Raw genomic sequence first — 144,179 nt, forward strand, 5'->3', positions numbered from 1 at the left:
TTCTTGCAGTAGGCATAGATGGCATCATTGCTCTCTTCTTGAGAAGCTAACTTCTCCAGGGTTTGACCAATGGTGCGCAACAAGTGAGATGACTCCTCACTGATGGACTCGTCCAGCATCTTCCTGCTGCGTTTCACCCGAGGCCTCGGAGTGCTTGACTGGCTGGAGGTGCTTGGCAGTGGGTCCTCTCTGGTGGGTGTAGGTGCGGACTCTGCTCCACAGATGGTGGATTCTGCTAGGGGAGTGCTGGGTCTGTGTTCAGCAAACAAGCATGGTTCCTCTGAGGTGCTGGTCTAGTCTGAGGGTGTCTCAGAATCAGCAACAGCTGAAGGTTCCTTATAAAAACAAAAAATACACAATTGTGGAAGATAATGGGAGAGTGAAACCAAGTTATGGATACATGTGAAAAGAGGGGTACAAACTAGGGCTGCTCGACTATGCCAAAAATCATAATCACGATTATTTTGGTCAATATTGAGATCACCATAATTTAACACGATTACTTTTTGACTCTTATTATGCATCCAGGTGTTTCCCCCGCAGGCTCCACTTCACTCAGCTGCCCGCTGCTTCTTCCCACTTTAATCTAAATAACAACCGGGGCTCGGTGCTCCGGTTGGATACAAACAGCTAGCTAACTCACAGCTAGCCCCGGCTCTCAACGGAGAGAGCCCTGCTAGCCGCAGCACGACTGGAGGGAAACACAGCAAGTTAGCCTCTGCAAGCTTCCCAGCTAGCCCCGGCTCTCTGTTGAAATGACAGAGAAAGAAACAATGTTTTCTTTTTACTCAACAAATAAAAGGGTTCAGTTACCACGATAGTTAGGTTGGAGGAGGGTTCCTTCCTTTTTGTGTAGGGCTCCAAAAGCTGCAGCCGGGTCAGTATCCACTGCTGCCAGTCTTCTGTGCTCCAACACTCCCCGAGGGTGCAAGTTTCTTGTACCGGGTATACTGGGTTCGCAGAGATTCCCACCTCTTCCTGAGCTCTTTCTCTGACAAACAAAAAGAAAGAACTTATTCATCGTGTGTGAGCTAGCAAACAATTACGAACAGTTCCTGCTAAAGAGCTCAATGGCCAGAAAGAAAATCTTACCAGATGTAACAAGCTTATTTTCAACCTCACGCCAGAGCTCTCTTTTCACCACTCGGTTGGCATAGCGTTTTGCTGTTGTGGCAGGATAGCGCTACACTCCCCGCCGTGAGGGGCAGTGTGGCAGATAATTAGTGAGCGATCCCCTATAAATAGACCCGGTCGGACCCTTCCCCTTCCTTTCCGCTTCCTCTTCCTCCTTCACGAAGCCGACAGCCGTGTGTGGCTGTGTCTCGCTGGTTAGCAGATCGGGTTTCAAAACAAAGGTATGTGTGCTCTGCTCTGCTCGATTTATTCAGTGTTATGGGCCCTGTGTTACTCCGGTTTTGCTCCGTCTAGCAGTGTGGTGTTACCGGGAGCTGGGCTGTCTCCCTTAGGCCTGTGTGCACGCGGTGCGCCTTCTGTGGGTAAGACGCTGCCGATGGTCTGAGGTGTATTGATTATTATTCTCTCCCAGCCATCGCTGGTGGAGTCTGGGCTGCGGGCTTCCTCCTCCTGCCGCTGTGTGACACCTCGATCCTGCTCTCTGGTAGGAAGTTTATTTGTAGCTTTTATTTTTTTGTAATGTTTATACCCAAATTCTAATTAAGTTAATTTGTTTATTTTGCAGTGCACGGCCGTCATCTGCCGCCGTGAGCCTCGCTGTTGTTTTGGTTCTTCCCTTCTGTGTATTTACTTAGTTGGTTTGGCTCTTTTTGGGACTCCAATCGCCATAACTCGGCGCTCCGATTTGGCTCATAACTGACTATCTGTTTCTATTAACGGCGGCCAAAGCCGTGGCAGTACAGCCTGAACAAAAGTTGCCAGCGTGAGCCAGGAGAGGGCGTCCCGACCCTCTCATAGACGCGGAGCTGTCCCCTCTGGAGGCTGGTTTTAATTAGAGTGGCAGACACTTAATTAACTACCTAAGTTTATTCCTATTTCATTTGTTATTCCTTTCTTTGAATAATTATTGATTGGGTTTCTAGGTTACTTTGATTTATTGTTTAGAAACCTTTTGCTCCTTATATAAATTGTGTAAAATAGTTTCTTTTGGGTTTGGGGTGGTTGACATTTGGTTATGGTGTGTGTGAGGGTTGCCTTGATTTCATGTTTTTAATGGTGTTCTCTTCCTTTAACAGGTGCTGAGGGCCCTGAGCGGCAGCGGCAGCGGTTCCTCTGGTGGTGGTTCCTTGTTCACGTTTTTCTGGTTTGCTGTGTCACGGGTGCAGTGTAGTTTTTTTCCTTTTGGATCCCTCCCCTTTTTTCATTACCGCTGTCGTGGTAAGCCCCAGCCCTGTCCCATTTTCCTTTGGTAACTCCTCCTACCACTCCGTATGATTAGATTTATTATTATTTATTTAGTCTGTTGCTCATTTTAAAATTGTTTAATAAAGGTATTTTTATAATTGGAAATCATGCTCTTGTCTTGTGGGATCTTTCGAACTGTGTGCCTTCGTTTCAAATTGAAGATTGGTAATTTTTAAATCCTGTTATCCTGGGGTGAAAGCCCCCAGGTGGCGTTGTCTGCAACTTTTCCATACCGCTCGCCTTGCCACACTGATGTCGTACAGAGCTGGCCTCTCCTGAGTCATTGTGATCAGCTGGTCTTCAGTGTCGTCGTCCCAGATAGCCATGGTATTGTGAAAATAATCACGAAAGTAAGCCTTCTGTGTGTGCCCTCTGTACTTTATCATTTGTTTTCTTTCGTCACTTCTGTTTCTCTTGTGCACTGATTCGCTAAGCTGAACAGCCAGTCAGTGATCTCTCACCGACAAACCCCGCTGCTGATTCAACAGCCCTATTGACTTTGTCGTTTGCTTTCTTTCGTCATTTCTGTTTCTCTTGTGCACTGATTCGGTAAGCTCAACAGCCAATCAGTGATCTTTCACCAACTAGTTCCGCCGCCGATTCAACATGCTCAATCGGCCAAAAAGCCGCCGACGTGGAAGTGCCGACGGTGCGGGACACACCGCAAAATCTAGGCCAACAGACGCTCACCGACAGCCGACCGTCGGCTTGGTGTGTTAGGGCCTTTACTCTTGACATTGCTCCAGGGATATGAGCCTTCATCCTTTCTCCATTTAGTGATGACATAAGTATCTTTTCTTGTTGTTGTTTACTGGTTGCATGTATCAGCACTGTTATTCAAAAACCTGGCGTATTTGATTTTACCGATCTCTTCCTCGATTGCTCTGGTAAGTTTAATTGGGTGATAGTGCCCACCATCCTGTGAATTCGATCACCACTTTCCATTCGCCTTCTAAAGCTTGCTCCGTATTTTTCTGCCTTAAATTCTGACTGCTTTTAGCTTTCTTGCTCATACCACCCCTGGCTTTGCTGCCATCCGACCAACTTATTGCTCTGTCTCGTGTATTTCTCTGTCAGAGCCCTTTTCTTCCTGGACTGATGCATCATCCAATCCATTACATTTTCCCTTCCATCTGAGCTAGATGTCATGATGTTACAGTCAGAGTACAGGTTATGCAAATCAGCCAAACAAAACTATCCAATCCTACTGCATTACTCTTGCCACATCACCATCCGGGTCTCCACTGTACAGCCGTGCTTGTCAATGTGTCAAAGATGGATAAACCAAGACCGTTCACTGCAAGTCAGTTTCCTGTATCAGTGTCACATGGGGTTCGCGACCACCACGCCCCTTTAGAGACTAACAGCAGGTCCTGAGTCCATTGACTTCAGTGGGAGAAATGAACGTGATTACAGCTTATGGCCGATTCTTTCGCCCCATAGTCACGGAAGCAAATATTAGACCCATTTATCACAAGCCACATATCTTCAGAACATTCCGACACCAAAATGGAAAATTTCAGACGGACAAATCAGGAGAAAATTTACTTCAAGACCTGTCCATCTCAACAACACACTTTTGCAAGATCTGGCAACAGATATCTCCTCTCTGGTGCTGAAATCAGTGCAGTTTCACCAAAGACACTGGATTAAAAAAATATTTTTTTCAGCAGATATCTTAGTTACAACATGATTGAGCTAGCAAAGCAGTTTTGTGTTGCTATGTGTGGTATTTATTCAGTTTTGGGAAATCACGATGTCTAGAAAACATCAGTGGCTGCAGCTGACAGGGACAGCTACCATCAGGACGTCATCTGTTAAAAAGCCTCCCGTTGTCGGATACGACATGAAACTACTCCAGTTAGCGCAATCATGTTGTAACTAAGACATCCGCTGGAAAAAAAATTTTTTCACGGACTGTTTACTTATTTAGCTTACAGCCAGTAAGGGTATACACATGTTGACAGAAGCGAGGTTGGGGATACTTGTCTTTGATTGGCGGTTCTCCATCGCCTTTGATTGGGGTACGGGGGACAACGCCTACTTAGGAGACCGGAAATATATACCATTTCATACAATGGGAGTATATTGTAGGTGGGCCATCTTCTGGCAGGCTGGACACTGACAATGCATAATGCTGCCCCCTGCAGGCAAAGCTCTTCTTCTTCTTCTGCAACAACTTCTTCTTCTGCAACTTCTTCTGCAACTTGCATCCTTGGTGTTGCACTAAAGCCTTTTTTTTTTTTTTTTTGACTAAACAAAAGTATTTAAGGAGACCAGTTATGTGCTTCAGGGTCATATTGATATAAATTTGTAATATTGGGGTTTAGTGGAATAGATTTGTGTGCTCTAATGTTCAAAACACACTTTATATGCCTTGTACTGCTCACTGCTGCAGCACCGCTGTTTGAAACGCTGTGTTTGGGCTTATGTTCCGCCTCCCCAGCAACCCAGTCTGCTCTGATTGGTCAGCTTGCTCAGTCTGTTCTGACTGGTGCAACGCTTAGAGCGTGTGTCCAAAACGTCACATCCCTTACCTTATCTGACTTCACCTCAGGAGGCTGCCGCAAAACATCAACAGCTAACAATGGCGACCATTCGCCCTCATCAGTTTGAGTGAAGAAACACGAACCGATAGACTCCGAAGCTGCTTCGACACAAACACTGGAGTGGGACGTTTCACAGTGCTAAGTTTTTATTTTGTAGACGTCTTATATTTCAGTTGTAACATGATAACTGTAACTTATCTGACAATATGGTAGCAGGCTTATCTATGATCAGACTAATGTAGCTTGTATTGGGTAATAATACCAAAGTTATTATAAATTCTGTTACTAACACATTTCCCGTTAAAACCACAAAGGTTTTAACCCATGAATTCATCAATTTTACCACAGCAGATTCAGCAGAACATGACATGTAATGAGATACAACTGTGTAAACTCAATTCTGAACACTCAATTCTGAACACTAAGGTTTCATTATACTGAAAAAAACAACTTATAAAGAAATGACAAAAGTCTTGTCAAAAGAACTTTTTTTTAGCAAATTGAAAAAATAACTACAAAAACTTACTAAATAATATACAATAGATAGATATAAATATAAACACAGCAGTGTTTTATCTGCAACACTAATAGTGTCCAATTCTTTCCAGTTCTTTCTATATGTAAGGCAACCACTTCCTCCTTTGAGGGTCTCTCATACTGGGATGCCAGGTCCTTTGGGATGGGGATTTTGGGGAAGACATGCATCATCAGGTCATCTTCAGTCTGTAAAATATTGAATTTAAATATTGATTTCCTTGTGTTTTTGAAATTAAGTGTTTGCCTGAATCCACCTTTCTTGTAAATATTTCAAGTGTTGTTACAACTATTTCATATTATCTGATGTTGTTATGTTGGTAATAAAAATAAAATTATTTATAAATTACTGCATATAGGGTATGTTTTTACAGCCTTTGCTGAGGGTAGAGATCATCCTGGACTTTAGAACTGCTGACCAGATCCATCCCCCCTCTACATCAATGGCAACTGTGTGGAGAGGATCCACACCTTCACTTTTCTGGGCACCACGATCTCTGCTGACCTCTCCTGGACTGCAAACACCATGGCTGTCATCAAGAAGGCACAGCAGTGTCTGCACTTCCTGGGAGTTCTCAGGAAGAACAAGGTTACTGAGAAGTTGCTGGTGACCTTCTACCACTCAACCACTGAGAGCATTTTAACATACTGCATCTCAGTATGGTTCACCTACTGCACCGAAGCAGACCGGAAGAGGCTCCAGAGAGGGGTCAAGACGACGCAAAGGATCATTGGCTGCCCCTTCCCCTCTCTGAAGGACATTTACACATCTCGCTGCTTCAGCACAGCTGAGGGAATCATCAGAGTCAGCACCCTTCCTGCTTCACACCTGTTTGTCCTGCTGCCCTCAGGCAGGCGCTACAGGTCCATCAGAACCAGGACAAAAGCTCAGAGACAGCTTCTTTCCACAAGCCATCACTACACTGAACACACACATACATTAACTCTATTTGCCATTTCACAATAACATATTCTACTTACTCCATCTCTGGTCCACAGCTCAAGGCAGTCCAGGGGGAAGTGCTCAGCAGTGGGGTAGTACTTGATACCTGAGGGGAAAAAATCATGAAGCATTAACTTAATAATTATAATAATCATAGATTTATAATCAAACTTAACTACAAAACTATCATGATTTTAATAATCACAATATTTTTTCATTCAGTTTGCCAATGAAGATATAGCCTGTTATGCATGTGACTGTATTGGAACTAGAAACTTTATACGTACCCATGCAACGCGGCGAAACTCTTGGCCCATGAGGTCTTGTAAGAACAATGCTGATGTTCAGACGAGGCGTGAAGTCCTGGACAAAGACCTGTACAAAAGAGTAGCTCTTGTTACAAAAGTAAATTTTTTCTACATCAAAATTTCACAATTCAAAGAATATATATTTTTCTACCACAGCTAATATAACCAAATAGTTTACAGTACCAACAATGATCAACTATAAAATGAGCATACCGTTTGCCAGCGACTACAGGCGCTCAAAAGGAGCTTGCAGAAGTCAGCTCCTGCCTTGTCCACGGTTCTGCTTGCTGTCAGGTTGTTGCTGGGGGCCATAACACAGACTGCAATGGGTGTCCAAGTGACAGCAGCATGAAGCAACTCGGTCCTCAACTCAGTTGCACAGGCCCCCAGCGTGGACATGTAGCCAAAGCTACAACTGCTGGCAACATACGTGCACAGGAGTTGGTGCAAGCCCACTGAGTTCCGAAGACCACAGTACGGCGCTTCACCACCCTCCTCCTTAGCAGCCTGAGAACGGCGGAAGGACTTGTCACAAGGCATCTGAAAGTATATAAAGATGACTGATTAATGGTGACATCACAAGACCTTTTAAGCCCACAATAAGTGTACATTCACTTTTTTTAAAAAAATACTGTACATCTGTAACTAAGGATACAGTGGTGGAGGTATTTAGATCCTTTACTTACTGCTGACTGTAGGGGGTGTGCTGAGTACCATTTACACTGACTATGCATAAATTCCTCCATACAACCACACTTTAAAAAACTCTAAAACTCTCCGTTTTAGTAAACCTACTAATACCACACAGTGAAAATATTCTACTACAGGTAAAACACAGATTTAAAGATTTATGACAGTCACAAGAAGGGAATGTATTGTTTAAAAAAGGAATCTGAAATGCTTTTCATTATGTAAATAAAGAAAACAGTCTCACACCATGAACAAACAACACTGTTGCACAACTTTTCTTTATGAAACAGATACAACTGTGCACCTTCTTTGTACAAGTCCCTCTGTTTCACCAAATTTAGACCAAGAAACTTTACTGTTAGTTGCCTCCTTAATGCAATAAAACACACTTAATCCAAAATCAACATAAACAAACAAACAAAAATCACCACAACAGTAGGCCTATTTGTTAGTTTTTCCACCGTTCCAACAATCACCTAAGCCCCATTTGTTTGCAGAACAGTGAGGCTAACTGGTATATTATGCTTTTGCCAAATCCCATCGGTAAACTAGCAAAAACGTCCTTCCTTGAAACCAAGGCTTCTAAGGGCAGTCTTCTGTTCCTCTCTCAAGGAAAAAGATAAGTGTAGTTGGCTTTGCGTTTCTTCCAAAGCTAAACTGAATGGACGCGGTCCTTCAGCAGCTTCCACCTTGGCTGTTTACTTCTCCACTCCTACAGTGCAGTGCTGTCCTCATCATGTTACGCCAGCCCAAAGCCCGCCTCTGTCAGATAGACTGATCTGATTGGTCCGATGGCGATTTACCTCTGCTCGTCAGGGCCAGATCCCCGTGCAGAGCAAATTCAAATTTGCTAGGGGCGGGGCATCTCGATTTCCAGGTTAACAATCTCCAGGTTCGTTTTTGTCAAAATTCAACAATAATTCACAGTTAAATGTGTCTCAAAGCACGAAAGTCCATTCACAAAACCAGTAATTTTCCATCATAAAGCATTTTACAAAACACTTCATTCAAACTACACAGTAACCAAATGAATACAACAACAAACATTTGTGTAAGCTTTTCATTTCTCTTTTACTTTAATAAAACAGTGACATGAACCCAACAGTCGGCTTCACCACAAAACAAAGCCAGCGGACAGCTGCCGCCGCTCGATTTTCAAATAATGCCGTTTCAAACCGCTTTGCTGTGGGACAGTCTGTCCCTATTCTGCACATAGCCTATTTATGTTGTAAACATGTGAATACATGAAGGTAGAGAGTTAACAAACAAGCTGTACAAACATAACATCAACACTTTTTAGCTCAACTGTGTGAAATAAAAATCACTTACCGTGCGACCACCACAAGTCCTGAAGGGAATCCAAAGGGCAAAAAAACGAAGTTTAATCCAAAGGCTCAAGGAAAGAGCTTCAATCTCTGCAAACAGCGGCAAATGTAGCTCTTGGTCTCAACCAAAGTCTCTCTCTCTCTCTCTCTCTCTCTCTCTCTCTCTCTTTAATTCATATTCGCTTTATTGGCATGAATGTTACAAGAACTATGTTGCCAAAGCATTAATAATCAATTAAACAAAACACAAAATACAATTTGTAGGTTAAAATACATATAAATGAAATGAAACTTAAAAAACTAAAGAGAATAATGTGTGTGTGTGTGTGTGTGTGTGTGTGTGTGTGTGTGTGTGTGTGTGTGTAAGTGTAAGGATTAATAAGATTGGGTATTATTAGGCAATTACAAGTTGTCATTTACAATGAAAAACATACACATATAGTTCATATTAATTGATAATGATAATAATAATAATAATAATAATAATAAATAACAATATTATATTATAGCAATAATGATTCTGATCAGCATTCCTGTGTTTCTCTAGTATCATGGCAGAGTGTTACACATTGTGCAGCTAATTTTACAAATTGTGGATCTTCTCCCAGATATACTTTTAACAGTTCATCACATTTTTTCCCCTGATATCATGGATCTGCTGCAGTTATCTGTTGTAGGAAAGCCTCTGTCTCTCTCAGTTTAGTACAGGGGGCAGGAGAGGAGAAAATGGGCCTCAGTTTCTATTTCTTCTGAAAAACAGTGTTTACATACTCTTAATTCTCTGGGTTTCCATTCTTTGTTATGCCGACCTTTTTCAACCTGTAGTTGATGGTCGGTGAGTCTGTACATTGTTAATGTGCGTCTCTGTTTGGGGTTTTTTATGCTGACCAGATATTGTGCTGGAGAATATTCTCTATCCAGTAAGCAATAGCATTCTAATTTATTGATGGATTTAATGTCATTCTTCCAATTGTCAGTGTAAGTAATTTTGTTCTCTTTGTCTATAGAAGCCAGGTGTGTTTTGGAGAGATTTAACTGACCTTTTGATCATGTGTAGAGAGAGAGGGAAGTGTCCCAGCTCTGCTCTACATGCCTGGTTTGGACAGTTTCTGTGGTCCTTGAGGATTTCCTTGCAGAATTAAAGATTAAATTTCTCTGTGGGTGTTGTGTCCCATGAGGTGTGCCTCTGGGTAATTAAAGGGCCCCACACTTCACTTCCACACATAAGTATGTGTTTGATTACACTGTTAAATAGTATTAGTCAAATTGAAATTGGAGGATTGAATATATATAGTGAACTTTTGATGCTCTAGTAGGTCCTGCGTGCCTTTTCTGTGAGGGAATTTATTGCTTTGTCAAAGCTGCCGGATACACTGCTGATGATTCCTAGATAATTATATTCCATTGTATGCTGAAGTGTGGTCCCTCTTACACTGAAAACATGCTTGGATTCCTGTAACCTGGCCTTTTTTTTTGGAATACCATGACTTTGGTTTTGTCAAAGTTGATATCTACCACCAAGTTTTGACAGAAGGTCTCCAGCAGAGAGAGGTTCTGCTGTAGACCATGTTTTGTTGGGGACAGTAGAACCAGGTCATCTGCATACATGAGGAATTTAATTTCTTTGCCTTGTAGATCTAATCCTGGGCTTGGGGACTGTTCAAGAAGAGCGGCCAATTTATTGATACAAATGTTGAACAGAGTAGGAGACAGGTTGCACCCCTGATGCACTCCTTTTCCATGTATGAAGAACTCTGTTCTTTTGTTTCCAATTTTAACACAGCACTGATTGTCAGAATATTTGATTGGATTTGATTACATCATATATTTTACCCCCAGTTCCATATTGTAGAAGTTGTAAAAATAACCCATTGTGACAAATTGTGTCACAAGCCTTTTTTAGATCCACAAAACTACAAAAAAGTGGTCAGATGTTTGATGTTTGGGTAAAAAGCCATTTTGGCTTCTAGACAGAATATGATGATCAGTGAGATATGTGATTAATCTATGGTCTACATTTAGAAAGACGATGAGAAAGATTTGAAAAAAAAAAAAAAAACGTTCCCCCCCAACACACACACACCCCTCCCTTTGTGCTCCATGATCTCCACAGATCTTGTTATCAGTCACTTCATATAGTGAGGAATATCGTATCTTACCATGTCTTAGGCTTGCGTGTGTTTCTCCCTGTCTATCCACATTTGTAGTCCGGCTTTCAAGATGCACATATCTCCATATTGTCCAGCTGACACTCCATCAAACTTTGTATGACAAGACCAGTCACTTCACCTTTGCATACCCAGACAGCTGTAGCCTAATTATGCATGCTGACAGGGCTGTAGTCACCATATTCCTTTTTTTTTTTTTTACTGCAAACAAAGTGGCAAATATTATCTTGGAGGACATAATTGCACTTGGTTGACTATTTTTCTATTATCTTAGATGTAAATATTGCATGTTTCTTTCAGATAAAACACATTTTTGACTTGTGAATGGGTCAATGGAATTTCTTGCAATAATGAAAAAATACTGGCAATCATGTCCGCCTGGCACAAACCACATGTTATGGACAGCTGTGAAGTGACAGAATGTCCCAGCATTATGGTTCTTATATTGCCAGATTCCAGAGAGTCTCCCCTCTTCATATATGGCAGAACTTGCTATGGTGAGATACATTTAAAAATGTAAGAATTTAGTAACATGGATTTGTTTTTTTCATTGATAAAAAATTAATATAAAATACAGGCACATAGAAGGACATGTAATGATGGCAAATCTGGTTATCCCAGATTGTCCTGAAAAAAAAAAACAAGATATAGCATGCGTATGTAGTCTTTATAATGACTGTGATATGAGCTTTAAAGTAAAGGCAGGAAAAATACCCCCAAAAAGGCCTATGGCCCATAGGGTTAAAGAGCCAAAAATTGGTGGCCATCTTGAATTTAAAGGTCAAAAATAGGTCAAATCAATAAATCTACATCATTTATGAATTTCTTGACCCAAATAGTCCCAGAAACCATGTATTATGCAGCACTGTGGGCAAAACCATTTAAAACCATTAAATTTCCAGCTTGGCTGATGGCAGCCATTTTGGATATAGGGCTCTCACAAAATTTCCCCACATTTTTGTGAGGGGCACCCCGGCTAATTTTTCTTTAACCTTTATAGATGACAAATCCAGTGAGAAACGAACCTTCGCTCTCCACGGTCACGGAACTGCTATAGATGACCCAACTACTCTGTATTTATCTCCATAACAACTGGTGTAACAACAGTAGGATCATTGCTCACCATTGTTGTCCAGACCTTGAGGCTCTCTCAATGTCCTGCAGATCATTCTACCTTCCCCGGGAACTGAGTGTTGTCACTGTCTCAGCTGTCTACATACCCCCGGATGCTAACGTTAACATTGCTCTTAGTAGCTTAGCAACCATTGTAAACAAACTGCAGCATGCCCATCCTGAGGGCCTTACAAACCACTCGTACTTTCAGATGCGGAGGGGGGTTGGGATGAGGTGGGACAAGGAGCAGAGGAGTGTCTAAATGGAGCAAGGGGATTGGGCGGAGGGTAAGAGAAAGAGAGTGCAAATTTGAGCAAGGAGTAACTCCCATGCCGACCGGATGGCTGTGATTGGTCAATTTCTTTGCAGGCCTGCAGCCGCCAGAGAGAATGGATTTTTTTGCATTTCTTTAATGGTGATGGGGTAGTCAAGGGCACATTGGTTGTCCTTCACTGTCCTTTCTAGTTCTTTCAGTTTGTCTATTGTTAAAATTTGGTTGGGATTCAGACCGTGACACTCTGGATTTTTATAGAGGTCATCAAAGTAATCTTTCCAGATTTTGCCATTTTGAACTGGGTTGGTCTCTGTACGTGGGTTTCTGTTGATGTTTTTCCATAATTTCCAAAAGGTGTTTTCATTTATAGCTTTTTCAATTTTGTTGAGTTCTCCCCCCATATAATGCATTTTTTTCACATGAAGGAGTCTTTTGTATTCTTTCAGAGCTTGGACATATTCAAGCCGTCCCATTAGGTCACTTGGGTTCCTGTGTTTTCTGTTTGACAGTTTTCTCAGGTTTTGTCTGGATACAGCACATTCTTTATCAAACCATTGCTCTTTTTGTGTCTTGCTGGATTTTTTAATTTGTGATATTTTTAATTTGGATTCTTTTGCCAATTGAATAAATATTGTGTTTAAGTGATGTGTGGCCAAATGTATGTTTTCCCTTTCAGGCTGATACTGGGTGCTGAGAAAAGTATCAGCCATTGTAGCCATTGTTGGTGGTGTCTCTAGTGTGCTGCAACCTTTTGTGGAGGTTCCGGTGGTTGGTTGTGCTCTTGTTAGTGGTGTCATACAGGTGCTGGTAGAGGATCTCTGCGTGATGTGCCATATGGACGTTTGGTATTCCTGTGCAGGCTTTGGATATTTCAGCATTGATTTTGTTGATCTCATGCTGAGGAACGTCTCTTCTGGGTAACAGGGTGGATATGGTTACCCTGTCTGTGGGAGCCACTGAGGTTGCTCTCTCTGCCACCTGTCGCAGTGAGTGAGGTATGGATTAACTTTAATAATAATAATAATAATGATCCCCAAAGGGAAACTGGATTGCCACCATGGCCAACATACAGTACAACAATAAGACACAGACAAAATATACATATACAATAACGTCACCTAGGAGTGGAGTGGTCCAATACAACAATAGCAAAATGACCAGAAAAAATAAATAAATAAATAAAAAAAAAAAGATTAAACGAATAAAAAGAGTACAAATGCAATTTAAAAGTGCAATGTACAAGGACGAGTATAGCAGCAAGTTATAACAGCAAGAGAGTGTCGCTGTAATTTAATCAATCAATCAATCAATTTTATTTATAAAGCCCAATATCACAAATCAGGACTTTACAGCATACGACATCCCTCTGTCCTTTGGACCCTCACAGCGGATAAGGAAAAACTCCCCAAAAAACACCCTTTAACGGGGGAAAAAAAAACTGGTAGAAACCTCAGGAAGAGCAACTGAGGAGGGATCCCTCTTCCAGGACGGACAGACGTGCAATAGATGTCGTACAGAACAGATCAGCATAATAAATTAACAGTAATCCGTATGACACAATGAGACAGAAAGAGAGAGACAGAGACAGAGAGAGATGCAGGACAGACGGTAATGACAGTAGCTTACAACAACATTAATGTAAGTAATAATATTATAGTTATAATTCTGGTTACTGTGGTACAACATGTTGAAAGTATATATTAATATCTGATAGTGTACATATGTGACAACAATCATATGTGTATAATAACAGTAGAAGTATGACTAATGATAACAGCAGCAGCAGGAGGCATCTGGCAGGACCATGGCAGCAGCACAACCACACACGTCACACTATCCAGGCACTGCTGCAATACGAGTTAACCTGAGAGACAGTGGAGCACAAAGGCTCCAGAGAAGAAGCCGAGTTAGTGACATCCAGAATGGCCGAGTTAGCAAGATGCAGTAATAGAATACGAGAGAGAGAGAGAGAGAGAGAGAGAGAGAGAGAGAGAGAGAGAGAAAGTGCCCGGTGTATTATAGGGGGTCCTCTGGCAGACTAGGCCTAAGTCAGCCTCAAAAGGGGCTGGTACAAGGCAAGCCTGAGCCAGTCCTAACTATAAGCTTTATCAAAGAGGAAAGTCTTAAGTCTAGTCTTAAATGTGGAGACGGTGTCTGCCTCCCGGATCAAAACAGGAAGATGATTCCACAGGAGAGGAGCCTGATAGCTGAACGCTCTGGCTCCTGATCTACTTTTGGAGACTTCAGGGACCACGAGTAACCCTGCATTCTCCAAGCGCAGAGTTCTGGTGGGATAATATGGCACTATGAGCTCTCTAAGATATGACGGAGCTTGACCATTTAGAGCTTTATAAGTTAACACTAGGATTTTAAATTCAATTCTGGATTTTACAGGGAGCCAGTGCAGACAAGCTAAAACAGGAGGAATATGATCTCGTTTCTTAGTTCCTGTTAGTACACGTGCTGCTGCATTCTGAATTAGCTGGAGAGTTTTTAAGGACTTACTAGAGCTACCTGATGATAGAGAGTTACAGTAATCAAGCCTAGAGGTAACAAAAGCGTGGACCAATTTTTCTGCATCTTTTCGGGTCAGGATAGGCCTAATTTTCACAATATTACGCAGATGAAAAAATGCAGTCCGTGAGATTTGTTTTAAATGAGAATTAAAAGACAAATCTTGATCAAATATCACTCCGAGGTTTCTTACAGTAGTGCTAGAGGCCAGAGCAATGCCATCTAGAGAAACTATGTCATCAGATAAAGAGTCTCTGAATTGTTTGGGGCCAAGAACAATAACTTCAGTTTTGTCTGAATTTAACATCAGGAAATTGGTGCTCATCCAGGTTTTTATGTCTTTAAGGCAGTCATGAAGTTTAGTTAATTGTTTACTTTCTTCTGGCTTCACAGATAAATACAACTGTGTATCATCCACATAACAATGGAAATTTACAGAGTGATTTCTAATGATGTTACCTAAAGGAAGCATATATATAGAGTAAATAGGATTGGTCCGAGCACAGAACCTTGCGGATCTCCAAAACAAACTTTAGTACGTAAGGATGATTCATTATGAACGTGAACAAACCAGAGTCCTGCACTGGGTCGGGTACCCGTGGGTACCCGCAAAAACAGCTGATTTGCGGGTGGTTTTTTAAAAAAACATTTTTTTCCCTGGGTGGAAAAAATAACATGCGGGTCGGATTGCAGGTTTTAGATAAACACATCAGTCATTAGTTCGGTAAACTACAAATAACTATCTTGGTCATTATTTACTCTCTGAGGCTCGCCTCCGCTATTTCGCAACGGTCACTGGTTCAGCTGTTTACACGCGTTTCACCATCTAATAACACAATTTGTGATTGGACGACAGAATCAACATGGCTGCCACCGTCTAACAAGCGCCGCTTCCAAAACAGTAAATAATTATTTAGGTATTTGAGAAATAAGTGGATAAAACGTACAACTATCACTTTATAATGTTTCTGAAGTGTTTCCTTGATGGATTACTTCTCTCCTCGATGGATTCTAAAAACACATGATGGCTTGTAACTGCTGAACGTCGCTCTGGACAGAAAGTAAGTCACATGTAAAGTTCCTTTACAAAGATTAAAAGTTTAAAAGCATTAAATGTAACAAACAAGTGCTTTTACACTCATATGGGAGAAGAACATAGAGGGTTGATGATGGAGCTGAAGTTCAATTCAATTCAATTCAATTTTATTTATAAAGCCCAATATCACAAATCACAATTTGCCTCACAGGGCTTTACAGCATACGACATCCCTCTGTCCTTTGGACCCTCACAGCGGATAAGGAAAAACTCCCCCAAAAAAACCCTTTAACGGGGGAAAAAAACGGTAGAAACCTCAGGAAGAGCAACTGAGGAGGGATCCCTCTTCCAGGACGGACAGACGTGCAATAGTTGTCGTACAGAACAGATCAGCATAACAAATTAACAGTAATCCACATGACACAATGAGACAGAGAGAGAGAGAGAGAGAGATGCAGGTAATGACAGTAGCTTACAACAACATTATTGAAAGTAATAATATTATAGTTATAGTTCTGGCTACTGCGGTACAATATGTTGAAAGTATGTATTAACATCTGGCAGTATACAAGTATGACAATAGTCATATTTGTATAATAACAGTAGAAGTATGACTAATGACTAATGATGGCAGCAGCAGCAGGAGGCATCTGGCAGGACCACGGCAGCAGCACAACCACACACGTCACGCTGTCCAGGCACCGCTGCGATATGAGTTAATCTGAGAGACAGTGGAGCACAAAGGCTCCAGAGAAGAAGCCGAGTTAGTGACATCCAGAATGGCCGAGTTAGCAATATGCAGTAATAGAATACGAGAGAGAGAGAGAGAGAGAGAGAGAGAGAGAGAGAAGAAGAGAAAGTGCCCGGTGTATTATAGGGGGTCCTCCGGCAGACTAGGCCTAAGTCAGCCTAACTAGGGGCTGGTACAGGGCAAGCCTGAGCCAGCCCTAACTATAAGCTTTATCAAAGAGGAAAGTCTTAAATCTAGTCTTAAATGTGGAGATGGTGTCTGCCTCCCAGACCGTAACAGGAAGATGATTCCACAGGAGAGGAGCCTGATAGCTGAAGGCTCTGGTTCCTGATCTACTTTTGGAGACTTTAGGGACCACGAGTAACCCTGCGTTCTCAGAGCGCAGAGTTCTGGTGGGATAATAAGGCACTATGAGCTCTCTAAGATATGACGGAGCTTGACCATTTAGAGCTTTATAAGTTAACAGTAGGATTTTAAATTCAGTTCTGGATTTTACAGGGAGCCAGTGCAGAGAAGCTAAAACAGGAGAAATATGATCTCGTTTCTTAGTTCCTGTTAGTACACGTGCTGCTGCATTCAAGTCAGGTTTTTATTGTGAGAGCTGCTTCATTCAGGTCGTTGTTTACTTACTGGCACCTGAACTGTGGCGATATGCTGTTCAGTATTCAGCCAATATGATCCAAAATGATTACTTTAAATCCGGGTTACGGATTGGGCTGCGGGTCGTGTTTCAATGGGTCGGACCGGGTTGCAGTACTAATTGGCCTGATGCGCGGGTTTGCGGTTTGGGTTTGTACGTCGCCGGGTTGGGGCGGGGCGGATCTTGAAAACTGGACCCATGCAGGACTCTGGAACAAACTGAAAACGATCAGAAAAATAAGATTTAAACCAGCTTAGTGCAGAACCTTTTAGGCCAATTAAGTGTTCCAGTCTCTGTAGCAGAAATTGATGGTCAATAGTGTCAAACGCCACACTAAGATCTAATAAAACAAGTACAGAGACGAGTCCTTTGTCTGAAGCAATCAGAAGGTCATTTATAATTTTAACTAGTGCTGTCTCAGTGCTATGATGCACTCTAAATCCTGACTGAAATTCCTCAAATAAATTCTTATCATGGAAAATCACACAGCTGGTCTGCGACTACTTTCTCAAGGATGTTTGAAAGAAAGGGAAGATTAGATATTGGTCTATAGTTGGCTAACACCTCTGGATCCAGGGTGGGCTTTTTTAGGAGAGGTCTAATTACAGCTACCGTAAAAGACTGTGGTACATAGCCTGTTAATAAGGATATATTGATCATATCTAATATATGAATGTTAACTAAAGGTAAGACCTCCTTAAGTAGCCTAGTTGGGATGGGGTCTAAGAGACAAGTTGATGATTTAGAAGAAGAAATCACTGCAGTCAGTTCTTGAAGAGAAATTGGGGAGAAGCAATCTAAATATATATTACGTCTTACAGCTGTGTTTGAGATTAGACAGGTACTATCTGAGGACAGGAGGTCATGAATTTTGCCTCTAATAGTTAGAATTTTGTCATTAAAAAAGCCCATAAAATCATTACTGCTAAGGCCTAAAGGAATACAAGGCTCAATAGAGCTTTGACTCTCAGTCAGCCTGGCTACAGTGCTGAAGAGAAACCTGGGGTTATTCTTGTTTTCTTCTATTAATGCTGAGTAATAGTTTGCTCTGGCATTGCAGAGGCCCCTCTTATACGTTTTGAGACTGTCTGCCCAGATTAAACGAGATTCTTCCAGTTTGGTTAATCACTAATTCCTTTCAAATTTTCGCGATATTTGTTTTAACTTACGGGTTTGAGAGTTATACCAAGGAGTGAACTTTCTTTGCTTTGTTAACTTCTTTTTAAGAGAAGCTACAGAGTCGAGTGTTGTTCACAGCAAGCCTATGGCGCTATCGACAAGATGATCAATTCGGGAGACGTTAAAGTCGGCACGGGAAACCTCTGTTACTGAAGGACTTGGTATTGAATTTAACGACGGAGTAATCATTTCCTTAAATTTTGCAACAGCACTATCTGATAAACATCTAGTATAGTAACTGTTGCTGAGTGGCGTGTAATCGAGTAAAAATAAATCAAAAGAAATCAAATAATGATCCGATAGTGAGGGATTCTGTGGAAAGACTTTTAGGTTATCAATTTCAATTCCATATACGCAGTAGCCAGGGAGTCATTATCAACGTCGACATGAATGTTAAAATCGCCTACAATAACAACTTTATCTGATTTAAGAACTAAACTGGATAAAAACTCTGAGAACTCAGAAACAAATTCAGAATACAGGCCAGGAGCACAGTACACTATAACAAATAAAAGTGGCTGCAAGGTTTTCCAGGTCGGATGTAAAAGACTAAGAACAAGGCTTTCAAATGAATTATAGTCTAGTTTCGGTTTAGGGCTGATTAACAGACTAGAGCTAAAAATGGCTGCAACTCCCCCTCCTCGGCCGCTGCCTCGAGGAATGTGGGTATTATTATAACTGGGAGGAGTGGATTAATTTAGACGAACATATTCATCTGGACACAGCCAGGTTTCAGTGAGACTGAATAAATCAATATGATTATCTGAAATTAATTTGTTTACTAACACTGCGTTAGACGATAGAGACCTGATATTTAACAGTCCGCATTTAATTCTCCTGTTTTGTCTTTCTGTCACAGAAGAGGTTTTAATTTTTATGAGGTTGTTATGCACAACTCCTCTTTGTTTAATTTTAGATTTAAATAATTTAGGTCGTCAGGGGACAGACACCGTTTGTATAAAACTATGAAAACTATGGGTGGGTAATTGCACAAGAAGCTCAAAGAAGCATGTAGGACTGCGACTCTGAGTCCTGATCTCAACTCTGGGTTGTCAGGGATTTGAATTACTAATAAAATTTGTCAGGTTCCTAGAAATGAGAGCTGCGCCATCCAAAGTGGGATGAATGCCATCTCTCCTAATAAGACCAAGTTTTCCCCAGAAAGTTTGCCAATTATTAACAAAACCCACATTGTTTGCTGGACACCACCTGGGCAGCCAGCGATTAAATGATGACATGCGGCTAAACATGTCATCAGTGGTCAGATTTTGGAGGGGTCCAGAGAAAACTACAGAGTCTGACATCATTTTTGCATATTCACACACGAGGCAATATTAATTTTAGTGACCTCCGATTGTAACCGGGTGTCATTGCCGCCGACATGAATAACAATCTTACTGAATCTACGTTAAGCTTTAGCCAGCAGTTTTAAATTTGACTCAATGTCGCCCGCTCTGGCCCCAGGGATACTTTTGACTATGGCCGCTGGCTTGGAGCTGTGCCTCTGACGAACAGTTACCCAACCTCCCGGCTGAATGGGTGTTACCGGAGGACCGCTAGCGGAAGCTATGCTCTGTGGCTCCGTACCAGCTACAGGGGAATGGCTAACTACCGCAGCTACTGAATGGTTTTCCACGGTGCGGAGCCGTGCTTCTAATTCACTAAGCCTCACCTCCAACGCAGCAAATAAGCTACACTTGTTACATTTACCACTGTCGCTAAAGGAGGCAGAGGCATAGCTAAACATTTGGCACACCGAGCAAGAAAGAGCAGAGGGAGAAGCCATCGCTAACTGTTAAGCTAATGTAGCTACCAAGGCTAGTAACGTGCAAACAACAGCTAAGAGATTAGCAGGGAAGTCGTAAAAAGGAGGAGAGCTATAAGTGCTTAAGCAGAACTAGTGTGGGTTAAGACTTGAAGTAGATGTTAAAGCAACTGAAGTGAGAAAGCAGAAAGCGGGCTAGTAGAATTCACGAGAACAGTCACAGAAACACCGGAAATGACACAACTCGCTTACCGCAATACGTCAGCACGTCCGTATGTCCTTAATTTAAAGTGCAATGTTCAAGGGCGAGTATAGCAGCAAGACATGACAGCAAGAGAGTGTAGCTACAATTTAAAGTGCAATGTACAAGGACTAGTGTAGCATCAAGATATGACGTCAGCAATCCAAATTAAAAAGCCTGGTTGCTGCAGGAACAAAGGACTTCCTCAATCTTTCTGTGGAGCATCTGGGCAAAAGAAGCCGCTTACTTCTGCCACTTCTAACAAAAGTGCTATGCAGGGGGTCATCATCCTGACACAAGATAGCTCTAAGCTTCCTCCTAGTCCTCTGCTCTGTTATGACCTCCAGAGAAGCAGGGCTCATACCAATAACAGATCCCGCCTTTCTAATAAGTTTGTTGATCCTGTTCCTGTCCTCCAATGTTAGGCTGCCACCCCACCAAACAACAACATAAAAAAGGACACTTGCTAAAATACCATGATAAAAAACATTTAGAAGAGATCTGCTGATGTCAAATGACCAAGAAAAATAATCTGGACTGGGCCTTCTTAAAAATAGCATTTGAGTTCTTCTTCCAGTCCAGTTTACAGTCCACATGCACACCCAGATATTTATGTGAGGGTACAATCTCTACAATCTCTAATCAAAATAGGAGTTGCTTCAGGTTTTTTCCTTCTCATATCAATGATACGCTCCTTTGTCTTCTCTACATTAAAAATAAGGTGGGCTTCCTCACACCAACTGACAAAACTGTGTTGTGTGTGAGATCATTAGTCCCAGTGTGAATCAGGATGTGTTTAACACCCTGGAGGTCTGTAGTGGCCTGCTTCTTTATAGCCTCTGAGGTGGTGGGACTCACACAGAAATATTATTTCTGTGTTGTTGTATTAAGCAGGTCCTGGCCTCCTTCTCTGGGTCCCCTGGTCTGTGGTGTCCAGAGGGGAGGGGGGAGGAAGCATTTGGGGGCGAGAGGCTGAAGATGTCTGGGTGGCAGACGGCTCTGGTTTCCTACCCCGGGTCTCCTGGTATAGGGATTGTTGGGTTTCCTGGTGCAGGGACTGTTGGGTCTCCTGGTGTAGGGACTGTTGGGTCTCCTGGTGCAGGGACTGCTGGGTCTCCTGGTGCAGGGACTGTTGGGTCTCCTCGTGTAGGGACTGTTGGGTCTCCTGATGCAGGGACTGTGTTGGTCTCTCTCTCTCTCAGGGACGGCGCTACACCGGGGCTAGAGATGCTATAGCCCCGTCAAAAATCTGTGTAGCCCCAGTTAAGCCCCTCAAGCATTTTATTTTATATTTTATAATATATATTTTTAAGTAAAAAAAAAACATTAAAAAGTTCACAAGTAGCCATTCTGTTCCAATGCAATCCCCGCTTGCATGTTTGTGTTGTGCCTGTACCCCACTGATTTGTGTACCGTGTGTGTGTGTGTGTGTGTGTGTGTGTGTGTGTGTGTGTGAGAGGGGAGGGGAGGGGCGGGGGGAGTCTTTTGTTTATACTCGCACGTTAGGCTAAGGCTAGCTAGCCTACAGTCCATTGCAGTGGATCGTTTTGTGATAAAAAAAAAAAAAAAAAAGAGTGCAGGTAGAAAATGAAGACCAAGACCCAGTCTCCCAGTGGGACAAAGAAGAAGAGGGAGTTTCGAAAAATGAATCTGAGAGAGGAACTTGTGAGCCAGGACCTGAAGGAGCTCCAGAGCAGTCCATTGCTGCTACGTGAAACATTTCTGCCATTGCCTTGTGGTCACTTGTATTAGGCTAAACTATTTTGTTGAATATTCTTTGGCCAAATTCAGTTAAAACCACTTTTATATCGAACATGCTTGTGCTGTATCATAGCTGCTTTTATTGTAAAAGCAAGAACCTCCTTATAAAGTAACTGAAGTCATGAAAATCAATTATTTTCTTAGCACCCCCACGTATCGGTCAAGCTCCCCCTTAGCCCTGGGAGGAAAAAAAATCCTGGCGCCATGCCTGCTCTCTCTCTCTCTCTCTCTCTCTCTCTCTCTCTCTCTCTCTCTCTCAATCTCTGCTCTCACTATCGATCACTCTCGCAAGTCCTTTATGCTGGAGCCTCCTATTTATAGCTCCACCTGAGCGTCAATCAAAAATTCAGTTCAACCAATCAGGAGCGGCGGGACAGCTGTTGCATGCAAAGCAGGAGATGCAAGATAGGACTTCCTTGAGCGGAAGTTGACAGAATAAACGTCTTCTTGCGTTTACATATGGTTTTACAATACAGAATAATACATTTACATGGTGTTTAAATTGTAAATCAATAGTACACTTAACATTATTTGATATATTAAAAAATAACAATAAAACAGTGATTTTAGACAAACAATTATACAATAAAAAAACTTGGTATCTAATGACATAGTATATAGCATTAACAATCTTACAGTGTATCAGTCTAATAGTTACATTGCACCATTTAATTAGTGACTTTTTACCCTGGACTGTGTATTATTAACTTTTTAATAGCACTAATAATATTGAATGAATTGTTTTATATCTTAACCTTAACCCTTAAAAGGACCACACCAAAGATAAATTACACACAACCTCTTGATCAATGATCATATTGCATGCTGTTTGTTTTATTTATAATGTATTGCCAGAGCCAATGGCCTAATCCCAAATCGGCCCCTATCCCCTCGCCCTATCCATTCCCCCTCCGTTTGCGCGGTCACGTGGAGCTGCGCCATATTAAGGGCCGTCCTAAACCAATTATCACTGAGTGCGAGTGGACTGCTCAGCCCTTAAATAGCGAGTGTGCATCAGTGCAGGCTTCTGATGAGCTTAGCAGGAAGCGCAACATCACAATGGAAGAAACAACGTACAAATGTAAGAGTTCCGTCTTTTTACTTTGTAAAATATTTTAGATCAAACACACACATTTGTTTTCCTCACACTGACTTTACAGTCTCAAACAAACTCACAGAATATTTGGTGTCAAAAGATGAAAACCTACGTGTCCATATGCTTAAATAAACTATATAAATCTGTATGAAAATGTCCTCATCCCATTCTCATGATTTTTAAAAAATATATAATTATGTGTTCATAGGGACAAAAGAAAAAATAAAGCAGTTAATCAATCGAACAAATAAAAAATGTATCTCTTCACTAAAAAGACGAATGCTGCAAAGCAGGGATGGGAGTAAGATTGCCCAGATTAATTAATGAAGTTCATCTGTGAATGTGTAAACTGTGTCTCAAAAGAATTACTGTAATTACACTGCACTGTAACTCTTATCTGACTTACTCAAATTTATTTTTAATTTACCTCATTTTATTTCATATTTAAAAAAAATAAATTTAATAGCCTATTGCTCTACTTTGCTGTCACAAAGTGTCGTCCGGTAGAGTGGCGAGGGCATCCCATGGTTTGGCTTCTCTTTTATACACTTTCCCTTAATCAGGAGTGCCCTCTGCAGCTGCTTGATTCGGAGCGACACTCAGTAGTGAAGTGGTAGTGGGTAGGGAGTGGTTTGGGATTGGGCCAATGACTTGTTGCCATACTGGATTCATAAAACACTTGTGGAGTTTGTACAATATTTCTGCAGTGGCATGATACCTGACTACCATACCAAACAGAGTAATTATGTTTTACTACCCTAATAAGCCATTAATTCCCCAAATCAACTACTGTTTCCTTACCTTTCCATGTTTATTTTAAGTCAATTTATACAAATCTTTAATTGAAATAGAGTAAAACTGCAGTGACTGTATCTCAAGTCTGTTTCATTTTTAGTGCCACTTGTTGGCCATTTGATGGTACTACAGCTTACAAAGTGCCCTTGTACAGTACAGGCCAAAAGTTTGGACACACCTTCTCATTCAATGCGTTTTCTTTATTTTCATGACTATTTACATTGTAGATTCTCACTGAAGGCATCAAAACTATGAATGAACACATGTGGAGTTATGTACTTAACAAAAAAAGGTGAAATAACTGAAAACATGTTTTGTATTCTAGTTTCTTCAAAATAGCCACCCTTTGCTCTGATTACTGCTTTGCACACTCTTGGCATTCTCTCCATGAGCTTCAAGAGGTAGTCACCTGAAATGGTTTTCCAACAGTCTTGAAGGAGTTCCCAGAGGTGTTTAGCACTTGTTGGCCCCTTTGCCTTCACTCTGCGGTCCAGCTCACCCCAAACCATCTCGATTGGGTTCAGGTCCGGTGACTGTGGAGGCCAGGTCATCTGCCGCAGCACTCCATCACTCTCCTTCTTGGTCAAATAGCCCTTACACAGCCTGGAGGTGTGTTTGGGGTCATTGTCCTGTTGAAAAATAAATGATCGTCCAACTAAACGCAAACCGGATGGGATGGCATGTCGCTGCAGGATGCTGTGGTAGCCATGCTGGTTCAGTGTGCCTTCAATTTTGAATAAATCCCCAACAGTGTCACCAGCAAAACACCCCCACACCATCACACCTCCTCCTCCATGCTTCACAGTGGGAACCAGGCACGTGGAATCCATCCGTTCACCTTTTCTGCGTCTCACAAAGACACGGTGGTTGGAACAAAAGATCTCAAATTTGGACTCATCAGACCAAAGCACAGATTTCCACTGGTCTAATGTCCATTCCTTGTGTTTCTTGGCCCAAACAAATCTCTTCTGCTTGTTGCCTCTCCTTAGCAGTGGTTTCCTAGCAGCTATTTGACCATGAAGGCCTGATTCGCAGTCTCCTCTTAACAGTTGTTGTAGAGATGGGTCTGCTGCTAGAACTCTGTGTGGCATTCATCTGGTCTCTGATCTGAGCTGCTGTTAACTTGCGATTTCTGAGGCTGGTGACTCGTATGAACTTAACCTCAGAAGCAGAGGTGACTCTTGGTCTTCCTTTCCTGGGTCGGTCCTCATGTGTGCCAGTTTCGTTGTAGCGCTTGATGGTTTTTGCGACTCCACTTGGGGACACGTTTAAAGTTTTTGCAATTTTCCGGACTGACTGACCTTCATTTCTTAAAGTAATGATGGCCACTCGTTTTTCTTTAGTTAGCTGATTGGTTCTTGCCATAATATGAATTTTAACAGTTGTCCAATAGGGCTGTCGGCTGTGTATTAACCTGACTTCTGCACAACACAACTGATGGTCCCAACCCCATTGATAAAGCAAGAAATTCCACTAATTAACCCTGATAAGGCACACCTGTGAAGTGGAAACCATTTCAGGTGACTACCTCTTGAAGCTCATGGAGAGAATGCCAAGAGTGTGCAAAGCAGTAATCAGAGCAAAGGGTGGCTATTTTGAAGAAACTAGAATATAAAACATGTTTTCAGTTATTTCACCTTTTTTTGTTAAGTACATAACTCCACATGTGTTCATTCATAGTTTTGATGCCTTCAGTGAGAATCTACAATGTAAATAGTCATGAAAATAAAGAAAACGCATTGAATGAGAAGGTGTGTCCAAACTTTTGGCCTGTACTGTATATGCTTATATCACACCGTTCGCCATTTTGAAAATTTCTTGCGCGGAAGCGAGGCTGCGGTGGGAGGACAAACGGAAGTGTTGTAGGACCGGTGATGCCAGAATGGCATATTGTTTTGTACCAGACTGCAACTCTTATCAAAAACGAGGAAGTTATCAAAACTTGTCATTTCATTGATTTCTGAGTAACCCAGACACCCGTCGCCAGTGGATTGTCAAGATACGGAGGGATGTTGGACGACCCTATTTTCAGGTAACGTAACGAGCTAGCTGAGCTAATGCTTAGCATAAGTAAGCTAACATAACAGTAGCTCACCCTGATAATAACCTTGTAGAACTCGTAATATTAATTTGCACATCAACACTCACGTTAAGACATCTCACATCTCAGATCACAGACAACACAAGAGTGTGCTCCAAACACTTTTCAAAGGACTGCATTGTAAGATTGCTCACCGGGTTGACAAAGTGAAAAACGGGAATGTGCCAACTTTGTTTGCATGTTGTCAGCCGAGGACGAGGAGGACAATTCAACGCACCCAGAGGTAACTATCATCCGTCACTAGGTAAATCATTTGCGTATCTGCATGAAAAAGATAATAAATCCATTGGTATTCACCCCCAATTGTCATGTCGATGTAGGGTCCCTGTTTGTGGTAGGGGGGCAAGAGCATCACAATCCGGATCAGAAAGTGAACCATTGTGAGTATTTGCAGTTATGTTTTAAACCTTAGCTGTACAGATACGAACTACATGAGATCACTGACCTACAATGTTTTTATCATGATTTAGTTGTGCGTCTGGTTACTTTGATGAAGATGAGGAAGATGTGGTGGTTTCTAATCTGCATGAGGAAGAAAACTGAGTTACCAGTTATGTACAGCGCTGCTACTAGTGATTTCACTTATAATAAATCTCACCAAGTATGAAAAAATGAAATCTGCTAAAATCTTTACTTTAGCTTTTGTTTATTTTCATTGTTTTGTAAAGTTTTGCTGTATTTCCATTTCTAATTGTATTTGGAAAGTTTCAGTCTTTTACAATGACTTTGCTAGTATTTTTTTTTTTATTGTTGTTTTTTATATAATGTCATTTTTTTTCTGTCCCTTCAACACAGTTCTAATCAGGTTTTGGAGGCACTGCGTGATCTTGACTACCTGGAGGAGACACTATCTGTGGAAGAACAACTTGTTGCAGCACAGAGGGAGATTGCTCGTCTGGTTGTGTTTAATATCATTAGATTGTTTTTATACTGCAAATAAAGTATTTGTGTTAAAATTATGGTTCCACTTGCATCCGTCATGCGATCGGGAAAAAGGCCCCTCCAAACCAAGCTTCTGGGCTGAATTTCAACCCCAGCCCGCCACTGCCTACAGTTACAGAAACCATTCAAACATCAAAACGTTAAGCTCTGTAAGGATTTTCCAATGTTTGTGGCAATATGTTTGATATTTCTGCACATTCAGCATTTTCTTTCATTTCAGCATTCTGCCACTACTAAGTATTACTGCTTTTACTATTTTTCCTGTAAATTTTCTGATTATTTACTACTTTTGCATACCTTCAGCTACAGAAACCATTCAAATGTCAAAACGTTCAGTTCCTTAAGGACATTCATACTCTTTTTTTCTACTTTTTATGCTATTTTAAAGTCTGAACTACTGCTACTACTGCTAACTCTTTATCTACTTGTAGTAGTACTACTTCTCTTACTTCTCCTATACATTTTTTGATTAATCATTACTTCTACATACTTTCAGCTACAGAAACCATTCAAATGTCAAAACGTTCAGCTCTGTGAGGATTTTCAGATGTTTGTGGCAATTTGTTTGATATTTCTGCACTTTCAGCATTTTCAGCCATGGTCTTGAATTCATTTCAGCATTCAGCATCCACACGCATGCATTTTCTAGTTCTTCTTTTTCTTATTATTTCACCCTTTCTGCATTGTTTGTCCGTTAACTACTACCATTTTTGAATTATTGTAATCAACTGTTTTAACTGTTTTCAGACATTTTCTGAGTTTATAATGGGTCCCTATGAGCAGAACTCAACTGGCAGAGTGCTGAGAGTTTCTGAAACATTTCTCTGTAACTCGCTCCCAAGGCCACAATTTTCACTCTACATAGATCATTCTTGGTAGAAATTGAATAAAATTGTCCTCCTTCCAGCAGTGTCACTTTGGAAGCAATCAGACCTACACATTTGGCACAATGAGCCTGAAAGTCAGAGAAACCCCACCAACTGACACATTGAACTCCATGTTAAGAGAGAGCAGAAATCTCTGGAGGACAGCAGATCATACCAGTTATCTTACCTGCGACAATTATCACATTTTTGACTCCACAAACACAATATTATATCTATGCTTTCGGGACAAGTGTACTGTATCCCTCTCACCATCATGTTATTTTGATGATTAGACCAACGGTTTGGGAATAGGAAGAACTAGTTTGAGGAGTTAGATCTCCACTAATTCAGCTCTCTTCTCTGTGTTCTGTGTGTGTGTCTCTTTCTGCTCCTCTCCCAGGTGTGCCTCATTAATCACCACAGCAACTGCCTCTGACACACAGGCCTGTGGGTGTGTGTGTCTCACAATCTCAAAGGCAGAGATTACAGCAGCAGATTCTCCATTTTAAACAGCATCTAAACATTATATATCAGTGTTTTCCATCTATCACATACTACTACAGCCTTTATTACTAATACTGCTGTTGCTACTTTTGTGATTATGACTGTTAAATACATATTGTAACGTACCATAATATTATACACACATAGTGCTCAGTACTTATTGTACGTTAACACGGCATGAATTCATACAAATTAAACAAAATTATTACCACTTTTCTGACTATCCCTACTACTTCACCTTCTTCTTACACATTAAAACCAGCATTGCAGTGTAGCGTAAGCTTTTCATAACACCTTCAAATATTCCTCACATTCATACATGCATTGTATTATTCGGGAACTGCCCATTGGTTCGACAGCCCATTGGTTCGACATCCCATTGTTCCGACCATATTAAACTCATTGTTCCTAAGTCCATTCCGAAATCATCATGATGCCCTGTGGTTAAGGTCTGGTTAGGTTTAGCCACAAAAACCACTTGGTTAGGGTCAGGAAAAGATCATGGTGTGGGTTAAAATGAAAAATAAAGTGACAAACACATAAGCCGTGAGCCTGCTCCGCCTCAAGCCGGTCGCGGCGCACCATACGCCCACCGCGAGCCGTTCAGCACCGCGGACAGTCGGACTAATGGGATGTCGAACCAATGGGCTGTCGAACCAATGACATGGACCCGTATTATTCAACGTTTCAAGCGAGCATTGCAGTGTAGCGTAAGCTATTCAGCTTTCCCATTATCTTCAGAAATTGCATTCTCTAGTTGTTCTATGAGGTCCACTTGCTTGCACCATCACACACAGGCCTCCTACACCAAGTTCACCTTTCCCAGGCGGGCAAGATGTGCCAGGCCTTACAGGACACACATGAAACAAAGTCTGTTTAAATCACAGCATCACAGGTACACATTTTAAATGTAAACCAGTCCCTCCCTGCGCTTGATCAATCAATCAATCAATCAATCAATCAATCAATCAATCAATCAATCAATCCACTTTATCTATAAAGCCCAATATCACAAATCTCAATTTGCCTCAGAGGGCTTTACAGCATACGACAGCCCTCTGTCCTTAGGACCCTCACAACGGATAAGGAAAAACTCCCCAAAAAACACTTTAACAGGAAAAAAACGGTAGAAACCTCAGGAAGAGCAACTGAGGAGGGATCCCTCTTCCAGGACGGACACACGTGCAATAGATGACGTGACAACATGATGAATTAACAGTAATCCATATGACAGAATGAGACAGAAAGAGAGACAGAGATAGAGAGAGATGCAGGACGGTAATGATAATAGCTTGCAACAACATTAATTAAAGTAATAATATTATAATGATAATTACGGCTATTGTGGTACAATATGTTAAAAGTATACTGTATATTCATATCTGATAGTGTACTAGGGCTGTCAGAATTGCTCAAAAATGACGTTCGAATATTCCTTCTAAAAATAACTCATAGGTTCGAACCATTTGAATATTTTTTTTTCCGCATTATGTCCACAAGAGGGCAAACTAATACAAGGAAACATACTTGTATATGTATTAATACAAGGAAACATAACTACCTGTAGGTATTTTTATTTCAACATAAACGTCTTTGAAAACATTTACATACCTACACATTAAAACACATAAAACAATTATCTATAACATTATGTTATAAATGAACGCGGACCTCTCGCTCGCCCCCCCCCCCCTCCCCCCCGACCCGTGACCACACCGCCCGTGGAAGCGCTGCGAATAGCCTCGAAGCACCGGACCGTGACCGGCTCGCACCCTGCAGCGATCATTTCGGCATCTGGTCTATTTTCTGCGCGAGCCGCGAGCGAATGTGTCAAGCTGGGTGACGGGGACAACAGCTGGGAGCAGAACCGCTTGTCGACCAGGCTGGAGAAATGCGCGTCTGATGCCAACGCCCAATCGCAAAGAGGACAGCTGCAGTGGTGTTTTTTTTTTCTCCACAATGGAATATCAATTTTAAATTCAAATTTAAATTCGAATTTAGAACATTCGTTGACAGCCCTATAGTGTACATATTTGACAATAATCATATGTGTAACAGCAGCAGGAGGCATCAGGCAGGACCACGGCAGCAGCACAACCACACACGTCACACTATCCAGGCACCGCTGTGATATAAGTTAACCTGCAAGACAGTGGAGCACAAAGGCTCTGGAGAAGAAGCCGAGTTAGTGACATGCAGTACAGTTAGGGAGATGCAGTAACAGGACATGAGTGTTAGCAAGGGAGAGAGAGAGAAGGAGAGAAGGTGCTTGGTGTATTATAGGAGGTCTTCCAGCAGACTAGGCCTAAGTCAGCCTAACTAGGGGCTGGTACAAGGCAAGCCTGAGCCAGCCCTAACTATAAGCTTTATCAAAAAGGAAAGTCTTAAGTCTAGTCTTAAATGTGGAGACGGTGTCTGCCTCCCGGACCGCAACAGGAAGATGATTCCACAGGAGAGGAGCCTGATAGCTGAAGGCTCTTGCTCCTGATCTACTTTTGGAGACTTTAGGGACCACAAGTAACCCTGCATTCTCAGAGTGCAGAGTTCTCTGGTGGGATAATATGGCACTATGACCTCTCTAGGATATGACGGAGCCTGACCATTTAAAGCTTTGTAAGTTAACAGTCGGATTTTAAATTCAATTCTGGATTTTGAGATCCATTGATCTCCATGGGATTGATGAACCCATCAGGTGTTTTCAGTGTGATTGCACGGAGGAAGGGTCACTTGCCTTTTGAAAACTGGCTCTGTAGTTGATTCACTGTACTGCGTCACTGTAATTAGCCCGGGTTATCATTGTGTTGTTGTCAAAAAGCTCACAGTGGTGGTTCAAGCCAATATCAGGGACCAGACTGGGGCCAGCAGTTTTTTAGAGGCAGTGTTGGGCAAGTTAATCTCAGAATGTAATATATTACAAATTACTAGTTACTGCCATTTAAAAGTATTAAGTTACTTATTACTCTCTGTGTATAACAGTTAATTTCAAATCCAGTGCTGTGCAGGTCTAACCCATTCATGCAATCACATACAGTGGTTACCACTTTGGATTAGAATCCCCTGCTTATATTACTAATAGAATGACGATATACAACAATAGAATAGTGTAGACCATTTTAAATAAATGAATAGCCTTGGACACAGGGAGGGTCAGGCAGAAGATCAAAGTTCGACAATTATGAGATATAGATGAATATTTGTGGGCCCATGAGACATGTTAAACAAATGTTGAGGTTGGCAGAACATGACGGCCACAGATTAATACACCAGAGCTGGAGGACCCAACTGCCAGTTCCCAGTGTGCCAGTCAGCTACCGCAGCACTGGAGAGACAGTTATGCATAATAACAGGACTGTGTGGCGGCATTGCTCTGCAATTGTAGGGGATGTGAATCGAAACACATCCAACATATGACTAACATCACCCAGATGTGCCAATCACCAGTATGAGAAAAAAAACAAACCTGAGGCCAGCCCCTTATCCCTGCTGCTTTCAGGCAGCCTTAGGACACAAAAGCATAATGGGATACGTTGTAGATGTTGCAGGTCTATTAATGGAAACACACCGAACATGATAACACACAGTACAGCATGACCCAGCTGTGCCAGTCACCAGCAGCACTCTTATTGTAGCATATAATGACATGACAACACACTATAACCTTCAGGGGATATCTTTCCTACTGGTGCACTGGTGGAGTGGTGTGGATCAGTGTGGATGAATAAAAAATTAAAGCAATAAACATTTTATTTCAGGTGGAAACTCATTATGTGACACTGTAAATGGAATATTATCCAAAATCCTGTTGGGTAAGATGTTATATTGTTTAATTATTGCTATATTGTAATATGTTATGTAACACGTTACTTACAAAAGTAACGCATAACCCCCAACAGTGTTTAGAGGGGCCAGTTAAATGACCTCAGAAAGTAAGTTATCATATAGCATATGTGGGGTTCAAAAGCCAAGTCAGACAGATTATCTAGAGAAATAAAATAAAATAGGACGTGTCATTTTACCAGCAAAGTTAACAACTTAGTGTAATGTAACATAATTAATAATTATTATTTATAATTATTAATTATTTTATGCTAGCCATTTTTCATACTTTATTTGGAGATCTTTTATGAGGTCAGGCCCATGTTATGGCATAGTCTTAACAATGCGGCCCCTTGGTGAGGCATTTATTCCAACACACACTAAAGCTTAGTTCACATTACATGATTTTCATCCCGATTTTGTCATCGCAGAGGATCTTGAGAGCCACCTTGGGTCGGAGGTGAGTTGGCAGATAGTCTGCCAAGACAAGTCCTCATGTGTGAACAAGCCTACAAGCAAGTTGCCCCCTCGTCTGAGACTGGTAATAGATATCTGGCATGCTAGAAAACTGGAGAAGTGTGACATGACTGACAAAGAGCATCAGCCAATGAGAGGTGGGATACGTCCCACATCAGCACGCAGGAGGACGGAAGAAATGTGAGGAGGACAAGTCGGCAAGCAACAACAATGGGGGCATCCATAGGAGCAGGTAGAGCGCGTTGTGTTTGGACCCAGGCCCTGGAGGCAGATCTAATTCAACACTGGGAGGAATATCCATGCCTTTACAATGTGTCATCTCCAAGTTACCACGACTGTCTGGAGAAAGAAAAGGCGTGGAAATTTTGTGTAATATCACCCGTCTAAACACGTCTTTTGATAAATGAGGATACCTTCAGTGATTACAATTTGTCGTATTCAACGTGGCTCTTGTACTACATTGTGTCGTCAGGTATAGCATGCATTCACGTTCCTCTCTGAATTTTGGTTCAGAGTCGAAGAAGTAAAGACAAGGGTGGCAAGTTTTTGCACACAGTTCTCTCAGCTTATCAAGCTGAGACCAAGTGGGAGTGGGACCAAGCCCTTAACTACAAGGCAGAGATGGCTTCTGGCAGCTCTGGATTTTAATAAAAAGCACATGGTCCATTGTGTGTGTGAGACAACTGTACATATGCTTTCTTTCCTGACGTTACAGTTCTACACAGCAAAGGGTACTGTGTAGTTGCATCAAGTGTACGTAGACCACATGTTTGCATTTTACATGTGGGATTTGCATCCAGCTGAATTTACCATGTCATGAGGAGTTTTCGAACCTGTACCTGATAGAAAATCCAAAATCATCTCCACCGTCACTGTCTACGTGTACCACGTTGCCATCCCCATCTCTCCCCGCTACACCAGATGAAGGTGCTCATCCTGCAGTTCCCCCAAGGGGGAGGAAACGCAGGAGGGAGGATGACATCGAAACACAAAAGCTTGACGTACTGAAGCAAATGACGGCGGTATATACAGAGAGATCCAGCCACTTTGCGTCATTTGGAAACCAAGTGGCTGTGGAACTCGAACTGATCAATGACCCAACAACAGTTTCCAGGTTGAAAAAAAGACATACTGTGCCTTATTTATGATGCCCAGAATTTGTCCCTGACCTCTCCAGCACCACCATACCACACCAGCACACCAACTACAAGTGTGCGGCACACACATTGGAGTTTTCTCGAGAGCCTGAATGAAGAATGACAATGCCTATTGGCTTTATTTTTATTTTGTTTGCAGTGAACACTTACATTTTTCTGCACTTTACCTGCATGTTTGTTTGTTTTTGTGTTTGATTCTGTGTATTGTATTTGTTTGCTGTGTATTTGTCTTCATTGGAATAAATGTATGTGTGGCCTCCCTCGAAAAATGGGTAATTATGTTGCAACTGCTTTTCAAAGTAGACTTCAGACAGGAACAAGTTGTTGTTGATAGGGTGCAAGATGCCGACACCTGTACAAGTGTAATGCAAAATGTGTGAATAGTCAGGGAGCATACAGTTCAAATCTGGACAATTGAGAAACTTTTTGCATTATACTTGTCCAGCTGTCTAGGCATCTTGCACCCCATCAACAACTTATCACGTGATCAATTCAACCATTGTATGATTTGATTAGTCTACATGTCCACATGTTGCTGTCTCACACCCTACCCCCATCATCAACTTGTCATGTGACCAGGCTACCTAAGGCTATGCAGGTTTTATTCAGGCTATGTTTGTAACTTTAAGAAAAACTAATTTTGTTGCTCTCACTCAGGTTAAATCAACAACACAACATTAGATTTCCTTGAAGATGTTTATTTGGTAAAAAGTAGTATGGAGTATGGAGTCAATTAAAAGTGATCAAGATCTAGATGTGCTCCTCCTGCCAAGGAACACTGCCAGCCAGTGACAAAAAGTAGTCCCTCAGAATGTCCCTCTGGGACTTGGCAGTCACTGCGGAGTTGCACTCTTGGCCCCGCCGTGCTGGCTGTAGAGCTCCCATCTTCCAGATTCCTCCAGGTGCCATTGATGATGACGTGGTCTGCATTCTCCCAGTCTGCAAAGGCTGGAGGAGTGTAGGCCTCAGACCGGCACTCTCTTAGGAAGTTCTCCACCACTCTACGTGTCCTGGAGAGATGGTAATTCAGCACCCTTTGGCCATAGTCCATCTGTCAGTAGGGGTAGGGCTTCATGAGGTCATTCCACAGAGGGTATGCATCGTCACCCACGAACATGTAGGGCATCAGGATGTCAGAGTTGGGCAATGGTTAGGAGGTGGGGTATTCAGCAGGCCCTGGTCTATTGCTCTGCGCAGTTCTAAATGTGTGAAAATCCCTGCATCTGACACTCTGCCCTGGATCCCCACACTGGCATAGATGCATCTGTACCGTGCATCCACAACAGCCATCAGCACCACAGAGAACCTGCCCTTGTAGTTCAGGTATGTGCTGCCACTTTTTGCTGGAGGCTGTATCTGGATGTGCCCCAAGGCAATATGAAAACTGCCATATGTGGGAGAAACCATGGGCTATTGCCTGCCATTCTGCCTCTGTTGAAGGTGTCTGATGGAAAACAAGAGATAGTGTACAATTACTTTCTGTTGCTGCAGTAAATGCTGTTTGTATATGATCTCACTTGGTTTTAAACAGCAGAAATTAAAATTAGGCCTAGTTTAGTGTGTAGATGTCTAAGACATACCTTTTAATATTAACTACTGCTGAATAACCTTTAACAGCTAGCGATAAAAGTAAACTCACCTTCAAGAAGTTGAAGGTTGAATGATGCTGCGCTTTAGCCAATCACAAGGGAGGGGGCGGGACCGAGACATGCAGGTGTCCCCAGGAAATGTGTACCTACAGAAACAGCCAGCTCTGCATCCATGATGACCACTCCACCCAAAAAGCCATCTTGTCAACGTGAAAAACATGGACAACAGTACAACTTACAAGCATTGTGCATCCACCAGCACACCTTATGCTCCTCACGACAGGAAAAAAAGGGCATTAGTGGCAACGTTTTTACCGCCGTTTGGTTCGAGGTGCAGGTAGGAGTGTAACACTGGGGGCACCGACGGAAGTGAAGGGGGTGAGCAATCCCCGAGGCCCCTGCACTTCCGTTAGTCGAAAAACTACCGGGCAGACCTTTGCTTTATTTTTACTTCCACGCAATTCAAATAACCCACCTGTAGCCAGATAGCGCAGGGTCAAGGACAGACATTCTCTTCAGGATATGGCAAGCCTAAATCTGGTGTCTGTCCTTGCGATGTATGGCTCTACCAGCCCCAGCAAGAAATCAAAGTCCTCCGCTGTCATCTGTAGCATTTCCCGAAAACCCGTTTGATCATTCAGCTACGAAAGGTACAATAATCTGGGTCAGAATAAATGCATAGACTATAACGACCATACAATGCAAGCTAATAGGCTAGTGGCACAGTGGCAAGTGATTTTCATTCATAGAACTCACCTCCAACTCTCTCTGCAGAATTGACAACCTGCGCAATCCGCGTGCAGCAACCCATTCCTTCATCCAAATCCTTTTCTTCTTTTCCTGTTTCTTCTCAGCACAGAGCTGGGTGCAAACGACCTGCAGAGCTCCAAGCTGTCAGACATCCATGTTGACAAATAAAGTTTAGCGCTGGGGACATTGATAATATCCTGTTTCGTTCACGCGTGACAAAACGTAGTTTGGTGACGTCACCGCGTTATCTGGGGCTCTGTCGGCAAGGGCTTGGTGGAGAAATCTTGTGGTGCACACACACAGGTTGTAACGCAGTTGGCGAGACTCCCGATGACAGAAACACACATCGCCAGGTATGAACACTCAAAAGATTATGATAGTCTCCGCGACTCAAGATTGGTTGGCCAGTCATGTAATATGAACTCGCCTTAACTTGACTGGTCCTCAGGGTCTGCGTTTGGAAGCAGGCCACATTGAGAGTGAAGCTGCAGCTCCTGCTGTGAGCATGCAGAGGTGACAAAACCAGGGAAGGGGGTAGCAGACCATCCTGCCTATGTCCTACTTCTGTGGAGGTTAAGGAGAAGAGAGAGGGAGCCCTCTTCTTTGGTTTAGGGGCAAGAGAAAGATGGAAACAAAAGCTTCTCCTTAAGTTGGCTTGGTGACATCACAGAGTCACATGTCACTTTAGCCCCTTTTACACTGCCAAATTTTCGGTGAATGTTGGGCCATTTTGCTAGCAAGCTGCAAGCGTTTAGACACAGAGCCGGATTGGCGAGTTGATCCGAGGTGCCCAATTTTCTGCCTTGTAGGGTAGTCATATTGGCGGAACCTTTTTGGTTTCAACAGAACGAGACGGCCTTCTGCCATGGGAGGGATGACTTGTGGGAGGAGCTGTTGATGACGCCGCACGTGTGACCCACTGGCGGTAGATAAACAGGAAACAGCTGATAGCAGGAATGAGCAGCTAGTAGCAAGAGGGAAACACAAACCTGACAGACGCTGTAAAGATGAGTAACTGGGGAGACAAAGAATTGCGCGCCCTCCTTGTTCTCGCAAATGCCATAAATCGTCAAACGACGGGGACGGTGAAGAACGGGCCAACTTATGAGAGAATCGCGAAGGACTGACTAGCTGCGGCTTCCCTCCCATGTCACTGTTTACGTCACACGCTGAGCTACACGTTTTGTTACTTGCTCATGCCCCACATTGCCCCAAAAAAGGCACATTCTCCCCGATTTTGTTTTTATACTGCCAATGCTGAAAGAAGACTGATTGGGTTTTCCTGCAAATTTGCACAATTCCTGTTTAAAAAGGGCTTTTGACAGTAGTGCCCAGTGATGTTCGAAGACTGGGTCCAGGGCAGGTCTGTCACTTAGCTGTGACAGTGAGGCATCCTGTGGAGATGAGTGCCAAAAGGTTGTCCTTTGTTTGATGAACAAAGAACATGTCAGAATGTCCATTTCAGATACTCAGAGGAAAAGCCTTCTTATGTCCAGTTTAGATGTGCACAAATGACAAATCATCTGTGGTCCAGTGAATCCCAGCAGTAATACAACAAACATCATTACATTGAGTTGGTAGTAAAGTTTTAGACAATACATTTATGTTTACATGAAAAAGAAATTTATGAAATACATGCTAAAATGCAGGACATACAGAAAAAAACCTATGAGGTGTTTCACATTCTAGTTACCTTTATTCATTATAACCATAACCACTTAACCTGTTAGGGGTTGCTGGGGGGGCTGGAGCCTATCCCAGCTGACATTGGGTGAGAGGTGGGATACACCCTGGACACATTGCCAGGCTATCACAGGGATGACACAGAGAGACAGACAACCATTCACACTCACATTCACACCTACAGCCAATTTAGAATCACCAGTTAACCCACATGTCTTTGAACTGTGGGAGGAAACCAGAATACCTGGAGAACACCCATGCTGACATGGGGGAGAACATGCAAACTGCACACAGAAGAGCCATGGACAGCTGGTGGATTCAAACGCAGAACCCTCTTGCTAACGGGCAACAATGCTAACCACTGTACCACCATGCCGCCCTGCTGTAAAGTGACAGTGCTAACTACTGTATCACCATGTTGCCCTGTGTGAGGCGACAGTGCTAACTACTGCACCACCATGCTGCCCTGTGTGAGGTGACAGTAGTAATCACTGCACCACTGTGCTGCCCTGCTGTAAGGCGACAGTGCTAACAACTGCAGTACCATGCATCCTGCTCTAAAGCGACACTGCAAAATGCTGCACTACTGTACCACCCTGCTGTAAGGTAACAGGACTAACCATGGTACCACCGTGCTGTCCTGCTGTAAGGCAACGGTGCTAAGCACTGTATTACTGTGCTACCCTTCTTTAAGGAGACAGTACTGCTAACAACTGTACCACTGTCCTGCCCTGCTGTAAGGCAACAGTGCTAGCCACTGTATCACAGTGCCACCCTGCTGTAAGGTGAGAGTGCTAACCACTGCACCACCATGCCGCCCTGCTGTAAGGGTCAGTGATGACCACTGTACCATCATGCAAATAACCTTTACTTTAATTTAGCAATGTATCAAATGACAGTGTCACATTGTAAATTGGTCACTCTCAGAAATGAAGAATGATCACCTTAATCTGCAGCTCCCTCTGCTTTACAAGGCTTTAAAGTGAGTTTTTAGCTCATTCTTTGGCTGTCAACTCACAACTTTACCCTTTACCCCACTTTACCCTTTACTTTAGTCCACTGTTTACTGCCTGCTCCAAACCAGTCAGTAGAAAGTGTTTTTAAAATTTATTAGCGAATAGCCCCTTGAGATGAACCATCTCGCATGACCCGCCCTCCAGTAAAGCTGTCATTTGAGACACAATTAATACTTTTTGAACAATGCAGTAGTATTTATTGAAAGCACAATGTAAGCGGTGCTCATCATAATCGCGCAATAATGTGCTATTTACATCTTAAAAGATTTAGTCCCCCCCTCCCATTCCTAGTGGTGGTATATCCCACACTCTTTCCAACGGGCAGGGCTAGCAGCCGTTAGTACTTGGCAGCAGTAGCAGCGTGTGGCTGGACCCGGCTGCCCACATTGCGCATTGCGGGGTAAGATGTACACTCACACAGACACAGTTTAACTTACACAAGTAACAACACATCCCATTTACTGTTACAACAAGCCCCAGGCCCAGGCTGATAATATAAACTGTCTGCAACATTTCTCCTGCATTGTTCAAAAGCCTACTCAATTATGAGTGCTGCTAAGCCAAAAGCTAATGATTAAGCTCAGAGTTTAGTAATAGTCAGAGAGGACAGGAGAGAAAGAAGAGGGAGAGGACAGGACAAGAGCAGTCAGTGGCAGAGTGGCTCGTAGCTAATGGGTACCTGTCTGTAGGCTTTCCACCTGTCAGTGAGACAAACATGAAAGACGTGCAGTTTAACCGAAGAGGAGTGGTCATTATGTGCGACTATTACGCACGGTTGTGAGGTGCGCAGCGGTAGATCTCACAGCACACTGTTTATAAACCAGTTTTCAGTTTAATTGCTGGAAATGTTTAGTTGTTAAGCCATTTCTCATAAGTATAGACATTCACTCTGCCTGTTGGAGAGATAGAAAGAAGATTAAAGCGTCAAATTGCAGTAAAAGATGCTGTATAAAAGACAGGCTACAACTTTTTTCCTTGTCCACACCTGAAATTATTCTCTAAAATTTTACTGTTTATTGCCCCCCCCCCCCCCAACTTTCGCCCCTGCCTAGAGCATCAATATACTACTACTACTACTACTACTACTACAGACAGACACAGTTAGAGACTAGCCAAAGAACATTTTGAATGACACAGATCTCTCTCTCTCTCTCTCTCTCTCTCACTCACTCAGCAAAAACAGTGTGTACCACTACAATAAATTGGCTAAATTTTAGCATACTGTTCTGTATCAGATACTGTACTGTGTATGCTTTACTTTAAACAAGTAATGCTGATAGAGAAAGCACCACAAATACAAGCCATTTATATCACCAGACCTACCAGTCTATTGGGTATATCATAAGTATCTATTTTTTGTAGCTATCGTATATAATCAATTACAACAGCCCCTAATTATTAAAACATCTGTTGATAATGATTAGATTGCTAGTGTTGATTCAGCTCTGTCGTTATTTTGGAGGCTATAGTGTGTGGCCCAGTTAAATTGAATCAGATTATATTCAGGTATTTTAATGGTTTTACCCACTAAACTGGTACATCATGGTAGGTCCGTATAGCAGGAATGTACAGAACTAATGTCCTAAACAACAACAAAACCCTAAACTTGTTGAGAAGACTCAGAGAATCTACAAGTGCATATTCAAAAGTCCACAGTGAGTCCTGGGATAAGATTTTCTTTCTACAGCCAGAGCAATGTTCATCCATCAACACTGACAGCCATGCAGAAAGTGATAGCCATACTATTACAGCCAATGCAAATAAATGGACTGATTACACTCTTATGAAAGCTGCCTTCAAGAGTGCAAGGAACATTTTTCCTCCAGTTACTATCCAGCTCATGCACTCTAAATCATAGGCATGATTAACACAACTCTAAAGTGGTAGTTAAATGTTATGTTGAGATGACGTCTGATTTCAGAGCATAGAGAGAAATGTTACATTGTCAATCAGGGAAAAAAAGTGTGTTTTATTTATGGTTAATCTACAGTATTTTGTGAAAGTATTTTATGAGGAAAAGTGATAATTAGTCAAATGTATGTGCTCACATACGCCTTTGAAAACTTTTCCTATATTGCTTTTGTATTTGTATATTAGACAGTTAGCCCTCTAATGGTCTTCTTAACCATTTGCTAAAGCAAATTTTCACTAAGTGTGCTCAGTCTCTTTGAGCCATGTCTAGTGTTTGGTTGGAATATTTTCGACCAGGGGTTTTCAACCGTTAGTAAATCAAGACTCACTTCTGATTGTTAAAACATAGGGTCACCTTCCCAAATAATTGATTAAGAAATGACAAAAAAGAGGAAAAAAATACAGTGACTGTAAATATGTGTCATATGTGTCAGCATCATTGCCTGCAATTATGAATCCTCATGTCATACTTTACTTTACTTATACTTTCTTTATTTGAAGTCTTGAGCTCATTTAGATAACTAACACCGCCCCACACACACACACACACACACAAAAACAACAACAACAACAACAACAACAACAACAAATACTATTTAAACTAACTGGCAGTTCTTCCATAGCCCACTAGATGGCACTATAGATAAAGTCAAGTATCACAGATCACAATTTGCCTCAGGGGGCTTTACAGCACACAACATCCCTCTGTCCTTTGGACCCTCACAGCAGATAAGGAAGAACTCTCCCAAAAAAAAAAAACTTTAAACCTCAGGAAGAGCAACTAAGGAGGGATTCCCTAGGACGGACAGATGTGCAATAGATGTGTTGTGAACAGAACAGATCAACATGATAAAATTACAGTAATCAATATGACAAAATGATACACTGAGAGAGAGCAAAAGAGAGAGAGAGAGAGAGAGAGAGAGAGAGAGAGATGCACAGCAACAGCAATAATTACAGAAATATGAATAATAATAATGAAAGTAGTTTATGATAGCATATATATGTATGTATTAATATATGATAGTATCAGATTGTGACAATAATACTCATATGTGTATAATATTAGTAGAAGTAAGACTTATGGTATAACCCCAATTCCAAAAAAGTTGGGACACGGTGTAAAATGTAAATTAAAACAGAATGCAATGATCTGCAAATCCTTTTTTTGATCTCTATTCAATTGAATACAGTCTGAAGACAAGATATATAATGTTCAATTTCATAAACATTATTTATTTTTTATAAATATACAGTTATTCTGATTTTGAGGCCTGCAACATGTTCCAAAACAGCTGGGACAGAGGCATGTTTACCGCTGTATTACATCACTTTTTCTTCTAATAAAATTCAATAAGTGTATAGGACCCCGGGACACTAACTGTTGAAGTTTTGAAAGAGCGATTATTTCCCATTCTTGCCTGATATACTACTTCAGTTGCTTGACACTAGGGCCACACTGCCCGCGGAAGCGCCGCGAATAGCCTTGAAGCGCCGAGAAGAGCAGGCAGTTTCCTTTCGGCGCCCATGTTAACCGACTGTGTCATCCACACTGGCCGCGCCGCGCCAGGAAGCTCCGCGGCAGGTTCACGATTTGCAGCGATCAGTTTGGCGTCTGGTCTATTTTCTGCGCGAGCCGCGAGCGAATCTGACGCCAGGGCCACACTGCCCGCGGAAGCGCAGCACACCGAAATTCTCGCGTATGCCGGAGCACCTCCGTTCACATCAGACGCGCATTTCTCCACGCCGTCGACAAGCGATTCTGCTCCCAGCTCTTGTTTTTCACTGCCTGGCTTGTCAGATTCGCTCGCGCAGAAAATAGACCAGACGCCGAACTGATCGCTGCAAATTGTGAGCCTGCCGCGGAGCTTCCCAGAGCGGCACAGCCAGTGTGGACGACACAGTCGGTTAACATGGGCGCCGAAAGGAAATTGCCTTCTCTTCTCGGCACTTCGAGGTTATTCGCGGCGCTTCCGCGGGCGGTGTGGCCCTAGCGTGACAAGCCAGGCAGTGAAAAACAAGAGCTGGGAGCAGAATCGCTTGTCGACGGCATGTGAATGGAGGTGCTCCGGCGCGCGCGAGAATTTTGGTGCGCTGCGCTTCCGCGGGCAGTGTGGCCCTGGCGTAACAGTCCATGGTCTCCATCACTGCATTTTGTGCTTTATAATGCATGGCATGTTCAATGGGAGACAGGTCTGGACTGCAGGCAAGCCAGTCTAGTGCCTGAACTCGTTTTCTTTGAAGTCACACTGTTGTAACATGTGCAGAATGTCTCATTGTCTCAGTGGAATAAGCAAGGATGTTCCCAAAAAAGATGTTGTTGGCAGTATATGTTGCTCCAAAATCTGTATGTACCTTTCAGCATTCATGGTGCCTTCACAGATGAACAAGTTACCCATAATGCCATGGGCACTAACACACCCCTATACCATCACAGATGCTGGCTTTTGAATCTTGTACTGGTAACAATCTGGATGGTCCTGGATGGTCCTCTCGTGTCACAACATCCATGATTTCAGAAAACAATTTGAAATGTGGACTCATCAGACCACAGCACACATTTCCACTTTGTGTCAGTCCATCTCAGATGAGCTCAGGCTCAGAGAAGTCTGCAGCGCTTCTGGATGTTGTTGATATATGGTTTTCACTTTGCATGGTAGAGTCTTAACTTACCTTTGTATATGAAGCAACAAACTGTGTTTACTGATAATGGTTTTCCAAAGTGTTCCTGAGTCCATGTCATATTATCCTTTATACAGTCAATTCAGATTTTAATACAGTGCCCTCTGCGGTGTCAGAGGTCACAGCCATTCAGTGTTGGTTTTCAGTCTTGTCCCTTAAATGCAGAGAATTCTCTGGATTCTCTGAATCTTTTGATGATATTATAGAATGTTGATGGTGAAATCCCAAAATTCTTTGCAATTGTGCATTGAGAATAGTTGCTCTCAAACTGTTGGACTGTTTGCCCCCATAGTTTTTCAAAATGTAACCCTCCTTGCTTGTGAACACCGAAGCCTTTTTAAGATGCCCCTTTCACATGTATTAATAACACTATAATTTGTTACCAATTAACCTTTTTACCTGTGGAATGTTCCAACAGATGTTTTTTGAGCATTCAACAACTTCCCCAGTGTTTTGTTGCCCCTTGTCCAAACTTTTTTGAAACATATTGCAGGCACCAAATCCAGAATAAGTGTAGGTATATTTTACAAAAAACAATAAAGTTTATCAGTTTGAACATTAGATATCTTGACTTTGGACAGAATTCATTTGAATATAAGTCAAAAAGGATTTACAAGTCATTGCAATCTTTTTTTTTACATTTTACACAATAACCCAACTTTTTTGGAATTGGGGTTGTAATAGCAGTAGTAGTGAGCAGCAAGCAGTAAAAACAGCAGCAGTTTGCCGCAATTTGTGAGAACCTGTGAGACAAGGCAGCACAAAGGCTCCAGGGGAGAAGTCAAGTTAGTAACATGCATCAGTGGGACATGAATGTTTGCAACTGAAGAAAGAGAGAAGGAGAGAGGACCTCAGTATATCATAGGAGGTCCCCCTGCAGACTAGGTCTCTATCAGCCTTACTAGGGGCTGGTCGAAGGCAAGCCTCAGCCAGCCCTGACTATAAGCATGATCAAAGAAGAAAGTTTTAAGTGTACTCTTTGATGTAGAGGTGATGTCTGCCTCACTTTGTAAGACCAAAACAAATTCCCAAAGTGTACTGCAGTTTTGAGAACCTGACCTTTTTAGGTGCCCTCCTTCAGGGAAGTTTATGGCAGAAAAATCACTGATAATTGAATTCCTTCATTAGGGGGAGCAATTCACTCCCAACCTGGAAGAAAGACATCCACTTTTTACTGGCAGACAACCATGGCCTTAGCCTTGGAGGTGCTGCAAACTGCACCACTGGGTGGTGGAGATTATGGTCTGATGAAGCCAATAGAACTGCATCATCTACAAAGAGCAGAGAAGAGATGAGTGATAAAGGAAAACCCTGTCAGAGCCCAATACTCAAAAAAAAAACTCTTTGAAAACCTGTTTCATTTCCTGAATACAGACACAGCGCTTACTCTTATAATATAAGGACCAAAGTCCCATGACCCCTCAACTAACCTGCAAGGGTGAAGAGCTGGTCCACTGTTGCGTGACCAGAACAGAATCCACACTGCTCCTTCTGAATCTGAGCCTCCTGTCAAGTACCCTGGCATGACCTTCTCCTGAGGAAAATTAGCTGTGTGATACCCTGGGAACATCCTGCAGTCCCCCTTTTTAGAAAACAGAATCCTGCACAATGACTCCATCACCTGATAATTTCTCTAGTTAGAGTCAGCAGTTTTGCTCCCCTGATGAACACAGCCTGTGCCGAGCTTTGCTTCCCCTTCCTGAGTCGTCCACAACCTCCTGGCCCCCTGAACACACCTGGGTTTCTGCTTAGTCAACCACCAATGCTGCAGCCATCAGGCCTCCCACCTGTCCACTGTTTCAGAAGACTCCTGGGCCAGCCAAGCCAGAAAGGCCCTCTTCAGCTTCACTGATAACCTTCTGACCACAACTAGGAGCAGCTACCTCCACAAACACCATGGATACATAGCCCAGTTCACCCTCCCTGCATGTTTGGGTTTAGCAGGTCTATACCACAGTCTCCCTCCACCATCTCATCCAACTCATCCCAAGTGGTGATCAGTTAACAGCTCTGCTCCTCTCTCCACCCTAGTGTCGAAGATACACAGCTGCAAAACTGATGATATGACCAAGTTGATAATTGACAAGCAATACAGCAATTAAATATATTTATTGTAATAAAAGGTCCAGTGTGTAAGATTTTGGAACATCTAGCTGTGAGGACTGCAGATTGCAACCGACTGAAACTTCTTCTGGTTAGAATTGCTTTAGTGTTCAGTTTTTTTTTTTTATCAGGAGCCAAATTATCCACAGAGATCTCTTCTTCTCTAAAACAAATGCATCACATGATTAAAACAAGTAAAAACTCTGAAAAAGCAGTTTCACATTACAAACCACTATTTCTCCAATGCTGTTTGGCCTGTCTGCAACAAGCACCTGCTAAGTGTGTTCACTCTTTGTCTGATCCTGATTTTCAAGAGGTTTTAAGCAGGAGCTTAATGATCCACAGAGGTCTCTTCTCTCCAAAACAAACAAAACCAGGTTATTTAAACCAGTAAAAACAGTGAATAAAGCAATTTTGCAGAAAAATCAGTGTTTTTTCTGCACAGTTCATTTCAGAGAGGCCGCTAACTACCATAACCAACGTGAAATTCAAAAACCTGAATGTCTCTCATTCTCAGGTAATAAAAAAGATGAGTCTTATTTTCAGGTGATTATACACTAAACTAAGCATACTTACTTCATTGTATTCGATTTTTGCCAATATATCTCCTAAATCATACACACTGGACCTTTAGAGAAAATGACACAGTAAATGTTTCTTTTTTTCCTGAATCGAGTTTTTGAGCACATTTTTGTGTTTGAACTTCTTCAAGAGACTCTATCATTTAAGAGTAAAGAAATCAACATTTCCTATGTGCAATAAAGTGAATTCAACCATTCAGTGTGTCTTATATGTTGCTTTTTTATTGTGTACTTATTTATCAAATCTTTTGTTTTTACTGATGCGTCTTGTTTTTGCATTATCACCCTTGCTGCTCTTAACACTGCAAATTTCCCAGCTGTGGGACTAGTAGTGTATGGCAGTGGCGTTGTTAGGTCTGGGTGTCTGAGGCTTCAGCACACCAAGTCTCAGCTCCCACTGAAGGCTTTTTAATTTGCGCTGTGACGTTTCGAGCACAAGGCTCTAGACCCTTGTGCATTTTTTCCTTTTTTCATGACTTTTATACATATGTATCCAGCACCCACTCCAAATGGACCTTTGACTATTTTTGTCTGAGGCTTCAGCCCAGAAAGTTTTATAAATAGCCCCAGTTTTTGATATATAGGCTATATACATGTGTTTCTTTTGTCTCTCTGTATACAAATGAGCTGAGATATAATGGTAAAGACTTCTCACTTATTAAGTATGCCGATGACATGGCCCTGGTTGCCTGCCTACAGGATGTTGACAGCCCCTGCTACTCTTAGCACATCAACCACCTTTCCACCTGGGTCGATGGCAGCTTCCTTGACCATAATGTCAGTAAGACCAGGGAGCTGTGTCTGGGAGGAACAATGGCAGCGGCTGGCACATGGCCTGTCTTCAGGCCCATTACCATGAAAGGGCAGGAAGTGAAGCAGGTCACTGAGTTTAAATATTTGTCAACTGTCATTGATGACAAACTGACCTTTCAGCCCAATGCAGACTGCATTTACAAAAAGGCTAGGCAACGTCGCTCTCTTCTCAGGAAGCTGAGGAGCTTCAGTGCGAGTAAACACACCCTGGCAATAGTGTACAGGTCACTTACTGAGAGTGTTCTCACCTTGAACATGGTCTCTTGGTATGGGAAACCTCCTGGTTAGAGATAGGAACAAGCTGACCCAGGAGGTTAATTAGGCCAGTAAGATAATTGGACACAAACAAATGCAACTTCAGGACCTATTTAAATGGGCTACTGCAAAAAAAGCCTACTCAAGTTTACAGTGACCCAACACACCCCCTGCAACCATCTTTCACGCTGCTGCCATCTGGCAGGAGACTTGTGGTCCCTCTAGCGAAGAAGAACCGCTACAAAAATTAATTTGTGCCCTCCGCTGTGACCATCTTAAACAGGGACATCTTAAAATAATCAACAAGCTTGTGATCACTGTTGCTTTTAATGCTGCTTTTATGCTGTGATGTATTTTGATGTACTTACTTATCTTCATTATTTATTGTGCTTTATGTTTCATGCTGTATTTTATATGCCAGATGCCAAAGACAAATCTCCATTTCATGTAAATGTAATGGACAATAAAGTTTTCTTATCTTATCTTCTACTTGCACTTGAATAATACACTTAGTTACATTCCACCACTGTAACAACATAAATATACATTTAAATATTTTTCCAAACTGTAGTCATTAAATTTTCAATGAAAGCAGTTGTAAAGTATTCTGTTTCTACCAAATACTTATTACTAACAACTAGGCTACTAATATTTTAAACAACACAATTCATAATTAATAGGAAGAAGTTTTTCGTTTGTTTGTTGGTTTTGCTAAAATGTAGGGGATCCGCCTGGACCTTCCTGAAAAGGTCTGGGCTAAGCCACCAATGTTCTTATATCCTAAAAACGGATGATCTATATTTACTTATCGTATCTAATCTTATCTTATCCTTGCTAAGTATTTAGTAAATAGCGAGAAGTATGTAGCTATTTGTTGCATTTATTTGTTTGAATTTTCTGAGTATAGCTGTAAATAATGTTGAACATAGTGTTTCAAATGTTGGAGAGTCATGTGGTAGTTCTTAGACACACTCAAACACCCACACTCTCAAGCACGCACACGCCTACAAGGAGAGACAGACGGACGGACAGACACTGCAGCCCTGGTCTGAGAGGTTTCCAGCCCAGCTCAGTTCGTGGTGTTCTGTTGCCCTGCTCTCCACATTTGGTTACAACACGCATGTGTTAAATCTATCAGTGCTTAGGCCTATTTATTCTATTTTCGACACACGAGACTGGCGATGTGCAGAGCGCAGGACGTGGAGCTGTGTGGATATCTGGATGGATGAATAGATGAGCGGAAAGCTGACAGCACCGTGAAAACACCGTGAAGTGGACGTGGCGTGCAGCGGCTGGGCTTCTGCAACTTTGTCTGCTTGTACGGTTGAACAGGTGAAGCTGGGCAGTTGAACAAAGCTTGAAAAGGATGGTCATCGGAGTGATGGGATAAACTAAACGCGCGATCTGTTTTTTGGAATCACATAACAGAATCCTGCTAGTCATTTAAAGTTTTTTATTTAAACATGAGCAAAATTTAATCTCTGAGTAACACAGCCGTGTTTTTTAGCCTACATGAGTCTATGGGAAAAATCTCAGCGGAGATTTACTTTTATGCAAGAATCTTTTATGTGAAACTTCTAGAGATGAAGGAAAAATGCAAGAACGCAGCGAAGACGCGGAGAGAAAAAGAGAACGGAGAGTTTTATGAGCTGGCCAAACTGCTGCCTCTGCCGGCGGCCATCACCTCCCAGCTTGACAAGGCCTCCATCATCCGACTAACCAGCAGTTACCTCAAGATGAGGGCAGTCTTCCCTGACGGTAGGAACAGTCAAAGGGCTGCACGCACAGGCACTAGGATTATTAACATATAACATAGGCCTATTTGTATAAATAGGGCCCACTGAAATGTCACATTCTAAGGGCGGAGGACAACAAACAAGAGACGAACAAATAGTAGTAGTAGTGACATAGGCTATATAAATTAATGTAGTACACATAACACATGAGAAACACTCACTCCATATGATTTACAATAGTTACAGTTAATTAAAGCCATTCTCTGTAAGAAAGTAAGCTATAACAAAATCACGGATCAAAGCCTTTTCCCCATCGTATTATTATGAAAAATATATCAGAGCTGCAATATGAAAAGTAATAAATATTGGACTATTATTCAGTGTATTGCATTTAATTCGATATATTCCAAAATACATGCAACGTAATCGTCTCAGTACAGGAATGAGGGATTCCATCAGAGGGACAGCCGTGCGGGATCTCGGTGTGTATAAACGTCCAACTAATACAGATAAGTTTCCACACTGTGTCTCTTAAATTGTTTGTAGTGAAGAGGAGAGAGTTTAAGTGTGCACCGGGGACAAATAGATTTATACACTTCTTTTCTGGTACCACTTTTTAAAAAGGCATCCTTAGCAAAGGTTATGAGTAATAATTACGTCAGTAATGAAAAATTTACTGATGCTTCACACTGTCAATCGATTTTTAAATAAATGATTTATTAACTAGGCTATTTTCAAGCCCACAAGTTACAACTTATAAACCATTTTCAACGGGCTTCTTAATTGTAGCTACACAAGTCATCTAAATAAAACGTTTTTAAAAGTAAAAAAAAAAATGTCACGTGAGTGTTAAAATACTTTGCCAGCCGTTTTTGCTCAGAGAGCTTGCTACAAAATGTCGAGGTCTTTGTACCATATTTAGACTTTCCTCTGATGACTATAATAATCTAATAATAATAGTTGTATTTGTATCATTACTTTTCCGGTTCTTCTCGCAGTAGTAAAAGTCAGTGTTTGCTCCTTCACTCAATCATAATCTCTGGGCTGTTAAACCAATTTTGTTAATTAGGGTGTCATCGAAGTGTTGAAGTTGTTTTCCCACTCTGATTAAAAGCTGATGTCTACTTTAAACGCCTCACTCATTCATCAAGGTAATTATTTCATTAGGACGCATACAGCTACACTGGGGCAGGTTAGAGGGCAGAAAAACAGAGCCTTTCCTCTCTGTCATCACTCATAAAGTCAGAGTGAACACACGGCCTTCTGTGGCCGGGCCACCCGGTAGAGTCCAGCCACCTCTTTGTCCGGGACGCAGTAAAGCTTCAGCGGCAACAGGCCTGCGCAGTTACTCCCTCCATTAGCCTGGGAAATGTTATGTGCATAAAGCCAACGGTGTGTTTTTTAGGAATCCAGAATGCCATAGATCCAATTTGTGGTGGATTAGTTTGTAGCCCCGTAATCCCCAGTAAGGATCCATAATGCAGGGCCGCGGGATCTGGGAAAGTCCAACACTCTGGGGCGCGTGGAAGCACTTCATTTATCACTTCACCATGTGTTCATTAGACCTAAATGTTACTGTAAATAAAGGCACATATATCAGACAGGTTCAGACACGTCACATATTTCCGTTGATCTCTGGAACACTGCTGTAAATGTGGTGAAGTCAGGTAATTTGTGACATCAGGTAAAATGAGACAAATAGGGTTTTACATCTTGGGCTTTTTAAATATTAGCAGCCAGTCACCGAACATGTTATTGCATTGCTTCTGCAAATCTTTAAATGAAATAATCATATTTATTGGTATGAAACAAACCTTTTTTGCGCAGAGCAAAGAGTCAAAAATCACTGGTCCCAGAACTTCAAAGAAAAGTGTTGCTTTTTCTCATTTTGGTAATAAGAATTCTGACGCTTAAATAATAAGGGTATAACAACAAAAAATGTTGTAGGGTGTTGCATTTTATTAAACGTTTGTCTTATAGGCTAATCAAAATATTTTCACACAAGACTTTATTTTTATAGGAAATGATTTTGAGTGAGTACTTAATGCATTCAGGTACAATAGGGAAAAAAATTAAGCTAAAATGAAACATTTATTCTGAAGTGAAACCAGCAGGTTTTTAGACTCCCAAGGGCCTAACATCATGACTTACGCTGACACACACACACACACACACACACACACACACACACACACACACACACACAAGTCTATTCTAGACAACATGGCAGCAACAAAACAAGCAGCTAAAAAACACAGGAGAAGTATGGCAGAAAAGATGGACGTTTTTTATGAATAGCCATAGGTTACATGAATAAATTAATGACTGAACTGATAAATAGATTTAAGCATTCAAAAAATAAACATGAAGGTTTCATATTATCTTATCAGCTGTCCCATTTTACCTGAACATGTCATCACAGAGAAGTAGGGGTTCTCAGTGTGTTTGAAGGTCCAAAGTTTCTAAATTATTTTACTTGGCAACATATTTTCTTTATAGAATATAGCAGAGATCCACAACAAGTTCTAAAAGTAACACTTAAGGTAGTCCTCAGAGTTTTAGGTGGTTGTCTTGGCTATCTACTAAAAGCGTCCCAAATTCCCTGACTTCACTCTAACAGCGTTAAGTGGATAAAGTGTTTTGACTCTATTTACAGAATACTATTTTATTAGTTAATTCAGGGCGCTTTCCGTAAGGCTGGCCAGTACAACATTACCGGCTGGCCGGCAGACAGCAGTAGCTCTGTTGGGTGTCTGGGTGATAACGCTAAAATGAAGCTTTTATCATTTTCGATCATTTGAATGCAGCCCAACGAGAAGCGGATCCACCCGTCTGCGGCACAGACGCTTGATTGGTGATGTGTAGCTTTACCTCTACTGTTCAAACATTTCGTTGCTATTTGTTTCACATGGTGTCACAAATATTAACCCAACAAGAAAACTAAACAGGACTAATAAAACAGTTATTAGTTCATATGGACTGAAAAACGGCAGTTTTACTGTGGATGGCCTAGTTCAAGCCTACAGGCTCAATTTTTGCACATTTTTGCATATCATTTCACATTTTATTGTATTTTATGTTTGTATCATAATTTAGCATTTTGTTATGTTTTTATTAAACCAAGTGAGGAATCCAGCTAGGTCACAAAAGGTTTGGAGTAATTTTAGCTGCCACTATCAAACTGATTTAGCTATTATTTCAAATAGATCAAACTCTAATCTATTATTTAGATAAGATTATTTGGATTAAGACTAGATTATTCATTCCTGTTTTTCCAAAGCCACACAGCAGTGTTCCATTGTTAAAAAGAGCTTATGTTTTTTTCTGATGAAAACCTTGTTGAGGCTCAGAGAGTCAATTTAATACTGAAGACAAACAGTCCACAAAGTTTCTATCTGTTCTTGTCCGTTTGGCCTGTGGGCCAAAAAGTCCAGCTCCCAGCAAGGTGAAAAAATGAACACAGTGAGAAAGCAGGAGTAATTTCTTAATTTTAAAAAAATGTGTCTGTAACTGGCAGTTGCCATTATTTGTACCTACTTTTTTTTCCCCTTGTGGGGTGATTTAGAATAAAGATTACAATAATCCATAAGGCAGCAGAGTCCTTTATTAAATGTGCTACTCATTTCTGGCCTATAGATGTTATCGCAAACTGCAACACTGCAGATGACCATAATGAAAACAACTTAAATTCATGTTATAATTCTTCATACACAGCCATTATATAAATGTAACTCCTTGTTGCAGGGAGGGGGGCTATCACAGCCAACATTGGGCAAGAGGCGAGGCAGAATACACTCTAAACACATCGCCACACATAGGGACAGTCGGCCAGTTACCGTCACATTTAAATTTACACACAATCTAAAGTCTCCATTTTAACACAACCTGCATGTTTTTGGACTGTGGGAGGAAGCCAGAGAACGCTGAGAGAACCCACGCTTACACAGGCTGAACATGCAAACTCCACACTGAAAGGACCCATCCAGCGGGCTCAAACCGTCTTGCTGTGAGGTGAGGTGACAGTGCTAACCACTGCACCACCATTGAATTTTGAATTGGAAAATGAGTGCATGTTGACAAGTTATGTTTTCATGTCCTATTTCTTGTAACCCTAAAAGTTAAGATTTTATTTAATATTTTTTCAAGTAGTATTTCTTATAAGCCCTTAGTGCTAATATTCCAGCTGCCCTGATATAAAATTACAATTGATGTGAAAAGCAGAATTGATTCTACAAACTGACCTGCTGAGCAAAAACACTGTTCTTCAGTTCTGTCAGGCTTTCAGCACTACTACGTGCAGGAAATGATTTGGTAGAAATGAAATACTTTACATCCACATAGGCTTCCAAAAATATTGATTCTGCCTTATTAAAGTCAGCCCCTTATGCAGCGCAACTTTTTTATCATCAGCCATACCTTTATTTTGGACCACTTTGACTGTTACCAGTGTATTTTGTAATCTGTTTCTCAGTATGTGAGAGGGACATGCAGCCAGAAGCAGCTGTTTGGAATCAGTGTGGATAGGCTTCAAATCACATGAAAACATAACGTTTCTGACACTGAAGTCAAGCATAACACCATATACAGATTTTAAAAACATAGTTGACATGCTGCATTCTAAAAAATAATCACTGAAAACTAGCTGCGCCATGATACGTCACATTGTTGACCCCCCTAGCCTGATGACAGCTGGACATTTCATATGTGTCTAGCAGCACAGCAGACACAGGGCTCTCTGAATGCCAGCATGAATTATAGAAAAAAAGAGTTTAAATTAACAGTGTCAGGTACTAACATTTCAGTTCCTCCTGATCAGGTGATCACATAACCCTCTGTGTCTCCAATGTCTCCTTGTTTATAACTGCTCCCACACGTGAATATTTATTCATTATTTTAAGTGCGCAAGAAACGGAGATGCCACTCAGTCTATTGGCATGTTTTACAAATCATGTCTCGGTTCTGTGTCCTAAAGCAAGAAACATCTGTGCTCTCCTCAAAGTATGCATCTGTTGGTGAGAAAGTAAAGAAAAAGCCAATTATGGACATGCACAGTAGGTAGTTATGAAGTATACTGCTTGCACAAGGGTGTGGATAAGGATACAAAGCCAACACATTTTCACTTCGAACTTTTCATAGATAAATGACATTTCAACAATTATATATATTATATATATATATTATATAAGATCATACTTTAAATAACACTTTACACTTTACTCCACTGGTGTGTCCTCTGTTGTTGACCTGGCTGATCCTGACCACTGTGTGTATTTTAACATCACCAGTTTTAGCCAGGCCCCAGTGAGAATGGTGAGGAAATGCTACCTACCTTCTGAAGTGGCTGCAAATTTTATTGAGATTTTACAGAGCACTCCTGCTGAAATTTTATCTGCACCCTGTGATTTTATTGAGGAAAAATTTAACAGTAAATTGAAGTCAACACTTGACTCAGTGGCTCAATTTTAGGTCCAATTCTTTTTAATCTATACATGCTTCCCCTTGGGGACGTCATCAGGAGGCAAGGCATCAGCTTCCACAGTTACGCAGATGATACACAGTTGTACATCGCTGTGTCTCCTGATGACGCAGGGCCAATTGATAAACTGTATTTTAGATATCAAGTCATGGATTGCAGTGAATTTCCTACAGCTCAACCAGGACAAAACAGAGGTTTTAATTATTGGTCCTGAAGGCAAGAGAGAGACACTTTTTCCAAAACTACAAGATTTTAAATCTTCAGATTGTGTGAAGAACCTAGGCATCATTTTTGACTCTGAGCTTAGTTTTATTCCACACATAAAAAATGTAACAAAGTTTTTATCATCTTAAGAATATAGCCAGAGTCCACTTGTTTCTCTCTCAGGCTATCACGGAGGTGCTGATGCATGCTTTTATCTCTTGTCGTTTAGATTATTGTAATGCCCTGCTCTCAGGTCTTCCCAAAAAGACCGTCTCTAACCTGCAATTACTCCAAAACTCAGCCGCATGAGTGCTGATGAGGACCAGAGGGTGGGCACACATTATACTGGTTTTAAAATCACTGCATTGGTTCCCTGTGTTTTTCGATTTTAAGGTTCTTTTGTTAGTTTTTAAATGTCTTAACGGTCTTGGGCCATCTTATTTATCTGACCTGCTTTTATCATATCAACCCCCGCAGATCCTGAAGTCCTCCAGCACCGGCCTTTTAATCATTCCAAAAGTTAGAACTACAACCCACGGGGAGGCTGCATTCAGCCATTATGGCCCTCACTTATGGAATAGCCTGCCGGAGAGCATCAGGATTGCAGAGACTGTTGATGTTTTTAAAAGGAGGCTCAAGACTCGCCTTTTTAGTTTGGCTTTTAACTGATTTCTTTTACTCTTTAAATTCTTTTATTATATGTTATTTTAATCTCTAATGCCTTTAAATGATTTATTTTTTAATTCTTTATGTATTTTATTATTATTAAATTTCTAAATCTTTTTTTTTCTTTTAATCTTTAAATCTTTATTTTTTCTAAATCCTTAAATTTGTATGCACTTTATCATTATTTTATCTCATACCTGTTTTATCCTATCCTGTTGCCTTTTAGTCTTTCAGTTTTTAGCTCCAGTGTTTACTCATGGGGGGCCTCCACACTGGGAGGTGTGTCCGGTCCGCGGGGACATCGTCGTGGAGATCCCTCAGGCCCAGAGGACTGGGAGGCTCTGCACCATGTATGGAGTCTACCCCGGTCTATCTGGGTCGAGGTCTCTGTGGTGGCACTCCCTGTGGCCGTAGGCTGTGGCTTCAGTTGTGTTTTGGCCGATCGTTTACAAGACAGCAGCATTTTGGGTGCCTGAAAACGCAACGTTTTGAAAACGGGTTCCAGAGTGCAGCTTTTTGGAAACAGCAGTGTCTGCAAGCAATGCAACCTGTTAGAGGTCACCAGCCCAGGAGGATTGTGGAACAGGCTGTCGAAAAGGCCCTGTACAACTTGAATGAGCTTGGCAATGTGGACGCCGTGAAAAATCCACTGGTCACAAAATCTATCGAAAGCAAGCTCCCAGAGTCTTTGAAGAAGGAGTGGCTGGTGTATGCTGCTGCTGATGGGAGAGCTGTCCAATACCAGAACCGCTTTGACATGCTCCTCACGTTCCTGAGAGCACAAGAAACAATATATGAGCAGTTGGACCAGCTAAAAGACGAAGAGCCCAGCAGGAAAGAGACCAGGTTCCAGCAAAAGCACGCCAGAACACAAACTGCCAAGGCTAGTAGTGAACCAGCAAGCTGCATCATCTGTGGTGACACCAAGCACAGAACAAAACTGTATTTCTGCAGGAAATTCAAGACCAACTTAAGACCTTCAGAGAGGAGAAATGCAGTGATGCAGCTGGGTGCTTGCGGTCAGTGCCTCGAGGTTCATGGTGAGATTGGATATTGCCTCTTTTCTGTGTAAGAACACAGAGTGCAAAGACCAGCACCATTACTACCTCTGCCCTTTTGCTGAAACCAAAAATCGGTCCCAAAGGTCAGTTAAATTTGGCACAGTGGGAGGTGGAAGCAGGAGATACACAGAGGCTCAGGAGGAGTTCCTCTCCGCAGTAACTCCGCAGTAAGTGAGCATGGACTACTGGTGGAATGTGGCTTGCTGGAGTTCCCCGTCATCATGATGCTCCTTAATGTCACTGCCAATGCTGGACAAAAGGTCGGAACTCTGATTGACTTGGCCTCAGACACAAATTACATCACGCATAAGGCCGCAGATGAGCTGAACCTCCGGAGTGAAGACGTCACCCTGGTGGTCCATGGAGTTGGTGGGATGAAAGCCTTGGTTGAGACCAAGCAGTACCTGTTAAAGATCCATGTGAACACCCCCAAAGGCACTCTCAAGGCACACCAGCTGGTGTGTTATGGGCTGGTCAGCATCGCCGAGATTCATAGACATGTGCCGGCAAAAAAGTTGCAAAAGATTTTCCCTGATGTTCAACTCCATGAGCTGAAGAGACCCACAGAGGTCCAACTTCTTATAAGTCATAAGGAAGGACAATTGGTGCCTCAGAAAGTTTGCTCTATTGGAAACCTTGTCCTCTGGGATGGCCCACTTGGGAAAACTGTTGGGGGCACTCACCCTGACCTCTTCGAAGAAGCCACTGTGACAGCCCATACCTCCAAGACTCACTTTGCTCGCTCAATGAGAACCGCAGCAGTGAAATACAAAGAACTCACCTGTAAAGATCCAAATTTCTGCAAGACTCCTTTCATCCAGGCCAACACTGCAGCTGCTAACAGAGACTTTCTGAAATGGTGGAAGTGGGACAGACGAAGAAGCAGACCGGATGAGACGTCAGAGAATGAATGTTACTGTTGCTAGGCTAAGCTAACTTGTCATGGATCATGATTATGCATTGACGGTTGCTGCACCTTCTGACACCGAAGCTGTCCCAGTAAACAAGCCGGTAAAACGGAAACGTACGGGTCAACCAAGCAATCCCAGAAGAATTCGGGATAAGAAGAGAGCTAAATCGAGGATAAATATTGGTGTGGCCTTTCCGAGATGGAGAGAGCTTCGTGAAAATCTAGGACTACAATTCGACGCCGACCTCGCGTGTGTTCTACTAGACAGGTAAGCAAACATCTGGCCGATGTTATCGAAATATTAATCATTTCCACCAGTGTATTGCAAGCACTGCTGCCCGCCGGGGCACCAGCGCTCCGGCCAGTGGTTATATGACTACAACTCCCATGATCCCACGCTACTTCGTGATGTCATCCAACTCCCTCTTCTCTTCTTATTGTTTTGGTTTGAGACCCCTAGTGGCAGAAAATTACATATTGCACATTTAAGATATGTAAATGGAGATGACCACTGCAAGAAACCACACTGGCATGCCAAATATCCCTGGGCGGAGGATCCAACATCCTTGCCCGACAACAGGAAGGCCGTTGAAGCAACATTCCTCAGGACGGAGAAACAATTGGCAAAGGAGCCAGAGTGGAAAGCTGCCTACGCCTCCCTGGACCGTCATCTGCACAGGTTCCTTTGGCGGGACTCTGAAAATGACCAAATTGAAAATATGACATAAGAGTCAACACTGGAGACAAACCTGCTGGATGCATTGCTCAACTGGCCATGTGTGAAATTGCCAACTTACCTCAGTTCAGTCATCTCAAAGAAGAAAGGCACGTGCTGCATCAAGGTGCCTATGTTGACGTCATCCTGACCTCTCACAACAACCTGAACCAGCTGAAACTCATCACATCTAACATTGAGCGGATCCTAGATGCTGAGGGGTTTTACATGAAGCCATGGGTCTACTCCAATCAAAGTGGGAGGAGAGTGCCCAGATGTGAGGAGACAGGGCCCAAGACAATAGTTCTACCAAATCAGCTCATGGAGATGACAACAAAGCCCTCGGCCTCGGGTACACACTCGACGATGACAAGCTCCATGTCATGGTCGCCGTGAACTTCTCAAAAAAGAAGAAAAAGGTGCGACTCGGCCAGAATCTACTCAAAGAGGAAGTGCGGTTACAAACTCCAAAACCACTCACCAGAAGAGAGCTGTTAAGCCAAGTTGCAGGACTGTATGATCCCCTGGGTCTGGTGGCTTCGGCAAAGCAAAAAGGAACAATCCTGGTCTGAAGAGCTTTTCAAGAAGCAAAGGCAAAGTGCTGCTCAGCAAAAGACACCTGGGATGCTGCCTTGTCAGACAAGCTCCGGGAGGATGCCATTAAGCTTTTGGAAACTTTGTGGCATCACCTTCTCTGATGGCAGTGAGCACGCATATGGTGCTGTGTTATATCTGCGTTGGAGTTGCACCCATGGCACAGCCGTGAGGCTGGTCGAATCCAAGGCCAAATTGACCCCTCTTACCAAAAAGGAGATGCTGTAAAAGCTGAAATGTGTGGAGCCGTCTTTGCTGCCCTGCTGAAGGGTTACTTTGAAAGACACTGCAGAATCCAGGTGGAGAAGTGGTGTCATCTTTTCGACAGTCAGACCGTCTTAGGAGCAATACAGTGAGAAAGTTACGGCTATCAAACTTTCTTTGCCAGCCGGGTTGGAGAGATCCAGAACAGCACAAATGTCCGAGATTGGTGGTGGATTCTAGGAGCAGTGAATGTTGCAGACCTCATAACAAGAGGAGCTGGCCCCAAAGACTTGACTGAGGACTCAGAATGGCAGATAGGTCCAAAGTTTTTAAGTCTACCAGAAAGTGAGTGGCCAAAGAGATCCACCAGGAACGTTGCCACTGCAGCAAGAGAGAACATCGCAAAAATCCAAGAGAAGTCATTCGTTGCAGTTCTTAATAGAACCTACCTGAAGGAGGACCCAGGGCAGAGCCGGCATTCAGTCCAGAAGATGTCAAGCAGGTCACCTGCAGGACTAGCAGTCCAGATGCTAGTTGATGTAAGGCGTTTCAGTAACCTGACACGGCTGGTCAAGACGGTGGCATGGACAGCTGCGAAAAGGTTCCTGTGGGTCAAGACTAGAGCAGAGTCCTGCATGGGTCCAGTTTTCAAGATCCACCCCGACCCGACCCGGCGACGTACAAACCCGCACCCGAACCGCAAACCCGTACATCAGGCCAATTAATACCGCAACCTTGTCTGACCCGTTGAAACACGACCCACAGCCCGACCCGTAGCCCGGATTTAAAGTAATCATTTTGGGTCCTATTGGCTGAATATTGAACAGCATATCGCCACAGTTAAGGTGCCAGTAAGTAAACAACGACCTGAATGAAGCAGCTCTCACAATAAAAACCTGACTTCAGCTCCATCATCAACCCTCTATGTTCTTCTCCCATATGAGTGTAAATACACTTGTTTGTTACGTTTAATGCTTTTAAACTTTTAATCTATGTAAAGGAACTTTACATGCGACTTACTTTCTGTCCAGAGCGACGTTCAGCAGTTACGAGCCGTCACGTGTTTTTAGAATCCATCGAGGAGAGAAGTAATCCATCAGGGAAACACTTCAGAAACATTATAGTTGTACGTCTTATCCACTTATTTCTCAAATACCTAAATAATTATTTACTGTTTCGGAAGCGGCGCTTGTTAGACGGTGGCAGCCATGTTGATTCTGTCGTCCTATCACAAATTGTGTTATTAGATGGTGAAACGCGTGTAAACAGCTGAACCAATGACCGTTGCAAAATAGCGGAGGCGATCCTCAGAGAGTAAATAATGACCAAGATAGTTATCTGTAGTTTACAGAACTAATGACTGATGTGTTTATCTAAAACCCGCGATCCGACCCGCATGTTATTTTTTCCACCCAGATCTGAACCCCGGAAAAAATGTTTTTTTAAAAACCACCCGCAAATCAGCTGTTTTTGTGGGTACCCGACCCAGTGCAGGACTCTGGACTAGAGATGTGTCAAAGTGGGAGGCAGTGTCTGGATCAGGCATCATCACGGTCAGCGAGAGACAAGATGCTCTTAGAGACCTTTGCCTGGCAGCGCAAACACATGTGACTTTCCCAAGCACCACAACAGACAGACTGGTTGTCTACAGGGACGTGACAAGTGGGCTATTGGTGTGTGGTGGTAGAGTCCAGTACTTTTAAAAGGATGGCAAAGCTGTTCCCCTCCTACCCTTTGGTGCCTGGATCGCAACCCTTTTGGCCCATGAAGCTCACAGTGAAGGACATGACAGAGTAGCGGGGACCTTATTGAGGATGAGACGGAAGGCTTGGGTCATCAGAGGGAGGAGGATTGCCCAAAAAGTTGTTGACAAATGCATCGTCTGCAAGAAAGCAAGAGCCAGGACTTGTCGACAGGTAATGGGTGACCTACCTGAAGAAAAAACAAGACCAACCGCACCATTTGAGTTCACTGCCATCGACTTATTCGGACCCTACCAAGTGAGGGATGACAACAAGAAAAGAGTGTCCATGAAAGTTTGGGGAGTGGTGTTTTGCTGCATGTCAAGCAGGGCCATCCATGCAGAGTTGGCAAACACACTATCAACGGAGAGCTTCTTACTTGCTTACCAGAGGTTTACCGCACTCCGTGGCCATCCATTAAAGGTCTGGTCTGATCCTGGTACCAACTTGGTGGTGCAAAACCCGTTCAGGCAGAGCTGTATGCTTTCCTGGGGGAGCAAAACAAAGAAACCCTGGAAGAGTGGACCTGGAAAATCAATCCGGCTGATTCTCCACACCGAAATAGGGCCGCAGAAGCCGCAGTGCGGATCACTAAGAGGGCGCTCCAAAGTCTTGGGAAGGGAACAGACCTCAGCTTCAGTGAGTTCCTGACAGTACTCCGACTAGCAGCCAACCTCGCCAATGAACGCCCCATAGATGCGAGAGCTCAGACCCTAGAAGACCGACTAGAATACGTCACACCGAACTCTCTCTTGCTTGGTCAAGCTTCGCAGAGCGGTGATCTCAAGACGTTCGACTTCGCCACTTATCCGTACAAAAGACTGCGAGAGATACAAGCCCAAGTCAACCACATCTGGGAGTCCTGGAGTCAGCTCGCTGGTCCAAATCTGTTTGTGCGAGGCAAATGGCACACCACAGAAAGAAACGTCGCCATTGGAGACATAGTCTGGCTGTGTGACCAAAATGCACTTAGAGGACAATTCAAGCTTGGGAGAGTCATCAGCGTGAATCCTGACTCGAAAGGTATCGTAAGAGATGTCAATGTTCAAGTCTCTCCAAGCCATTGTGTTCCGGCCAACAGCTCTAGACCAGCTGTCAAAGGCTCAGCATCCAGCGACAGGAGAAGTACTGTGCTGCATAGAGATGTCAGAATCCTTGTTGTCCTCCTTCCAGTAGAAGACCAGAACAAGCAAGACCACTGACGCTACAACCTTGGACTCACCTGGAGTAACCTGGAGGTTGTGTGATCTTCCCTAGGACCCAGGGAAAGATCGAGTGGGAGGTGTTGCGGCGAGTCAAAGGCGGCTCCAAGCGCATTCTGCTCCTGCTCCTCAGATGGAGGCTGATTGTCCCACTGTGTGTGCAGCGGGGCACGCACATGTATGCTGCCGCCGGCAATCGCTCGCCCACGCCAAGCCTGTCCGCTGTGTGTGAAGCTCCACAGGGGAGGCAGATGAGTAATCACCTGAGCTGGGGAGTGGGGCAGGTCAGCATTGTGTGTGCACGCCGGGAGTCGATGGACGCTTTATGGAGGAACGGGCAAGGAAAAGGATTCTAATGCTCTGAAAGGACTGCCGGTAAGCGTTCGGGATTGATGCTTGCCTCTCTGGTTTCAAGACCTGGCGGTGTTTGAGCCTGTTAGTTGAATTCTTTGTTTGCTGGGTCACTTGTTTAATTTAGTCATAGACATTATGTGGCATATGTGGCATAAAGTTTGCTTCGCTATTTGTAATCTGTGACCCAGGTAGTTGTGTTAGTGTGCGGAGTGATGTGATTCATGGAAATGCACTATTAAAAATATTTCAGTTAAAAGGATATTTAAAAATAGATTATTAGTTAATTATTTGGTAAGCAGACAGAAATCAGGTACAATATCAGTAAACTGTGAACTGTAAAAAACTGTTAAACTGTGTGCTGTAAAACCTGTTAAAACATGTAACTTAAGACATTTAATTTAGTTAAAAATCTAAAATAGGAATAATTAGTGAGTCTAAATTTAATGTCATTTCATTTGAAGCTACTGCTAAAATCCTTTTTGCTGACATTTGTGAAAGTTAAAGTGGGGGGTGTGTCTATAGTTTATATGTGATATTTAGCAGTGCTGTGCCTTTGTGTGCTGTTATGATCCATTCTCATTTTGGGTGTTTTTTGTTTTATCAAAGGTTTTTCACCTGTGCTCATCATGCAATAAAAGAAAATTAAGTGCACTGAGTGAAGTCCAGTGTCTGGTTTCAAAGAGTGTGAGGCCCTTCCCTTTCAAGTGTGGGAAAGCTTGCACCGACACGACAGGGGGGGTCTTTCCTTTACCTTAACTGTACCATAGATATCATACACAGATATTGTAAAACAATTCAAATGCCATTGAACATAATTGGGAATGTTGCAGAACAGTCCACTAGCAATGTTCTGTATGGTAATATGGTTGGATGTAATGAACATAAGAGTGTCCCTGCTGTCTAAACAGTAAAAATGGCATCATTTGTAATTCTAAGTTGCCATGAAAGAGCTGATCATCTCCAATCTGCCTGATCTTTTTTCACACCAGCAGTAGGCAGTAGTGTCACTGACTTGGACGAAGCAAAAAGATTAGTTTGCTTGCATGTTTGGGTGTTTTGTTGGAGGCCTCTCCGTCAGCAAGCCCAAACAGTGTAGTGTTAGTGTGGGTTAATAAGGTGGTCAATTCAACAAAACTATGCAACAACAAAAAATTAAAGCATGAATTCTCACTTCCCTCTACTTGTATTTCATGCAGATAGTTTTGGTTTCAGTTGTCCAGGTTCAGACATCTCTACTCCCAACCCAACACAGTGGAGTTGGATAGAAAGTCATGTGTAGAATAAGACTGAGAGTGTCCAGTCATTCAAGCAGCCCTGTGAGCTGAACAGTACAGCTGTGTTTTAAACTAAATGTGGACATCAGTCAGCTGGTAAACATGTTCACAATGACTGCTAACATGCTCATGTTAACCTGGTATAATATTTATAGTGTTAACCACCTTAGTTTAGCATGTTACATTGCTAATATTTCTTCAATAGCGGTAAACTAACTGCATCACTGAGACTGACGAGAATGTCATTTTGTAGGTATTTTATTTCATAAACCAATGTATTAGACAAAGGGATGTTGTGACCTGATGATGGCGCAAGATTAAAAGTGAAGGGTTCACCAACATTAATAGAATTCCTTAGGGGACATGAATGTGTAAACCAAATGTCATGGCATGCTAAAACCACACATGCACCTCATGATGGCGCTAGTCAGGGATCACCAAAGTTAAAAGGATACATCCTCTGGGAACCAAGAATGCTTGTAAAACATTTGGTGCCAATATATCCAGTACATGCTGACATATGAAAACAGCAATTGTAGCTTTACCTGTCAGCCCTCAGCCCCTGGAGAGGCCAGTAGAACAGGGAACCAGGGGTCTTCTTGATGAACTGATTACGCAGAAAACCAAGGCTGAATGAGGTATACACGACCTACCTCGTAAAAGTTGTGATCTATAAATACAGTCTTGATGAGAGAAACTTTGATCCATGCCCACGAACATTTTGGAGATGGAAAATTGGCGATGCAGATGGTAAAGTGGAGGCCTAATTGTAGAAATTATTGAAATTTTTTTTGGCACACACCATTTTTTCCTTTTGTCCATACATACATTTTTAGTATGGATCCTACACACTGTTTTATAAATGAGACCCCAGGCAAGGTAGAAGAGAGCAAAGCCACTACAATGACAAACATCAGTCTCACAAGAAAGGTGACATCCCCTTGCTTTTGCAAGGACTTGTTGCCCAGAATCAGAGGTAAAAAGTACAAAGTTAGCATGACCACAGTGGTCACATTTATGGGAAATACAGTGGTGGAAAAAAGTTTTCGGACACCCCATGCATTTGTGAAATATTGCATTAAGAATCACTCTTAGGTCTTCAAGTGCAATTTCTTTTAGTACAGTCACAGCCAAAATACTAAATAAATCCTAAAAAAGCCATTACAAACTTAAAATTGATTGGTTCCATAAAAATACATAAGAAATTTTGAGTATTGGGTCATTTTGGTACCAGTGATGAAGGGCGTTCTTTTTATTAAAAGACACAATTTTTGTTGCCAAGCTTCGTGTCTACATAAAGCCAGCACATCTGAAAGTTCTTCAGACACAAAAATGGCTAAAACAAGGAACCTAACGCAGGAAACACGCCTGAAGATAAAGATTCTCAGCCAGGAAGGGTACAGCTGCCGCCAGATAGCCAGGAAGTGCAGATGCAGTCCTTCAGCAGTTGGATACACTCTGCAGAAATACAGACCAACCAACAGCTTGGAAGACAAACCAAGATCTGGGCATCCAAGGGTTTCTTCAGCAAGAAATGACCGCATCCTGATCCGCATGTGCAGGCAAAACCGCCGAATGACATCACAGGAGCTTCAGCAGCAGTGGTCAAACCAAACTGGTGTCCAGTGTTCCACCCACACTGTCGTGGCCGACTTTTAGATCATGGCTTAAGGTCCTACAAGGCTATCAAGAAGCCCCTGATCAATGAGAGACAGAGGTTACCCGCGTCGTTGGGCCCAGGCACACAAGAACTGGACAGCCAGGAATTGGAAGAAGATTTTGTGGTCAGATGAGTCCAGTTTCCAGCTTTATCTTCCTCCTACTAATGTGAGGGTACGAGAAGGCCAGGCGAAGCATTATCTCCAGCATGTACAGTACCTACTGTCAAGCATGGTGGAGGCAGTATCATGGTTTGGGGATGCATGAGTGCTGCTGGTGTTGGTCATCTCACTGTCTGTGATGGCACATTGAACTCTACCAAGTATTGTACCATTCTCAAAACCCACATACTCTCTTCTGCGCGTGCACTGTTCCGTCGAGGTAAAAACTGGATGTTTCAACAAGATAATGCCCCTTGCCACACATCCAAGGCCAGTAGAACTTGGCTGCAGGAGCACAGTATCCAGGTCTTAGAGTGGCCAGCTCAATCCCCGGACATGAGCCCCATTGAAAATCTGTGGTGGATTATCAAAAGGTCTGTTTCAAAGCATAAACCAAAGAATTTAGAAGAATTAAAAGCAGTAATTCAAGAAGAATGGGACAAGATTACCCCTCAACAGTGTGAAAGGCTCGTGGGGAACATGCCAGCCAGGATTAGAGCTCTACTACGTGCCAATGGCAGGACTACTAAATATTAATTTGATGATGTGATGGTTTATTTATTTTTTGTTCAGTTTTGAGCACATTCTCTGTTATTTTTTGACTCTGATACCGACAATGTTGAGAACTGGCATATTGAAACTGTCAAGAATTTAGTTTTGTTAGTTTTTCTTGTAAACAATAAACAAAAAAAATATAATTTGTATTTGTTTGTATCTGTCTAATGCAGCCACACCTTTTGAAACACAAAAAAGATTTTTCCACAAATATTTCATGATAATATTTGAGATTGTGTAAAATTTTAAGGGTGTCCGAAAACTTTTTTCCACCACTGTACAGTAGGTTGAAATATACCAGAATATTCCTATCTGAATAAGTTACTGCCTCATATTTCTCTGCTGCTGAGAGTCTGCAGGCAGACTACTTACTGTCTTGCTGTCATATATATCACTGATTGAAACAGTGGCCTGCTTTGCAGTTTATTTGCTCATGCTGCTGTGCAAGACTTAGAGACATAACTAGATTAACCTGTTTACATTCTATTCAAACATCCTGTATATGATCATCACACATATGATTATAAGTGGGATACTGAGTGTGTATGTGCATGGGTGTGCCCTCAACTAGAGTCATGTAGTTAATAAACTGAAGACAAGAAAAAAATGATAAGATTTGTAAGCATCTACATCCTAAAATTCTTGTCTATACAAAGTACGATAGAATAATTGTACAAAATATTACAGGAAACCAAAAAAGGAAGGGTTTTTTCTCTGCTATTTGTCTCTAACATACCCATGGCTTTATTAATTTGAATACAGGCCTATTGTAGGCTTGGTGTTTATACTGTAAATAGACTTAGAATAAATACTATTGGCATCATAAAATGTGTTCAAGTCTTTATGACAGGTGCTAACAAAACCCACAAATTAGTACAGAAATGACACACTGTCCTTTGTGGAGGATTCAAAGACACAGGACACATCATATCTCTAATGAATTATAAAAGTGACAGTGGTGCACATTTAAATGTACTCTCTGAGCAGCAAGGTGTGGTTTATGACATAGACCAGAAGCTGGATAAAGTCGAGTTAAACTAAAATACCATGTGCTCTGACAGCACATATTTGGGGTTGTCCCTGAGGACTTAAAAAACACAGCTAACCAAGCTGCAGTTGTGCCTCTCTAAACTGCTTGCTTTATGACTGATTCTGCACAAATAGGATAAGGCTACACCACCTTCTTACCAATGCTCCAACAAACAACTAAAGTGCACTGCTCTTAGTATCAAAGAATCCAAGAATCAAATAATTAAAAAAAAAAAAAAAAAGAAAGATCTGGCAACTTTGTCTTGTATTTTCAAAACAGGTCAACCCTCCAATTTTCTTTTCTTTTTTTTTTTAATCTTTTGATAGAGTGTGTGTGTGTGTGTGTGTGTGTGTGTGTGTGTGTGTGCGTAATGTCTGTGGCCTGGGAATAATTGTTGTTTATTTGTTTATTATTTGATTTTTATTGTGAAAATTTGATAAATGAATTTCAATATAGATGATTATAACATTCCCAGCCTTGTACCACATCCTCTTTGGTATATTTATTTTTCTTTTCTTTTTCTTTCTTTTTAATATTTCTTTCCAGGTCTTGGTTGTATCAGAGAGCAGAACTACATAACTCTGGAAGGTCAAAGATGCACAAAAATGTTGTTATAGTTTCTTACCATTGTCAATGCCAGAATCTTACTGGGGTGGCATTGTGGAAAATGATAGCAGTGCTCAAACAGATGCTCTCTCTACTGGAAATAATGCCCTCGATCTGCACAGTGTCAAACTTGCATGTTTGGTGTGAAAGCCCAGTGACTGTGTCTTTACCTCTCTGAGTATTTTTCTTTTTGATGATAGATGGAGTGTCAGGCATCGTCTCCCTGACTGTCTTACCATGTCTGTCTCTCTCTCTGTAGGTCTGGGTGATGGATGGGGTCAGTCAACAAGGTTCAGTCCTCTCGACAGCATGGCCAAAGAACTTGGTTCCCACCTTTTACAAGTCAGTACAGGAAACACAGGAAACACTACACTCATTCTCGCACTGCAGTTTACTCTTCCAGACTACTGTAATGTTTTACTATTCTATGGGATGACTGATGACTGAAACTGCTGCTCTAAACCAAACTATATCACTGTATGCTTACTGTGTTTTAAACGATGCTTTGCTTTGCAGCATTAGAGTGGGGATCAGCAATTAGCAGCAGGTAGCTTGTGGACCGAATATTGGCCTTACACAAAATCACATTGTATTGTGCCCGCAATTACATTTGAAATTTGCCTTTTACAACACATTAGTGACTTTGGGCTTCTGTGTGTGCTTCATCAGGGAGTGCTGTTTTTTGCGCAGACCAGTGGTGTTGTTAGGCCTGGGCACCCAAGGCATCCACCCTGAATGTTTTATGAATAGCCCCAGATCTAAATTTTATTTAATTCTAATTTAAAAAAATAAATAAATAAATAAGAATGGGCCTAATTATATTTTTTTTAAAAAGTCCCAGATCTTATGATGTTTCATTTTGTTCATGCATTAAAGCCCTCAAAAATAATATGATGTTGAATTTAAAACAACGCTTTGGGTCCTCTGTGTCATTCAAGCAGCACATTTTGTTGTGATTAGGTGCAACAGAGAGAGTGCATCAGTAATCACTTCAATGTTGCAGCTGGTAAAAGTGGAGCTCATTTTAAATGCTTTATATCCTGCTGTGTAGTTTTATCTAAAATTATACTTCATAATTTATTAGTTGATTACATTTTTGTATTAATAATCTAAGTTTTCACAGCAACTAAATTAGACAACTAAATTAGACAAATAACTGTAGTGGAGTAAAAAGTACAATGTTTCCCTCTGAGATGTAGAGGGTTAGAAGTAAAGTAGCATTAAAAGGAAATACTCAAGTTCAAGTCCCTTAAAATTCTCTAGATTTTAATGATAGCAGCTGCAAAGTATTCTGTTTCTACTCTATTGTATGCTGATTTTTTTTAAAGCATTAAAATAGAGCTTGTTCATACTAAAAAGGTCATACACCCCTCACTGCAGGAACCAACATGGGGCTTTCTACAACCCTAACCTGTACAAACCTTTTGAGGTTTGGTACCATGCTCTTCATTACTTTTCATTGTATTTTCATTAATATGCAGCAGGGAGGCTGTGATATAAGAAGTGCTGCTGATATTACAAATTTTCCTGAAAATGTATCCATGGCATTGTGTTGAACTACTTAATGGAAACAAAAGCAGAACCTTCAATGGATAGACCTTCAGCTACATCAAGTTTCTGCAGTGGAAAAGAGAAATAGCCTACTATAATGCATATTAAAATCAGGTATACTGCAGAGTTCTGGGGTCTCATTTATAAACATTGCATATGCACAAAACGACGCCTGAAAGTGGCATACGCCATTTTCCACGCAAAAGTTGTGATTTATAAAAGCAGACTTGATAGGAGAAACTTTGACTCATGCTCACGAACATTTTGGAGACGGGAAATTGGTGACGCAGATGGTCAGGTGGAAGTCTCATTGTAGAAATGGTCAAATATTTTGTGGTGTAGCTACGCCATTTTTGGCTTTTGTCTGTACATACATTTCTAATATGGATCCTACGCTACGTTTTTTAAATGAGACCCTTGATCTGCTGCGGGTAACTCAACTGGTTAGGATGTACAGTGTGGGCTCTATTGTGGCGTCGGTGCATTATGAGGAACGCAGCTCTGCCTTTCCTGGGCTGCTCTGAAGTTGATTCCTCACTTGCGCTGGTTTGGTATCTTGGTGACTCGTGCCCGTCATTCAGAGGAGAGGCGCGGTAGAGCGTGTGACGATGCCAATCCAGCTGCATGCTGCAACCAGAGGTGGGTAGTAACTAGTTACATTTACTCAGTTACATTAACTTGAGTAACTTTTTGGAAAAAATTGTACTTTTCAGAGTAGTTTTAATGCAAAATACTTTTTACTTTTACTTGAGTTATATTGTTTTAAAGCAACAATACTCTTACTTGAGTACAATATTTGGCTACTCTACCCACCTCTGAGTACATAATTACACACACACACACACACACACACACACACACACACACATATATATATATATATATATATATATATATATATATACATACATATATATGTACAGTATATATAAGAATATATTTGTGTTTCTTGTGCCTTGATTTATGTTATGTTTGTAAAGATTTAATTTATTTTTGTTTTAGTTAAAGGGCTATCGTTTAAAATACATGAATTTGCAGATTATTATTTTTGATTGATTGATTACGTTCATGTTCTTATTTTATAAATAAATCAGACGTTACTCGGTACTTGAGTAGTTTTTTCACCAAATACTCTTTTACTCAAGTAATTATTTGGATGACTACTTTTTACTTTTACTTGAGTAATATTGTTCTAAATTATCAGTACTCTAACTTGAGTACAGTATTTGGCTACTCTACCCACCTCTGCAACCTGGGTGCGCGTCGCGCGGTCTGCCGCCGCCTGTTCACTTTAATTGATATAACACGCCCAACGTCTTAGAAATCACGAAACATGTTTCGCTCGTTTTTCCATTGCTCTTCTTATTGTTATGACATAATGTCAGTGAGACAGAATGTAAAACAGAGCGATTTATGCCACATTTTGAATTTTACTTTCCTTCTACTTAAAGCATTGCGGTGGTAGCTACCCAGCTGCAGATCGTTTTTCTATAGATCACTGACATTGTAAAACTGCGCACTATTACACATAATGACGGTCGGTCCAGAAAGGTGAACTCAGACAAATCCTTGGCAGGATATTCGAGGAACTAGCTGTATCCATGAGCCCCCTCGACCCTGCGCAGTACAGAGCGTCCTCTGAGGAAAACTCTCCATAAGATATCTAAACTGTTATTGCGTCATGGCGGGGACAGCTCTGTGTTTAAAAGAGACGGAAGCCCCTAAAACACAGTTTCTTTCTGACTCCCCACCCGTGCCTTAATGCGCCACAGTTGCGCCAGGCTCTCACTCATTTTCTTTTTTCATATCACTTGACTCACAGCTGCACCTTAAATATTTTCACGACTGTTTTCACCAGCGTGGCCCTCTGCTAACCTACTTTAAATATTCATTCTGGTACTATTTTTCTCATACTGGCGAGACTGTTAAAAATTATTACTACTGATGAAATTATTATTACACAGTACATGTAAATTTAAGTTTAAAAAGGCTATATGTACTGCTTCTGTCAGCTCTTCTGCTCATACTTTTTCTCTTTTCCAACCATTTCCACTCACCTTTATTTATTTTACTTTCAGTATCACAATCATGTTTATTTGTAACTCCTATTCACACTCAGCATACATGAGAGAATACATGTAAAAACATACATCCATGTGACAAAGCTGCCACATTTTGATGTACAATGGTATTTCTCTGGCTCTCTCTCAAATAAGTGAATTGATCACCAAACAGTATCAGTCATGGTTATTAAACACTAAAAAAAGAGAGACATTTATAACAGCTATGAAACAATTATCTACAAAGAAAAATGATAGTCAAATGGTTAAACTGGGCCAGTACTCTCCAGCGTGACATGATAGCTAAATGTTGACTTCTGTTATGTATTTCTCAGTATTGTCACTTTTAAATGAATGGTAATCAACTGGTGGTAATCAATTTGTGTCAAGCACAATAGGCCTACTGAAAAATGTGCAGCTGCTCAGAGGTACAGTATGTGGTCTAGTTAAGACAGAAAGTCACTGGATAAGAGTTTCCAGTTCTGCTTGGCCTCGAAATTCCTGTCCATAAAAGGACCATTTAGTCAGGGCATGTATTAGGCTTAACTTTTGAAAATTTCTGCACATTTAATGCTAAATTTCATTTAAAAAAATAGTTAATGTACCATCAAATAATTAATTCACACACAATGTATGCCCTTAAATTTAGATTAGCTTAATGACAGATTTATTCCAATATAAGCTCTGAATTATGTTCCTTCTCTATAGCCTGTTGAGTCATGAATGATGCAAGAGATCAGCAAAATATATAATATGATAATATAAAATATATTAGAATTATTAAAATATCTGCAAAATGTTCACTGCCCTTATTTTTCTGTTTAGTTTATTAAGTCAACGCTCAAGGCCTTTAATTTAACTAGTCTTCACTGAAAATATTTAATAAGAAATAGGTAGATATGGTACTGATATACAGATTTTCCCTGTCTATCATGTTGCCATGCACTGAAAACAGAAAGGAGAGCGTTCACTGCAGTTAAGATTAAACATGGTCTTTCTGCTACAAATACCACTCACAGTATTCATTCATCAACAGAAAGTAAAAGGACAAATAAATTAAACATTTATTGATTTCATTCATCAAGTGGGAGAAATACAAATGGGCTACTGATTTTTTATTTAAGTGTTCACACTTGGAATGATATATTTTTACTGGGATTTTTTACAGTATTCATTTATACCCTATTTTCACCAATTTATTTATTTATTCTTTAACATAAACATACACATAAACTCCCAGGTGTTTTTCCTAATAAAAAAAAAACTAAGGGGCTTAATAAAAGTAAGTCAAGGGTAAATAACACAAATGTCTATACTTACTAAATTGCTAATGGCTGCATAACAACAAAGTTGTTAGGAGGCAGTGCTGAAAATTTTAAGAATACTGGCACCATCCACTTTTACATCATAATGGCAAAGATATTCACACACAACAAAAACTCATTATCATTCCTTACTTGTGTTTAACAGTAACTACTTTGTCACTGTTCCCCCAGACTCTGGATGGCTTTGTGTTTGTTGTTGCCTCTGATGGCAAAATCATGTACATCTCTGAAACAGCGTCGGTCCACCTTGGCCTTTCCCAGGTAAGACCCTCTTCCTTGAAGTCACTCATACCATAAAAAACAGTATAATAAGAGCATGTACCATATGACATAACACATTTGGGATGTGGCAGAGATGGAATAGTACAGTGGCCATTGCAAATTAAAATAACTCCAAATGTCCAAATGTAACATCCAAATGAAGAAAAATCTTCACCAGCTTGATGGCACACAAAACATCAATTTAATGACACATGCAAGCATTTAGAGAACATCTTCACCAACTCAGAGGAATGTCAGTTGGATGATTTATTGTGTTGTCAGTTGTAAGTTTTAGCCTGTTGTCTATTCAGTGTTATAGTGGGTCATCAAGTTTATGTTTTAGTGTGTTGTCAAGTTGATGTATTAGTGTGTCATCAGTTTGATATTTTAGTGTTTTGTTAAATTAATATTTTAGTGTGGTGTTAATTTGATCTTTTAGTGTGTTGTCAATTAAAACTTTTAGTATGGTGTTGAGTTGATGTTTTAGTCTGTCCTCAAGATGATTTTTTTTAGTGTGTCATGAATTTGATCTTTGAGCCCATTGTGAATCTGATGTTTTAGTGCGTCACGGTGATTTAGCCTGTTGTCAAATTTTTGTTCCAGTCTGTTGTCAATTAAAAGTTTTAGTGTGGTGTCAAGTTGATGTTTTCAATCAAATTGACGTTTTTATTTTATTTTATTTTATTAATTTTTTTCAAAACTTTATTTAACACGTAAGAAGTTTACAGAATGCAAATCTTCAACATTACACATATATGTCATATATCACATATGCCAGGGGGGATAAGAGTTTACAAGAAAATATTAAAATGATCACAAATATTAATGGTTTTGATTGCCTTTTGATTAAGGGAAAATTTAATGGAATCGATGTACTGCTTGACCTCACTGTAGAAAGCAACAAAAGAAGGTTTTCTATGTGTAAACTTACATTTGTGAATGTGAAATCTTGCCAAAAGTATGATGAGATTAATAATAAATGTTTCGTTGGGTTTTGCTGTATTTCCGATTAAGTCCAAGAGTCCAAACAGTACATCCCTCCAAAACAGCTTAAATTCTTTTTCAATATTGTCAGCAATAAAATTACAAATATCGCTCCAGAGGCTTTTTAAATGAGTAACAGTTTCAATATTGACAGAACAAAAGTGCATTTCACATCTATGTCTCTTTTAAATCTTTTAACAATATGATCATTAGATGGATAACATCTATGAATTATTTTAAACGAAATTTCTCTAACTTTGTTGGTCAACAGGTATGGGTTGGGTAAGAGCCAGACCTTTCTCCAGTCAATATGTCCATGTATTTATTCCAGTGTGAGACAGCATACGGAACTGTAATGACATCCCTTTTAAACAGGAATCTAATCAATTTATTGGTTTTACCAGGACAAACAGTTTTTACCAATTGGAGTATCAGTCAAGGATAACAGGGATAGTTGTTGGATTTCCACTCTTGGTTGAGATCTAAATAACATGCAAATACCAGAAGGGATTGCTCCAAAGACTTTTGCAAAGTCTCCAGGTGACACAGGAACATTGTATTCTGCTAGAAACTCATTATAAGAGTAGAGAAGACCATCCATGTTAAATAATTTGTCTTACATACACAATGTTATTATTAAACCAGTATTCAATAAAAAGGGATTTGTGTTTAAACAGTATGTCCTTGTTGTTCCATATAAAATATTTATGGGGTGAAAAGTTATGTTTGAAAATGAGAGGCCATGAAAGGAAGGCCTGGCAGTGAAAGGATGATATTTTTATTGGGATTTTGTCAATATTGTAGTTACAGGCTAAGAAAAAGTTTAACCCACCCAGTTTTGATAGAATATGGAAGGGTATGACCTTCCAAATAGAGTTAGGATATATATTTTTTTTTTTTTAAGTTTCAGCCAGTTAATCTTAAATGTATTATTTAAGGTGCAGAAATCTAGAAAATTTAGTCCACCATTTTCATAGTCATTCATTAGAACAGATTTCATCGGATGATGAGTTCTGTTTTTCCACAAGAAATTGAAAAGCAGCTTGTCAATCTTAGTAATAAGTTTGATGTCCACATACAGAGATAGAGATGCATATGTTAAGCGTAACACTCCCTCTGCCTTAGTGAGTAGAACTCTAAGAGAGAGATCCCGTAATAGCCACTGATTTAGCTTTTTTTTTTTAGTTCTTTGGATAATAGGATTGAAATTTAATGAAGTTCTTTTTTTGTTGGTCCTTGGTACAGTACAGGCCAAAAGTTTGGACACACCTTCTCATTCAATGCGTTTTCTTTATTTTCATGACTATTTACATTGTAGATTCTCACTGAAGGCATCAAAACTATGAATGAACACATGTGGAGTTATGTACTTAACAAAAAAAGGTGAAATAACTGAAAACATGTTTTATATTCTAGTTTCTTCAAAATAGCCACCCTTTGCTCTGATTACTGCTTTGCACACTCTTGGCATTCTCTCCATGAGCTTCAAGAGGTAGTCACCTGAAATGGTTTCCACTTCATAGGTGTGCCTTATCAGGGTTAATTAGTGGAATTTCTTGCTTTATCAATGGGGTTGGGACCATCAGTTGTGTTGTGCAGAAGTCAGGTTAATACACAGCCGACAGCCCTATTGGACAACTTTTAAAATTCATATTATGGCAAGAACCAATCAGCTAACTAAAGAAAAACGAGTGGCCATCATTACTTTAAGAAATGAAGGTCAGTCAGTCCGGAAAATTGCAAAAACTTTAAATGTGTCCCCAAGTGGAGTCGCAAAAACCATCAAGCGCTACAACGAAACTGGCACACATGAGGACCGACCCAGGAAAGGAAGACCAAGAGTCACCTCTGCTTCTGAGGATAAGTTCATCCAAGTCACCAGCCTCAGAAATGGCAAGTTAACAGCAGCTCAGATCAGAGACCAGATGAATGCCACACAGAGTTCTAGCAGCAGACCCATCTCTAGAACAACTGTTAAGAGGAGACTGCGAATCAGGCCTTCATGGTCAAATAGCTGCTAGGAAACCACTGCTAAGGAGAGGCAACAAGCAGAAGAGATTTGTTTGGGCCAAGAAACACAAGGAATGGACATTAGACCAGTGGAAATCTGTGCTTTGGTCTGATGAGTCCAAATTTGAGATCTTTGGTTCCAACTGCCGTGTCTTTGTGAGACGCAGAAAAGGTGAACGGATGGATTCCACATGCCTGGTTCCCACTGTGAAGCATGGAGGAGGAGGTGTGATGGTGTGGGGGTGTTTTGCTGGTGACACTGTTGGGGATTTATTCAAAATTGAAGGCACACTGAACCAGCATGGCTACCACAGCATCCTGCAGCGACATGCCATCCCATCCGGTTTGCGTTTAGTTGGACGATCATTTATTTTTCAACAGGACAATGACCCCAAACACACCTCCAGGCTGTGTAAGGGCTATTTGACCAAGAAGGAGAGTCATGGAGTGCTGCGGCAGATGACCTGGCCTCCACAGTCACCGGACCTGAACCCAATCGAGATGGTTTGGGGTGAGCTGGACCGCAGAGTGAAGGCAAAGGGGCCAACAAGTGCTAAACACCTCTGGGAACTCCTTCAAGACTGTGAAGTGGAAACCATTTCAGGTGACTACCTCTTGAAGCTCATGGAGAGAATGCCAAGAGTGTGCAAAGCAGTAATCAGAGCAAAGGGTGGCTATTTTGAAGAAACTAGAATATAAAACATGTTTTCAGTTATTTCACCTTTTTTTGTTAAGTACATAACTCCACATGTGTTCATTCATAGTTTTGATGCCTTCAGTGAGAATCTACAATGTAAATAGTCATGAAAATAAAGAAAACGCATTGAATGAGAAGGTGTGTCCAAACTTTTGGCCTGTACTGTATTTGTAATGCCTAAGTAAACAATTTCATTTTTGACTGGGATACTACAAATAGATGATTTAGAACAATCCTTAATTGACATAATTTCACATTCATTAAGATTCAAACTTAGGCCAGAGGCCCTGGAAAACTCATTTATAGTATTTATTGCAATAGAGACTTGATTTTCATCCCTAAGAAAGAGTGTGGGGTCATCTGTCAGATGAGTAATAATAAGTTATCTGCCTAAAATACTGATGCCATTTACCTCACTTGATCTGATGTGATCAGCCAAAAGCTGAGCCACCAGCAGGAAGAGGTCTGTCTAATGCCTCTAGTCTCTTGCACTCCACTTGTTTTGTAACAAAAACGCCTAAAATGACATAGGCTACCCAAATTAAAATGACTTAAGCCTCTGAACTGCTCTGACTACATGCATGCATGAGGTCTTGCCAGAAACAAAATCCCTGAAGTTTCTTGTGAACGTGTCAGAAACACTCTAGGTGATACAGAGACAGAGTAATGGGCCCCTTAAGTCAGTAAAAAGTTGAAGATTTTGCCTATAATAAAATAAAAAATGTTTTTCAGGATGAATAACTGTCTGTGACTTCATCTGAGCAGGTAAATGACACCGTGGGGCTGTAGGCACACTATCAATGAACATTTGTTTCAAATTTGAAGAAGATTGCTCTAAGCATGACCATTTTACAGTGTTTTTTCCGTGAAAAGATCCACGTGGAGCTCCAAAAGACAAGAGCGGTCACTCCACTTGAAAACAACACTCAGCCAACTTCTAACATTGTACCTTGTTGAAATCAGGTGTGATTATGATAGCTTATGTTGTTTATGACACAGAAACACCATAAAATATCACCAAATAAAGCCATATGAAACGTGAAGGTTATGACCCAACTTTCTAGACGGTATATCTCAGCCAAAAATAGTGGTAGGAGTGAGACTCTTACCTTTTCTAAAAGATCTAAGTCCCCACTAGTGGCTCGAGTAATCCTTTAACTTTTCCCGTCGAAAAATGGCACGACATGACTTGTCAGCACTCATCGCAATTTGGACTTTGTGTGTTTAGGCTGCTCTGGTGCAAAATTCATAAGAAATAAAAGAAAAACGATGTTATTTTTGAAAAGTCGAGAGCTTCCTGAACCCGGCAATACCAAACATCTCATGGTTTGATGACGTAGTGCGGCTGTGAGATCGGCTACCATTTAACAGAGGATGGGGGGAGCGATGACGTCAGTGTCCTAGCGGAGTTAGAGAGGCTAGACACGTTAAATCTGGGAGACATACCACCCCTTAGTTTAATTGAGCTATTTTGTTGTATAGACTTTTGATGCTTTTCTTAAGGGACTGTAAAATGAATGGATGCTCAACAGTGTCAAATGCTTTGTAGAAATCTACAAACAGCATAAGCCCACCGTCCTCCACCATCTCTGGATAATCTAAAATGTCTAAGACTAGCCTAACATTATTTGCTATATGCCTCTTATTCATAAAACCTGACTGTGTTTCTTCTATGATAGAGTCCAGTACTGACCTTAATCTTGCAGCCAATAAGAGAGCTATTATTTTATAATCGTTATTAAGTAGGAAAATCGGATGCCAGTTGTCTAAAAGTAACTTGTCCTTGTTTGATTTGGGAATTAAAACAGTAATTCCTTGGGTCAGCATAGTCGGAAGACATTCATTATTAATACATTCTACAAAGACTTTATGTAAAAAAGGAGTCAGATCAGTAACAAAACATTTATAAAATTTAAATATCAGCCCATCAGACCCTGGAGATTTGTTGTTTTTGAGTTGGTTTATAGCTTGCTGTACTTCTTGAGGAGATATGGGCCTGTCGCAGGACTCTCCATCTGCTTCACTTATTATTTTCACTGAAAGGGAATTTAAGAAATTATCAGCTACAGTTTGGCTAAATTTAGAGCTATACAGATCTTTATAAAAATTTGAGCAAAAGTCTGCTATTTTATGCTGATCTTCAGTAATAGCTCCATTACTAATTAATTAATTAATTTAATTTGCTAATATTGTTGTTGTAGCGATGTTTCTCTAAATTAAAGAAATAATGAGAGTTTTGTTCCCCCTCTTCTAACCACATAGATCAAGACCTTATGAAAGCACCCTTTGCTTTTTGCCGATATAATTCGTCAAGTTTAATTTGTGAGTAAGCTAGTTCTTCTTTTTCTTCCTCTGTTAGGGAATCAGGGTCTTTGCTGGATAAGTTAGTTATACTTGAGACAATCTTCAACTCCTCTGCTTTCCTGGCTTTTATTGTTTGAGCACCACTCTTTCTTAAATATTTTCCCACCTCATATTTGAGAAGTTCCCAGTTAAGCCCAAAAGAGTTTTCATTGTTCGCTTTAGACCAGGAGAATGAAATCATATCCTTAATCTTTTTTTTTATCTTCTTCATTTTGTAGTATAGGGCAATTAATATTCCAATAGCTCGAACGAGTGGCAAGGACCAGAAGAGATGTTAACAGATATGCATATAGCTTTATGATCAGTTAAAGGCATAGGGCAGATGCGAGCAACATTATTTTTTGTTTAAACTATCAGATATTAGTCAATAGTCTAATTGTGATTGCCTAGAGCCAGTTTTATTGCTCCAGGTATACAATCTACTATTAGGGTTCTTCTCTCTCCATATATCTACTAGATTAAATCTTCTTATAAAGTCAGTTAAGTATGAATCTGTTTTATTTTGTTGAGAAGGTGGTAGTTTGTCTATAAAGCCACCCAGAATACTGTTGAAATCCCCTCCTAACAAGAAGGATGAAAACTGATGTTTTTATGTCTCAATAAAAGATGATTTGGTGGGTTGTCAAGTTGGGGAATGTTTTCTAATGTTTTCTGTTTATGAAGATGTTTCTTCATTTGCTCTTTTCTTAATGTGCAACACGTTGAGCTCTCAGGCCCATCGAAGAAAAGTCTTTCATTACTGCCTGGATTCGGTAGTCTACATGTCTATGTTTTGTCTCATATTTTGGTTAGTTAGTTGTGATGTAGCTGGTGTCAACAAATTCATGAGCACATGCTGGAAATGTGTGTGCTACAGGTGGAGCTAACAGGAAACAGTATATTTGAGTACATCCATCCATCAGACCATGATGAGATGACAGCAGTGCTGGGTCTTTGCCAGCCCCCACACCATCACTTCTCTCCAGGTACTTAAGGATTCTAAATTACCAGGCTCTCTTGCACATGTGATGGTATATATATATTTATCTTAATGGCATAAAGAACCATTATTTGAAAAAGGCTTGCAGACCTTTGTCTGTCTAATTTCCCATGTTTCCTGGCTAATGCAAACCAAACTATATGTGCATTTAGTGTAGTTTGGTCATCATACTTATTTCTTAGTTAACGGTTTCTCAGGAGAGATTATGTTAAGTCTGTTGGTCAGCTATTATCACTATGTGTGTATATATATATATATATGTCTCAATGTGACACTGAGAATCACTAGCCTACCCCATTAGATTAGACCCCACTAGGATTAGTAGACAGATAATGGTCTTTAATTATAATGTGGACTGTGCAGCCTTACATGTGTGTTTGCGGCTTGTATTTTATCTCATTTGTACATTGCTTTTACATTACAGGGCACAGATGTTAAGGTCCAGAAATACACAATGTACAATCCAACATATTCTCACTCCGCCCTCGTCACACATCGACATTTAGTCATGGACTTTCCACATTGAGATATGACGCGTAAGGTACCCTGGGTGCGTTGGTTGTTGGCGTTCCGGGACATCATGTCAATTTCAATCTGTTACATACACTGTCTGTTTTCAAAATGCACTTCGTTTTAAAAGGAAATGTACAGTTTGCAGACAGTCTCTTTCAAAATAAACAAACTACATCAGCACAACACTGTGAATTTATGTTTTTTTTCCCTTCAACAACAAACACATGTGATTACGTTTAGCCAAGCATGCACATGATTGAGTTCAGGCAACAAATGCATGTGACTGGGTTTAGGACAAAAGCACAGGGTTTGGCTTTGCAATCACACGGGAAGCAAACACCGCCCTACTGGGTGAAAGTCGGTTGTTGTTGTACCATCCACCACGCCTCCCGCCCCGCCCCACTTGGACTCTCGCCGCCTTGATTTTTGTTGTTGTTCGGCTGCGTTTCCCCCTGATGCCGTGGCAGGCCATGTGCCATGCCGACTGGAAAGGATAGCTTTTTTTGTTGGTGTCTGATGCCAGAAGTCACTGACCAAGCGCCGGTTTTCAACAACTTTGGAGTGAGACCAGGTTTTATCTACATATCTACATCAGTCATATAGCTTTTATAGCATTAAAGGTGCAGTCAGTGATTCTAAACCAACATTGGCCAAATCAGCAAATATCTCCTCATAGTCTACTAGCTATCCATTCTGTGTGCACTGAAAAAAAATCCTACATATTCCAATTGTAGTCAAGTCTAATTCCTACATAGCCCTAGCTCTGTAAATGGGAAACAAATAAAGTGGCTTAGACTGAGCCAAACAACAGTATTCTAGCCAATCAGCAACAGGGGACGTGGATGTATATATAGAAAGACAGTGGGAGCAAGAGGAGAACATTTGATTATACTGGTCTGAAAAAATTGGCCAAATTTTAGATAATCCCAGGTGTAAAAAGTGTCACTGGTAACAACAGCACTGGGATATTGTATTTTAAAACCAAAGTATACTATAACATGCAAGTAATGTCTCCGTAATGTGTGTTTGTGTGGCAGAGTATGAAATAGAGCGCTCCTTCTTCTTGAGGATGAAGTGCGTTCTTGCTAAACGAAATGCAGGACTTACATGTGGGGGATATAAGGTAGGTGCAGCTGCTGGTTTATCATTTACTCCAACACACACAATGACTTAATTTATGGTAACTTAGAGGTCCAATAAAGTGATGCATAAACATGTAACTGTGTATTGGTCATGGCATCAAATTTTGGACATTCGGGAATATTCAGTTGCCCTTTAATAAAAACTGTTAGATCTTTGTCTACTCATTGAATACAGCCCCTCATGGTCATTACCAGCACAAGCGTGATGCATTTTGTTAGTTGCATATACCAAAGATTAAGGCTGTTAGGGATAAGTCATACTCCCAGCTGGTAATTACATACATAGGCTCAGCTCCCCATCAGGGGCTTTGGCTGTCCAACACAAAAAAACAGTAGCTGCACAGTTGTCCTAGCCTAAGCATGGCCCATTATCTTACACACCCTTTAAAAAGATAGTGAGTATCTGATGAGCACACAATCATGAGAAAAGAGAATGTAAATGTCTTTCTGCTTTTCATATTATGACAGGAAAAATAACTACAAAATAAACTTTGGACCTGTTGCAAAGAGATGACTAGTTTTGGTTGGAAGGTCAGGTAAAGTGTGCTGTGATGCTGCCAGCATGGACAGCAAAACTACACTACAGCAGAAACTGTGTTTAATGGGCATTTGGGTGACAAAAGTTCAAATACCCGAGTTTGGTAAATGAGACTGTGATGATTGTACAATAATAATAATAATAATAATCATCATCATCATCATCATCATCATAACAATAATAATCATAATCATAAAGCAGTAGCAGTCACACAGTAGTACAGAGACCACAGAGCAACTATAGATCAATTCCCAGTCTGCAAACTAAATGCTGTTTGTCAGGAAAATACCAGAATCTTGTGTTCAAACTGGGGCTGTCTGAGTTAAAGTCATAGAGTTTGGACAAGGTGCTTTATGTTTTTTAATCGCTTCTATTTTGTCTTCTCTACTCAATGCACCCTTAATTGTAGTAAAGCTGCAGCAGTGGCTCCACGCTTCCTGCTGCAGCAGTGAGGGAGAATCAGACACCACTGCATTCTTGAATGACTCCTTTAATGTTAAAAAAAACTCCCAGGCGGCTCAGTTGACAAGTCAAAAGTAATATGCACCTTGTGTCAAACGAAATTACAATGTCAACATAGTACTTTGAGTATACCACCCATAAACTGAGCACACAGGTGTTACTAATCAGATTGATGTCAGTGGGCAACTACATTGGCAAAGCTGGCAAAGCACTATTTTGGAGTGAGCGAATTGCCACAGACCTGTGCACGAAACTCAGTCAAAGAAGTTAACTACAGCCCTTGCTAAATATGCCAGTTTAATACAATGCAAAATGCAATAGGCTTGTGCTAATAACGTTAGCATGTTGTATTTTGGGGGAAAATGTGTCAAGTGCTTTGTTCTGTGAATCCTCCAAGTTATAATAAAGCCAATTTGTGTACTTTGTTTGAAAGTGTCTCTATTAAGCCATGTTGAATGTGTGTTTTAGATGTGTTTTGAGACAGTCAGACTTGACAGCACTTCACAGAAACCCCCACTGCCAATCAGTGTTTAGAAGGTGTAACTGCAGAGCAACACAAACATGCTGAAATTTAGCGAATAATTGGGATTAAAAAACATTAATCATTTGTCAGCTGTAGTTTAAACCTTTTCAGCTTTTTGTCTCTTCCAATTCCTTTGAATGTGTCCACATGTGATGACGTTAGTGTAATGTTGTGGGTTCCCAGGTCATCCACTGCAGCGGCTACCTGAAAGTGCGTCAGTACATGGTGGACATGGTGCTGTATGAATCCAGTTATCAGACTGTAGGCTTGGTAGCAGTTGGTCACTCCTTGCCCCCCAGTGGTATCACTGAGATCAAACTCCACAGCAACATGTTCATGTTCCGGGCCAGCCTGGAATTAAAACTCATTTTCTTGGACACAAGGTAGGAGAGACGCTTGACTGAACAGGTGGATAGAAAGATGAAAGCCATGATATCATCTTGATCGCTATAAAATCATAATATGATATGATCACAAATGATCAAAAGAAAAAAAAATTGTAATTACAAATACACTCTTGGTACAATACATGCAGAAGATAAGATTAGATAAGAAGATAAGATTATAAAATGTTATAAGAATATAGAATTATGTGTACAATAGCTAATAGTTAGCTGTTTTAAAATATGTGTACCACTAGATTGTTAACTAAACTATGATGCACTTGACCACACTGATGTCAACCCCTCTGACTGTTAGCTTGTGCCCTCTCTCTTGTGTTCTGGAGCCAGGGTGGCAGAGCTGACAGGCTATGAGCCTCAGGACCTGATAGAGAAGACTCTCTACCACCACGTTCATGCCTGTGACGTTTTCCATCTACGCTATGCTCACCATTTATGTGAGTCCTTGAAATCCTTAGTCAGACACAGGGGAGTATTATAATATCTGTAATAGTAGATATCAGTATCATGTTTAGTTTCCTTATAACAAAAACAAGTTTTATCGAAACAGTTTAGAATGAATAGAGTTAAAACAAGAGATTCTGTTCCTTGGCTGTTTTCTAATCACCCATATAGCTAATATTTTGTCTGTCTTCTTGTGTGTGAATGTGCATGTGTGTGAATGCTCATCTCTCTCACTCTGTTTAGACAACTAATGGAATAAGTAAGTTATTAAAAAAAAAACCCACACAAATCACCAACAGCAGTGACACAAGACTTAGTGAATGGGCAGATTTTGCATTTTTATCATATGGGGAATAAAAATTGGGGGAATTAAAACTCCAGGAGAAAAGCAGGGAGAGGGGCAGAAATAGGTTGGCAAGCATGGGATGCATAAATGATTATTTATCAGAATCAGATCATTTATATCATATGTAATATATCCTTTACACAATTGACAGTAGATTATTAGTGTGTTTTCCTGCCAGATTTGCTCGCAGATCACAGAGATAAAAGAGCAAATACCAAAACTTTCGCTATCCTGTGTGAACAGCACAGTTGGTTAACATGGGCACTAAAAAAAGCAGGCAGCACATCACGGTGTTTCCGCCTAGACCCAATGCTACACCGTACAAAGTGTGTGGAGCGAGCAGCAAAAAAAGTTACAATAATCATGTGACCCCCTTGCAGTTGTGGCCCTAAACAACCACATGGAGTGTTTATGCCAGCAGCTGACCCAAGTCAGAACAGGCAAACTTATCCAGAAAGGGGCAACTGTGGCTCAGAGGTAGGGCAGGTCATCCACTAATAAAAAAAAAAAAGCAGTTCGATCCCCGGCTCCTCCAGTCTGCATGTCAAAGTATCCTCAGGTAAGAGTATATATACCTATGGCTGTGCCAGAGGTGTATGAGTTTGTGTGAATGTTTAACTGAGTAGCAGGTGGCAGGTGGAGGGTCCAAAGGACAGAGAGATGTCCAATGCTGTAAAGCCCTGTGAGGCAAATTGTGATTTGTGATATTGGGCTTTATAAATAAAATTGATTGATTGATTGACCTTGTATGGTAGTCTTGGCCACCAGAGCAGGGGACTGTGACAAGTAATGTAAAGGCACTTTGAGAGGTCAGAAGACTAGAAAGGCACTATACAAGTGCAGTCCATGTAGTATTAACCATGTGGATTTGGCAGGCAGAACAAAGGCTGGAAAGCTGGGGCAGATGCTAACTCTGGCAAAGACAGGGTCAAAATGGGCTAGTATATGTAATACAAGACTGAGGAGGGAAATAGGGAACAGGTGAGGGGGTAGGGTCAGGTGATGGATATGGTGGAAAAAGGGATGAATGAATGAAGCAAGCTCTTCTGGCCTGGCTTGAACGGGGACATGTGGAAGGTTGAGTGGATCGTCATGGGGTGAGGAAGATGGAGGTAGACTGCAACTGGGTTGATGACCCTGGAGGTGAGGAATGAACCTATGAACCATGGAGCCAACTTCCTGGACTTCACTCTGAGTGAGTAAGTCCTGCAAGGATAACCAGATGTTCTGCTGCAGCAATCTTCTGGTAACAGTCAAAGGTACGAAGAACAACGATAGCAAGGAATAGAAGCCTGGACTGCAGGGATGCTCGCCTCACATTCCTGATCAGGAAAGAGGGGACGCTGATAATCCTGTGGACACTGGAAGGGGGAGTGTCTGATAGCAGCTGGGTAGCTGGGACAAGTGTTATGGGCATACTCTACCAAAGGCAGTTGCCTAGAAACCCAGAAAAAGGGGTTCCAGGAGCCTACTTTTTCAAAAACCAAAATGTGCATTGCGATCCCCAGTCAGAGCCAATGTCCCCGAGGATACCATGTAGGTTAAAGACATGATTTAATGCAAGTTCAGCTTTTTCCCTGGCTTCAGGTAATTTAGGCAAGGAAAGGAACTTGGCAGACTTGGTAAACTAGTCAACAACAGTGAGAATGATAGGGCTATCACCAGGTGCAGGGAATGTGACAAAGTCACAGAGATGGAAACTGGAAGCAGTTTCAGTAGACAGGTGGGGCTTTTTAAGCTGAGAGCAGATCAGACAAGCAGCACCAAACTCCCTGGTGTTGTGCTCCATAGAGGCCCACCAGAAACATTGACACTGGAGAGCCAGGGTGGGTTTGACACTAGCATGGCAGGCCAGTTGAGAGGAATGATTCCACTGCAGAACCTGGGAGCAGAGGCTAGCAGGTGTAAACAGGGACAGGCTCTGGGAGCTAGAAACCCAGACTGAGCTTGTTTTACCTTGTCCTCTATTACTCAGTTGATGGCATCAACAAAGTAGGTGGAGAGGAGAATCTCCTCATGTCGTACAAGAGAATTTTTGAGACTGAAACTGGTGAAAGAGGGCTGCACATCTAACACTGCTGGTCCACTGGGGAAATGAGAGTGAGAAGTTGATTAGAGCCATGGGAGGAGCCGCCACTGAGCTGTACTTCCTGAGAAACCACCAGTAAAAGTTAATGAAGCCCAAGAAATACTGCAGTTCCTTGTAAAAGTAGGGGATGGGCCATTTCGAGACCTTGACCTTAGCAGGATTCCTCTGGATGCTCCCTGCTTTGACAACAAACCCCAGGAATAACAACTTCAAGAATGTTCCCATTTCTTTGCCTCTCCACAAGCTTCTGGAGAATGCACCTTACATGCTGTGCATGCTTCTGCTTGGACTTAAATAACATGAGAATATCATAAAGAAAGACAAACACAGGAATTACACTGGTCTCTGAGGACGTCATTCAGAAAAGCCTTGAAAACGGCATCGGCTTTTGTTCGACCAAAAGGTATGACCAGGTACTCATAATGTCCACTGGATGTGATAAATGCAGTCTTTCATTCACACTCCTCCCTGACACACATAAGGTGATATGCATTTCTGAGGTCAAACTTGGAAAATATGGTAGCCCCCTGCAGCAGTTCAAAGGCAGAAGAGATGAGTGTGAGAGAGACATCTGATCTTAACTGTGAGCTCTTAATCTGTGACCTCAGTTGTCAAATCAAGGCAGGAGTGAAGCCGAATAGATAGGAGTGCTTCCTACCTATCTGGTAGGAAGCATAGAGGACCTCGGGGGCTGACAGAAAGAGCTCTTTTGTCCTTCATTCCTCGAGACAACTATCAATGTGGATGGTGAGGGTAATCAGAACGTCCAGATCTGAGGGAGGATCACAGGCCGCCAGTTCATCATTATATTGGAGAGACTACTGTAGATGACATCATAGAGAGGAAGAGAATATCACCTATTTCACCAGCAATGGTTTTGAATTCAGTTGAGTATTTGGCCACCCTTTCCCCCTTCTTGAAGCAGGCTGAACATACCTATAACTGCTGCTCTTCCTGGGGTAGCATAATCAAATACTTACAAAGTTCGGATGGAGGAACTACCAACAGGGCCTGTGCTGTCACCGAATCTTTCTCACAGATGAATTCAACAACCTGCTTGTGGCGAGCAGATATCTCTAATTCCTTGTGAGGTCAGTTGCTGCTCTCAGCAGTGGATAGCCCTCACCTGTGTTGACAGTTCTGGGTTTGTTTTGGCCAGATTGTACTGCAATGGCTCAGAGCAAGCTTAAACCCAACAGCACAACTCATAGGCTAAGATAATTTTACCTCAACAAAAAATAGGCAAAGGTCAAAACCAGGTAGGCTGTCAAACCGGCAAACTTATACAGAAAGGGGATAGGGTGAGACTCAACAGTCCCTGGAGCAGGCAGTGTGTCAAGCAGGTAGAATCAGACAGACAGGACAAAGGCTGGTGAAGACAGAGGGAATGAGCTGGTATTTGTATATACTGCAAGACTAATGTAGGAAATGGGGAACAGGTGAGAAGGTGAGCAGGAATGGCTAAGTGATGGGAATGGTGGTAAAAAGGCTCCTGCAGGGCATGAGGAAATGGCTAGATATGAAATAACAAGAGAGATAGTTTATTGCAGGGAAAATGGGGCAGGCAACAGCATGAATGCTAGGGACTGGCTGAAGTCATGTCAGACAAAGTAAATTTGCAAGATGCCCAAACACAGAGTTCTGGAAAAGGAAAGTAAATTTTGTAGGTAAAAAAAAGTGTTGCAAAAATAGCTTATGGCATTGACACATTATATGACTTTCAAAGTTTCAAAACCTTGAATTTGTTGTGATTTGCATATTATATGGGTGATCGGTGACAGGGGGTCACACCTGACAAGACATTTCACTAGGGAGAATCCCTGACCAGTTGCTCTGGTTTAATACACACAAGTGATACAGGAGAGGATTCAAGACCACACAAGAGAAGAGTTCTTTCCTCCAAAACTGGATGTCCCCAAGAAGCTAGCGATCCAAGCTTTGTGTGCTGATTTGCAGCTAAAAACCAAAGAAGAACAAGAAAAGAATATGGAGGGAGAATGGTTGAAGAGACATGGGATACAAGGATTGTCTGTTCTGCTTGGCAATGTTCTGCTGGAGGCGTTGCAACTTCTCCAATATTTCTTTCACTTTGTATCTTGCACTTTCACTGGTTTAGGTGATCGCTGCTGAAATTGCCAGTCATAACAAATTTCACACTGCAGAATTTAGACTTGCAGACAGGTCCAGATATTTGAACTGGTAAATTATCTCAGCTGTCTGTAATGCATCGGCACATCTCTCAGATTGTTCCTTTGAAGATTCACACACAGAGATCGTTGCTCACAGAAGTGATAGCCAATTTGGCTCTGATCTGGGGCCTTTGTCTCCAACAGCTGCCGGCAAGTGGAAAGTCAGGTCTAAAATTCTACAGTGTAAACTCAGTAAAAGATGGTTCCTTCACTATGTTACATGTCAATGACTGCAATGTTTTATACTTCATTCATTCATTCATCTTCTAACCGCTTCATCCTCTTGAGGGTCGCGGGGGGGCTGGAGCCTATCCCAGCTGACATCGGGCAAGAGGCAGGGTACACCCTGGACAGGTCGCCAGACTACCGCAGGGCTGACACATAGAGACAGACAACCATTCACGCTCACATTCACATCTACGGACAATTTAGAGTTACCAATTAACCTAGTCCCCAATCTGCATGTCTTTGGACTGTGGGAGGAAGCCGGAGTGCCCGGAGAGAACCCACGCTGACACGGGGAGAACATGCAAACTCCACACAGAAGGGCTCCCATGCCCGGGATCGAACCGGCAACCCTCTTGCTGTGAGGCGAGAGTGCTAACCACCACACCACCGTGCCGCCCATGTTTTATACTTAAAACAGTGAATCTTGTCTGCATCGCATTGTGGTCTACTAAAGTGACTATAGTCAATATTCAATAAAACAATGGGGCTCACTGTTTAGCTTTTTGATCCAAATCTATACTGTCTTAATTTACTGTCATCTCTCTCGTGTTGTTTTAAGCCATAAAAAGCAACCTGCTCAGCACCAAACAGCAGACACATTAAGAGACTAGCTAGTGAACATGGTGGAGCATTTAGCAGCTAAAGAGATAGATATTTCCTGGAGCAGTCAGTAGAAACAAAATAAGAGCTAAAATTGAATAAATGCTAGCCAGATGACCAGAAACAAAATTGATGATAATGCTACTCAGTAACAACTGAGCAACTACCACAACTACTAAACTGTTTGCTAAGAAGTTCACCAGATAAACCAAAATAATAATCATATGTTAATGTCATGCTCACAGCTTGTTTCTGCTGCCCCCAAGTAGCCAGAAAAACAAACAAAACAAAAAACGGTTGTTGCAGGTGTTGCATTGAATTATGACCTGTCGGATTCCATAACCCCTAACCCAAACCTAACCACTTAACAACTCACAAAACTCAGTGCTTTTTAAAGTGAGTCTGGTACTGGGTCACAGAATCTGATGGGTTACAGATTCCAGTGTAACACAGGCATTAAGTTACTGTCAACTGAGAAAGGTTTCTTCTATTTCTTTGAATGACTAATGCACAGTGCTGATTATAAAAAGATGCCCTCGCTGTGTGATTCTCTTTGATCCTGATCTTTGTGTTCCCTCTAGTATTGGTGAAGGGGCAGGTAACCACTAAGTACTATCGTATGTTATCAAAACATGGAGGCTGGGTGTGGGTGCAGAGCTACGCCACCATTGTCCATAACAGCCGCTCCTCCAGACCTCACTGTATTGTCAGTGTGAACTACGTCCTCACGTGAGTAGGCACCTTTCCTATGTTATACTCCTTGTAAAACCTCCAGTTAAACCAGTGCAAAGATACACAGTGCCTGTCTGTTTATGCACAGTGATATCGAGTGCAAGGAGCTGCAGTTGTCTGAAGACCAGAGTCGAGCTACTAAACCCGGTCTCAGTCCTTCTTCCTCTCAGGACCACCGCAAACAACTCAGAACCAAAGCAGTCAAGATGAGGACCAAACTCAGAGCAGCTCCCTATCCTGAGGTGGGACCTCCACTTGGTAGACAAAAGGTGATTTTTTTCACAGTTATGATAAAAAAAATATTGTGTTGCCAATCTTAAGGAAAATAATATCATCTTAAGAATGTTGTTCAGATCTTGAGGATTAAGCTAAGTGCTACAAACACATATATATTTCTGTGTTTTCAGTAACCCTCTCTATGCTGTTGTGTGTTTGTTTATGCATAACAGCAGGCCTCTGGCCTTCTCCAACCAGGATGCTTGAGCTGCTCCCCACAAAGGGGGCCGTGGAAGGAGAGATCCCCATACCCCCTGACCACATGCAGGGAAAAGAGCTCCAGTTTGAGCCCCGAAGCAGGCCAGGTGACTTGCGGCCCCACTTACAACCTGACCCTCCATTACCCCTACAATCACCAACATCTGGATGCTCAGAGCCAGCTGCCTAGCTCAGATCCGTCCTCTCAGCTGGCTCAGCAGATCATTGGCTCCCTGCACAGCAGGGGGTCTGTGGAGTGGAACATCAGCAGGCCCCCAGCACCCAACAAATACACAGGTACACTCTTTAACTAATGGAGTTTAGTCAACACACTTAAATCTCATGAAGTTGTAATTGTACATTCTGTAGATTTGTTTCCTGTATTAATTACATTTCACCTGAACATTCACCTCGGGCAACATGCCCCAACTAAAGAAAAGAGCTCTGCTATTTCTGTTACACAAAGGTAGTGACACATGTGACCTAAACAACTATTGGCCTCTATCTTTTCAGTCAGTACCCTGAAAATCAGTGGTGCATTAGTAATGCATGCCTTTCTAGAGGGAAATACTCAGTGTGTTTACATGCACAGTTAAATGGAGCTACAGTTGTAGCTCAACTAGGCTATTTAACTGGACTACTGTCCTTGTCCCAGTGTACAAGCATGGGAAGGGACTTGATTCATTACCCGAAGTATGTTTGACTGCACTACGATAAGTAGCGACATGCTCCCTTTCAGCTTGTTATTATGGACCTTTTTTCGTGTTGACATCACAGACCAAACAATTTAGCTCCCACTTAACGTGTGCAAGCAGGTTGGAACGGGTGTAGAAAAGTGTCAAGTATGATGTGTGATAGAAGAGTACCAGCAAGATTAAAAGGAAAGGTGTACAAGACGGTGGTGAGACCAGCAATGTTGTTTGGTCTAGAGACAGCGGCAGTGAGGAAAAGACAGGCGGCAGAGCTGGAGGTAGCAGAGATGAAGATGTTGAGGTTCTCTTTGGGAGTGACGAGGATAGATGGATCAGGAATGAGTACATCAGAGGGACAGCTCATGTTAGATATTTTGGAGATAAAGTCAGAGATGATTTGGACATGTTCAGAGGAGGGATAGTGAATGTATCAGTAGAAGGATGCTGAGGTTGGAACTGCCAGGCAATAGGCCTAGAGGAAGACCAAAGAGGAGATTTATGGATGTAGTGAAAGAGGACATGAAGTCAGTTGGTGCGAGAGAAGAGGATGCAGAGGATAGGGTTAGATGGATGCAGATGATTCACTGTGGCGACCCCTAAAGGGGACAGCCAAAAGAAGAAGAAGAAGAAGAAGAATTTAGCCCCCATTTGCATTATCTGGTTGTGTTAGTCCAACTTTGAGAGATTCAATTTCAGTTGGTCTAACATGTTTACATGTAATTTAATAGTCTGGTTTTAGTTGGAATAAAACTATAAATTTAATTTCTCTTATGTCATGTAAACGCACTGAGTGTCCCCCAGCCATACTTGTCACATCAAGTTAAACCTGGGGCCTGTTTCAGAGAGCAGTTTTAACAAACTCTGAGTATAACCCATGCAGAATTTGCATTATCTCTCCATGTCAGCGTGAGTTTTCTCCAGGTACTCCGGCTTCCCTCCTCAGTCCAAAGACATGCAGGTTAGGATAACTGGTGACTCTAAAATTGCCCGTAGGTGTGAATGTGAGTGTGAATGGTTGTTTGTCTCTATGTGTCAGGCCTGCAATAGCCTGGCTACCTGTACAGGGTGTACCCTGCCTCTTGCCCAGTGTCACCTGGGATAGGCTCCAGCCCCCCGCTACCCTCAAGAGGATACACGGTTACGGACAATGAATGAACAAATAAATGAGTCTAACCCTGAGGTCTGAGATAGACAACTCAAGACATTCCTCTGTTTACCTACGGCAGCTGACGAGGGTATGTCGTGAGCCTGAGCCAGTGTTCGCGCTGTAGTAGTAGGTATATATAGGGCTAGTACATCTTTTTCCTCACTAATAATAGCCTACTGGTTCTCTGTTGGAAACAGCTGATGAAGATGAAGATGAAGATTTCTCAGAGCAGGAGACTCGCTGAGAGTAGTGACACCGTCACATCAGAGCTACAGATGGTCAGCGTTTCACACAACTTCATGTCCAAAAACCTGAACTATCACTTTAAACCAGAGAGTTAAGTCTGAGACTTGTTCTCCTTTTTATACCTAACTAGGTTTAGGATTTGGGAGAGAGTTGTTCATGTTTACACATATTTTTGGACTGTATAAGACAATACAATGGCTGCAGCTTCCATTTATTTTGCTTGCCTCCTGGCATTTCTTAGTGCTGTCTGGGGCGCATCTGTACAACTTTGGTATGTTGAATAGCTTGTTAGGTTTTGTGTGTGATATTGTTCCGTTTAAGGGCTTGACTGTGAATGCACTGAAATAGTAGGGGTCCATGCCTGTGATCATATCATCTACAGTGGTGTTGCCAAGGACTGGACAATAAGTGAAGCTTCCCAAAGAACACTCGGTAACACTTTAGCCTACAATAAGGTACACAAAATTAGAGTAGTTACTGAGGAACTAAGGCACACAAAATTAGAGTAGTTACTGAGGAACTAATGAGGAACTAATGAGGAACTAACTATTAGTTAATGGTCAGTTCTTCAGTAACCCCTGGTCAAATTTCAGAGGAGTAGTTACTGAGGAACTAATGAGGAACTAACTATTAGTTATAGAGGAATTAATCACAACTTAATGATTAGTGAACTATTTATTTCATCAGTACAGAATCATTACTCAATGACCTGTCCATTAATTAACCTTTTATGTCCTAAAGTAAAGTGACACATAATGAGTAGTCTTTCATTACTTCATCATCATCTTTACAATTAGTTCCTTAACAAAAAAAAACAGCAGGATTCTTGAGAAGAGTTTTATTCATTATTTTCAGAACACATGCACATTAATATGACCATCCATGTTATTCTGTAAGATGATGCCTTAAGGTGCTGACACACCAAACCGACATCAAAGAACTAGCGGTGACAAAAGCCAACTGTTGCGTCGTCTACGGCGCCTCACATCGCCTCACGTCGCCCTGTGTCAGTTGCATTTGAACACACTACAAGACTCCATCCGATGGCCAAGTAGCACGTATATTCTGCGCCTGCGTGAGAGGAAATAATACAAAAAGGGAAACCGGAAGTACGAGGAATGCAAGAGATAAATAAAGTAGTGGAGTGAGAGAGTGGTACATCTTGTTAGCTGAGGGGTTTCCTATCTGTGCAGTCGAGCACCGCAGCACCTCCACAGACTATTACATCCAGACGGTCCCAGTGTTTCCTCCTCAAGCTCCACTTCACTCAGCTGCCCGACAGACCCGCTGCTTCTTCCCACAAGCACCGGTTAGCCCCAGTTTCACTACAGGCAGATTCACTCACTACAGGGGCAAGGAAATAAAACCTGAACAGCCAATCAGAGTGATCTCTTTCACCAACAAGCTCTGCCGCCGATTCAACATGCTCAGTCGGCCAAAAAGCCGCCGACGCCCAAGTGCCGACGGTGCGGGACACACCGCAAAAACTAGGACAGACGCTCACTGACGGCCCGACTTTCCTGTCGGCTTGGTGTGTCAGGGCCTTTAGAAATAAATATGATAGTGTGTCACATTTTAGGTAGGCTAAGTTTAAAGAATTTATCATGGGGGCTGCGTGTAAAGTACTTATGGAGATAGATTTGTTTCATAATTATGTGTGTGAACAGATTGACAATCTGTGTGTAAATGTGTAATCTGTAAATAGCTATAAAACACCTTTCATAAATACAAAAAAGATTTGTAAACTCACAAAAATATTTTGAAAGTATAAAATGGATCTGCAAGTACACAAACACATTCCACAAATAAAACAAAAATCTGTGAATACATTAAATTAATTTGCAAATAAATGAAAAGCATTTGTGAATATCTTCCTAACATGTACAGCTTTCAAACAGGCATTTGTGAACTCAGTTTTTATTTGTGAATCGAAAAAACATTTGTGGATCTCAGTTGTATGCGTGTGGATTTGCTTTTTACACACACAGAGTTTTGAAACAAACTTTCTGCCAGTCTGAACGAAAATGCACTCATATCACTCAGCCATTTTCGGATAGCAAGTGATCACCCAGCTGATGACGTCATTTCTGCATGTCAAAGTAAGAGCACGCAGTCTTTCTATGAGCTGTTTTTTTTTTTTTTAATAATCAGCGATAAGTAACGTACATTCATTGTTTTATGTTGATGTCATACAGTGAGTATTAATGTGTGTTTATTTTTTTATGTATATTATCTGGCACACACTTTTATATACATTTCTGTTTGAGTATGAAAAGCACGGTGGCTTGGCTGCTTGGCCACTGTGCTTTGCTGTTATCAGCCAACTCATCCTTTATATTTTTCATTTTGAGTAGGATTAAAGTCACAAAGCACTTCACATCTTATTATTAGTGTACTCTTACTAATGTAGTTGTAATGTCTGTGCTGAACCGCACCGTGTTTAGTGAGGTTACATAGTTTCAGTGAGGTTACGTTAACTGTTGTAAGATATGACAAGTGGCAACACCCTGGTTGAGGTCTTTGATAGAACAGCTGTCGGTGTTGGTAGCTGTTTTTGTTTAGAAATGTCGTATTGTAGTTTTATTGTTCATTGTTAATATGTACATTGCACTAAGCTAACGTTAGCTACTGAAACGGCATCTGTTGCCATGGCAACAGTAAACAGTCATGTTGCAGGCTGGGGGGACGAAAGCAGGGTGCAGCATTTTATACATTATAAATAGACCAGTCAGTACCATCCAACCTCAAACAACTGTACTGTGAACAACGGTGTGATCAGTATACAGTACTTTACACGCAGCCCCCATGATAAATTCTTTAAGCTTAGCCTACCTAAAATGTGACACACTATCATATTTATTTCTAAGGCATCATCGTACAGAATAACATGGATGGTCATATTAATGTGCATGTGTTCTGAAAATAATGAATAAAACTCTTCTCAAGAATCCTGCTCCCTGTGATGTTTTTTTGTTAAGGAACTAACTGTAAAGATGCTACTCATTATGTGTCACTTTACTTTAGGACATAAAAGGTTAACTAATGGACAGGTTATTGAGTAATGATTCTGCACTGATGAAGTAACTAGCTCACTAATTATTAAGTCGATTAATTCCTCTCTGAAATTTGATCACGAGTTAATGAAGAACTGACCATTAACTAATAGTTAGCTCCTCATTAGTTCCTCGGTAACTACTCCTCTGAAATTTGATCAGGGGTTACTAAAGAACTGACCATTAACTAATAGTTAGTTCATCATTAGTTCCTCAGTAACTACTCTAATTTTGTGTAGCTTAGTTCCTCAGTAACTACTCATTCTTTCCTCATTAGTTCCTCATTCGTTCCTCAGTAACCACTCTAATTTTGTGTACCTTATTGTAAAGTGTTACCGAACACTCTCCTACCTGACTATTTAGGATGTACACACATAGGCCCCTGTAGAGTTGTAGCAGCTCCTTCCCATTCCTGTTAATCATGGTGTCAGAGTTGTTTTGAGGAGCTAGATCTAAGTGATTAGTAGGAGCCTGCTGAGTAATTACATTGTGCCCTTGACTACTGGTGACTTCTGAATGTGTACCCACCCCGGCATTAAAATCACACAGATTATTATATTGGTATCAAAGGCTTTACAGAAACCAAGAAGTATGATTAAACTCTGCACAAAGAAATGAATTGCCTGTTACGCATAAGCCTAACAATGTGAAAACCTGTCTTTTTCCCCATGAAACCTGATTTGACTTCATCAGTAATCAGATCAGGTTCATTTCTGGACACTTATTTGACAAATACAATAATTTTAAAATACTTTATTTTAAATGTAACTTCATGAAACTTTTAACTTCTGTTCTGTGACCTGTCATCAACATTATTCATCTGTTACTACCTTTACATACATGTACTTTTGTCCCTATTAAAAAAACAAGCAAACAAAAAAAACAGAGGGTATAACAATGTACTGAATGTGTGAATATGAGTGAAAAACAAGTCAACACAGACAGAAATGTCTATTTAGGAGCTTACTGTATATAATTTATGTGGCCTTGGATGACCATTCCTCCGATTAAACGAATTTGACATGCGGTGTCACGCAGGGCTCCATCTTAGGACCAATTCTCTTCAGTTTGTATACCACTAGGCAATATTATTAGAAATCACAACATCAATTTCCTTACTATGCAGATGATACTCAGGTATATATCTCTGTGAATTCAGAAGACTACAATTCAATCAATAAGCTGATAGCATGTATGTCTGACATAGGATTGTGGATGAATCAGAACTTTTTACCATTAAACCAAGATAAAACTGAGGTTCTTGCTGAAAGAGAAAAGCTGTCTGACCACCTAAAATCATTTGCAAAAAAGAACATGTAAAAAATCTTGGTGTAATAAATGATCCTGATCTTAACTTTGACCATCACATTAAAAATGTAATTAAAGTGTCATTTTATCACCTAAGAAATATTGCCAAAGTCAGACCGTTTCTCTCCCAGGCAGATACAGAAAATTGATTCATGCTTTTATCTCCAGCCAACTGGACTACTGCAATGCTCTTCTGTCTAGTGTGTCCAAGAAAGCTATTTCTAAGTTACAGCTCGTGCAAAATGCATGCAGCACGTGTCACGTGACAAAAACCAGGCAGAGAGCACACGTCACTCCAGTTTTAAAATCACTACATTGGTTACCTGTCAGTCAAAGAATACATTTTAAAATCATTTTATTGGTTTTTAAAGCTCTAAATGGCCCTACCCCATCTTATCTGTCTGACATGCCCAAAATATATGTGCCTTCAAGGTCCCTAAGATCCTCAGATTCAAATCTCTTGATTGTTCCGAAGGTTACAACAAAAAGGCCTGGTGAGGCAGCCTTTACTTATTATGGCCCTAAACTCTGGAACAGTCTACCTTAGGGTCTTAGGAGCTCTAAATCTGTTGAAACTTTCATACAAAATCTTAAGACACACCTTTTCACCATTGCTTTCTCTTGAAATGTGTTTTTACATATTTTGCTTTTACAAGGCATTTTTTATTCATGCTTGTATTTTGTTTTAATTTCTAACAACTGTCTTGATTGTCTTTTCTGTTCAGCACTTTGTGTTGCATTTTATGCATGAATTGTGCTTTATAAATATGGTTATTATTATTATTATTATTATTATAAAAACACTTTTAGAAAACCTAAATTGAGAAGAAACAGAGGAGCCATTGGTTTATCATTTCTGTACATTTATGACAGTCTGTGCTGCCTGTAAGGAGTTTAAATTTACTGTGGATGTCTGGAGTGTCATTAACTACAAACACCATAAATCATTGAGCCAATCGCTTGCCATTGATTGGCTAAGAGGCCTTAGTGAGACAGGCCCTTCCTTTGAACTCAGGCTCGCATTGGCTATTGAGGCCATAGCAACAGCATTGGAAGCTCCTACTGGCTCAAGTGAGGAATTAATCAAAAGGTCAGGAGTTTGCCACCATTTTGACAGCAAGGAGTCGTATATTTACATGCAAACAATAGAAAGTATGGATAATATGTGGAAAAATATAAATGCTTGAAATGATGCAATAGCAGGTTGTGGATATCTATGGATGTAATTATGTGTTTGGACTAAATATTTCACTGGGTTAAGATCATCTGGCTCTTTGGGAGTGTATGAACACTGCATAAGCAGCATTTTGTTGGTACGATAAAAGCTGTCCTTTACCTCGGCATGATATATGGTTGGTTGCCATTATAGTTTAATGGCGATCGGTGGCGGCGGGGGAAAACATGGCAGGGCAAGAACAAAAGTCTGAGTGGGGTGGGAGAGATGGCTGGTGGATGGATCCAACAAACATCGTCTTTCACCTGGGAGAGCAGCATTCATGTCCTGTAAGATTATAAAGCCAAAACCCTGTTCTTTTTCCCTAAACCAAACCACATAATTTTGTTGCCTAAATCCAACCACATGCGTGGAAACGGAAGTGAATTTTGAAAGAGGACAATGCTTGTAACAGGCATAACTTGACACAGTGTCCCAGAACGTTAACAACTAATGCTCCCAGGGTACTTTTCACATTGTATCTGGATGTGGAAGGTCCATGACTGAACGTCGATATGTGATAAGGTCAGAGTGAAAATGTGTTGTTCAAATAGGTTGTATGAGTAAACCAATTAAACAGCAGCAAATACAGCAATTGTTTACGTATCATATTCATCAAATAAAACCTTGCAAGGACCTGAGGACAGGACATGAGCCTTTGTGCCTGGATAGTGTGACGTGTGTGATTGTGCTACTGCAGTGGTCCTGCCTGATACCTCCTGCTGCTGCTGTTATCATTAGTCATAAACTTCTACTATTATTATACACATATGATTATTGTCACATACATATACTATCATATATTAATATATACCTACAACATATTGTACCACAATAGCCATAATTATTATTGTAATATTATTACTTAAATTAATATTGTTGTAAGCTACTGTCACTACTGTCTGTACTGCATCTCTCTCTGTCTCTCTTTCTGTATCATTTTGATCTGTTCTGTATGACATCTTTTGCACGTCTGTCCGTCCTGGAAGAGGGATCCCTCCTCAGTTGCTCATCCTGAGGTTTCTACCAAATTTTTTTTTTTCCCTGTTAAAGGGTTTTTTGGGGGGAGTTTTTCCTTATCCGCCCTCTGAGGCAAATTGTTATTTGTGATATTGGGCTTTATAAATAAAATTTGATTGATTGATTGATAAGAGGTTATAAACAGTGTTAATTTTGACAGCTATTTTAGATTAAGTCTTAGTCTTGAGATGAAAACGGTTATTAGTTTTAGTCAAATTTTTATCATTCATAGATTTAGTCGACAAAAATTGGCTGCATGCTTTACTGCCATTCAGCAACTAGAGAAACATCCTGGCAACGACAATTTCCTTAAGTTTTCCAGCCTATTGCTCATGCAGCATTTGAAGACAATCGCAAGCACGGCTGTTCTTGGCTTTCAACGTCCGATAGTTCACCAGTAACATTTTCATCACATCTTGTCTCATAGATTTCGTCCTAGTTTTTATTATCAAGATCTAGTTTTTAGCTTGTCATCATCTTATTTTTGTCGCGGAAAAAATGTTGTTGACGAAAAATTGACGTTTCAATCAACAAAATCCAATCACTGGTTTTAAAGATGTGGTACATCACCACTCACAGCAACAAAAAGCTAGCAACTAAACACTGCTGCTAAGAGGAAGTAAATTGGAAATATTTAAAAAAGGTTTAGCACATTTTGTAGATCCACATATGTCCATATAAAATATGTGACTGTGGTTTTCAGATTTGTCTGCTTAGGAGAGTGTTTACAAAAAGCTTTATTTTCAGAGGTCGAATGCTTTATCAGTGTGAATGTGTAAGGCCTCAACACAGAGAATAATGTGTGTCACTGGTTAATATGTTTTAGGTGGACAGGGAAATGTACATGGACATTGACATCATGGCACAACCTAAAGAATGTATCAAATATCTTCAGACCAGATTCATTGACACACTGACATTTGATTTAAAATATGTCTCCTGCCTCCTCTGTCTGTCAGCAGAAGTTCTGATGTAATTTTAGCTTCTGAATATTATGTTTTTCTCATCAGGCCATGTGCTGGCAGCTGACCGGAGGTACCCTGATGAGATCTACTATGATTCTTCCAGCAGCACAAACCCACCCTCTACCAACAAGCTGAAGGAAGAACCCTACGAACATTACACACTTGTCCACAGGGAGGTGTCTGAGGTTTGTCCATACCCTCGTCTTCATGCCACCAAGGACAATAAGCCTTTTGGCCAGGATGTCCAACATAATACAAGAGGTACTGAGGGCCCTCGAAGTGACCGGGCCCTTGCCTGCCCTTTGCTCAGTGGCCTTGTACTGGGTAAAGGTGATCAGGGTGGCTCGCTGCACAGTGCGGGCCAGCCTCTCCCTGTGCACATGGCACTAGAGCAGAAGAGAAGGCTGTGTTTGATGGAGGCTCCCTACAGCCACCCAGCTGCAGGATATCCACAACCGACTGATAGTCGCCAGCAGCATGGGGCAGCTGCAGAGCTGCAGCCCAGGTCTGCTGAGGAGGACCGGAGAATGTTGATAGGTGTGGGTGTTGGGGTAGGACTTCCAGCCCAATCTCCATACATGTCTTTGAATTTTCATAAAGTCTGGGGCAAACACAGTCCTATTAAAGCCACCCCTTTAGCCACACTGAGCCATATACCAGATGGCCACATTTACCATGGTAAAGAAACAGCCTCTTACAGCTGTAACAGCCAGAGTCCCAGCTCAGGCTCATCGCCTGAGAGCCATAGAGAGATGCCACATTACATTGGCACATCTGTTATTATCACAAACGAGAGGTGACCCAGAACAGAAGCTCGGAAGAGCCATGACTCTGAGTGCTTCAAAGACTCCAGCCAGACTCATTTCGCTTGGATACATCCATTTTGCACTTCTGCAGGATAGCATGATACCCAATAGAACTTTACAGATGAGTTGTCCTTCATATAAAAAAATCAGCCTGAACATGTTCTTTAGAAAATGTATGCAATACAGCTTTTGCCATAATTTTGTTAACTTTTTCTTTTATCATTAAAATTATTCAAACCAAACCCAAATTTAGGGCCTAAACATTATAGGTGATTTGAACCTTTTTTGTTTGTTTGTTTGTTTGCTTGTTTTTTAATTTTCACACATGGAAATACCTTGTTCAGCTTGGTGGTGACAGTCAGAAGTGTTTATGTTGAAAATATGTGTGTGGATTTTGGATAGAAAACACCAGGCTTCATTTGAAAAACACAAACAGTCTGTCATGGGGTGTGAGTATCAGCAATATTGTAAGATGAGAATCAGTTTTGAGTGAAAAAGAATGTTTCATAGTGATGTCAGGCATACACTAGTCAACTGAAAAATCTCTCGAAACCTTTTAAATACTTTTTGAAATGATATGGTTGTGCAGTGTAGTATAACTGTGTTTATGATAAGGTGCAGCCCCACAGCATGAGCAGCAGGCCTCTAGTACGACAGCTCTTGAGTTTTATTTATCAGGCAAAAATAATTAATGTGGGCAGATTTTTTTTTTCTTTAAATGTACTATTTATTCAAAATGATATATGTATTGCATCACGTACCAGGCATTAACACACACAACATATGGTGCAACAAGGTGGGCCAAGACATTCTCACCCCAAGTAGTCACACATTGCTGCTTTGTCAGCGGCCTTTCACATCTACATATTATGTGCTAGGTATCCTCCTCTGTCTCTGTTCAGCACATGGTTAGGTTTATAATTTAAAAAAATGCTTTGGTTTGGTTTGATTGAGCTGATGTTGCGGAGCTGTGGCCGTCCAGGTTATGTAAAGTTGTCAGCACAGACCCTCATGACCTGCTAACTAAGGGGGCTCTGCTTCAGTTGCAGCTCCTCACAGGTTAGGGCTGTGTAATGGTACAACTGGGGGTCTTGTTTTTATGTGATTGTAAAATTTATTATTTTTTTTTTTTACATTTTCAATATTGGGGGTATTGGCCAAGTTCAGCATTATAGGCACTGTTTGCTATCTTTCACTGGACATGCAGGATGTTCTTACAGAACTCTGTATGGAAATATTTTTTTGTCCCCTTGATCAAATTGGTGATTACATTTTTGACTGAACCAAAGGACAGAATCATGGCTGTGGTTTTAAAATGAATCTACATTCATACGGTTTGTTGGAGCCATCCACCACCCCTCCTTCCCGCTCTGTAACGACTCTCTAGCTGTTTATATGAAGTCCTCACCAGCAGCGTTTCAAAGTGACGCTGTCCAGCAGCGGATCATATTGCCACGAAAGGTGCCATCTAATCAACCAGTGGCACATCATAACACCACCAAAGGTTACATCTGGCTGCGTTACAAATTGATGCTGCCTGGCAGCATATTGTACCACTTTGAAAGGTGGCTTTTGCCGTTGCTGTCTGATGCCGATTTTACTGACAGAGCAACAGTTTTTGACGACTTTGGAATGAGAACAGACTTAGAATTGGTTGTCATGGAAACATGTTTGTCTACTATAAAATAAAGATTATTTTAAAGGAAAACTATGGTTTATTAGAACTTGTGTTTTATTTCCATACCTCTGCTTCTGTTTATTATGAAGACACTGTCCTTACCAAGCCAAACTCTGCAAACGTGGTGACATCATAACAAGAAATCAGGTCAAGAAACATGAAACTTTAGCTGACGTGAGGCATCCATGTACGTTCAACTTTTCAGTCACTTACAACTAATTAATTGTCAAGGCAGCTATTGTCGCTTTCAGAAAAATGTGTAAGTCATAATCATGAATAAAATATTGAAAAATTTACTTCAGAAACTGGTGACAAATAAATCTTCAAGATTTAAAAGTTCTGTTTTGTTTAATAAATTCTTACTCAAACCACCATCAACAGTCGGTCAATGTCCTCTCTGCTCTTCCCTGGACAAAACTGTGCATATATACTGACAGTAAGTGGTAAACTGACTGAATGTGGAAAACATATTGTTAAAATTTCTCTTATTTTTCCTAAGATATCTCAGACTGTGCATGATCTGTTTTGTAAATAGATGAACATTTTCATAATGTACTTCTTTACACTAAAAGAAAGGGAAACACTGAGAGGTGATGTTATTTGTGGGTTATTATGTAATGGTGTTACTGGTCTGGTCCACTGGAGATCAGACAATGCTGTGTGTGGCCCGTGAACTAAACTGAGTTTGACACCTCTGCATTTAAAGAGGCAACAGATAGCATATTTTCCTAAATATATCATTATGAAAATAATGTGGGTTGCACAGGGTAGTGGCCACAATAAAATCAGACTATCAGCGTTTACATAAATTACTGATTGGCTTTGCAATCTTTGTAATAAGCTTCTGCCACTGGTGCCGAAATTTCGCAGAAAAAATCTGCTTTATGGCAGGAAACGCGTCATGTATTGTGAAATTGGTCAGTCAGCCAATCAGGGACTGGAGAGGAGTTGGGCATGAGATAGCTCAGTCAAGAGCACAATGGCAGACGGACAAAGTTTGGAGACAAGTGAAAAAGGGCCTAGCAAAAGAAAACGAGCTCCTCTGTCTGAGGAGGCAAAGAAGAGCAAAAAGGAGAGTGATAAAAGAAGAGGAAAAAGAAGAGTAAAGCTCAGTCAGGCGTTCAAGAGATGGAATGAGCTCCGTGACCAAAGAGGCTTCAAAACCGATGTCCAGCTAGCTTTCTTTCCAATGGATCGGTAAGTAACACGGCTAAATGTTAGCTAGACGAGGGGGACAACCCTCCATTCCACACTGCCGCCCGCTCTCCGGCCGCACTTGCACAATTCCGAAATTCGTTGTACTACAAAAGCTTGAAATGAATGTTCATCTCAGGGCTGGTTCCAGAAAATAATGACTAGAGGTGCATCTTAGGTCAGAGGGGGTGAACATGCCTGGCACGTTATTCAACACTAAATTTTGCATTTTCCAGTCATTTCAAGTTGGATGATAAGCAAGCAAGAATATTTAAAGTGTCTTTCAAGAGCTTTACTGCAGCAATATTGTAGCAGAACAAAGAAAAGGCTACATTTAGTCTGGGCTACCTCACCCATCAGTCCATATAGCAACACATGTTTCTTACCCTGAAAATAAAACATAGAAATTCAAACTAGGAATTCTATCTATAACAATCAGTGTTGTCAGCTCAAAACCATCACTGATTGTTATAGATAGAATTCCTAGTTTGAATTTCTAGTTTTTTATTTTATTTTTTATTTCAAATTTGCACAAACAGTATAATGTGGTAGGACACAGAAACATTATTAACTTCTTCCTACCCCTTTGAACATGACACATACCATCTAACTTACTCACCAACTAATTTATTGTATTGTTTATATGCCCTATTTTTGTTATTTGTTTTTCTGTGTCTTTTTTAAACATGTTTAGTAAAGTTGAATTAACAAAAAAAAAAAAAAAAAAAGCTCAAATAAAATAAAAATAACCTGTGTGGTCCATTTCATCTGGCAGAAACCGCCATACCACAGCAAAAGGTGCAGGTTTTATAGAGTCTTATGGCTCCTCTTTACCTAGGTCGTCGGTTGGCGGTGCTTTGGATGAGCCGGGTGCCTGCTCTGGGGCTGGGGGTGAAGGCAGCGGCTCAGGCGGGAGTGAGCAGGACGAGGCTGCCGCTTGCTCCCCAGCAGCTAGGCTAACTTCACGTCGAGGTCGAGTCTCTGTCTCACCATCGTTGCCGTTGTCTGACTTGTTGCTGGTTGTGTTGTGCTTGAACCATTTTCGAATATCCATGGCAATCCCGTTAACATTATTTGTGTCACAGGCTGTTAACGGTACAGCAGAAAGCTGCGTCATGACAGACAGCGTTGACAGTGACGTTACTGAAGAAAGGCAGGAATTTTATTTAATTACCATTGAATTAAAACTAAACTAAACTGGCAAATAGAATACGGACTTCACTATCAATGTGTTCTATATTGTTATGTCAACATTAATTTTTTTTCCCCACTCTTTTCAACTGAGCATGCAGACACATAAAATAAGGGTGCACCTATGCACCTTCGTAAAACTGGGCCTGGTTCATTGTTTTTTACTGAAAATATGTCACTGTCTTCATTTATCATGTGTAATTTCACTAGCAGCAAACACATTTAAAAGGAGACACCTGTCAAGTCTTTTTACGTGCGCTGTCCGTGGTGCTGAAATCCCCACTCCCCGCCGCACTCCCAGCCGCACTCCCAGCCGCACTCGCACAACACGTATCCCCGGGGGCCATACGTGTTGTCCCCTCCCTCTGGTCAGACAAACTAGTGATAATCTGGCTTCTGGTCGGAGTAAATATATTAAATGCGTTTATAAAACGGAAAGGTGAAATCAGTCAGTCTGATTGTTTCTTAACTGTGATGTAATGAGCATATACCCACGGCTACAATTTTAAAGCCTTACAACATATCACCAGCTTGAAGCAACGATATAGGCCTATCCATGACAACAATAAGCCGAGTGGAGCTGTAGTTGCAGGGGGAGGCTGGTCGGAGCAGATCTGTGATTGATAGCTAAGCAGCTAATTGCATTTTTTCAGTAAAATCTTTCACAGGCAGAAAGAAGCATCAAAATTGGCACAAATACTCCTTGGGGGATGTTCTTCTGATAAAACCCATTAGCCACACAAAAATCAAGATGGCTGCCATTTTTTCCAAGATGGCCGCCAATTCAATCCCAGAAATGCTATTTTGGGGGCAACTTTGTGTAAAATTGTCCAATAAGTATAATCTTGATATCTAATCATACATGTTTGACCACAGAGAGGCCAGATTTATTGTATTGGAGAGGCCAAGAAGCTTCCTTCTACCATATTTACTCATGCTACATATCGACTCCACTGTTCCATCTGTATGAGTGCTCTGTGATCAGGAAAGCCACCCTGATCACAGAAGAACCCTTTCATCCCCTCCATCACTCATTCAGTCTCCTCCCATCAGGCAGGAGATACAAAGTCCCACTGGCCGGAAAAACAATTTACAAAAAATCATTCATTCCAACTGCAATAACAGCCCTCAACAGCAGAGGAATTACAGTGCTTTGATCATGACTTGCTGCTGGTCCTTTTCTTTTCTTTTAAGTGTCAATGTTTTGTACATGCACCTTTTTTGTGTGTGTTTTAGATCCTGTAAATGTCTTGGATGTGTTTTAAATGTCTTCTGTGTGTGTGTACACCTGGTGTTGAGCCCTGTCGAAGACAAATTTTTGTTGTCTTTTGGTTCCAGACAATAAGGTTTTCTATTCTATTCTATTCTATTCTATTCTATTCTATTCTATTTCAGCCATTGAAAGAAAATATTATGCTTACTGATTTCTAAGCTGCTACACATGGCATAGAGGAGAGTGGCTTAAGATGAGCCAGTAGGGAAGTTGACACACACTGTTTTTAAATCAGTTTATAACCCTAACCCTAACCCACAACACAACCGTTCAGCCCGAGTTAGCTATATAGCTAATTAACATCTGCGGTCTCTGTGGCTTCTCTGCTACTGTGCAATTTGTTGTCATGTGACCATAAATTCACGAAGCACCCATCATTTCTATCTGGCTGTGATGGAGAGAAGTTCATGGGAGAAGTGGTAAGTATTTTTTTACACAAAAAACTTTTTTGAACTTTAACTTATTTTGGAACCGCCCCTCCTTTTATCGTCATGACGGACTTCACCCGAGCAAGTTAGGAAGCTGCATGTTAGCAGCCAACATACAGCATGTACACACAACGCCACTCACACATGTGTGACTGTTTACATGCCTGCCACTTCTTCTACAGAGCATTCCATTGCCTCCTGCAGCTCCCCCTACAGGCTCCAGCTGCCACTAACCTCTACAGACAATCCCTCCTGGTTTCCTATTGCCCCAACTACTGGGCTGGTCTCTACTGTCCCACAAACTCCCGCTTTCATACCTGTAGTAATGAATAACAGACATCACAAACGTCAAAACCACACAACCCACAATTTCCAGTATCTGCAACCACTGTCACAATCATCTACTGTCTGCAAAGCTGGTTCCAAGTCTCTTAAGCTGGCGCTGTTGAATGCTCGCTTGATCAATAACAAATCATTCATTCTGAATGATTTTTTCATTGCTAGAGATTTAGATTTCATGTTTTTCACCAAGACCTGGCAAAGGTTGAAGATTATGTGTCCATGAAGGAGCTATGCCCGCCTGATTGCGCATTCATATGTGCCCCAAGGACCACTGGCCGCAGTGGTGGCCTTGCTTTGTTGCACAAAGTTTCTCCTTGAGGAGAGTGAATTGTGGAACTTTTATCTCATTTGAACTGCTAATTTCTAAAGCTGGCCGCTCTAACCCGTTTTATTGTATTTTAATTTATTGCCCTCCTGGTATTAATGGCGCCTTTCTGGCTGAATTCAGTGACTTTTTCTGTTGACGAACTGACTCACTAAATTTCAGAGAATGTTAATGCTTGGGGATTTTAATGTGCCTGTAAATGACACCACAAACACCTTTGCAAATAATTTTATAAATCTCACCGAATCTTTTAATTTTGTTCAACATGTCAATGGCCCGACACACATTAAGGGAAACATGCTGGACCTTGTTTTTACACTTGGTTTGGACATTGATTGTATCGTCTCTGAGGAGCTGCCTGTCACTGATCACAACTGCATTCTGTTTAATTTGTTTATTATTTCTGATTGTTCAACCAGCAAGTGTACAAAACTCTGCCGTATGTTAAATAACCTCTCTGCTGAGAAATTCTCATCTGCTTTGAACAGTGTGGTGCAGCCTTTTAGTATTAATGTTAACGTTGACTCCCAAGTTTTAACTTTTAACTCACACTGCTCTGCTATTCTTGATAAGATTGCTCCTTTAAAGTCTCGAACTATTTCCGCAGCTAATCCCACTCCCTGGCTGAACGACAACATCCGTTGCCTTCGTCGTAAATGTCGGAGAGCTGAGCGCTTGTGGAAATCAACCAAGCTTCATGTACATCGTCTTTATTTTAAAGAACTGTTAGCTGAATTCAATTCTGTTGTTAGGGTGGCCAGAGCCTCTTATTTTAAAAATCTCATCATCTCCAACAGGAGAAATCCCAGGGTCATTTTTGACACCATAAGTAGCATTACTGCTGTGCAACCACCTGCTCTACCTGTGTCTTCTGATGAGGACTGTAGTATTTTTTTTAATGTTTTTTTGTGAATAAGGTTGCCAGTGTCAAGGCCAGTACAACACCCTCCTCCTCCCTTCCTGATCCTCCCAAACAACAGTCAATTATTGACAATTTCTCACCTGTCTCCTTACAAGACTTAGCAGATCTTGTGTGTACTATGAAGATCTCTTCTAGTCCACTGGATATCCTGCCTACAACTTTGCTGAAAAATGTTTCCAGCACTATTGGGCCATCTCTGCTCTCCATAATCAATAGCTCACTGGTTTCTGGTTGTGTCCTGTCCCATTTCAAGCAAGCGGTTGTTTAGCCGCCTCTCAAAAAGCCCAATCAGGACCCCGCTGTTCTTAGCAACTACCGGCCCATTTCCAAGTTGCCCTTTGTATCTAAGATTTTAGAAAAAGCAGTTGTAAACCAGTTAGTGACGGCGTTGATTCGTTACAATATCTTCGATAAATTTCAGTCCGGTTATCGTCAGTTACATTCCACAGAAACTGCTCTTCTCAGGGTCTCCAATGACATCATGATGGCCTCCGATGCCGGTAAATCCACTATCCTGGTTCTGCTTGATCTCAGTGCAGCCTTTGACACTGCTGTTCACCACATCCTTCTAGACAGGCTGGGGGACAGGGTAGGCATCTCAGGGACCGCCCTTCATTGGTTTAAATCCTATCTGTCTGATAGATCCTTTTCTGTGGCTGTTGGCATTCTTAAATCAGAGTTTGCCCCCCTTTCTTGCAGGGTGCCCCAAGGTTCAGTGCTTGGGCCTATCCTCTTTATGCTATATATGCTCCCTCTCAGAGATGTCATCAGCAATTTTGAAGGTATCTCATACCGTATGCAGATGACCTTCAGTTATATTTTTCTTTTAACTCTGATAGGACCGATGGAATTCGAGTCACTGCGCGATTGTATGAATGTAATTAAGGACTGGATGGCTACTAACTCTCTTCAGTTGAATGCAGCCAAAACTGAGATTTTAATTATTGCACCTGATGCCTCAGCATTTAAAGTGGCCAGCTGCTTAGCGTCCTTTAGTGTAAATGTGCGCCCCAAGTTGAGAAACCTTGGGGTCACATTTGATCAGACCATGCTTTTCAATGACCATATCAAAACTGTCACTCGCTCCTGCTTTTTCCACCTCAAAAACATTTCCAAACTCAGATCCATGTTAACTTATTCCGAGCTAGAAATGATCATCCATGCTTTTATTTTCTCACGTCACGTCTAGATTACTGTAATTCTCTTCTCACCTGTCTCAATAAAACTTCATTAGACCGCCTCCAGCTAGTGCAGAACGCTGCCGCCAGGCTTCTGTCCAGATGTCATAAGTTCACTCACATCACTCCAGTCCTGGCATCCTTGCACTGGCACCCTGTTAATTTCAGGATCCAGCACAAGATTCTAACCATCACTTACAGAGCCCTCCATGGTCAAGCACCTGCATACTTGATGGATCTGGTGTCCTTTAACTGTCTTGTCAGGTCACTGCGGTCCGCTGAAGGCCATCTGCTTACTGTCCCTCGCACAAAATTAAAGACCAAAGGTGATAGAGCCTTTAAGGCTGTTGCACCTAAATGGTGGAATGCACTACCTCATGAGCTGAGAGCGACCTCTTCCGTGGACATTTTTAAAAGGCAGTTAAAAACACATCTGTTTAGGCATGCGTTCCAGTAATAGCCCATTGTATCATCTCTGTATTTTGCTGCACTTTATTTTTTATTGTTTTTGTGTTTTTGCATTGTTACTGTTATTGTATTTTTTGTATTTTAACTTGTGAAGCACTTTGTGAGTCCTCTCTGTGAGAAGTGCTATATAAATAAATTTACTTACCTATTTACAGAGTCGTGAAACTAGCGCGAGCGCAAGTGACAGCAAAACACAGTTAAGACTCTCACACTGAGCTGAAATGAAGTGAGTGCACATAAATTAACTACATCACATGTTAGGGATGTATTTAAGCTCTTATTACTGAGAAAATCAACTGACCATTTTTGTATATTTCTAAAAAACGTTTTGCTGGAATAATGTTGTGTTTATGCATATTTTGTACATTACCTTAAAAAATATTCTGAGTAAATGGCATAAAGAGATATTAAAAGGATTTCTGAGGTATAATTTTGAATTTTCCATAGTTAAAAACCTATTATTTGACACCAGAATCACTGAAATTGGCCCAGAAAATGAAGTTCTGTTGTAAAAGATGGTTGAAATGGCGGCCATCTTTAAAAATGGCGGCCATTTTGAAATTTACGTGGCTAATGGGATTTTTCAAAAGAATGACCCAAGAGGTACACTCAGTCAAATTTTGGTGCTTCTTTCCAGATTTGAAAGATTTTTTTGCTTACCTGCACAGCTATGAGTATGCGGCTGATTAGAGGAACCTGTTGACGAACTGTGGGCGTTGTCCCCAATATTCGGAATAGCGGGGCCTTTAGAAAAAATGGGAAACCTCGCCATTACGAAGAATGAGGGTCTATTTTCGGAAAGGCAGGGTTTTGGAAAGGCGGGGTGTAACCCTAGATGAGAGAGGACTGTACTGTACTGTCTACTAGTTAACTCCTAGCTGGCCAGCATCGCAAATCGCCGCAACCAGGGACCGGGTAGCGAGTGTTGGTCGGCTGACATCCTCGTTACCATTCTATGGCAGCCCTCGGACAGTGATATCCCCCTTCCTTCCTTCTTTCTGTTCTCTTCTCACAGAGGCAGCTATCAACGGACATCGCCCAGCTAAGTTACGCCCAGCTAAGTGAACACTGAACTTTGTTTCCCATTCAATTTGAGCTTCAACCGGCCGCATCGTTTCCATACGGTACCGTTTATTCTAGAATCAGAACTGTTTACATGTGCATATTGGTATAATTCCACTGTGTCTACTGTTGTTTGTACTGATACTGTACATACTGGTATAATTTATTGTGAGTTGTTTGTACTGGTACTGTGCATTCTGGTATAATTATTTGCATTACTGTTTGTTTTTTCTTCAGATAAACCTAATAACTGTTGTTCGGCCTCTTTACTCATTTATTTCGTAGAGTACAGCCTACATTTTATTGATTATCTCTGATCCCCATGGTCAATTTGGTTGTTGCGACAGTGCGACGCAACACCACTGATGCTAGGTGGCGGCAAGTTCAAAGAAAAACTAATCCTATCTGTTGCCTCTTTAAAGCTTGCTTAGAATTAGTGTGAAGTTTAGAACTGGGATGCACTTCATGACACACGCAAACAATCACTGATGCAAACCATAGTAGTTAATGGTCACATACTTAGTTGAACAAAAATCAACTGTGTGCATATAAATCAGATGTGACAAGTGGTTTTATGTTAAATACACCTGTATCTGGAAGGTCGAACAGCTAGTTAAAAAAAAATCCAAGCCACCTAATATTGGTATTGTTGCATGTATTGTATCATTAAACTAAAATTACCACCTTGTGATTCTACGCCTCCATGCACCAGTTAAGTTGCACTTAAATGTTTTGTGAGGTAACAGTGACCTTTGAACTGCAACCACCAAATTCCGATCAGTTCACTGTCGTGCCCAACGGGATGTTTTTGCCAAATTTAAGGAAATTCCCTCAAGTTGTTCACAGGGTCACAGTGACCTTGACCTTGGACCACCAAAATCTAATCAGTTTGGTGTTGAGTTTAAGTGGACTTTGTGGCAAATTTAAAGAAATTTTCTCAAGGCCTTATTGAGATTTAGCATTTAGAGAGTGGAACAGATGGACATCTAGATGGACAGAAAACATGACAGCCATGGCTATGGCTACCACCGCCAAATAGGCATAAAAATGTAGCCATTGGCTTGTTTTTGGTTAAACTTCCAATAAACTAAACCAATCCGATCAGATTCTCTGTTTTCCTGTAGTCTTTGGACTGAAACAGATTCAACTGCTCACTTTTGTAGTCTTTTTGAGGTTGAAATGAAAACCTGCATGCTGTGGACTTCATGGCCCTTCACCATCACAGGGCTCTAGACTGTAACATACCTTCCATGAGACATTTGTGGCAAATTTGAAAACATTCCCTCAAGATGTTCAGTAACACTACATAATACGGCCCGCGACTTAGATCGTACCTACCGCTCACTTAGAGCGTACCTACCGCTCACTTGGCACCTAATTTAACAGAAGTACTGAGTAACTCAGTTCTACAGTATAACTAGGCTGCTTCTTAGTGCATAACTCCCATTGACTTATGTCCTACTTTACACCAACTTCCACAGAAGTACAGAGTAACTCTTGCTCACTTCCCTCACTATTTCCCCCGTGTTTTACAGTATAACTAGGCTGCGTCTGAGAGCGTAACTCCCGTACAATTACGTCCTACTTTACACCAACTTAGAGTAACTCTTGCTCACTTTCCCCCGCTACTTTCCCTGTGTTTTACAGTATAACTAGGCGGCGTCTTAGAGCGTAACTCCCGTACAATTATGTCCTACTTTGCCCGGACTTACAGTGTAACTCCTCCTGGTCTTTTTTCCCCCACCAATCATTTTAAGTACCAGGTATATTAAATTAAATAGTCTGCTGTACAATATGAGCACAGCCTTTCGCTCTTTGCAATTGTTACAATCTTGTTTTTTTCAAGTGTCAGCAGGTAAATTTCACCCCTCTTCCAGAGATGTACTATTCATTATGATTTGAAAAAATAATATGTTGGGAAATGGGTATACAGTATGGAAATTGGCTCATAACAGGCTGGCTGGTAGCAAACTTACCTCTCTAAAATGCACATCTGTGGAAGTCTCGTACTGTCATCCAAGGGCAAAACACAAACTATACAGTAATAAATCCACAATAATGAGTCATTCAGAGTTATAAAATGTTTTTATTATGCAATTACACAGAAAACACATGACAGGCACTATTCCTCTCATCCATACTCCGTAAGTACAGTAATTTTTATTTATTTTATTTATCCTTTATTTAACCAGGTGAGTCCCATTGAGATTGACATCTCTTTAACAAGGGAGCCCTGGCCAAGAAGGCAGCAAACCAAAATTATAACAATAAAACATCATAAAACATAAAGAGTACATAGATAGGTACATGAAGTACATACAGTACACATCAAACTGTAATCAGTGTCTAAGTAGATCTTAATTTCCCTGTAACTAGTGTCTAGGTATAGCCTTCCTCTCCTGTGAGTACTGCCAAACTACGGAGAACCGGGCTGTATTATGAAATTTGCACTGTTATCCCCTCCTTAGTGTGTAAGTACACTCTAGCTCTCCTGGAGGTACACGCTAACTGCGGAGAACCGGGCTGTATTATGAAGTTTGCACTCTTATCCCCTCCTTAGTGTCTAAGTACACTCTAGCTCTCCTGGAGGTACACGCTAACTACGGGGAACCGGGTCCATGTCATTGGTTCGACAGCCCATTGGTTCGACATCCCATTAGTCCGACTGTCCGCGGTGCTGAACACCTCACGGCGGGCGTATGGTGCGCCGCGACCGGCTTGAGGCAGAGCAGGCTCACGGCTTATGTGTTTGTCACTTTATTTTTCATTTTAACCCACACCATGATCTTTTCCTGACCCTAACCAAGTGGTTTTTGTGCCTAAACCTAACCAGACCTTAACCACAGGGCATCATGATGATTTCAGAACGGACTTCGGAACAATGAGTTTAATATATGGAACAATGGGATGTCGAACCAATGGGCTGTCGAACTAATGGGCAGTTCCCCGGGGAACCGGGCTGTATTATGAAGTTTGCACTGTTATCCCCTCCTTAGTGTCTAAGTACAGTCTACTACCACTGTAACTAATGTGTAATTAGACCCAGTGAGTTAGAACACAGTTACTTCAATGTTTCACAAGATAACATCATCTGAAAACAATCCAAAGACGAAACTAAGTGTCCCTGACAACATAAAATAACACATTTCTACTGGTTTTTGTTATTTACGTTCAGTTTTGTTCCTTCTGTTATAAACTGTTCAATTTAGTCTTGATCCTTTATTGTGATCTGTTTGGTTTTTCTAAGCCAAAAATAGTCAGTCAGGTCAGTTTCAGTTGACAAATGCACTTTCTAAGTCAAAAGTCAAGTGGAAAAGATCATTGTGGTACTACTATCATACTGGAGTGTGACACCCAGTGATGGAGATGGAAGAATGTATGAGCTCCTCCGGATAAAAGGTGATCTTGATCCAACTCCTTGGGTCAAGGCAGAGATTGGAGTCATGGGTGGCTAGCCCTCTCCCTCGTCAGGTTGAATGTCAAATCCACATGTAATTTTCCACAGAATCTCTAAAAAAACATCACCCTTGCAGAAAGAGAGGTATTATTATGTTGCATCATCAACTTCAATTTCTTTTTGTGGTCATTATCATTATTATGTAAATACATCACAGTAAAACAAAGTGAGCAAACTTTTAACTGTAAAGTTTTTCTCGGCATGGAATACTTTATCCTGTCTTTACATTTCACATCGTGAATCATTAGCCTTTTAAACCATAACAAGTGGATTACATTTCCTTTTGAACTACAAAGTTTGTGTTTTTAAACATTCTTAACTGTTTTCCACTTAACTATGGATAACAAAACGTATTTTGAAAATGTAGGCTACATCAGTGCACAGACCGTATTACACTTGACTATTCATCGGTCAAATAGCATTCATGACCCAACTGTAATGGTGCAAATGTATACAGTACACTAACACAAATACAAACGGCAAGGGGCCACGAAGCAAAACATGTGCAGCATTTTAGAGTTACAAGTAGGTCGCGAACAGTAATTGCAATGCCAAGTAAGTGTAGTGTAGAGGGGAAGCACACACTCTATAGCTATGTCCCAATGTGGGGTCTGCGTGCTTGAAGGACGCAGCCTTCGCGGCCGCGTCCTTCAAGGATGCAGGAGCGTCCTCCGAACGCCGCCTCAACCGTTGTGAAATGGGACGGTCTAGCCTTCGGAAGATTTCCTGGTTCCACGAGCACGTCATGATTTGTGTCGCGTCACGACGCAAGGGGCAAAGGCAGTTAATATTTTGTAGTGGTTTTTTATTATTGTATTTCATTTATTATATTTTCATGGAGGAGGAGTTGCATCGGCAACGGCGGAACCGGCTTATATGACGGGTGTCTTCTGCAGCACAAGCTAACATCGCTAGCTGCGTTAGCATCAACTCACCAAGACGTTGATAAACACATTAACACTCCCACAGCACAGGTCCTCGGTCCCTCCCTCACGTCTCCTGCGAGGATCTCGGAGTGTTATCGTTGTGTTTACAGCAACACTTCTCACCGTAGACATTGTGTAGTTTCACTTGATTCCCTCTGTCGTCTGATTCCTGTGCCTGCGCAGTACAAGCTTCTCCCCTCGGCCTTGCTGAGAGGTGGTACTTCCTGTCTTAACCAATGGGAAATGTGCACCTCCCTGTTTGACCAATGACTGCTGGTCTAAGCAGAGTGGCTGTGATTGACTCCTTGTTTGATCAATGAGACTATGCCAGAGCGATCTAGTAATTGACAGTTAACAATGTAAAACCTAACAAACAAACAAACAAACAAACAATCATTAAGGCAACTTCAAGACAACTGAGGAATCATACGGGAATATTGTAAGAAAATAAACCCGGTACTTTCTCTGTTGACAATGTCAAGCAAACTATGTCCCTCTGATGTTACAGCAAGGGACCTGGGATTAGGTGTTCTGTTCAATTCACTTTTGTGTCACAAACTAACACCATACAACATGTCATCAGACAATTTTTGCATAAAATAAGAAAAAAAGAATTCAACACGTTTAAATTTATTGTTTTCTTTAAACACACAGCACACGTATAAACTAACAATCAAAACAAAGATAAAACTGTATATAATGTTGGAAAATAAAAGAAACAAGAACAAGGAAACTTTAAGATATTAAATTAAAATGCCGGAACGGAACATAAAAAACAAACCTAATGGCTGTAAAATCGCCATGAAAGTGGAAGGAGCTGGTTATCTTTTTTCATTGTTTTTATTTTTTCATGCAGCTCAGCACATCCTTCCACAAATTTTTTAAGCTGCAGACAGTATTTCTTAATTGTTGTTCCCTCAGTGTAGGGGGGGACGGTCCACTCCTCCCCTTGAGAGGCAATATCCACCTGTAATCACAATTGTTTAAGTATATTACCATATAGCAACTGCTTAAAATACATGTACACAACACACACACACACACACACACACACACACACTAAAAAGGATTTTTTTTTCCTGATATTAAGTATTTTGCTGCAGGGACTAACAGTTTAGTAGGTATGGTGGCGCCACAGGTACATGCATCATTTTTTAACATGCAGTGACATACTGTACCTCAGCAATTATGCTGGTCAAGGCCAGCGTTGCTTTCTGAAGGCGGTGCCTCTTCAGGGCCTCTGACAGTGACAGGCATGTCCTGTAAGTTTTCAGGACATGCCTGTAACGGTGAAGTACCTGATTTTTAGTTGACACTGCAAAACACAAAATGACAATTATATTTATTTCCCATACCTGTTTAGTGTCTTTGGCTCTTCACATAATATTTAACACAGGGGAGTCATACATACGGCCTTAAGGCCACAACCGCCCGCAAGTGACATTACCCAATGTGAGCCTCCACAAATACAATATGATTCTGTGTGAAACACTTGGGGTGCACATTTTTCAAAAATTAAAAGAGTTTCTACATCTCGATAAGTTGTTAGAATCCAGAAGACGTAAAATGCTATGCTGTTGTTCAGTTACAAAATGTAAAGCGAGCATCAGTGCCCTGTGTAATAGGGGTCACAGCAGTCAAAAAATACCATGTATTACAAATTTGATTCTTTTGTGTAGTGCACCCAACACAGACAGGGAGAACAAAGCAAACTCAAATGTATTGTATTTTTTAAAAGGGAAAAGAATATTAAAAGGTGTTGTTATTAATGCTATAGTTTATAGTATATAGTATATAGTAATACAATTTATTAATAATTTCTTATCACCTCACATGTTTTTAGTGGTATCACACAGCAGTACTTTGCCTGTGTTTGTTTGAACCTTTATTGGAAGGGGAAGGGTAAGCCCCTTGAGTTGCATCAACTCGTTTTCGAGGGGAGCCTTACCACGAATAAATGGTAAAATACAACACGGGACAACACAACACAGTTACAGCAGAGGCTCTCCACACCAGCCACCCCACCCCACCCCCACCCCCCATCATAAGGATACCAGACATAGCATAGACATATTGGCAATGACATAGCCAAACATCATGTTAGGAGCACCGACAGCCAGACATGTACATGCAAGATGAAATGTCAAAAATTAAGTCGAGCAAAACAAATCAAAGGAGTACAGGTGATCAATTAATTTAATTACCGGCAGAAATCAGATCAATCAGAAGCAGGAGAGGGTTGTTTGCATGTGGCTAGAAATGGATGCTTTAAAGATATGGATAGAGGTGATAGTTCTGATTGTGGTGGGGATGATATTCAAATTGGATGGGGCTTTGAATTTAAAGGCATGTCTGCCGGTTTCAGGAAATATTCTGGGAACTTTGAAATACGGTTGCTCGGTGTGCCTTAGGTTATTACTGAGGTATGAGGGACTAAGGGTTGTTTTAGATAGACAGGGTAGTTAAAGGACAATTTCCGGGCAATTTCAACCTGGGGTTGTAGTTTCCTAACATTTTAGGTCTAAAAGAAGGATTCTGAAGATTTTCATATTAATCGCTCCTATTTTGCAGTAGTTGTGTCTGTCCCCGCACCGCTGCAGCAGCGATGAATGAGAGCAGATTATATATAGATAAAAAATTTGTGGAAGGATGTGCTGAGCTGCAGGAAAAAATAAAAACAATGAAAAAAGATAACCAGCTCCTTCCACTTTCATGGCGATTTTACAGCCATTAGGTTTGTTTTTTATGTTCCGTTCCGGCATTTTAATTTAATATCTTAAAGTTTCCTTGTTCTTGTTTCTTTTTTTTATTTTCCAACATTATATACAGTTTTATCTTTGTTTTGATTGTTAGTTTATACGTGTGCTGTGTGTTTAAAGAAAACAATAAATTTAATCGTGTTGAATTCTTTTTTTCTTATTTTATGCAAAAATTGTCTGATGACATGTTGTATGGTGTTAGTTTGTGACACAAAAGTGAATTGAACAGAACACCTAATCCCAGGTCCCTTGCTGTAACATCAGAGGGACATAGTTTGCTTGACATTGTCAACAGAGAAAGTACCAGGTTTATTTTCTTACAATATTCCCGTATGATTCCTCAGTTGTCTTGAAGTTGCTTTAATGATTGTTTGTTTGTTTGTTTGTTTGTTAGGTTTTACATTGTTAACTGTCAATTACTAGATCGCTCTGGCATAGTCTCATTGATCAAACAAGGAGTCAATCACAGCCACTCTGCTTAGACCAGCAGTCATTGGTCAAACAGGGAGGTGCACATTTCCCATTGGTTAAGACAGGAAGTACCACCTCTCAGCAAGGCCGAGGGGAGAAGCTTGTACTGCGCAGGCACAGGAATCAGACGACAGAGGGAATCAAGTGAAACTACACAATGTCTACGGTGAGAAGTGTTGCTGTAAACACAACGATAACACTCCGAGATCCTCGCAGGAGACGTGAGGGAGGGACCGAGGACCTGTGCTGTGGGAGTGTTAATGCGTTTATCAACGTCTTGGTGAGTTGATGCTAACGCAGCTAGCGATGTTAGCTTGTGCTGCAGAAGACACCCGTCATATAAGCCGGTTCCGCCGTTGCCGATGCAACTCCTGAAGGACGCGGCCGCGAAGGCTGCGTCCTTCAAGCACGCAGACCCCACATTGGGACATAGCTATAGAGTGTGTGCTTCCCCTCTACACTACACTTACTTGGCATTGCAATTACTGTTCGCGACCTACTTGTAACTCTAAAATGCTGCACATGTTTTGCTTCGTGGCCCCTTGCCGTTTGTATTTGTGTTAGTGTACTGTATCGTACTGTATACATTTGCACCATTACAGGGTCATGAACGCTATTTGACCGATGAATAGTCAAGTGTAATACGGTCTGTGCACTGATGTAGCCTACATTTTCAAAATACGTTTTGTTATCCATAGTTAAGTGGAAAACAGTTAAGAATGTTTAAAAACACAAACTTTGTAGTTCAAAAGGAAATGTAATCCACTTGTTATGGTTTAAAAGGCTAATGATTCACGATGTGAAATGTAAAGACAGGATAAAGTATTCCATGCCGAGAAAAACTTTACAGTTAAAAGTTTGCTCACTTTGTGTTACTGTGATGTATTTACATAATAATGATAATGACCACAAAAAGAAATTGAAGTTGATGATGCAACATAATAATACCTCTCTTTCTGCAAGGGTGATGTTTTTTTAGAGATTCTGTGGAAAATTACATGTGGATTTGACATTCAACCTGATGAGGGAGATGGCTAGCCACCCATGACCCCGATCTCTGCCTTGACCCAAGGAGTTGGATCAAGATCACCTTTTATCCGGAGGAGCTCATACATTCTTCCATCTCCATCACTGGGTGTCACACTCCAGTATGATAGTAGTACCACAATGATCTTTTCCACTTGACTTTTGACTTAGAAAGTACATTTGTCAACTGAAACTGACCTGACTGACTATTTTTGACTTAGAAAAACCAAACAGATCACAATAAAGGATCAAGACTAAATTGAACAGTTTATAACAGAAGGAACAAAACTGAACGTAAATAACAAAAACCAGTAGAAATGTGTTATTTTATGTTGTCAGGGACACTTAGTTTCGTCTTTGGATTGTTTTCAGATGATGTTATCTTGTGAAACATTGAAGTAACTGTGTTCTAACTCACTGGGTCTAATTACACATTAGTTACAGTGGTAGTAGACTGTACTTAGACACTAAGGAGGGGATAACAGTGCAAACTTCATAATACAGCCCGGTTCCCCGGGGAACTGCCCATTAATTCGACAGCCCATTGGTTCGACATCCCATTGTTCCGACCATATTAAACTCATTGTTCCGAAGTCCGTTCTGAAATCATCATGATGCCCTGTGGTTAAGGTCTGGTTAGGTTTAGGCACAAAAATCACTTGGTTAGGGTCAGGAAAAGATCATGGTGTGGGTTAAAATGAAAAATAAAGTGACAAACACATAAGCCGTGAGCCTGCTCTGCCTCAAGCCGGTCGCGGCGCACCATACGCCCGCCGTGAGGTGTTCAGCACCGCGGACAGTCGGACTAATGGGATGTCGAACCAATGGGCTGTCGAACCAATGACATGGACCCGGTTCCCTGTAGTTAGCGTGTACCTTCAGGAGAGCTAGAGTGTACTTAGACACTAAGGAGGGGATAAGAGTGCAAACTTCATAATACAGCCCGGTTCTCCGTAGTTAGTGTGTACCTCCAGGAGAGCTAGAGTGTACTTACACACTAAGGAGGGGATAACAGTGCAAACTTCATAATACAGCCCGGTTCTCCGTAGTTTGGCAGTACTCACAGGAGAGGAAGGCTATACCTAGACACTAGTTACAGGGAAATTAAGATCTACTTAGACACTGATTACAGTTTGATGTGTACTGTATGTACTTCATGTACCTATCTATGTACTCTTTATGTTTTATGATGTTTTATTGTTATAATTTTGATTTGCTGCCTTCTTGGCCAGGGCTCCCTTGTTAAAGAGATGTCAATCTCAATGGGACTCACCTGGTTAAATAAAGGATAAATAAAATAAATAAAAATTACTGTACTTACGGAGTATGGATAAGAGGAATAGTGCCTGTCATGTGTTTTCTGTGTAATCGCATAATAAAAACATTTTATAACTCTGAATGACTCATTATTGTGGATTTATTACTGTATAGTTTGTGTTTTGCCCTTGGATGACAGTACGAGACTTCCACAGATGTGCATTTTAGAGAGGTAAGTTTGCTACCAGCCAGCCTGTTATGAGCCAATTTCCATACTGTATACCCATTTCCCAACATATTATTTTTTCAAATCATAATGAATAGTACATCTCTGGAAGAGGGGTGAAATTTACCTGCTGACACTTGAAAAAAACAAGATTGTAACAATTGCAAAGAGCAAAAGGCTGTGCTCATATTGTACAGCAGACTATTTAATTTAATATACCTGGTACTTAAAATGATTGGTGGGGGAAAAAAGACCAGGAGGAGTTACACTGTAAGTCCGGGCAAAGTAGGACATAATTGTACGGGAGTTACGCTCTAAGACGCCGCCTAGTTATACTGTAAAACACAGGGAAAGTAGCGGGGGAAAGTGAGCAAGAGTTACTCTAAGTTGGTGTAAAGTAGGACGTAATTGTACGGGAGTTACGCTCTCAGACGCAGCTAGTCATACTGTAAAACACGGGGGAAATAGTGGGGGAAGTGAGCGAGAGTTACTCAGTACTTCTGTTAAATTAGGTGCAAAGTGAGCGGTAGGTACGCTCTAAGTCGCGGGCCGTATTATGTAGTGTTACCAGATATTCTTGAGATATCGCATTCCCAAGAATAGGATGGATGAACAGACGAACGGATGAACTGACGAACAGACGGATGACCCGAAAACATCATGCCTTCAGCCATGGCTATCATCAGTGCGGAGGCATGAAAACAACAACCTGCAACTTGACAGAGTTCCACAGCTTTGTGAAGAGAAGAAGTGTAAAGCTTATGCAGAGCTATCCACAGGCTCAATCTGTTGCCAACAGTGTATCTCCTAAATATGGACCTAAAAGGAACTAATCTTAATTTAGTATTAATTCAATTCAATTTTATTTATACAGCCCAATATCACAAATCCCAATTTGCCTCACAGGGCTTTACAGCATACGACATCCCTCTGTCCTTATGACCCTCACAGCGGATAAGGAAAAACTCCCCAAAAAAACCCCTTTAACGGGGGAAAAAAACGGTAGAAACCTCAGGAAGAGCAACTGAGGAGGGATCCCTCTTCCAGGACGGATAGACGTGCAATAGATGTCGTACAGAACAGATCAGCATAACAAATTAACAGTAATCCACATGACACAATGAGACAGAGAAAGAGAGAGAGAGAGAGAGAGAGATGCAGGTAATGACAGTAGCTTACAACAACATTATTGAAAGTAATAATATTATAGTTATAGTTCTGGCTACTGCGGTACAATATGTTGAAAGTATGTATTAATATCTGGCAGTATACAAGTGTGACAATAGTCATATGTGTATAATAACAGTAGAAGTATGACTAATGACTAATGATGGCAGCAGCAGCAGGAGGCATCTGGCAGGACCACGGCAGCAGCACAACCACACACGTCACGCTGTCCAGGCACCGCTGTGATATGAGTTAATCTGAGAGACAGTGGAGCACAAAGGCTCCGGAAAAGAAGCCGAGTTAGTGACATCCAGAATGGCCGAGTTAGCAAGATGCAGTAATAGAATACACACACACACACACACACACACACACACACACACACACACACAAAACTGTGTCAATAGTGTTTTATATAAGAAAATAAATAAAAAAAACAAGGGAGTAAATAATTTATCCAGCAACTCTGTGAAATGTCTGTATTTTCTTTAAACTGGATTCTCATGCACAAACATGCCCACATGACACTACCTTACATTATGCTAGCCCAGTGACATTAGTATCATCTTGTCATTGCACTTGTAACGGAAAATCTCCAAACTATTCCAGACTGTATAAATTGGGTATTTTAAAGAAAAGTGCTCACTCATGCAGGGTATGAATAAACTTGCCTCACTACAGAACATATTGTAACCCTGATGACTTCCATATTGGCATGTTATTTTTGAGATACAAGAAAGAGGAGGACTGTAATGGAGGTTGTAATGAAGCACAGGGGTGCATCCACTTCCAGCAGTGTGCATGTCTCCTTTGACATTTTCACTTCATCTGGGGAGAACAAGCCAGGAGGCCCAGGTGCTGAAGACAAATGAAGTGTCATCAAGTAGCTTTGGGGCGGACCTCAGAGAAATAATCAAACACACACACTCGCACACACATCATCACCACATATATAAACACAAACAGAGCATGGTGTAAAGTTGCAGCAGGGGCAATCTCTCTGCTAGTCAAAGCTTCAGGATGAAATCCATCCTCCCCTCTGCAGTTAGTACACACATAGTACAGTTGCTTACTTTGTGTGATTATTTCTTCTCAAGGTATTACCATCTGAAAAATAATACTATTCTACACTTCTTGTGAGGACTCTCTCTCTCTCTCTCTCTCTCTCTCTCTCTCACACACACACACACACACACAAGTGAGCAGTGTGCTACCATGCAACATGCTGGCCTAACCATTCAAAGCAATTCAATGTCTTGCACTAGGACATTTAGACACAGGACAGTAAGAGGCAGGCTCAAACCACCAACTCTGTTTTTAGTAGATGACCCATTTTGACTACTGAGCCACAGCCACCAAATATAATACACTGAATTAGCTTTGAGGGGCTGTTTACAGGCTGTGAGATCACCAGGGTTGGGGTAGGTTTGCATCCTGTCTTGTTGCTAGCGAGTGAAGACAAAGGTTGTATCCAAAAACATTCAGTCAATATTCCCTACTTACAAATGAGGAACTTCAATATATACTATAATGAGCCAATTGGCAAACACCCCCACTTTTGAACCACTGACTTTATAAATAATAGACGTAGGTACCATAATGTTACCCCTCATTTGTGGACTCCTGCTTTGAAGCCTCAAGTTCAGCATTTCAGCCATCGGCATCTTTTTTTGGAGCCAGAGGTGGCCATATTTGGGCAAGAGGGTGGAGCTGTGGAGGAATGGGTGGTGGATCTGACTGAGAAGCCCAAGACACCATCGGCAGCGAGCATGTCACTCAAAGTGAGCCCTGGAGTTTACTGCTCGTTTGGGCGCTACTCAGATCATTTTCACTACACTATTATGTCATTGCTGTCGCACAGTTAAAACATGCCATATCAACGTTGGCTGGTGGACCATCGATAACAAATACTGACATGTATATTTGTGATAAATACGATATTATACCGAGCACATTTTCCCCAAATTGATATATAATATTCTAAAGTACTACAACCTGTGCAACCTGTCCTACTAATGTAAGTAATTTTCCGTTGACTAGAAGTTTGTTTTACCAGTTAGTCATGTAAGAACTTGTGCATTTAACATTATGTACTAAGCCATTACAGTACTCATCACTATCTAGACACCCAGCAAATTATCTAGCATTTGCCCTCTTCTGTACAGTAATATTAAGCACTAGAGAAATATTAAATGACCCTTTGTTAAGCCCCACCCATTTGTGATGATCTGTCAAGCTATCGGAGCAAGCATGGAGCCCATACTGTCACTAACTGCACTCTCTGAAGAAATTTAATCATAGTTTTGGAAAAATGAAAAAGCAATTTAAGAGGGAAGCAGACAGAGAGGTCTACAAAATGTGTTTGGAGGATATATCCAGGATGTGAAACTCACTTAGCAGCAAAAACAGGTTCAAAAGATAAAGATAGTTAGAGGCTAAAGCCAAACTATAGGCTGCAGCTGACAGTGTAAAAGTGAACCACCACATCACTGGCAATCGAGACAGAAGAGAATGAATATAAAGGGAAACTTTGCTGATATTCAACCAGCTGTGTCATCACAGTGTGTGCAGATGAAAGGAGTTTGGCTTACCCCTGTGCTGCTGGAGGGGGCCTGGACGCTGGCAGATAGGTAGGGAGCTCTGGGGGAAGCCAAACACACATCTGAACACACTGTGATGACACACTGCTGGCTGAATACTAGCAAAGTCTTTGTTTCCCTTCGCTGGTTCACAGTAGCATATAATAGTTAGGATGATCCCAGTGTACACTATTATGATGGGCCCTTGTGCCAGATTTGTATTGATGCAGCTACCATATCTTTTAAACCATCGTAATGCTGACATTGGACAACATCAACATACATATCACCAATCATATATGTCATGTCATGTCAGATCAGATCAGATCAGATGAACTTTATTGTCCCACAAGTGAGAAATTTGTCCTGGGCTTGTTCACCCATGCTGCAGCCACAAAAAGCATTCAATTCCATAAGAACATACATACAGACATCTTACAATAACATGACTTCAAATCTGTGTATGAAATTAAGTGGATTTTTAAAATGTTAATAGTTTATAAAGTTTCTGTAACATGAATGTATAACATTTCTATTTATAAGTTATACATTTTTACTGACTTCTCACAAAAGAAAAAAGAAACATTGATGGAGATAGGTTTGCCTTCTTGAGGACATATAAAGCAGATAATAGCATTTGAACGCAAGTTCTTTTGACACATGCATATTTCTGAGGTGGTAAATTGAATCACTTGCAAGGGCCCGTTGTCTCACTGTTACAATAATTATAATGCAAAAGCAACATAGTAAGTTGTACTTTCAGTAGATTGCTAGCTAACCCTACACTTTTCAGGGTTTGATTTTGCTTTTGCAACAGGGAAGTTGCCTCTTCAGGTAACGAGTATCATCAATACACGTGCCACAGGCACAACACTTAGCTCTAAATCCACAAAACCAGCCTGAAAATGAAGAAATCAGAGACAATTGCATGAGTGTCCATGGAGCTCAGCCATGTTGCTACAATATGATTGGTCAGTCTGTGTTCAAGGGACAAAGAGTCATCTGCCAATTTACTTTAATCTCTTTGGGGACTGACAACTACACATTCAATTGACAATTAATTACTGGGATAAGAAACTGGTAAACACACTTTAACATATCATCTCAAGTTAAACATGTACAACAGGTTGCAGTCGAGCTGCTCTCTCTCCTCTTGTCCATCTCTGCGTCTGTCCAATAGAGTGCTTCAGGGATGATGTTCCTCTGTAGGCCAACAAGGAAGTGTTGCACTGATTCCCTCTTCAAAAAAAAAAAAAAACTATGGATTTTTCCATTGGATTTTGGATTATTGCAGAAAATAAGCTCTGTGACAAACAAACGTTTATGAGGCTTGCACATTTTGTTAAGCAAGATAATCTTCAGAAATGAACACCACTTTTATGATTTTTGAAGCGTAAATGTAATCGCCAGAAGTAAAAAGTTAACACTAGGCTATAACCAAACTACACTACAGTCACTTGACCTAACATCACCATCACAACAAGAATAAAGCCATGTTCGACGTAATGACGTTCAGTCGCATTTAGCCACTTTGCTCCACTGGTGCGTGTGTGTTTATGCTGAGTTGCAGGTGGAACCTTAGTAGTCTCAGCCACCAGATTGTGACATGTCGTGTAAAAGCGCTTTGAGTGATTGGAAGACGAGAAAAGTGCTACACAAGTGCAGTCCATTACATTCTACACTACATTCATGTAGTCGACTAAAAAGTGAGTAATGCAAGATTTCTGACACAGCATTTTGTGGATCATGCTGCTTTGATGATATTTACCAAATGCATGTTGAACATTTAAGCACAGATTTTAAGTTGTTATAATAATATCCCTTGAGTTATACTTTTCATTAAAAGGTTGCCACTTAACTCACTAACTTCAAATGTAATAACTTGTCACATTATGCAAAAACACTTTTTTTCCTCTGGTTTTATTACATGATAGGCACGTTATTACGTTATCAGTTTATTATCTGCAGTTATTACATTATGAATTTATGAAAGTTCTTCCCATTTTAATACACAACAGACAAGACATCTCTTATCATCTGCCAGACAGACTACATTTATTTTCTCCACAGGAGAGAGGAAACAGTAGCAAGACAAGAATGTGTCAAATGATGTGTTTAATATGGCAGTACACAACGTGCTGTGTTCACTTTCAGGTGGAAGTGTGGGGTGCAACTTTACTAATGGTGAGCTGATGTACTCTGATTTTGTTCTTTATGAGGGAAGTAATTGTGGAAGAGAGAGAGAGAGAGCCTGCTTTAATGCGCTTCTTTAACACTTTTTCCTCTTGATTTTTTCATGTCTCTCGTACAGTTTGGACCTGGCCAGCATTTTTCTCATTGCAGAATATTCTGAATTATTGCAGTACCATCCTAATATATTGGTACTTAACTTCCCTAATTTTTAGGCTGCTTCATTCAAGTTGGTTCTTCCTCCAACACTTGAGGCCCATACATCAAATCATCATATAATAGACAATAACATATGAAATGGACTTCATCTTAGGTCTTACCTAAATTACATAGGAGTCTTTTCTGCTCAGGCAGACCAGTGAACCTGCCTGTTTCTAAAGCTAATGGCGATATACCTGAACACAACTGTGCACACAAACATACCCCTTTTCCACCAAATTAGCTAGGGTTCTTGAACTGGTTCCGTTCAGAACTCTTGGAACCTTGGTGCTATCCAGTGAACCAGCCGGCATTTCCACCAGTTTGGCACAGATCCACTGCAATCAAGAATCAGGAGAGCATTGTAAAATGCACAGTGGATAACAAAATTGTGGATAACATTGATTACCTTACAAACCTTTCTTCTGTTATTACAGGTATTCTTTTTAGCCCAAAAACAAGCATGAACCATCTATTACTGAGACCAGCACGCTTCTTTTTTCCACTTATGATCTCTCACTTGACTTTTCCATCCAACATCAACAGACCATCTTCTCTTACACATCAGGAACAATTTGTACTGAGCATCATGAATATTACATTGTAACCTTTGAAAAACAAAAACAAACAAACAACAAAAGATCATTCAAATAAAGATTTCACCTCATTAATCCAGGACTGTAGAGCCAATGAATGGTCCACTGTTCAGGCATATTCACCACTGTTCAAAAGTCCAATAATCTCACATTTATGTGTGTGATGTTTGGAGACTGTCTTCCCATACTGTATCACTACTGATGGCCAACATTGTGGAAAGCTTATAAACTTCCAGAAATTATCAAATTGCTCTGAAATGAGTCTTTACCTGATCACAGAACCCCAAAATTCCACAAGTATTATCTGAAATAGGATGCACACAAAATTTATACAGTTGCGTGTGACATGATCCTACCATTGGTCTTTATTTTGAGCACCAAGCCATTAAGTATATCCTTTTTTTCATGCTCCGCAAGTGAAATCATCATCAGCATAAAGTAGTAATCATCTACTTAATAACCAGTTTACAAGATTTTAACTGAAAAACTATATCATGAACAAAAACATAGACAGTGTTGGCTGTTGCTTGCCTCCCACAAAACTGTTGGAGATACCATCCTGTTCTAATTCAAGAGATTTTCTGCTCATCTACTTACAAACCTATCTTCAAGATAATATACAAGTCTGGGATTTAGGAGCGCCTCTAGTTGGTGGCACCGACCTGGCTCATCTCTGAATCTATATTCCCCTGTAGTGACCTGTGGATCTGCTTGTATAAAATCTTGGTTAAATAATTGGGGAAAAGATGCAGGGATGGTTTTAGATGAAAACACACGGTTAAACATCTGTGAAAGAACACATTTCTCATTTAAAAGTAACAAAATCATGGAAACAAATTTTAAGTTTATCCATAAATTCTATTTCACTCCTATAAAGATGCATAACATTTCCAAAGATAACTCACCAAAACGTAAGATTTATGCATCTGTTTTGGAAACGCAATCTGCTGACAAATGTTTGGAAATCGATACATTCCTTTATTAAATCAGTTTTGGAAATTGAATTTGAATTCAACCTATGTCTCTACTTAATAAATGATATGCCTTTTTTTCATTTAGATTAAAAAAATGCAGAGTATGAATTACTGTAACATATTTTGCAACGCAATGCATAGTTCTTTGGAAAAATGAATCTCCTCCAAAATATCACAATTTTTACCTTTGGAGAGACTAACTCTAGAAAACTATGACTATAGTAATAATTTTCAGGACCTTTGGTTCCAATTATTTTCTTGCTTGGGAAACCTCAAGAGGTGATCATTAATAAACCTGGACAATTTCTGGCTGTGACACCAGGAATTAAGAACATATAATGATCCCATTACTTAGAATTTTGTTGCTGCTTTTGTATGCATATGTATAGTATGTATATGTGAATGTGTGTCTGTGTATGTGCACATATGTATGTATGTATGTATGTATGTATGTATACAGATACACATTTTATTTTTTGCTCTTGTTTTCTTTTTAATATTTGTTTTGTGTTTGTCAGTTTACTGGGTAGGGATGGGAAGATAAGATGATACTCAGTGTAATTTATGTTCATATGCTCAGCCATTGGTGATTGCTCATTACTGTACACTCTTCTGAAATAAAATGATGAGGAAAGAATTTTTTCTTGGACAAGCAGTCAAGTCCAACTTCAAAAAATAAATAAATAAATAAATAATAAATAAATCCTGGTTCTGTTCACTTTTTAACAGCTGGGGGTGTGTAACTGGAAAAATGTAGGTTTCAATCTTTATTAGGGTTTCTGCCCCTGAACACATTTAGTCACAGACTATTTCCTTAGTGATTTGAGAAATTAAAGGAATCTAATTTTCCTGATTTAATCTTTTTTTTTTCACAAAGTAAAATCTAAACTAACAACAATGCAGCCACAAATTCTATCTTTACGAAGACAGCATGATGATAGCAGACAATGATTTAACCACGTTTATTATTGTCGTTTTAGTCATGTTTACGTGGACTGCATTACATTACATGTAAAACACTGTGTAAGTGTTTTAATGATATCAACACCGTCTCCAAAAGATTTTTTATGGCCCAAGCATTGACCCTGCTGAAATCACTATGTTTATTATTATTATTGTTATTATTATTATTATAATTTTTTGACCAGTTCCCTTGTCAAAAAGCCTATGGGATTTTTCCATTGAATTATTGCAGAAAATAAGCACTGTGGCAAACAAACGTTTATGATTCTGCTATGTTTTGTTCAGCAAGATAATCTTCACAGATGAACACCCCTTTCATCATTATTGAACCCTACATGCAATTGGCAGATTTAAAAAGCTAAAGTAAAAAATGTACTACACTATGACCTAACATCACCACTTTAACAAGACTATAAAGCCGTGTTTGGCATGGCTCGGCATGATGACGTCCTGTGGTTTCATTTAGCCACTTGTTGGCAACCGTGTTTTTTAAAATACGTACAGGCTTCAAAGTTCATAGTGGTGTGTTTACAGACGTATTCTACATTGGATAACAAAATCCAAGGGTCTCTTACACTTATATTAACCACAGACCTTATTTCAGACATCTAACCAAAAACCCACTGACTTTGAGACGAGGGGACCGGAAGTGGTAAAATGCTAACTCATGTCTGGCTTTTAGGACTCATTCCTGGCAGAGTCTATTACGACCTAAGCACTGACCAGAGGTGGTCACAAAAGCCCTACTGAAATTGAAGGAATTATTGTTCTTCTTTGAAATTAATCACATTTTTGAGGACCAAAAGGTGCTCATGAAACTTTGCACACAAATCAGAACTAGTAAACAATTCAGTACCTTCTGAGTCTCAGCTCAAATGTGACAAAATGGCTCACTAGCACCCCCTACATTTCAATGAAGTAGGGCCTGTGGTACGTTTCAACTGTACGAAAATTGGATGGCTTATGTAACATCCCAAGACATATGAAGAATTCTCTTGGAGCCGTACCCTAAACTCAACAGGAAGTCCGCCATTTTGAGTTTATTGTGCAATTTTTGTGCATTTTTGGATATTTACAGGGGTCATACCTTGACAAACTCCACCTAGAGATTTAATCCGATCGATTTCAAACTTTGTCTGTACTAGAGTCATTATTGAGTTATAATCATAGTGCTACCTATTGACAACAGGGAATCACAGTCCAGACTGCAATGATGACTGCTAAATGACCTTTTCATTCTTCCCACCAGTTACTACTGTGTCTTTTTTGACTTTGCCCCCCCCCCCCAAGTCAGGATTTTGCACACCACTGTGATCAGGGCCCTATTTCAGAGAGCAGGCTCAACAAAATCTTAGCGTAATCCCGACTGAGCCTGAGCTGGGAAACTGAGTTTTCGGTTCCAGAACAGCTGATCAGAATCAGTTCAATCAACTCTGAGTATGTTCAGCCCGAGGGAAGCGCATTTACGGCGAGCACCAAAAGACATCATCAGTAGAGTGCAGATAACGTGATTTCTGGCAGAAAGCAGAAAGCCACTTATTTCTTCCCAACTGATTCAGAGATTTTAATGACGGTGAATTAAGACATGAAAAAAAATCTAATACGGCAGCTGCAGCTAAACAGCGTGATGAACTGTCAAATTGATTTCTGTTCGCATGCTGTCTTGCGGGCCTGCACGGCGGAGTGATACTGGCCAGAAAATAGTCCCAACTGATAGCAAGGTCTGACGTAATGCGGGGATGTTTTAAAATTATTGAAATAGTCTAACAAAACACATGCATACTTTTTTGTAGCTTAAAACCTTTCGGTTACGTGTCCCCTTTATATCTTCAAAACTACTTTTTCTCCGGTAAGCTATGGGCCATTTCTCAGAGCAGGAGGCTCGTTGAGAGTAGTGACACCGTCACATCAGAGCTACAGATGGTCAGCGTTTCACACAACTTCATGTCCAAAAACCTGAACTATCACTTTAATGTGACTAATATACAGAGAATAAAGAAACATTTTTTATATCTTAACAGTGTTCATTTTAATACGATTTGCTATATCCTCTTATTCAATTGTAATTTGAAGGAGCCCAAACACACTCGGCAGAAACACAACAAAACATTGTACAGACTGGTTAAAGTTTTGCTTATACTTTCATCATTCTTGCAATATTAGGCTGAGGTTAATTTAATTGCTAAATTGCTGTGAAATTAGGGCTGGGTGGTATGACAAAATTTTCATATCACGTTTTTTTTTTTTGTTTTTTTTTAAAATCATATCGGTTTCACGGTATTTGACGGAATTTGCTCGGGTTCGGGCCTATTCAAGTGCTGGAATTTGTTGTTTACGTGACAATGCCTGAACGCAACACAGGCTCCGCTTCATTAGTGCCACGCTCAGTTATAATTGTCTCAGACTGGGGTCGGCTTCGGTCAGGAAAACGCAGCCCGAGCCGCACTCTAGTGTGCTCACCTGTGTGTGACTAGCACACACAGGTGTGGTGCGCTGCTGCTAGTTGCATATAGGGGAAACGATGCTCTTTTTGGTACGAGTTCTTCTGGGTCATTGTGTTCTTCTTCAGCAATGTGTACATTTGCTTCGCTTTCAGGACTCTCTCCGGCAGCCATTCTTGCCTCTAAACTTTTCTCTATGATCTCATTCTCGCCGGCTCTAGCACGCCTGTGGTGTGCAGCAGTGAAAAGGATCCCCGCTGAAACACTTTCCCGCCGCACATGTTCCGGACATTGTTTGGGCTATTCAACGATATTGCGGTATATGAAAAATTCATCTCATAACAAAAATAAATACCGGTTTTCGGTACGAACCAGTATACCGCACAGCCCTATGTGAAATGACTTCTGATTCATGTAATCTCCTTTATTTCTCAGATGGAGCTATTATGGGATGTTTAGTCCCATAAAGCCAATTACACCGCGGAATATTCATGGATCATAACATAATGTATCCACATAGATTAATTTCTGATTAATACTGACAAACCTGTAGTTCTGCTGAATTCCTCTTTTTTTAAAGATTATTTCTTGGGCTTTTGTTGCTTTTAATGGCAAAACAGCATAGCGTTAAGGGGGAGAGAGGGAACAACACGCGCAGGAGGCTACAGGCTTGGTTTGAACCCCCAGACGTTGCATCAAGGATTGAGCGTCAGATCACGGGGCGTCTGCTCCTTCCACTAAGCCGCCAATGCCCTGTGAAAATTATTTTGATAATACTTTCTCATTTATGTCCAGGGAAAACCACAAAAACGGGCAAAAGTCTTTTCAGAGCCAGAGTCACTTTTCTCATGGCCAGACAAACCACTGCCTCGCTGATGTGTTCAGTGTCTCTGTTGTTACAAAGAAAACTGCCGCTGCCAAAGAATCAAAGGGCAATGCATAAAATTTGCTCCGATGATAATGCAAATCTACGATGTGTAATATTTGATTAATGTGGTTGTAAAAGATTGTTAGATAAATGATAGAATGTGAGGTGAAATTGTATCTTTCATATAGACACTCCTCCTGGGAGACATCCAAACTGGGTCTAATCACCTTCTCCTTACGCAACAGCCTCTGAATAAACTGTGCCCCAACATCCACGACTTAATTCACAAAAGGACACGCCACGCTTCTCCTACCTGCTACATGCTTAGCCTCAGGCTTAGATGAAGCAAACCTGCAAGACAGCAGGTTTGCTTCATGGAGTATATGTTGCTATAGTGACTGACTCAGGGTTTCACTGAACTGGCTTTATGAAATGGAAAACTCAGAGTTCCTCATCTCAGGCTCAACATACTCAGAGTTTTCATTAATCCTGCTTTCTGAAATAGGGCCCAGGTCATTGAACAGAACCTGGTTAGTTTAAAGACATGAAGCAGCAAATTTCTGTAAAAGAAGACACAGAAACATTCTGTGTCTTCTTTTACAGAAATTCGCAACAGCAGAAGCTGCAATAACCTCTGTCCTTATGCAAGAGAGAAATCAGATTAGCTGTTTAAATAAGGGGTACAAGATTTATTGCTTTTGTTAAGGTAGTACAGGTTGTTAGATAATGGTTTGAACTGGTGGTCCCAAATCAGCAGGTCATAATCAAACTGCTGTTTGTGCTAGTGACCCATAACAGATACCACTTTTTGTAGCTGCCTGCCTTTAAACCCAGTTACCATCACTGAATGTCATCCTACAAATGACCCCAACTTGTTCAAATGTGTGTTAAATTAACATAGGGAGAGTACTCCTACTGTTAACCAGGAACGAATTTAATTATGTATTTATCAATTAGAAAACATATTATTCTATCTTTTTATTATACTTACATACATTTATATAGTTACACAGATACATTTTCTGCCAGACTAAATAACTCCGCATTTGGTTAAATCAGGGTTAGGGGAATGATTCTCTACTTTGCTGAATTTGGTCCTAATGCTGCTTGATGACCACCAGGTTCTTCAGCATGTCAAAAGAGTTCCCATCAGGCTCCACTGACACCACGCCCTGCTCCTTGTTGTGCACTTTGAGGAAACCGTTTTGGTCCAGACCCACAACCTCAGCCTCCAGTCCATCCTCGCTCCAGAGATGCACCCGAGTCCCGCTGAGGTTAGAGCACATAGAGACACCGTCAAAATTCTGCTTTAAGGTGTTATTATAGGGCAAGAGACTGACGGTGCCGTTGTATAGTCAATATTAGAATTACTATGTCATGTTTGTATTCCTCCGCAGACCAGTTAATTTGCTGTTACAGTTCACATCCACGTCTGAGAAAACGGATGCTTCACACACATCTTACCCCCAACTGCACGGATGATCTATACAATCAAGATTAGTGAGGCACTCAAGATTTGTGTCACCAATTCAGTATCTGACTAAATGTCTCCCCCTCTGTTCCTGAGGTATGACATTGAATAATTTTAATTAATTTAATTTTTTTAATTTTATATACTTTATTAATCCCTGAGGGGAAATTCAATTTTTCACTGTTTGTCAATTACACACAGGTCTGAACAACACATGCACAAACGGGACCTATACATGCACTAAGTGGAAAGATGTCAGAGTGGGCTGCCCATGACAGGTGCTCCGAGCAGCTGGGGGGTTCGGTGCCTTGCTCAGGGGCACCTCGGCAGTGACCAGGAGGTGAACTGGCACCTCTCCAGCTACCAGTCCACGCTCCATATTTTGGTCCGGATGGGGACTTGAACAGGCGACCCTCCAGTTCCCAACCCGGGGGAGCTACTGCCGCCCCCCAAATAATGGCCAGAAAAGTGTTTTTGCATAACATTAGAATGTCACAGTGAAGCTGACCTTTGACCGTTTGGATATAAAATGTCAATACTTCATCATAATATTCTATTACACACTTGTTTATGTTTTGTCTTAATTAGCGCATATATTCTTGATTTATGGCCAAAAACATGTTTTGTGAGGTCACACTGACCCTGGCCTTTGACCTTTAACCACCACATTCTACGGAGTTTTTTCTTCAGACCAAGTAGATGTTTGTGTCAAATATGAAGAAATTTCCTTACGTTGTTCTTGGGATATCACATTCACAAGAATAAGACAGATGCATGGTCACATTGACCTTGATCTTTGACCACCAAAATCTAATCAGTCCATTGTTGAGTCCAAGTGAACCTTTGTGCCAAATTTGAAAGAAATTCCCTCTAGTCAGTCTTGAGATATCATGTCACGAAAATGCCACAGACAAGGTCAAAGTGATCTTAAGCTTTGATGTTTGTGCCAAAATTAAAGAACACCAAGGTGCTCTATAGATGTTGCATTCCAGAGAAAGAGATAGATGCAAGGTAATGGTGACCTTGACCTTTAAACCCTTAAAGCTGCAGTAGGTAGAAAGCCTGAAAACAGTTGATTTTTGAGTCTCATCTGAGTTAGGTTTTGTTCGTCCCTCCTACCAGACGAGCACGCGAGTATTTTATCCTACTTGGTTCTATTTCTCCCTCTCTGGGAGCCTCGGCTCTCCCTCACCGTGCTGCAGCCCTCCCCATCCCTCCCTCGTGGCCCCGCACATACTCCCAAGCCTCAGCTCTCCCTCACCACGCAGCCGCCCGCCCCATCCCTCCCTCGCAGCCCCGCACATATACCCCCGAGGCTCGGCTCTCCCTCTCCGCGCAGCAGCCCTCCCCATCCCTCCCTTGCGGACCCGCACATACTCCCGAGCCTCGGCTCTCCCTCACCGCGCAGCAGCCCACCCCGCACATACCCCCGAGGCTCGGCTCTCCCTCTCCGCGGAGAGCCCTCGGCTCCGCTCCCACGGCCGACCCTCGCGCCTTCCGGCCGGGCCTGGCCCCACCTCACCCTTCCCCTCCCTCCGAGGGGAATCGAGTTCCGTCTTCCTTTTTTTGGGTTGTTTAGCCGTGTAGGCAGTTGTAGCCAATGCTGGAATAGCTATTTTACCTGGTGCACTGTTCGCCATTGCCGCATGCTCTCCCCTTCTGCCGGCGGCACAGGAACGCTCATATGCAGTAGAACAGCCAATAGGAATGCAGTGGTCTGAGCTGACCTTTGATTGGTTGATGCACATTGGCACGTTACTGATTCTTTAGAGGCTGAACACAGAGCCATGGTGAGGTGCAGAAACCTATTGTTTGTCTCAGACCACTTGATTTACATTATGCTTACAGGATATTATAAAATTTTTACTCAATTATACCAAAATAATGTTGTCTACTGGAGCTTTAACCACCAATATCTAATCAATTTATCCTTATGTCCAAATTGTTTGTGCCAAATTTTTAAGAAATTCCCTCAAAGTTATCTTGAAATACTGTATTCATGAGAATGAGATAGACGAGGTCACAGTGACCTTGACCTTTAATCTTCAACCACTGAAAACAAACTACTTCATTGTTGAGTCCAAGTGGACATTTGTTCCAAATTTGAAGAAACTCCCTAAAGGCACTTTTGAGATATCCCATCAACAAGAATGAGATGGACGTTCCGACAGTATCTAGTGGGTCATTATTAAGGATTAAGAGGGATTACTTTTTATGAGTCAACACATTGTTTTTAAGGAAAATCCAGCATGGTGAATCTTAATACAATATTAGTTTGCTCTTGGCTTCCTATTATATTTAATTTAGGTTAAATATTTAAAAAGTTTGAGCAACAAAGTACACCTTGCTCAGAAAGGTAAGTGAAATCATGCCCTTTTGATGGTCAGTTTTCCAGTTCACTTGACTAAAAGTCTGTGACAGTGGTTATCTCCAGGTAGGAGGAGAAAGGGTGGGGATGGGGCTCAACAGAGCAACAAAAGGAAAAAGGGCAGACAACTACTGAAAAAGAAAACTAACAAACTTCTTACAAACACTATGTTTTGTCTTTCATGGCCATCATCCCATGTCAGTGTAGATAGGTTCCAACCATGATTCTTCCCCCTAACTGTGACTGGACAAGTGACTGTATATTATTTTGACATGGACGATGCATCTCAATCTCTCTCTCTGCATTGCTCACCTGTGAAGCCATCTCTTGTAGTAGGTGGGCAGGACAGCATCTGGGCCTCCTTGTTGGAAGCTGTTGATAAGGACCTCCAGGCAGCTGACAGTTCGAGCAATGAGCTGGGCACAGCTGAGCGGCTGCAGGTTGCAGTTATGCTGTACATTGTACTGCTGGATCAGGTCATTAATGCACACTGTTGGGTTGCTGTTTGTGACATTGAACCCACAGCCTGTAGGGCACATTAAGATTAAGAAATAATACTACGTTATTCTGTGCAAATAACAAGAGACTATTTCACTGGTTGCTGCTGGATAATGTATAACAAAAGACTGTATTATTTCTATTGGTGACTAATTATATATCCCAGTCCTTAACATTATGAATACAACAGGTGTCATGTGACAGCACACTGAATAACTGACAGCATAACTGTTCCACTAGTGGTGTGCTAGTCAAATCATGGGAAGGAAGGGTTCATATTAATATAGGACTGAACTAGAATTACTGTCTTAGTGGTTGTATGCCTCTGCAAACCAGTTAATTTGCAGTTACAGTTTACATCCATGTCTGAGAAAATGGATGCTTCACACACATCTTACCCCCAACAGCACAGAAGATCTATACAGCTCAGCTCAGTTTCAAGGTGGACACCCAAGGTTAGAGTCACCAATTCAGTATGTGACCAAATGTCTCCCCTTCTGTTCTTGAGTTATGACATTGAATAATGCCCGAAAAGTGTTTTTGCAGACCATTATGATGTCCCAGTGAAGTTGACCTTTGACCTTTCAAATGTATAATGTCATCACTTCATCATCACAACCAGATGCAAAAAATGATTTCATGTCAGGTAGGTTTTCACTTATAAGGAATTTGCTTTGGTTTTTTGGTGCATACATAAAAACATAAAATAAACATATTAAAAGGAACAAAAACAAGGCAAAGCACTGCAACACTATAGAACATAAATATTAGGGCTGTACCCCAATATTCGGATATTCGAATATTCGTTTCTATGGGTAGGTATTCGTTATGAAAATTTGGTATTCGATATTCGGGGGTTTTTTTGTTTGGGTTTTTTTGGGGTTTTTTTTTACATATTTTTTGGTGCTAAATGTAGTCTTTTTGTTGTTGGCAAATGTAGGTTATCAATAAAAATCAAAACTTTTAAATTGCATTGTTAAAAATGTGAAAATATAGTATAGCCTACCAACTGAGCTTGTGCACATGGCATGCTTGAGCAGTTTTACCACTTTATCACTATTCCCTCTAACTTGTAGCTGTTTTTTCATTATCTTTTGAAGTTAATATGAATTATGGAACCGTTTTTGTCAACGTTTGTTTCCCCCGTTTTGTACAATAAATTATTGTTTAAAGTTTCAACAAGTTTCTTTTGGAGTGCGTGACACAAGTGTGTTTTGAAAAAGACCGCCGACTGTCACCTGCTCAACGCATCAGTACCTTCGGATGCAATGACAGTAATAGATTATAGATTAGTAGATTATAATGATAATGTCAAAATACCATTTACAGACCGATTTAACAGACGCTCATTGCTGCCTGACCTGCAGGTCCATTTGCGGGTCCTGTGGGTTATGGGTCGACCTGCGCATCACTACTCAGCTCAGTCTATAAGGCTGTACACAACAGTAAGGCTATAGACATTATATTCTATTCAGGCCGGCAGAACCAGCAGCGCATCGGCTCTACAGTGCACAGCACTGCTGATTAACCATTTTATTGCAGCACAGAGTGTCTGCCAGCAACCAATTACTTGCAGAGGCTTCCTATAACTTGTTTCAGCGGTTCCAATTTAATCACAAGACAAATTAAACAGGATGAGTAGCCAATGTGAAAATCAAAAGAAAGCACAGAATAATGTACTGAAGGAGACTGTTGTGCCATCACATTATTTTGTGGTTTGAGAGCAAAGATCTGGTCGCTGCTGTGCAAAACTCCGCAATACAATTAGGTCCGGAAAAACCCCAGACTCCCCCCCCTTGAATATTCGTGATAAATTTTGCCAAAGGTTAAAAATTGGTATTTGGGACAGCCCTAATAAATATATTAAACAATTATAATAAAAATATGTCAGATACTTTTATAAAGCACTGTAACATAATTAATATGTACAATATCACCATTCCAGAAAAAGCAAATTTTATCCTATAAGACATGCCAACACCAAGGAGGCATACCACTCACCCCCCCCCCCTGGGAAAAGCTGATCACAACCTGGTTCATCTTCTGCCGGTCTACAAACCTCTGGTGCAGAGGGAGCTAGCAACCACCCCACACTGTGAGGAGGTGGTCTGATGAGATCAAGGAGGCCCTGAAGGACTGCTTTGAGACCACTGTGTGGGAGGTACTCAGCGATTCCCATGGGGAGGACATTGACAGTCTGACATCATGTATTACGGACTACATAAACTCCTGTGTGGAAAGCACCATATCCACCTGGACTGTACGCTGCTTCTCCCACACCAAACCCAGAAGCAAAGATTTTTTAACCAAGGAACCAAGGAGGAGCTGAAGGCTGTGCAGAAGGAGCTACGGAGAAACATCAGATGGGGAAAGTAAGGATTTAAAAAGAAGATGGAGGGACAGCTGCAGCAGAGCGATGTCAGCGGAGTCTGGAGAGGTCTGAAAACCATCTCGGGACAAACAACCAGACTCCCATGCCAGAGGCGACCAGAAGTGGGTGAATGATCTGAATCTGTTCTTCAATAGATTTGATCACACTGCCCCTTCCCTGGCCCAGACATCACAGCTGCAACCCCCCCACATCCTCACCTTCACTCCCCACCCCACACTCCTGGCACACTGCTTCAACACCTCCCCCACCCCCGCTCCCCCGGACATCTCACCAGCCCCCACTCCTCCCTCCACCCCCACGCACACAGTCCCCCTGCTCCAGCTTGTTCTTCACTACCTGTCAGGTGAGAGATCAGCTGAGGAGGATTAAGGCCCCGTTTATGCGACAGCAGTTTCTCTAAAACATAAAAGCCTGTCCTTTGCATTTTAAAAAACTTCTGCGTTTATACAGTGGTGGAAAAAAGTTTTCGGACACCCCATGCATTTGTGAAATATTGCATTAAGAATCACTCTTAGGTCTTCAAGTGAAATTTCTTTTAGTGCAGTCACAGCCAAAATACTAAATAAATCCTAAAAAAGCCATTAAAAACTTAAAATTGATTGGTTCCATAAAAATACATAAGAAATTTTGAGTATTGGGTCATTTTGGTACCAGTGATGAAGGTCGTTCTTTTTATTAAAAGACAATTTTTGTTGCCAAGCTTCGTGTCTACATAAAGCCAGCACATTTGAAAGTTCTTCAGACACAAAAATGGCTAAAACAAGGAACCTAACGCAGGAAACACGCCTGAAGATAAAGATTCTCAGCCAGGAAGGGTACAGCTGCCGCCAGATAGCCAGGAAGTGCAGATGCAGTCCTTCAGCAGTTGGATACACTCTGCAGAAATACAGACCAACCAACAGCTTGGAAGACAAACCAAGATCTGGGCGTCCAAGGGTTTCTTCAGCAAGAAATGACCGCATCCTGATCCGCATGTGGAGGCAAAACTGCTGAATGACATCACAGGAGCTTCAGCAGCAGTGGTCAAACCAAACTGGTGTCCAGTGTTCCACCCGCACTGTACGTGGCCGACTTTTAGATCATGGCTTAAGGTCCTACAAAGCTATCAAGAAGCCCCTGATCAATGAGAGACAGAGGTTAGCCTGGCGTCGTTGGGCCCAGGCACACAAGAACTGGACAGCCAGGAATTGGAAGAAGATTTTGTGGTCAGATGAGTCCAGTTTCCAGCTTTATCTTCCTCCTACTAATGTGAGGGTACACAGAAGGCCAGGCGAAGCATTATCTCCAGCATGTACAGTACCTACTGTCAAGCATGGTGGAGGCAGTATCATGGTTTGGGGATGCATGAGTGCTGGTGTTGGTCATCTCACTGTCTGTGATGGCACATTGAACTCTACTCTAACTCTAGTATTGTACCATTCTCGAAACCCACATGCTCCCTTCTGCGCGTGCACTGTTCCGTCGAGGTAAAGACTGGATGTTTCAACAAGATAATGCCCCTTGCCACACATCCAAGGCCAGTAGAACTTGGCTGCAGGAGCACAGTATCCAGGTCTTAGAGTGGCCAGCTCAATCCCTGGACATGAGCCCCATTGAAAATATGTGGTGGATTATCAAAAGGTCTGTTTCAAATCATAAACCAAAGAATTTAGAAGAATTAAAAGCAGTAATTCAAGAAGAATGGGACAAGATTACCCCTCAACAGTGTGAAAGGCTCTTGGGGAACATGCCAGCCAGGATTAGAGCTCTACTACGTGCCAGTGGCAGGACTACTAAATATTATTTTGATGATGTGATGGTTTATTTATTTTTTGTTCAGTTTTGAACACATTCTCTGTTATTTGTTGACTTTGTTACCGACAATGTTGAGAACTGACATATTGAAACTGTCAAGAATTTAGTTTTGTTAGTTTTTCTTGTAAACAATAAACAAAAAAATATAATTTGTATTTGTTTGTATCTGTCTAATGCAGCCACACCTTTTGAAACACAAAAAAGATTTTTCCACAAATATTTCATGATAATATTTGAGATTGTGTAAAATTTTAAGGATGTCCGAAAACTTTTTTCCACCACTGTATGGCGACGATAACGAAAAGATCTCCGTTCACACGGAGCTGCAAAATCTACTGGAAACGCTGTAGCATGCACAGATAACTTTGTCTGGATGGACGACGAGGTGGAGTTGCTACAGTAACAGATATACACTTCACTTCAAATCAACAGGGTGAGCAGCACAAACAGAGCTTGGCATTGTTGTTGTGACAGTCGGCGTGCCTAGTGACTGGAACTGTAATGCACATGTGTGAAAAGTCTCCGTTTTCAGAGGAACTGCATATTGCAAGTTTACATGACAACGGAGACGCTGCCGTTTCCAAAAAGTTGCACTCTGGAACCCGTTTTCAAAACGTTGCGTTTTCATGTACCCAAAACACCGCTGTTGTGTAAACGTTCGGCCAAAACGCAAATAAGTTTATATATATAAACGGGGCCTAAGACAAGGAAGGCTGTGGGTCCAGACGGCATCAGCTCCAGGCTCTTGAAGTCCTGCGCAGACCAGCTGTGCGGGATAGTTGAAACAATCTTCAACCTGAGCCTGAGGCTGGGAAGAGTACCACAGCTGTGGAAGACATCCTGCGTGGTACCTGCGCCCAAGACTCTGCACCCCAAGGACTTCAGCAGCTTCAGACCGGTGGCATGAACATCGCACCTCATTAAGACTCTGGAGCACCTGGTCCTGTCTCGTCTCCGCCCCGCAGTCGGCCCTTCAATGGACCCGCTGCAGTTTGCATACCAGCCTGGCATTGGGGTGGACGCTGCCGCCATCTTCCTCCTGCATAGAGCTCTTTCCCACCTGGAGAAGCCCGGAAGCTCTGTGAGAATCATGTTCTTTGATTTCTCCAGCGCTTTCAACACCATACAGCCTGCACTTCTGAGGGACAAACTGGAGCACATAGGGGTGGCTAATCACCTCACACCTCACAGCCGCAGTATGTCTGGACCCAGGATTGTGTATCGGACTTGGCTGTCTGCAGTACGGGGGTCCCGCAGGGAACGGTGCTGGCGCCATTCCTCTTCACCCTCTACACTGCAGACTTTTCATATGACGCCCCCACCTGTCATCTGCAGAAGCTCTCCGACAACTCTGCCATAGTCGGCCTTATCACAGATGGGGACGACAGGGAGTACAGAGAACTGAACCAGGACTTTGTGGACCGGTGCCTGAGGAACCACCTTCAGATCAACGAGGGGAAAACCAAAGAGCTGATGATGGATTTCCGCAGGCGCAGACTCCTCCCCCCAACACCAGTGAACATCCAGGGAAAGGACATTGAGATGGTGACATCTTATAAGTACCTGGGTGTTCATCTTAACAATAAACTGGACTGGACTAATCACATAACAGCACTGTACAGGAAAGGCCAAAGCAGACTCTACCTGCTGAGGCGGCCCAGGTCTTTTGGAGTGCAGGGGACACTCATCAGCCATCTTTTACGGAGTGGTCTGCTGGGGCAGCAGCATCTTGGCTGCAGATAGGAAGAGACTGGACAAGCTGATCAAGATGGCCAGCTCTGTCCTGGGATGCTCTCTGGACTCTGTGCAGGTGGTGGGAGAAAGGAGGATGACAGCCAAGCTGTCATCTCTGAGGACAAACGACTCCCACCCCCTGCAGGAGGAGATAAAAGCTCTGGAGAGCTCCTTTAGCGATAGACTGATTCACCCAAAGTGTGTGGTTTAGCCAAAAACATGTTTTGTGAGGCCACAGTGACCTGGACCTTTGAACACCAAATTCTAATCAGTTTATTGTTGAGTCCAAGTTGAAGTTTGTGCCAAAATTCTGGAAATTCACTCAAGGCATTCTTGAGATATAGTGTTTACAAGATCATCCTTATTGACAGACTCAAAGTCAAAATGACCTTGACCTTTGACCTGCGACCACCAAAATGACATCATTGCTGTGTCCAAGTTGACAGTTGTGCCAATTTAAAAAAAAAAAACTGAGATATTACATTCACAAGAATGAGACAGACTCAAGGTCAAAGTGACCTTGACCTTTGACGTACAACCACTAAGTTCTGACCAGTTTATTGTTGAGTCCAAAAATTTGTTGTGCCTCATTTGAAGAAATCACTTCAAGGTGTTCTTGAGATATCGTGTCACGAGAAAGGGATGGACAGACGGACAACCCGAAAACATAATGCCTCTAGTCATAGCTATTACCGGTACCCAGGCATAAAAAGGGAAGCGCCAGTGAAAGCCTCCAGTCTCATTACTGTGATAAAGGGGAGGTTATTACCTATGAGCAGATGAAAGGTTGATCCTATCACAGTGGAAGTCACCAGCACTCCCCCAAGCTTCATCAGGCTACTGTAATAGATGTCGTTGGGCCATTTCACCCTCAGGTCTATGTCCTGTTAAAGGTTGAAATATGTTCAAACATCTTCACTCATTAACATAGGACATTTTCATTTA

The 144,179-nt window shown here is 41.3% G+C and overlaps 2 protein-coding genes and 2 long non-coding RNA genes across 6 annotated transcripts in view; 3 read left to right on the forward strand and 1 right to left on the reverse strand.

The window, feature by feature from the left end:
- Positions 1-1,288: 1,288 nt before the first annotated feature.
- Positions 1,289-1,894, forward strand: LOC125898054 (uncharacterized). The gene is made up of 3 exons (XR_007450576.1): positions 1,289-1,355; positions 1,547-1,618; positions 1,700-1,894. It is a non-coding gene; the product is annotated as an uncharacterized LOC125898054 (long non-coding RNA).
- Positions 1,895-25,894: 24,000 nt separating this feature from the next.
- LOC125898051 (uncharacterized) lies at positions 25,895-27,079 on the forward strand. The gene is made up of 4 exons (XR_007450573.1): positions 25,895-26,093; positions 26,232-26,385; positions 26,483-26,542; positions 26,958-27,079. It is a non-coding gene; the product is annotated as an uncharacterized LOC125898051 (long non-coding RNA).
- Positions 27,080-48,527: 21,448 nt separating this feature from the next.
- Positions 48,528-100,812, forward strand: sim2 (SIM bHLH transcription factor 2). The gene is made up of 12 exons (XM_049591521.1): positions 48,528-48,639; positions 48,889-49,065; positions 67,716-67,798; positions 72,564-72,653; positions 79,565-79,673; positions 81,238-81,323; positions 83,049-83,248; positions 83,597-83,703; positions 89,744-89,891; positions 89,983-90,136; positions 90,344-90,665; positions 100,058-100,812. The coding sequence occupies exons 2-12, from the start codon at positions 48,891-48,893 to the stop codon at positions 100,810-100,812; spliced, it is 2,229 nt and encodes a 742-aa protein (XP_049447478.1). The 5' UTR covers positions 48,528-48,639; positions 48,889-48,890.
- Positions 100,813-123,449: 22,637 nt separating this feature from the next.
- The window catches only part of hlcs (holocarboxylase synthetase (biotin-(proprionyl-CoA-carboxylase (ATP-hydrolysing)) ligase)), a 113,633-nt gene continuing 92,903 nt past the window's right edge, over positions 123,450-144,179 (reverse strand). For 2 of the 3 annotated variants that reach the window (XM_049591498.1, XM_049591496.1), the window contains 3 exons: positions 144,004-144,118; positions 137,129-137,342; positions 133,891-134,246 (listed from right to left, as the gene is read on the reverse strand). In XM_049591498.1, coding sequence (XP_049447455.1) covers positions 134,075-134,246; positions 137,129-137,342; positions 144,004-144,118 — 501 coding nt within the window. In that variant the 3' untranslated portion in view covers positions 133,891-134,074. Of the gene's footprint in view, positions 125,987-133,890; positions 134,247-137,128; positions 137,343-144,003; positions 144,119-144,179 lie in introns of those variants that run through there. The other variant, XM_049591497.1, reaches the window with a different exon arrangement.

Source organism: Epinephelus fuscoguttatus, linkage group LG12, assembly GCF_011397635.1.
Source record: "Epinephelus fuscoguttatus linkage group LG12, E.fuscoguttatus.final_Chr_v1".
Lineage (NCBI taxonomy): Eukaryota > Metazoa > Chordata > Actinopteri > Perciformes > Serranidae > Epinephelus > Epinephelus fuscoguttatus.

Excerpts from the sequence above, each read along its gene's own strand:
- sim2 (XM_049591521.1), top strand. The coding sequence starts at position 48,891 with ATGAAGGAAAAATGCAAGAACGCAGCGAAGACGCGGAGAGAAAAAGAG. Across the intron at positions 67,799-72,563 it reads TTGGTTCCCACCTTTTACAA|ACTCTGGATGGCTTTGTGTT; the intron begins GTCAGTACAGGA and ends CTGTTCCCCCAG. Across the intron at positions 72,654-79,564 it reads TCCACCTTGGCCTTTCCCAG|GTGGAGCTAACAGGAAACAG; the intron begins GTAAGACCCTCT and ends TGTGTGCTACAG.